The 144,179-nt window shown below is 46.3% G+C and overlaps 1 protein-coding gene across 1 annotated transcript; it reads left to right on the top strand.

Annotated features, from left to right (window-relative positions):
- Positions 1-25,688: 25,688 nt before the first annotated feature.
- CD82 (CD82 molecule) lies at positions 25,689-89,594 on the top strand. The gene is made up of 9 exons (XM_074955317.1): positions 25,689-25,851; positions 57,386-57,467; positions 65,437-65,509; positions 69,361-69,485; positions 72,582-72,656; positions 80,481-80,588; positions 84,477-84,665; positions 86,414-86,497; positions 87,049-89,594. Exons 2-9 carry the CDS (start codon positions 57,405-57,407, stop codon positions 87,121-87,123), a joined length of 792 nt encoding a protein of 263 aa, XP_074811418.1. The 5' UTR covers positions 25,689-25,851; positions 57,386-57,404; the 3' UTR covers positions 87,124-89,594.
- The last annotated feature ends 54,585 nt before the right edge of the window (positions 89,595-144,179 follow it).

The following is a 144,179-nucleotide window of genomic DNA, read 5'->3' on the forward strand; positions in this document are numbered from 1 at the left end:
AACTGGAATTGTTTAGTCTGCAGAAGAGAAGAATGAGGGGGGATTTGATAGCTGCTTTCAGCTACCTGAAAGTGGGTTCCAAAGAGGATGGATCTAGACTGTTCTCAGTGGTAGCAGGTGACAGAACAAGGAGTAATGGTCTCATGTTGCTGTGTGGGAGGTTTAGGCTGGATATTAGGAAAAACGTTTTCACTAGGAGGGTGGTGAAGCGCTGGAATGCGTTACCTAGGGAGGTGGTGGAATCTCCTTCCTTTGAGTTTTTTTAAGGTCAGGCTTGACAAAGCCCTGGCTGAGATGATTTAGTTGGGGATTGGTCCTGCTTTGAGCAGGGGGTTGGACTAGATGACCTCCTGAGGTCCCTTCCAACTCTGATATTCCATGATTCTATGATTAAATTAATAGGCAGTGGGTTTAAAACAGAAGGAAGTATTTCTTCACACAACATGCAGTTAACCTGTGGAACTCATTGCTAGGGGATGTTATGAAGGCTAAAACTATAATGGGGTTCAAAAAAGAACTAGGTAAGTTCATGGAGGATAGGTTCATCAGTAGCTATTAGCCAGGACGGGCAAGGATGCAACGCCATGCTCAAAGTGTCCCTAGCCTCTGATTGCTAGAAGCTGGGCATTGACGACAAGGGGTGGCTTTCTCAATGCTTGCCTGTTTTGTTCATTCCCTCTGAAGCTCTTGGAATTGGCCACTGTCAGAAGACAAGAATCTGTGCTAAATGGACCATTGGTCTTATCCAGTGTGGCCGTTCTTATGTTTGAGCCTCTTCACTTCGATCAATTAAAACTACAGTGGGCAAAGCCTTGGTTGATAGATTTTTGGGAGCAATCCTGTACCAGGCGCCTGGGAACTGGACACAACTTAAAAGGGCTTTTCCATCTCTGTGGTATTTTGAAAAGATAGATACCATGAGAGCTGCAGCTAAAAATTCACCATGATTTATTTTCCAGATGTAGATAGACACTAGATTCCTATTAAGGATTCTGGGTAATGGAATCCACAGTATGCATCCAATGAAGTGAGCTGTAGCTCACGAAAGCTTATGCTCAAATAAATTTGTTAGTCTCTAAGGTGCCACAAGTACTCCTGTTCTTTTTGGGAATCCAACAAGCATTTCTTGCAGTAAGGCTACTATAATTAAAACTACCACTAGAGGGCAATCCTAGCATTATGAGCACACACCATATTGCAGTCTCGAACATCCATGACATTCTACTACTGTATTTTATACAATGCCACACAACAAAGTAAAGGATATGAGACTGCACCAGATCTTTTCAAAACACTGCAACACATTGAAATTAATTCATACCATATACTTGCAATACCATAAACATTAATCTACTATTCTGAAGCTATTTTAAAAGAAGCTAAATGCAAATTTGGGCTAAAACCCACTCATTGATTTCTGTGGAGTTTCACTGGGTTACAGAGCAGGACTTGCATGCACCACATCTGGCTGTCATAGAAGAAATGCTGAGCTACATTCTCCATAGGGAATTCTAGTGAATTCTTCTGGATAAGCTCTCAAAAAACAAGAGGCTATGGATAGATATTACTTGCCAGATCCTCAGCTAGCACAAATTGCTGTAGCTCCATTGACTTCAATGGAGCTATAGTGATTTACACCAGCTGAAAATCTGGCCTCCACATCTCTTGCTAGTCACACGTAACCAGGACTCTGAGATGCCCTTTCGGAGTGGGAGTTTCATCCTGGGGAACTTCCAGACATGTTAGACTTGAGCCATTAACTTACTTGTCCAGCCCTTGTCTCTTTAGTTAATCCTGACACATTTGTTAAACCTCAGAGATGGTTCTGGTAACACTGAGGCTTTGGTCTGACAGATGGACACATCAGCTGAAGGTAAAATAGGAAAGGACCAAACATCTGAACAAAACTCAATCTTGAAGCTCTTTATCGGTTTGACAAATCATTTTTCCCTTTCTCTCATTTTTGCTGCTGCTGTCCCCACTCTACTGGATCTGCCTGGGTCAGAAAGGGCCAAGATACCACTAACAAAAGCAGTTCTTTATGGTATCTGCAATCTAGCTGGAAATGGGAACTGAAAGATCCAGTTTTGTAGATCCACTAGGTTTGGATCGTTTCAGTTGGATAGTCCCCATGAACATCTGAGCTTTGGCGGCCCATCTGAACTTAACCTCTGAATGTTTGGCAGTTCCCTCTTTGCTAATTGAAGAAATTATTGGATGATGGTCTTTGGCCTGCATTATGCAGGAGGTCAGACTCGATGATCACAATGGTCCCTTCTGACCTTAAAAGTTATCAATCTGTAATTACTCCCTCCTCCACATCTCCATCTCCTCTTCATGGTGTGGAAACTGACATCCCAATCGCTTCCACACAAAAATGGGAATGAACCAAAAGTCTGGATCCAAGCTCCTTCAATTATGGGGAAATTTGAATCCAGATCCAGACTTTGCAGTTGGCTCCCATCTCTATAATGGTTTGAACCAAAAGCCTGGATCTGAACATCCTAACCTTTGAGGAAGTTTGGATCTGGATCAAGACTTTGAGCCATCTCTGTTTCTACCACAGTAGGATTTGGTGCTTTACAGATGGGATTCTGCTACATCAGGGCAGGATCCAGGAGCCTGGGTTTGGGCTATGAGGAGGAGGGCTCAGGAGGTGGCAATTGGTGTAGAGGGAGGCCTCTTATTCAGACACAAATAATGGCAATAATTCAAGGGTCTTTTCAGGCTTTCAGATTTTGTGAACAAGGTCACGTCCCAGTATTGTGTTCTAACGCTATATCAGTCCCAAACACTTCAGAGCATTTATTTATAGGATACAGCATTCATCACCATAATATTGCCAAGTTTTCATGATGTTGAACAATACTGGATAACAACCAGCAAAATTGGGTCTGTTCTATGAAAGTTGGGGCCAAAGAAGGATACAGAAAAGGATGTGCTGATCAAACTGCATTCTATATTATGCAGTTTTTCTCCCTCTACTCTGAAAAGTGTAACAATAGCATCATGGGGATCCATAGTTATTGTCTCTCAAAGACCTCAGGGCAAGTTTGCTCAGTTTAAATGCAAAATAATGGTTTTCCTACCAGTGAGCCCTTCAAACTCAGCCTGGGACCTGAGAAGAAGGCTGGGCTGTTCCTGGCTCACGCATTGTCTTCTGGAATACAGATTCTGCTGCTGGCATTTAGTTAATCAAAGAATGCTGTTGCTGATGCCGGAACCAGATTGCAATCCAGCTCCTTTTTCTGTAGCTGTGTTGGCTCAGCAGGATCAGTGAGGCTCTGAGTATGCACATGGAGCAAATTTGCTATAGGGAGGTGCCAGTTTCACACCTTCCCTTTTCTGACCATAACTGCCCTTTTATGTTTTCTGCAGTGTGAAAGCCCCTCTTTACACAGCACAGCCTCCACCCATTCCTCTCTAACTTGCAAGCCAGACTTTATATTATTTGATAAGATCTTAATTTACCTCAAAAACAAAGCTGCTGCCCAAATAAGGTTCAGCCACTTCCCAATGGGACAGCCCTGATGAGGTGATTTATCATGGGGGGTTTATAATCACATTAATTATTTTTCAGGTATGATTGCAAGGGGAAGTGGGGCGATAAAGGGAAGCTGGCAAGAGCCATTGTGAACTTGCTAATGGCATCTGAGAGCTACATAGAGCTTTGTTCACTGCCTGTGTCTGGAATCCAGCATCCTGGGATTTCGAGGCTATGTAGCTGGCTGTCAGGGGCATGCTCCTGGGCCGGCGTCTTTATTCTTGAATTTATTTGGAAACATCATTGGAACAACTGGAGTGAAGTGGGAAGAAGGAGCCTGAGGGAAAAGAATCCATCAGTGGAGAGCAGCACAAGGAACATGGTGCCAGGTGTTCTTTCCACTACCTCCCGGGGTTGGCCCATGCACCACAGGCTTCCATTTGCAGCAGGGCCCATATCTAAGGAGGTGTGGAACTAGGGCCCCCCTGAACATTCTCTGAACTTCTGGGGCACTGTGTCCAACTGGCGGGGGCGGTGGGGGGGTCAGTACTGGACAAACATGAATCAGGGCCTAGAGAATGGCAAAACAAGCATAAATTACACTGCTGGGTCACTTACATCCAGGCTTCGGACCAACCCTGCATCAGCTCTGAGACTGCTGCAGGGACAGAGAGGAAGGAATTCACACCTATTTCCAGGACCTCCAGGATCTCCCTCACTCTCAGATCCACTATGGGCATTGCAGTAGTGGGGAACCAGGGTCTGATCCACCACCTTCCTCTTCTGGCTCACACAGGACCAAACCTTGGCCTGCCCCTTGGGAGTCTGCAGTCATGGCTCCCAATGGGGAACCAGCAAAACTGACAGAAAGGGGCCAAAGAGTAGGGATGAATCCCCCACCATTAAGAACTGATGCATTGATCCTGGAGAGGGTTTGGCATGATTAGCAGAGAATTAATGCTCCACTGGTAATAAGACACCCTCCTCAATCCTTTCCTGTTGGTTGAGAGTCACATATTTCCCTGATGATGAAGAAAAAGTTAAATGCTAAGGCAGAAGGAGGGGTTGAAGCCATCTCTGTATTCCAAACTCTGCCCAAGTGATCTCAGGGAATTTCTCTCACAGAGAAGCCCTCCAGGGAGCTGGGCAAGAGGCCCTGAACTTACAAAAATGAACGTAGACTTCTGAAAATGTTTCCAAAGTTAATTTAAAACAGTCCTAGGGTAGGATGGCGAGAGAGAAGTTGAAATCAAACAATACAAAATCCAGCCCAAGCCTTCACCCCAGTCTTGGCTTCTCCCAGAGAACTCCTCAGCTCACTACCTAGGGCCTCTTTCCCAAGAGAGCCTTTATAAGGATGAGGTAAAAGGCCACTTGTAATTACCACTGAGTAAAACTTGTAACATTTTCCAGCAAGATCATCACCTGCTAACAGAGTGAGGTTTTCAGACAAATTCTGCCAAGCTGCTACATCCCTGCAAAGCAATGGGAAAGCAAGCGGGTCACAACACTGCTTCTTACACCACTACTAACCTAGTCACCAGAATGCCAACATGTGGATTGTCATGAAGATGCACAAAGTGTTACTGTGTAATCACGATGAAAAGGACATTTCTTTTAAAAAATATAAATAAAGGAATGGAAAAGCAGTTGACTGAGTTTATTAATAGAATTGATCATTGATTAATCAAATTGATTTAATGCAACTGATACACAGCAGCGGACTGTGCTTCTTTAACCTTCACAGCATTCTTTATTTTGATTGGTTGCTTGTGCACTGCTCCTCTGGTGTCAAAAAGAGGACCATTGCTTTATTAGCAATCTGGCATCTGGTTATTTGAACCTGGATACTTACTGTTTCCTAAAAGGGACACTGTCAGGATAAAAAATTACTATCTAAACTATCAGATTCCTTCCCTCTGCCACTGATAACACTCGCAATCACTATAACCAAAAGAATGTTACCATTTACTCTTACCATTGAAAATTTTTTTCCACTTCACTCAGGTTGGAGAGTGAAGCAGGACTGCACAGTTTCACTTTCCCTCTCTAGTCATTTTCACTCTCTCAGTCTCATGTAGCAGCCCCATGGTGTGTATTTATAATCTCTGATACTGTAAGAAAGGTTTAAATATCTCCCTTTGCAAAAACCTGTTTTCATTGCAATTCGATAAAGCCATGAAAATATCACAGCAGATTTTGAACTTGCCTTCTCTTTTTGTTCTTTTGACAAAGGCTGCACTTTGGCTTGATATTATTTTACCATTCCCCCTTTGAAAAAGCGCTATTTTGTGAATCTGAGTTAGTCACTATTCATGTTTTACTCACATGCCATAAACTTTTAGACATACTAAGCACTTACTTTGGGATGAAGAAAATCAGACCTAGTTCTATGTAACTGACTGTGGTTAGAGCTGCATGAATGATGCAAAATATTCTATTTTAGTTAAAATTGCTGCAAGAATCATGTATATTTTCAGATGGTTTTCCCAGTAACCAGTAAGTTGGGTGAATAATGAAAAAAAAATTGGGAAAATATGGCAAAGCTATAAGCTTTTGGAGGCCGGGATTGGTTTTTTTACAACATATTTGTAGAGTGCTTAGCCCAATGGGGCTCTGATCCCTAACTCAGACTCCAAATCACTACTGCTGTGATACAATTAAGCATAATACTCAACAAATAGTATTCAACCACCCGTGCAATTCCAGGGATCCAGCCTAGTATCTGAGACTAAAGAGAGACACCCAGCGGGAAGAGAGGCACATGACAAATTGCAACTGTTTAGCTGACACTGAGGGACCAAATTTTCAGCCATCCTCTTACACTGAATTCAGGCATTTTGCATGTGGAAGGGAGCATCTGAGTGACTAAATGGGGCAGTTAGACTCTTGATTGCCCAGCTGGTGGGCCTCAATATAGATCACAGTGAGAAAGGGAGGAGGTATTGTTTCATGGTCTCTGTATATAATGTCTTCTGCGGTTTCCACAGTATGCATCCGATGAAGTGAGCTGTAGCTCACGAAAGCTCATGCTCAGATAAATTGGTTAGTCTCTAAGGTGCCACAAGTACTCCTTTTCTTTTTGCAAAAGTGAAATGGGGACCCATCCATTCAGTGCTGCTGGGTTGCTCAATTTAGAACAGGCTGTTATGTGAGAGTGTGTTGCTGTTGTAGGAAGTGTGCTGCTTATTCAACTTACCAACTGTTCCTTTAAGTCAATTGTTCAAGTGTTATATGGGTTTTTTAAAAGAAAACCATCCATCCCTCCTGCACCAGCTCTAGGGGGATTTTATGGCCCTTGGCAAACTCAGGGCTGGAGGCTCCTTTCAGTACAATACGGAGGATTTCTAAGTGTGTATACTGCATATGATCCAAGTGCAGAATTCTCCCTAGTCCCTGACAGTTATGTGCATGGAATTAATGCAGCCTATGCAACAGAATCTGTCCCTAGGAGAGATTAGAGAGGAGAATTATCCCCTCAGCTGGGCAATAGTCACCTGTCTATCTCCAAGGCCACTCACACAATCACTTAACAATTTTGCATCCACTTGCTTAGCTCTGAGTGGTAAATAGAGCTGTTCCTGGTGAATGTGGGTTACATGCATGCCAGGAGTTCATCTGGTGCACCAGCCAGGAGGGGGTCATTTGGATGTACACCATGTCTCTTGTACATGTGCTGTGAAAGTGAGTCATGAGTAGGGTTGCCAACACTGTATTTCAAAAATAAGGGACTCGTTTCTTAGCACCCCGCCCCACCCATCTGGCTGATGTCATTATTATTATCATCATCATTATTAATAATAATTAATAACTAGCGGTACTCACCTACATTCACCAGGGGTGTTTTTTGGTGATTTTTGCTGCACTCAGCAACTACTGATCTTGTAGTACAGAGATGAAGAAATAAGGGACTCTTCTTGTAATAAGGAACAGTTGGCAACTCTAGTTCATGCGTGTCCCATGAGTATGGAGTACGTGCACATGTGGCAGATGACTCTATACATGAGGTGATGGGAGTTCATGTTCATGTGCTCTGGAAGTGTCTCTACTACGCATGAGCAGTGTGTGAGCTTTGAGTATCTCATGTGTCTCAGTTAAGGTTCATGTGTGCGTGAGCCATGAGTGTATCTCACAAGTGTGGATAATGACTGAGCTGTGAGTGTGTCTCCTAGTGCGGGTCCACATATGTGTTAGATGTGAGTATGTCTCACTAGCATGTGTTGTGTGGGTGAGCTGTGAGTATCTCTTATGTATGTATTATGAGTAAGGCTATGAGTTGGGCACGGATTCTGTGGTTTTACATGACCTCCGCGACTTCAGCCCCGGGCGGTGGAGCTCCAGCTGTCAGCCCCGGGCGGGTGAGCCTCTGGCTGTCAGCCCTGGATGGCAGGTTTCAGGCTTCCATGATGTATTGTTTATTGCCCATGTTTTGTCTGTGACTTTTACTAAAAATAACTGTGACAACATCATAGCCTTAGTGCATGCCATGGACCAGCCAGGGAAGAAACACTGCTTTGCTGTCCCAAAGGGCTCTGCCTAAAGCATGGAGGCCCATCATATTGGGGTTAGAAAATGAGTGAAAAAAGTGGGTTGGACCTTAGAACAAATGAGCGGTCATTTCTCTAGGTTAGGGTGGAAGTTTCCAAGCTATTATCCTCTTTATGGGGGCGTGTTTACAAGTATCTCATTTTAGGAACATAAATCATCCTCACTTCAACTAAATTAGCGTTCACGCCAATTCTCTTCTTCGCTTCTATGCGGCAGGAGCAGACTCAAGTGCATCCAAATGGCCCAGCACTTGAGACATTGTCTCAGAAGGAATTTAGTCCTATTACTGGTGCTCTGGCATTTTCCTCCAACTATGCAGAAAAATATACAAACACATCCACCCAGCCCAGCCCACAGCAACATTGTTATGGAAAGAAATTACTCAGAAGAACTTCTGATCTTGTGGGAATGCAGGGATCTGACGGTGCTCTGGGATTTTATACCCTCGCAGCACAATCTGGATGTAAGATCCAGAATGCAACTCACATCTGTAAATAGCAGATCAGAGGGATTCAGCAAAGATCCTAGTGGCCCTCTGAAGAGGAGACCTTGATTTAGAGGAAGAATAGGTCACCTTGTCTCTCCAGCTGAAAGGGAATGAGACACACCGGAGAGTCTAGCAGGATGCTTGGCTTCCCCAGAAAAAGATAGCATAAGATGTTGGGAAGAGGTTTGGGCTCAGGGCCTAGTGTGGAGGCCTCAAATGTTAGGAGAAGCTTCAGATGAGTATCCAGATATTGGGATATTCAGAGGCACTGAACCCCAATGCAAAAGCATAGAAAGTTCAGCTCTTGCTACCACAGATGCTCATCAAGGGCCAAGTTCAGCCCTGGGTAACTCCATTGACTTCAGAAGAGTCACACCAGGGATGTATTTGGCCCCATAAATGTCTGTGGTTACCTGGTTTTCTTTTAAGCAGAACTCAGTACCTCAGCAAGATGGCCCTGGGTGACTGTGATGGCGCATCCCAGCCAGGGAAGGCAGCCAATGGCATTACTGTGAATTGAAGCTTTTTGGTGATCTACTCATTTGACTCACCAGGCTCCATTGTCAGGAGAGAGGGAGAACCGTGGTTTTCTATGGGACTAGGTTGAGAAAATTGGGGATGGGTGAAGTGGCACAGATGAAATAAGAATTAACATGGATGTTCAACTGGAAAGCTTATTCCAGCAAGATTTCTGCCCCAAAGGTTCAGGTAAGTGTCCAGTTCGTGGTGACCTGGAGCCACATTCTTGCCCATGACCTCAAGGTCAGGCCTGAAGTGAATGCCTAGCAAGTGAGTCATATCCCAAGTTTGCAAGCATCCTTTTTCTTGCTAGTGCATACACCTTAAGGTGGGATGAGGTTATAATTGTTCATACTGCAAAGAGATGTGTATAATCAGTCTGCAGTGACTGGAATTTCTCAGTGGATTTATCCCTGGGTCATACAGAATTCCATCTGCATTTATTCCATGCCTGTTGAAGAGGAAGCAGGTTTTTCTTGCAAAACACTGAGTCTGCAAGTGCATTCATCTCTGTTATAGGCAGTTAGGAGGAGCCTATTCAGCGTCCAAAACACACTCTCAGCAAACGGGAAAGCCAGGAGTTGGGCTAATGCCCTGATGGAACAGTCAAGTGCTTGGATTGTCTATTGCAGGGATTCTCAAACTTCATTGCACCATGACCCCCTTCTCACAACAAAAATTACTGCATGACCCTAGCAGGGGGGAACCGAAGCCTGAGCCCACCCGAGCCCCACCGCCCCAGGCGGGGGGACCAAAGCCTGAGCCCCGCTGCCCCTGGTGGAGGAGAGGGGGGCAAAGCCAAAGCCCAAGGGTTTCAGCCCCAGCTGGGGGGCCTGTAACCTGAGCCCCACCGCCCAGGGCTGAAGCCCGAGGGTTTCAGCTTCAGCCCTGAGCGACAGGACTCGGGCTTGGCCTTCGGCCCAGGGCCCCAGCAAGTCTAAGCCAGCCTTGGCGACCCCATTAAAATGAGGTCACAACCCACTTGGAGGTCATGACCCACAGTTTGAGAACCCCTGGTCTATTGGAAATTTTAACTTGCATTTCTTGATTTAACCACATGGGGGCATATGGTTATTAAGATAAATCATGCAAATCTCAGCTTGCTACAGGTACACTGTCCCTTTAAAAGTCAAAAATACATTATGAAAATCCTGACCTGGGTTACTGTTATCACTTTAATGTTTAAAGGGACACAATTAGGTTTAAAAATAATATACTCTTAACAAACACATTCCCTTTCCTATGTTATATATTAAAAATAATACATTAGAATATTCAAATAGAAGGCTTTTTAAAAATCTCATTTACTTTTCACAGTTTATGCAATTTTTTCTTTTTTTCTCAGCTTGGACAATGAAAACAGCCTACTCAGTTTCACTTTTGTTGCTAGTCACTTTCTTTTAAGCAATTCCACTTTCCAGTCCTTGTGAACTGGTATAATGCTGTTTTTAATAAAATAAAAAAGGAGTTCATTTTTAAAAAATGCTGTGAAAACATTTATATATATTGACATTAAATCCTGTAAAATCTTTTTATTTTATCCTATATTATTAAACAAAATCTAAATGTAGGGTGTAAACTACTGTGTTTCTTTAAACCTGAAACCAAACCAACACACAAACTTTCAGCGAGGCTTGTTAAATTATTCCTCTGTACAAAAACAACTTTAAAACAATATTTTTAAAAGCTAAAAAAATAAACATAAAAGGGTTAACATTTAAACACAGAAAAGTTAGGAAACCTTCACTTAAAGGTGTCTGTGAATGTTATTTCTGAGCAATTATAGATATTTGGTAAAGGCACAGAATAATCAGCCTACCTAGGTTCCTATAACAACCCCCTTCACTGCATCATCTGACCACCTCATCTAATAATATACATGTAAATACAGAAATCTTTTCCCTGGTATAAAAACAATAACATGCAGCTAGTTCATGCTCAAAGATTATTTGTTTCATATTCATGAAATGCACAATCAAACATCAAAATGTAAACATCATAAATCCACACACAATTTTCTCTTTTTTCATCTAAACTTTTATTCCTAATCATAGAATCACAGAAATGAAGAGCTGAAAGGGACCTCAAGCATCATCGAATCTAGCCCCCTGCACTGAGGCAGGAGCAAGTAAACCTAGATCTGTGGTTCCCAACCTGCGGTCCCCAGACCCCTGGGGGTCTGCAGACTATGTCTAAGATTTCCAAAGGGGCCCTTACCGCCATTCGAAATTTTGTAAGGGTCTACAAATGAGAAAAGGTTGAGAACCACTGAGCTAGACCATGTGGGACTCCGATTGCAGGAGTGGAGTGGAGTTCCATGCCCTAGTGGAATGGGTTCTGGAATGCGCCCCCCTCTTGGGTGTGTGATTGCTGATGCAATGGGCTGCTGCAGACCCTGCAGGCATCCCAGTTGGGTACCCCCTTGTCTTGCTGGTTGTCAGTCTCCGTAGGAGCTGCTCTGGCTCTCCAGGGTACCTTATAAACACATTCTACCACATGAGCAAGCAGCTCAGGGATGAGAGACAGCAGGAGAAAGCACTAACCCAGGAACCAAACCCTCTTTCTGCCCTCTCTCTGTCTGGGAATTTAGCGTGGCCCAAGCAGCCAGATCCCAGTCTGTCCCGGGTGCAAACCCCATGCCATTATTCTGGGATTTTATATTTTTTTATTTTATGTCATGTGGGACTGTGTCTAAAGCCTTACTAAAATCAAGATATATCATGTCTACTGCTTCCCCCCCATCTTCTAGTCCAGTAGCTCTGCCAAAGAAGGAAATTAGATTGGTCTGGCATGATTTGTTCTGGATTTGTGCTGCCTATTTCTTGTAACCCTGTTATCCTGTAGGTACTTACAAATTGATTATTTAATAATTTGTTCCAGTATCTTTCCAGATATCAAAGTTAGACTGACTGGCCTATAATTCCCCAAGTCCTCTGTGTTCCCCTTTTTTAATGACAGGTACTATGTTTGCCCTTCTCCAGTCCTCTGGGATTTCACCTGTCCTCCATGAGTTCTTGAAGATAATTGCTAATGGTTCTGAGATAGTTAGTTTCTTAAGTACCCTAGGAGAATTTCATCAGGCCATGCCAAATTGAATACATCTAAATATTCTTTAACCTGTTCTTCCCAATGTTGGCTTGTGTTCCTTCCCCCTTGTTGTTAATATTAATTGTGTTAAGTATCTGCTCACCATTAACCTTTTTAGTGAAGACTGAAGGAAAATAGGCATTTATCACCTCAGCTTTCTTGATGTTATCCATTATTAGCTCTCCGTCTTTACTAACTAGTGGACCTGCGCTTTCCTTTGCCTTTCTCTTGCTCCTAATGTACTTTTAGAACCTCTTCTTATCACCTTTTATGTCCCTTACTAGGGTGTAACTCATTTTGTGCCTTACCCTTTCAAGTTTTGTCCCTACATGCTTGTGCTATTGTTCTGTACTCTTCTTAGCAATTCATATTTATTTTTCCAATTTTTGTGGGATTCCTTTTTGATTTTCAGGTATTAAAGAGCTCCCGATGGAGCTACATTGGTCTCTTATTCTTATTCCTATCCTTTCTTCACATCCGGATAGTTTGCTGTGGTGCCTTTAATTTTGTCTCTGAGAAACTGCCAGCTTTCCTGAACTCCTTTATCCCTTAGATGTTCTTTCCATGGGACCTTACCTACCAGTTCTCTGAGTCTGTTAGTCTGCTTTTTTGAATGCTATTGTCCCTATTCTGTTGCTTTCATTCCTTCCTCACTCTAAAGCCAATTAGTTCACTCACTGGCAGATTCACCCGTGTAGTGACTCTGGCCCCAGTACAGGAATAGATGGTCCATTAGATGGTCTAATTGTTACATGGTTGGTCCAGTGATTAGGATGCTTGCCAGGGAATCAGGTGACCCAGGTTCAATTCCTTGTTCTTCTATGTGTCACCTTAGGAAAGTCACTTAGTCTCTCTGTGTCTCATCTATAATATGAGGATAGTATGGCTTCCCTACCTCACAGGGGTGGTATGAGTAGAAGGGTACTAATGATTGTGAGGCACTCAGACACTACTATAATAGTTACTCTAGCTAGATAGAGGAACTGAAGAGAGGCTGTTTGGCCTCCCTATTCAAAGGCAGCTGAGGGATGCTGCCAACCCTGAGGGCTTGTACCACCACTTCAGAGACCCCTGTGGAGCTTTGCGGCAGTCCAGTGTAGTCTGGATGTAAGAACCTGCCTGCCTACTCCCCACCCCAGAATGGCTCCTGGAAAGGCAGGGCAGAGCTATCAAAATTGGCTGCTCTCAAGGCATAGAGGTCCCCTGTGCCTGCAATGTCCTGTGGGCATAAAAAGGCCATAGTGGTAATGATGAATTGGGACTTCCAGAAATATTCATCCCAGAGGCCTGGATCGGTCTGGACTTGATTGGCCAAAGCAAAAATTAGTTAGACATGGAACAGTTGTTTTGCTTGAAAGTAAGATGACTCTAGGCAGTAATAGATTGCTTGGCTAAATGACCTATAGCTCGCATCTCATTCTCTCACTCTTCTTTAAAATAGTTTTCAGTCTTTGGAGTTGTGTGCCATGAAGCGATGGGTTTTTCAGTTCTGTGTATTTCTTTAGGGCTTATTGTCTAATCACCAGCTGAGAATCTGGCCTATTGTGTGAGATGTTGTCTATACTTAAGCTTTCAATTTACCATCTGTGCATGTTTGTACTCTGCAGGTCTGCTCCTCTTCTGCAGACTCCAATTCCAGTTCTCAGACTTGCTGTTGTACACACCAGCCAATTCTCCTCAGCAGACTCTGATACAGTATCCAGCTCTCAAAAATATACTGACTTCTCAGCAAACTAAGTGATACATACTTAATCCTTTTCTACAGACTCATTGACTCATATCCAAGTCACACTGATGCATAAGCAGTTATCCATGTAATCACTGATGTATGCATACTTCCCCAGCACCCTTGCTAGCATATATCCTGTTCTCAAAGCCATTGACACAAATTCACTCCGTCATTGGAGCTGCTGGCACATACCCAACCCATCTGCACTGAAAGTTGTAATGGCTTTTTATTTTAAGATCATTTGCTTTCAGAAGCAGCTTCTGCACTAGCACTTAGGGAGAGTGTTTTGGAGTTCAAGCTTCTGCCTTTGAAATAGGACAATTTCTGTAAAAGTCAGAAATATGGTCACATTTTCAGTACTTTTGGGCTCAGGTCCACAGCTGGTGTAAAAACAGAGCATATTGTGTTTAAGGGCAAGGTGGTGGTCGGTCGGTCGGTCTGTCTGTCTGTCTCTCACCCCCCCCCCCCCCCATATTATATTTAAAGGCAAGGTTGGTCTCAATCTCTCCTCTCTCACATACACAGACTGAACAGCTCTGATTTATGGGATTTATAGCCCCTGTGGAGCAGGAGACTGATCATATGACAACGTTAAGAACATGGCCCACTGGGAAAAGAGGTAGGAAATAAAAGGTAGGTCTTGTTGCTCAGTTTAAGAGAAGATGAGTGATTGGTCTAGTAGGCAGGGCCGGCTCTAGGCACCAGCAAAACAAGCAGGTGCTTGGGGCAGCACATTTCTAGGGGCGGCGTCATTCCGGCGCCACCCCAGCTCGCCTCCGCTTGCTCCCCTGAGTGTGCCGCCATCGCTCTGCTTCTCCCCCGCCTCCCTCCCAGGCTTGCCATGCGAGAAACAGCTGTTTGGTGCAGCAAGCCTGGGAGGGAGGGAGGAGACGCCGAGCGGCAGTGTGCTCGGGGGAGGCGGCGGTGGTGGAGCGGAGGTGAGCTGGGGTGCGGAGCGGTTCCTCTACCCACCCCGTTACTTCCTGCACTCCCCCCCCCACCCTCACTCACCTCCGCTCCACCTGCTCCCCTGAACGCGCTGCCTCTCCCTCGCCTGAGCGGGAGGGGGGAGAAACGGGGCAGCGGTGTGTTCAGGGGAGCAGGCGGAGTGGAGGTGAGCTAGGGTGGGGAGTTGCGGGGGGGAGTCACAGGAAACAATGGGGGGGGGAATGTGGCACGCCTGGGGGAGGACAGGGGGCTGGGGATTTGGGGAAGGGGTTGGGAAGGGGCAGAGCCTGGGTGGCACGAAAAGAAAGAGGGGGTGGCCAAAAATTTTTTTGCTTGGGGCGGCAAAAATCCTAGAGCCGGCCCTGCTAGTAGGAGACCTGTAGAGGAACTGCGAGGGTTCCCAACCCTCCAGGATTGTCCTGGAGTCTCCAGGTGTGACAGGTTGGATCACAGAAACCCCCTTGGGACTGCCACCTGATGTGCCAAGACTACTTCTGCTCCTGCTTTCCTGCCCTGTGAGCTTAGGACTTTGTGCCCTGCCTGGTTTGAGCCAGACCAGCTAGCCTGCTGCAAACCCAGACCCTGGTCTGAACCACGTCCCCTAACAGCTGTAGGCTTAACTGAAAGCAGCTTACAGAAGTGTTCCTGTCTTTAATACTCAGATGCCCAACTCCCAATGGGGTCCAAACCCTAAATAAATCCATTTTACCCTGTATAAAGCTTATACAGGGTAAACTCATAAATTGTTCGCCCTCTATAACACTGATAGAGAGGTATGCACAGCTGTTTGCCCTCTCCCCCACCCCCAGGTATTAATTCATACTATGGGTTAATTAATAAGTAAAAAGTGATTTTATTAAATAAAGAAAGTAGGATTTAAGTGTTTCCAAGTAGTAACAGACAGAACAAAGTGAATTACCAAGTAAAATAAAATAAAATACACAAGTCTAAGTTTAGTACAGTAATAAAACTGAAAACAGATAAAATCCTCACCCAGTAGGCTTCCTTTTACAAACTAGTCTCCTTCTAGTCTGAGTCCAGCAATCACTCACACCCCCTGTAGTTACTGTACTCTGTTCCATTTTCTTTCAGGTATCCTTGGGGGTGGAGAGGCTCTCTCTTTAACCAGCTGAAGACAAAATGGAGGGGTTTCCGAGGGGTTTAAATAGACTCTCTCTTGTGAGTGGAGATCCCCTCCTCTCTCCTATGAAGAGTCCAGCTACAAAATGGAATTTTTGAGTCACCTAGGCAAGTCACATGTCCATGCATGACTGAGTTCCTTACCAGCCAAGCCACATTCCTGGGAAAGCTCAGATGTGGATTGGCATCTCCAAGTTCATTGTTGGCTTAAGGGCTTCTTGATTGGGCACTTACAAGGTGTGCATCGGAGAGAGTTTCTAGTGCAAGGATGGGAATTTAATTTGTATATTAATAAACCACATCCTAGAACCACACCCTGTTGTTTCAGAATGCTGGTTGTGTGGTGTCTGACACCCCAACACATGGGAGGGATTTGAGACATGGCCGAGTACCTGACAAGGGACAGGGTAAAATGACCCTGTAACAATTGGCATAGGTCTATCCAGGTCAACAGCTCTGTGCCCACTTACATCAGCTAAAGGTGTAGCCCAATAACTCAAAAGCACCTGGGTCAGTTTTCCTCAAACTTCTCCAATCAATTCTGGACTGAACCTAAGCATGGGAATCATTGGTCCAAAAGGAGGAGGGAGTTTGGATAAGGTTACAAGGGCCATAAATACAATTTAGAAGGGAAAAGATCATGGCTTCATAACAAGGATTTCAAAGGCGTCTCCATGGCTAGCCATTATCATCTGTCTCCCTCTTCTGGTACAGCTCAGAAATTGTACCTATTTTTGGTTTATGTCAGGGGTAATCCATTATTTTTTTGTTAAGGTTCAAATTTCTTGGTCAAGGTATAGTCAAGGTCCAGACTCCAGATAAAATAATTTTAAAAAATAAAAATAATAATGATGATGATAATAATAATAATAAGTAAATAAAAAGATCTTGTGGGCTGTTCAAAAGCATCTGGCAGTCCAGATTTGGCCCATGGTCTGCCTATTGACTACCCCTGGTTTAGATCACTCAATTTGACAATTTTTTTTCAGGTTTTGTGAATCAGGTTCAAAGCTGGTTTCAGGAAATCCAGCAAGAAGGCAGGGTTTGATTTGGACATCCTCTGCATTGTCTTAGCTTCATCAGAAGACTGTCCTCTTTCCACCACAGGAATCATAGCATCATAGGATAGTAGGACTGGAAAGGACCTTGAGAGGTCATCTAGTCTAGTCCCCTGCACTCATGGCAGGACTATGTAATAACTAGATCATCCCTGAGGAGGTGTTTGTATAACCTGTTTTTAAAAACCTGCAATGACAGAGATTCCACGACCTCCCTATGCAATTTATTCCAGTGCTGACAGTTAGGAAGCTTTTCCTAATGTCCAACCTAAACTTCCCTTGCTGCAATTTAAGTCGATAGCTTGTTGTCCTATCCTCAGAGGTTAACAAGAATAATTTTTCTCCCTCCTCCTTGTAACAATCTTTTCTATACTGGAAAACTGTTATCAGGTCCCACCTCAGTCTTCTCTTCTCCAGACTAAACAAACCCAATTTTTTCAATCTTACCTCAGATGACATGTTTCTTAGACCTTTAATCATTTTTGTCGCTCTTCTCTGGACTTTCTTCAATTTGTCCACATCTTTCCTGAAATGTGGCACCCAGAACTGGACACTATATTCCAGCTGAGGCCTTATCAGTGAGGAGTAGAGCAGAAGAATTACTTCTCATGTCTTACTTACAACACTCCTGCTAATACATCCCAGAATGATTGCTTTTTTTGCAACAGTGTTACACTGTTGACTCATATTTAGTTTGTTGACTCAGATCCACTATGACCCCCAGATCCTTTTTCACACTACTCCTTCCTTGGCAGTCATTTCCCATTTTGTATGTGTGCAACTGGTTGTTCCTTCCTAAGTGGAGTACTTGGTGTTTGTCCTTAAAGAATTATATCCTATTTACTTCAGACCTTTTCTCCAGTTTGTCCAGATCATTTTGAATTTAATTCTATCCTCCAAAGCACTTGCAATCCCTCCCAGCTTGGTGTCATCCATAAACTTTGTAAGTGTATTCTCTATGCCATTAATTAAATCATTGATGAAGATATTCAACAGAACTGGACCCTGGACCGATCCCTGTGGGACCCCACTCAATATGCCCTTCCAGCTTCACTGTGAATCACTGATAACTACTCTCTGGGAACAATTTTCCAACCAGTTATACACCACCTTACAGTAGCTCCATCTAGGTTGTATTTCTTTAGTTTGTTTATGAGAAGGTCATGCAAGACCAGTGGCGTATTAACTCCTAGGCCGACAAGGCCTAGGCCTAGGGCAGCAAATTTGCAGGGACGGCAAATTTATAATAGCAGCCAGAGGCTGCTTCCCCCGGCACCCTCCGCCCCGGCCCCGCCCCAACTCCACCCCTTCCCTACCCCCATTCCCCGCCGCCTCCCTGCCCCTATTGGTCCCCTTCCCCAAATCTCTGCCCCGGCCCCGCCTCCTCTCCTGAGCGCGCCGTTTTCCCCCTCTTCCCCCTACCTTCGCGAAGCTGTTTTGCACACAAGCACTGGCAGGGAGCAGGGAGAAGCAGGACCCAGCGGCACGCTCAGGGGAGGAGGCGGAGGCGGAGCGGAAGTGAGCTGGGGCTGGGGTGGGGGGCGGCAAAATCATTAATCTGCCACTGTGTGAGACAGTAACAAAAAGCCTTACTAAAGTCAAGATATACCACATCTACTGCCTCCCCCCAGCCATAAGGTTTGTTACCCTATCAAAGAAAACTATTAGGTTGGTTCAATATGATTTGTTCTTGACAAATCTATGCTGACTGTTACTTATCACCTTCTAGGTGTTTGCAAATTGATTGCTTGATTATTTTCTCCATTATCTTTCCGGGTTCTGAAGTTAAGATGACTGGTCTGTAATACCCTGGGGGTGTCCTTAATCCCCCTTTGATAGATTGGAACTATATTTGCCCTCTTCCAGTTCTCTGAAATCTCTCCCATTTTCCATGCGCTTTCACAGATAATTGCTAATGGCTCAGATATCTCCATTCAATGAGTCAGAGGAACTTAAGAACATAAGAATGGCCATACTGGGTCAGACCAAAGGTCCATCTAGCCCAGTATCCTGTCTTCCAACAGTGGCCAATGCCTGGTGCCCTAGAGGGAATGAACAGAACAGGTAATCATCAAGTGATCATCTCCTGTCAGCCATTTCCCGCTTCTTCTAAACAGAGGCTAGGGACACCATCCTTGCCCATCCTGGCTAATAGCTATTAATGGACCTATTCTCCATGAGTTTATCTAGTTCTTTTTTGAACCCTCTTATAGTCTTGGCCTTCACAACATCCTCTGGCAAGGAGTTCCATAGGTTGACTGTGCGTTGTGTGAAAAGAAACTTTCAGACTACTCATAGCTGTACCCAGGAAAGTTCTAGTTTCTCCAGGGACCTGTTTCTAGAGGTACAGAAACTAAGAAGCAGTTCCTGGAGCAAGTCCTGGAGTGTGAAGTCCTCTGTTACCTGCAGGACAAGTACAGCAAGGCAAGTGTCAGGGAAAGCTTTTTTCTCACCAATCTGGCCTCTAGGGATGAGAATGGCGCACAGTCCCTGAGTTCCCCATTGAGGCTACCAACCAGGGAGCCAACTGGCAAGTGTTATTTTTGTTTGTGTGATGTAGATACTTGTCACCTAAAATCTGAGCTGAGACTCCTCAACTCCTTTTATACAGGACACCAAACAGCCATCTGTGACTTTAGATGTGCGTTGCATCTAAGTGAGTCATATCTAAGCCAGTGATCTCAAAGTGAAAGGTGTTATTTTCATAGTGTCAGACTTCTGAGTCAGTCTCCTCATCTGTTTGAGTTCTACAATTGGCTAGTAAACTACCAGCCTTGTAACTGATAAAATGCTATAAAATCCCCATAACGCGTCACTCTTTGGCCTGATGGCCTACAGGTCAGCTGCCACAATCAATACTCTAGACAGATTCTCTGCCCCGTTCTACTTCCTTTGTACTGTCTGAATGGAGAGCCCAGCTGGATCAGAGGTAGTGTCATTGGCTCTACATTTCTCTCCCCTCAACCCTTGGCACAGGGGCCATTTCAGGGGCAGGGGACTGTTCCGTGGGTACTGGGACAGTCCACAATTAGCATATAGTCCATAGAAGACCGTTGCCAGCTGGTGCATGTGAGCGCAACAGTCCCTAAGTTGCTCTAACTAGTCTACGGAAGAGAATGAGGGCCCAGATCTGTTTGTTGCTGCTCTTCTTTTTCTCTTCTTCTGTGCTGCCTGGAGGGGCTGAGTATCAGCCTTTGCTGTGTGCTCCCCCAGGCTTAGGCAAAGCTAGTTGAGTCCTTATCCTGCTCTCTGCAGCTCCAAAGAAGCAACTAAAGGAAAGCAGGGAAGAAGTGAACCAGCCAGAGCTGTTTCTTTCCACCACCCGTGATGCAGTGGGAGGCCAGCAGGGGAGCAGCTGAGCAGCTAGGAAGGGACAGCAGCTGCTCCGAGCACTCCTCCCTGCACTTGGAGCTGCAAGAGAAGTGGCTGAAGGCAACTGGGGAGATGGTGCCCCCATCTCCTCTTTGTAGTGGTGGGTCTGATTCAAGCACCTCATTTTTAAAACTGTAGGGTGTCGCTCAGGCAGCGTGTTTTCCATTCATAATTAAATACACATTTTCTCCCCAGCACAATCACCATCCAGGAACACAAGTTTGGACACGACTGGGGCAGGAGCAACAGAGCAGCTCACAGCTGGGTGGGATCCATGCCTGTGTGTAATGTGTAAAACACCCATGCTATACTAGAGATGGCTGCACAGACTCTGCCAACATAGCCAACAAATTGTATTGTGTGTAGGTCTTGGCTCCTTGGTCCACTTTATGAAACAGTTTCTGAGATGACACACTGACAACCCACGGTGCAGATGCTGCTTAACCAACAAAATATTTAATATATTTCATAACTATGGGTTAGCTCATGTACATTGTGACCTTCACCAAGAAGAATCACAAAAGCTGTTACAAACTTAAACTGATGTGCAAATTATACATTAGGGATCATGTTGCCCATCACAGAAAAGAGGCCACTCTGGGTATGTCTGCACAGCAACTAGACACCAGTGGCTGGCCCGTGCCAGCCGACTAGAGCTTGCGGGGCTGTTTCACTGAGTTTGAACCCTCTGAGGTGTAACATGGCAGCTGTTTAGCAGCAAAGAGTAAGAGCTTGCTTAGACTTAAAATGCTACAGTGGCACAGCCGTGCTGCTGTAGCATTTCAGTGTAGACACGACCTCTGCTGATGGGGGGGGTTCTGGTGTAGGTAAACCACCTCCCGAACAGGCAGTAGCTAGGTCTATGGAAGAACTCTGAGATTAATCTTGCGTTGTCTATATGGGGATTTAGGTCATTGTAACAACACTGCTCACGGATGTGGATTTTTCATACCTCTGAGCAACATAGGTAAACCAACCTAATTTTCTTGTGCATGCTGGAGCCGTCAAATTGACAAGAAAGCTGGGCAGCCACTGCAGGGTGGGTGTAGGGCTCCAGCTCCAGCCCAGCTGCTCCTGGGCTCCCCTCTCCCAGCTTGGCTGCATCCACCCTGCTGCCCGCGCCCAGCCGTCCTGTTGCCCAGATTCCCTGCTCCCAGCCGGCCTGCTGCCTGGGCTCCCAGCTCCCCGTGGGGAACCTGGATGCATGGAGGCTCCCCACTGTCCATGAGGAGCCCGGCTGCTGCCTGGAGGCTCCCGGCTCCCTGCTGGGAGCTTGGCTGCACTGAGTGCCTCCGCCATTTTGGGGTCTTAAAGCCTAAGCTCCCGCCCGAGCCCAAATGTCTACCCTGTAATTTTAAAGCCCCACAGCCAGGGCCAGCTCTACAGGTTTTGCCGCCCCAAGCAGTGAAACAAACTGCCGCCGCGGATGGCAAAAGGAAGAAGCTGCCGCCAATTTGCCGCCGTGGCCGACAAAGGGGAGAAGCTGCGGCCGAACTGCTGCCGCGGCCGCAGGAACTGCCGCCCGTTTCTAGCCACTGATATAAGAGGTGATCGCTAGAGTGGGGATAGGTTGTGAAGGGCCATAAATGTGAAGACAAGGAGCTTGTGTTTGTTGTGTGGTGAATAAAAAACGGTCAGTGGAGGGGGACAAAGAGATGGGTGATGTGGTGAAAGCGACAAGCCAGGAAAAATGAACTGTGCAGCCGCAGTTTGAATGGCTATAAGTGGAACCAGGTGGAAACTGCCAAGGCCAGAGAGGAGGAGGTTGCAGCAGAGAGAAGTGGGATGACGAGGGCCTGGATGAGCCACGTAGCTGTGTGAATGGAGAGGAAAGGCCACGTGCTAGAGATGTTATACACCAAGAAGCAGGCAAGATTTGGGCACAGTGTCCAGGTGACAGGCCTGAGTGACAGGCAGGATGATGGCGTTGTCCACGAGAAAGAAACAAAAGCTTGGGGGGAAAGAATAAGAGCTTTGCTTTGGCCTTGTTGAGGTGAAGGCTGTGTTTGTATAGCTACGTCAGCCAGAGGTGTGAAGGGGATTGATCCCTGACTGACACAGCTGTGCTAGCAGAAGCCCCTAGTGTTAACGCAGTTATACCTGCAAATCTGCTCTTTCACAAGTATAGCTTGTTTCACTTGGGGGGGTGTTTTTACTATACCAGTACAGAGTGGAGCTTTGCCGGTATAGCTGCATCCACACTAGAAGGCCCTTGCTGGTAAAGTAGACCAGTATTCTTATACTGGTAAAGCACTCCTAGCCCTGATCTACACAGAGTTAGGTCGACGCAAGACAGCTTACATCAACCTAACTCTGTAAGCATCTACACTAAAATGTTGCTCCCGCCCATGTAACTCACCTGCTACGCCGATTTAATAACTCCACCACCACAAGAGGCATAGAACTTAGGTCGATGAAGTTAGGTTGACGCAGTGTCACTTACATCGACTGCGTCACTTACATCGATTGTTGCTGGTGTTCAGAAGCCATCCCACAATGCCCTACACTGACAGTTCAATTGGTGCCAGTGCTCCTGGTGAGGACGCCCAGCGCTGACACAGGCACAACAGTGTGGACATGCAAAAGCGATTTATTTACTGCAGTGGCTGTACGTCGATGTAACTTAGGCCATGTCTACACTAGAGACCTTAGAGTGGCACAGCCGTACTGATGCAGCTGCACTGCTGTAAGATTTCTTGTGCAGCCACTCTATGCTCTATGCTGACGGGAGAGAGCTCTCCCGTCAACATAATTAGACCACCTGCAATGAGCGGTGGTAGCTATGTCGGCGGGAGAGCATCTCCTGCTGACATAGCACTATCCACACTGGCGATTCTGTCCGTGTAACTTACGTCGTTCAGAGGGGTGGTTTTTTTCACACCCCGAATGACATAAGTTATACCAACAAAAGTGCTAGTGTAGACATAGCTTTAGGTTGACATAAGTTTGTAGCGTAGACATACCCCTAGTGTAGACATGGCCTAAGTTGACAGCTGGACATTCATGAGGAGATTTCAGAGAGACAGATCAAAATTTTAGTTGTGACAGAAGGAGAGAAGCCAGAGACTTCTTGTCTATGTCTCTCTCTTTCCTTCTCTAGCTCCTGTGCACTTGTACAGCCAGCGGTTTTGTTTGTTTGTTTGTTTGTTTTCTTTCTTTCTTTTTAAATTATGGTTGTATTTACATAGAGGTTCAAGTCAAGTGTGTACAACCAGTGACGGGAGGGAAGGGCCAAGTGTTAGTAGTTAAACATGAGTCACTGGGGAAAACAAGTTTACTATAGATCCCTATATAAAAACTGCATGCTAGTGACCCTGTGAAATGTCCAAAACTTAGGCAGACTCTTAGCCCTCATTTACACACAGATTTTGTACCAGTTTCACTATTTCTATTAGGGATGTGAATTTTTACTGACACAGTTATACCAATACAATCCCTAATATGGATGCAGTAATACCAGTAACCTGGTCTACACTAGGAAATTAGATCAGTATAACTACATAGCTCAGGGGTGTGAAAAATCCACCCCCGAGTGATGTGGTTAAACCAACCTAACCCCCGGTGTAGACAGAGCTAGGTTGATGGGAGAATTCTTCTGTTGACCTAGCTACCAACTCTCTGGGAGGTGGATTATCTACGCAGATGGCAGAACCCTTTCTCTTGCTGTAGGTAGTGTATTCACTGAAGTGTTACAGCAGTGGTGTGTTTTAAGTGTAGACAACCCCTTATACTGGTAAGCTTATACCCCTGCCCATACAGAAATAAGCCATACACATATAAGCACCTTTGTTCTGATGTTTAACTGCAGCCACTCTGGGGATTGTACCATTTAAACTATACTGGTATACTTCAAGAGATACAATTTTTGTGTGTGCTAACGTTTACCAAATGTAGATCATGTTTACACTAGGAGCACTTTACCAGCGTAGTAGTACCGGCATACTATACTTGCAAAGCACTCCTAACCTATGTGTAGACAGCAATTATGAGCTTTGACTGTAGCTCCCATAGACAGTCTCGAGCTAACTTTAGCTAGCTTGGGAACCAGTAGCAGTGAAGCCATGGAACCATGGCTTCAGCGTGGGCTAGCCAGCCAAGTAATTACCCGGGGTTCTGGGTGGGTTTGTACAGCCCATGCTCTGTGCTGCCACTTCACTGCTCCAGTACCTAAACTAGCTAGGTTAAAGCTAACTTGGGTATGCCTGATACTGCAATCACACCCTATGACTGCAGTGTAGACGTACCCCTAGTGTATGGGACAGAGCTAAACTGGCAAAGCTGCACTCTGTACGGTACATTAAAACCACCCCCCAGGTGTGAAAGAAGCTGAACTGGTAATCTATACTAGGGACTTGTGCAGGCTTAGCTGTGGTCAGTCAGGGATCATCCACGCCCTTAATCGACATAGCTATACCTGCAGAAGTCTGTAGTGTAGATGTAGCTGTAGAATCAGCTGTAGAGGTCGGAAGTAGCAGACACAAAGCAAACCCAGAGAGGAATGTCTCTGGTATCAATGTGACAGAAAAGATGATGAGGTATAAGGCAAAGGAGAAAAGATATATTTCTGGTAATTATTAAAAAGGATAAAATACCTTCACTAAAGAGAGAGAGAGAGAGAAAGAAAAGCTATGGTGCCAACTCTTGTGACTTTATCACAAGTCTTCAAAGGATTGGCGTTTATCTTAAAGCCCCAGCTCCTGGAGGCATGTGATGAAGTGAAAATCCCAGCTTTCCTCCCCAACCTTTCTTTTTTTTTTTTTTTTAAAGTAAGTTTCTAGCCCTCAGGATTGCAGTGAAAAGCCTGAAAACCTGAAGCCAGTGCCCTCTAAGACAAATCAAAACAATCCCAATTATGTAGCTAGGTATGTAAGTACAACCTCCTGATTTTTAAACCAGTTTCATAATCTTGGGGGCCTGACCCAGGAGGTTTGAATGCTTGGGATTGGCAGTACTGGAAAGAGAGAGCAGCAGGCTGCCCCTGTATAGCAATTCCCCCGCCGCCCCCCTCCAGAAATCTTCATGCTAAGGGCGCCCAGACCCACAGCCCAGCAGCCCCTTTTACTAGGGATCACACTCCAAAGGCAGCCGGGTGACTGCGCGTTCTGGGGGCAGGGATTCCTGCCCTTCAAGGCACAGCGTGGCACGGCAGGAAAGGACCCGCGCACTGAACCGGGCCGAGCTGGCTGAGCCCTGATCAGCGCCGAAAGCCGCTGGGGGAGGGAAGGGTTAAAGCGGGTTCGCAGTCGACGCGCAGCTGCCCGAAGCCACTGGGTTGGCTGGCTTGGCTCCAGCCTGGGCTGGGACGGGGAAGGGTTAAAGGGGTGAGGCGGCGTCTCCGACCTGCCCCCGGGGTTGGCGGTTGCAGCTGACTCCTCCTGGTCCGAGGAACTGAAAGCAGCCGGGGCAAGCCAGTAGCCACATCGACTGCGTCTCGGCGAGGGGAAGGACCCTGTTACGCGTCGCTCGGTCCCAGCTGCAGGTGAGAGCGCGGCGCCCTTCCCCGCCCCCCAGCAGGCGCCGCTCGCTCGCTCCCGGGCCTGGGCAGAGCCGCTGCGGAGCTGGGGGAGAGCTGGGAAAGGGGCCGCGCTTTGGAAACTTCCCGGGAAAGTGACCGAGAGAGTCCAGGGCGGGCGAGATGGGGAGAGGGGTCTGCAGCTGGGTGGGGGTGGGGGTACCTGCCCCCGGGGCACGGAGCTCTTCCCGGGGTTTCTCAACGCTCCCCAGCGGCTCCGGCTCCTTAACGGCCGTGAAGTGGGGTGTCCGGGCCCCGTGGCCGAATGTAAATGGGGCAGGAGCGCCGGGTCTCCCCGATGCGTTCAGCGACCTCTCCGGCTTGTACTACTGACAATCCTGCTGGGGCCCCCAAAGGGGGGGGTTGCTGATGCTCCAGGAGACCCCAGATTTCCCGGGGGGTGGGGTCTCTGCCCCTAAGCAGAGTTTGCCCCCCTCCCGTGGAGGGGTTGGAGAGCGGTGGGCTGTGCCCTCCTCCTCCCCCCGCCAAGTGGAGGCATTGAGACCCGTAGCGAGTAGCAGGGCTGGTTTGTTTTCTCTTGATCTGGGGCCAAACGCGATGGGCATTTCGTGGAAGGAGCTGCTGGTGTTGTAAATCAGCTCGGTGGGATCTCTTTCCTCCCCCCCTCCAGCTTGGGAGATTCCCTAGCACAATCCCCGCGTGTCTGTGTGTGTGTGTCACTGGGGCTGCAGTTGCGCCTGCCTCCCGGAGCGAGGGGGACTTTCCCAGTGGGCGAGATTGGACCGAAGCGTATCGAGGCTTTCACAAGCTGAGTGGTGGGAAACTCCGTATGAACTTTCCAGAGAAAGCGGAGGACCAGAAAACCCCGTGGACAGCCCGCCTGTCTGAGAAGGCGGGGGCCCTGTGCCTGGGGACTGTGGCGTACTTCTCTGGCACCCCTTGCACGGAGGGCAGCCCCTCCGGCTAGAATCCAGCCCGTGGGCCATTTACTTCGCAGGGCCCGAGAGCGCACTAGGGGCTGCCAGTGGGAACGAGCGATCCCAGCCTGGAGGGGCTTGAGCTGTCCGAGGCGGCAACTAGCCAGCAGCGATTATGGCTCTTTCTTCAGCTGCCTGTTTTGGAGGAAAACTTTAAAAGATCTGCGTTTAATGGAGTTTGTCTTTCGGTGCAAGCGGGTACCATTGCAATGCTAGATCTATATATAAATAACCTCTCGCTAACGTTTAGTAAATGGAGCTAATTTGACCTGCCACAGAGGACTCTTCCTTAAGAAGGTTATTTACTTCAGAACACTTCTGTCTGAGCTTGGCCAAACAGCTGCGTCTGCTGGGAGCTGCCTTTACTTTGCCATGCTGGCTTCATTAAAAGCTGTTGTTCCTGGTGTGGGTTTAAACTCAAGGTAGCGATGGCACTGTAATGGCAAAGGACTGCCCTGAATGAAGGTGGACTTGTAGCTGCTCCAGGAGGGTTTCTCCTGCTGGAATGCAGCAGCTGCTGCCAAGTTACTAGGCCTTAGCTGTGGTGGAGGCAGGTGCTCCGATCTCATTCAGCCATGCCAGCTTATTCCAGAAGCTAGAGTTGGGAAAAGTCCCATTTTTACTACCAGTGCAGGATTGCTCCCAATAGTTCAGAGTGCCTTGTGCAATCTGGTGTAAGGATATCACCTGAGGCTCCTCCCATCAGCCTGTCGCCTGTGATTGTTGTTCAGCCTAATCTTGCTTCCTGGGGTACAGAGCCCTCTAATCTCTCTCCCTTCTTGATGTTTGCCTCTTTGCTAACACAGGTGATTATCATGGTGTTTCTTCCACCAGCCAGTCTTGTTAATTGTTTCTTACCAAGCTAGCTCACTTGTTCCCCATATGTCATTCCCTCCACAGCTTCCTGATTGCTCTTTGGCCTGATCTTTTCTAAACTCTAACTTGTGTCAATATCTTGTAATGTGGTGCCCAGAACTGAATACTGTATGCCAGATGTAGTCTTGCTAGAGCTGTATAAAGTGGCATTGTTGCCTTGCTGTTCAGTGATGCTACTGTATTCTGCTGCCTCGCAGAGTACCCTACAACACTGTGTAACCTCAGAGTTGCAGACTCCCTCAGGAATGGAGGTGGTTCGTAATGCTGAAAAGTTTGTAACTCTGAACAAAACATTATGGTGGTTCTTTCAAAAGTTTACAACTGAACATTGACTTAATACAGCTTTGAAACTACTAGGCAGAAGAAAAATGCTGCTTCCCTTTATCTTTATTATTATTTTTTTAGTCGTTCACATTTAACACAGTACTGTACTATATTTGCATTTTTTGTCTCTGCTGCTGCCTGATTGTGTACGTCCAGTTCCAAATGAGGTGTGTGGCTGACTGGTAAGTTTGGAACTCTGGTGTTTGGAACTCTGAGGTTCTACTGTATATACCACAGTGGCTTCAGTCTAAAGTGCAATGGAAACCTTGACCTAGTGGTCCATCTAAGCTTTTTCAACTGTAATTTTCAGTGTTAGTGCTAAAAGAAAAGGAGTACTTGTGGCACCTTAGAGACTACCCAATTTATTTGGTGCTGAATGCTTCAGAGGAAGGTAACTGTAGGATACCAAGTAGTCTGGGACCCTTTGATTTTAGAGATGACATCTGTGTCCTATCACAGTGGTTAAAATCTGCTGGGATGCTCCGCAACTGTCCAGGACCAGTGGCAGGACATTCTTTGAGGAAGTTTGCTTTTTGAACTTTCTCCTTATGATGACCCACCGCTTGCCCTAGTCTTAAACTATGCCTTTTAGACTGCAAGGATCACCTGTTCTTTCAGGCTTTTAGTTATCACTAAGGCAGGGGATGCGTACGCTACTTTTTTGGCATAACTATCTGTTTAGCTACCCAGATACCTCACAGTGGAAATCATGCAGGAACTTAAATAGTTGGTAGGTTTTTTCTGACCCTATTTGGTGATCAGCATATGGCTTAAGAAGCTGTACGTTATCCTGCCTGTATTGCTGCACATGCTGCCTTTGTTCAAGTGAATGTCTGATCCTTCTTTTTGTGTGGAACTGTGGTGCAATTTTTTTAAAATTGCCTTAGTGTCCTGCAGCTGAGAGCTCCACAGGCCACTTTTTTTTTTTCTTGGCTCAGTATAGTTATTCCTGACCCTTTTAAAATATATTTGCCTTGCCTTGGAGTCTTCCGGGGCATAAGTGTGCCACAATTATACACTAGTGGTACTTGGGTGGCTTTGTTGCCTTGATAATGGGGCTCTAATGCTGTTCAATGTCCTAACAGGATCTGCAGAGACTTGTACTGAATATGACAAATTCCAGAAATGGTCCAGCCTGTTGCATCTAAAAAGGATGTTGCTAATGGTAATGGCTGAGAGCATCCATTGTAGTTCAATATATAGATGTTGGCTGTGAATGATCCACTTTGCCCTAGGAGTTGTGATGAGTCTGTTACAGTCTGAGAGAGGACTCATGGGAGTTACATCTAAATCCCACTGCAAGGCCACTGGATTCTGCACGACTTTGGGAACTCTGTGGCAACTTCACTTTAAACAAATGGTAGTTTGAAAAAAGAGCAGCCCCTGTATATTTTGTCCTTTGTTCCCATGGTTTTCAGAGACAAGATGGGTGGGGTAATGTCTTTTATTGGACCAACTTCTGTTGGTGAACTAGAGGAGTTCTTGGATACACAAAATTCTTCTACAGGCCTTTGGAATATTGGAGACTTTACAAGATATATCTTTGAATCTTTCTTTTAACTCAGGGACAGAGCTTGGGATTTTGGCAGCTGGGGCTCTGTCCCTTGCCCACAACACTGGGGCACTATCACAGTAGTGACTTCGGTCCAAGAGTGCCCATTACAGAATCACCAATGCTGCCACTTGCAGAACCACGGGTTCTTTTGGACATCTCCCATTCAAGTACTGAACAGGTCTGACCCTGTGTAGCTTCTGAGAACACAGCCTGATTGGCTGCACATGTGGATTCTGCACAAGTGCAAGTCTGGGACTGTAGGAAGGCTTCACAATCCTGGGATATGTGACAATTCCTCTCTACATAGGACTCGCACTTTGGGATACTACCATCTCCCCAGGCTGCCTCTGTCTTGAGGGGAGGGGGGGGGGGAGAGGATGCTGCTTTTCTTCAATCTCTGATACTGGAGTCTGATGATTCAGTGAAACTGGATTAGTATGCAATACTCATGCTCACATGCCTTCTCAGAACTCTGAAAGTCAGAAACTTGTGGCTAGATTCCTACAGACTAGCGAGATTGATCTATTTTATAATGCCACAACTTCCATGGCAGAAATAGTATTGCAAAGAACTGTGGAGAGGAGGCTAGTGTTTCAATGACAACTTTGCAGTCCCAGTAATGGGCTGGTGTTGCACATATTGGTGTATATAAGTATCTGATGACAAGCTGGTTGCAAAGGTGACAGATCCTTGCTGCTTTATAGGATGGCTGAACAAGCACTGTACATGCAGACGCTGATGGGACATGGACCTGTGGAAAAGGAAGCAAATTGGTTTGGTTGTGCTCTGGGACACTTCCAGGTGGCACTGTTGTGGGTGTCCCAAGCACAGGATACTAGATTTGGTTGGAACAACTCACTGGAATATCATTGCCATTCCTGCACAGGCACAAACTGATATAGGGGTCTGGTACCAAGTGTCTCACTTGGAGCAAGAGTTCCAGCCCTTCTATTAAAAACATGAGATTTGTGTTCCTGAGGTACCTTGATGCTTGATGACATTGGGATGTGTAAACCCCCCCCCACCCCCCCAAAGCACTGGTAGTCACCCTGAAAGCCAAGATCAAGATTTAGGGACAGTCCCCATTTAATGGAAGTGGATGGCTTTTTCTCTTGCTTCCTCTTCTGTTATCAATAGCACATGTGTAATTTCCTCTATGGGGGAGAAGTCTTTTGGACTAAAGAACAGTTCCACTTAACCCAGCTGGTTTAGTCCAGACCCCAACTTGACTTTGGTTGATCTTCTCTATTGTGCTGACCAGCAGCAGTTCCTGGGAAGAACAGCCAGGGCTGTGTGTATGACAAGGTCTCTAAACACTTCCTGCTTCTGTGTGTGAGTGCACAGTGCTGTGAGTCTGAGTTATTAGTGTGAAACTGAGGCTGGGGCTAGGGAACCTGCTCCTCTCAGTATGGGGTGAAGGCAGCTGGGCGGATGCCTGAGGCATTCACTCAGTTTCATACCCATATATGTGACAGACTGAGATGAAAGCTTTGTGCTTGGAGAAAGCTTCCTCCATAGGGCTAGCCCTACACAATTGCCTGGAGTCTCCTCCCTTGTGAAGACTTCACAGCTTTAACGATGCAGCTCATCTGGACTGTCCTTATTCCAGTTAGCATGCCACTTTGTTTGGTCTCTCAGCACAGGCAGGTGCAACATAACCTGTTGCACCTGCATGTGCTGAGATGCCCTACCAGGGCCTCTTCAAAGCTCAATATCCAGGTGCTTGCATCTGCTCCTCTTCTCTGGGTGCTTCCTCCTTTCGTTCTAAGACTTCATACAGTGTGACTGAACTTCATGTGGAGTTCTTAGCTTGACACTAGCTTCTCCTCCTCCTCCTTGCTGTGAAGATGCTTGAATTGGGGACAGAGCTTGAGGCATGTGTCACAGAGGAGCTCTAAAGTTATATCAACGCTACAGCCTATGTCAGTAAAACTTATGTCGCTCAGGGGGGTGAATATTCCATCTCCCAAGCGACATAAATTACACTGACATAAGCGCTTGTGTGTGCACAGCGCTATGTTGGCGGGAGAGCTTCTCCCACCAACATAGCTTCTGCCACTCATGGAGGTGGGATTTTTATGCTGATAGGAGAGCCCTCTCCTGTTGGCATAGAGCATCTTCACCAGACACGCTGCAGCGGCGCAGCTGTATCAGTACAACTGCACTGCTGCAAGCTGTGTAACTTAGAGACATGGCCTAAATTCTGGCCTGCTTCACAACAGTCTCAGGCTTGGCAGGCATTTTATATCCTGCTCCCTTCCTGTGCTTCTGTGGGGTCCATCAAAGTGTGAAGCTTTAAAAGAGGAGGATCTGTAAATAAATCTGAGACTAAAGTGGGGGGAAGGGGTATTCAAACTACTCCTGGAGCAGATTAGTCCCACAGAAGGCGTTGTTGGAATGGTCTGTAAATATGTCTGTGGGACAGGTGGTGATAGGCTTGCGTCTAGGTTTTTGCATGGACCCTCAGCTTTCACTCGGCTAACACATTCTTCTCTTCCTTTTAAATATGTAAAGATCTAGTTTTTGGTAAGAAGCTTATGAGGTGTCTTACCACAGACCCTTGACCTATCTCTGCCTTTAAAGAGTTCTTCATTTGCATCTCATCAGGACCACAGGTTCACATCTAAATGGCATGTTACCCCTACACTGGCTTGCCCCAGAGCACAGTATGTTGGGATATGTAGTCTTTGTAAGACACATTGCCTTCATTAAAGATGTAAAGGTGGGGGATAAACCTGGCCCACTGGCTCCTCCTCTACCTAATTCACTGTGTTAAAGGGTAAAAGTCCAGTTGACAAAACTAGAAGAAAGAGGGGATTCTGTGGACTCCTACCCCTTTCATTTAGGGCTATCAGGAGTGGGAACTCCTCCATCAGATGATAATTAAAGATGGATGTTTAGAGGGATAGTTATAGGAAATGTCTTCCCTTTGGAGACCTTTGTTTAATTATATGGGTCCAACAAATCTAAACCTCCAGCTCTTCAGGTAACTTGTAAATATCTCCTGAACGATGAGATTAAGAAGAAGCCTAGAGTAGATGTTTAAGGGCAGGTCTCAGCATGGTAAGAAGTTAATGGTGGAGGCACCCAGGCACTTGTGTTAGGGCTGATGGTCAATATACCATGGAACAGGGGCTGGGTAGGGTAGCACTGGCAGAACTGATTAATACTCTGCATAGGATACTCAAGAGTAGGGAGGATTGTAAAGACAATGGCTGACTTAAAACTGGGCAGCATGATAAGTGTAATGCAAGATACTGGGAAGAGTGATTTGAACACCCTGTGCACACTGACGGTTTCAGAATTCACTATAATCTCCCAGAAGAAAGACTGAGGGGTTACTGTGGGCAGTTTACAAAGATGATTGCTTACTGGGCAGTGGCAGTCAGTCAATAAAACATTAGGTTGTCAAGACAGGGATTTAGAACAACATAGGAAATGCTATAAACCAAGGGCAGCCTCACCTTGTGTCCAAGTTCAGTCACATCTCAGATATGGCAGAAATAGAAAAGCCCTTAAGGAGGATAGTTGAAACTAATTCAAGGCAAAAGAAAGGAGGGAAGAAGCAAACAGTCTTCAGTGTCTTGTACCTTCCTAGGGAAAGAGGAGGCACAGACAATAACTGGATATTCCAATTTACAGAAGGACCTGTAGAATTCAGACAACCACACTAGAACTAAGCAAAAGAAAATGTTACATGATATTTGTATTGAACATGTGAAACTTGCTGCCCCATGTTGAGGCAAATAGCAAATCTGGTATCTATAAAGCCTAACAGCTGGAAAGTTCCAGTTCATTAGGGATTACAGAACTTGTAATAAAGCTTCCAAGGGCCATCCATGCTCATGTGTCAGAGCATAAAGAGGTGACCAGCTGGGGTCAGGAAGAAACATTTCCTAACTACTCTGCAATATAGCATTGCACAACCATGTGTGCTAGAGGTTTATCCCTGTTTGTGAAGGCTGTGGCCACTGTTGGGGATGGAACAGATTACTGACTTGTTCCAATACGACAGTTTGTGATTGAGAACTGGAGAATACCATGTCTGGCCTTTGCATGTAAGGATATCGGGGCTGCTGGCTGTCCTGTAAAAGGAGGATCATTAGCTATTGAGATACAGGCTTCCCTATTCAGGGCTGAAGGAAGTCACCTATCCTTTGCATATGTGACTTCAGAGCAGCAGGTGAGCAGCTTGCCATCTCTTCTGCAGTTGGAATGTACTGTGTGAATTGGCAGCCTAGATGGCTGGCTTGTGAGCAAGCTAAAGGTGTTTTGGGATGGGGAGTAGGTAAATCTACTGTGGGGAGCCACATACCTGAGCAGGAACTTCACTTAAGCTGTCTCAGCTGTTGACTGCATCCCCTCGCTTCCATACCTTAACTGCCTATACAGAAACCCTCTCTGTTACCCGTCATGGAGTGTGACTGACTTGAACTGCACCATGTTCCTTTGTGCTAAATCCTTTGGAATGTCCATCTTGCATTCAGCGACGCAGTAGCTCTCATGCAGGCTAGAATGAGAGCACCAAGGGGCATTTTAGACCTTCGCAATGCAATCTATCTTGTAGTGTTTCATGGGGATTCAGTCTATTAGTGAGCTTCTGCCAGGAGCTAGTTTCCATTTGGTCAAACACTGTGGAGTGGCATAGAGATCTGAGGAAAAACTTCCATATGCTAGGGCAAATCAGAGACACAGCCTGTCAGCTGCAGGGGAGTTCTGCTAATCTGGGCTCAGAAATATGAGCATCTTGTAAGTGGCCATGTTTTTTTCTGTTCAGGTAGAAATAAGCAAATGTACAGCCCTATGCTATATAGGGGGCAGGGTATAGAAATAACCCATTAAACATGGATGCCCAAACTTCGATAAGATCCACGTTGGCTGCTAATTTGCATTAGGGTTTAGATTTACACAGACATTCCTCAGCCATAATGCCTGCCTCATTGTTTGATGGATGACTAGAAACTTGCGTGTCTGAGATGTCAAAGGTGACTTAAAAGCTGAACTGCACGGTGTGTGTGTGTTGGCTCTACCCTCGTACTAAGCTTACACAGAAAGTGACTATAGGCTGGGTTTAAGATGCTGCTGGCTGGCTGGGCTTTGTGCTGTGCTGCAAGTGGAGAATCTCCTGGTTTAGCTATTATTGGACTCTTGGGTAACTCCCATCAGTGAGGTCACCCAGCACGCTACACACAAGGTGTGTTAACCAGGAACCAAGAAGGGTTTTCATCAGTGGCATTACTGTTATAAACTTGCCAGTTTTCAGGGAGAAATGTGGCCTCTAGTCTCTGTTCTCAGTTTCACTGTTGATATCTCAGGCTAGCTGGAGATGCATGTCAATTGCTGCAGTTATGAAACTACTTCCCTGCTTGTTTATAAATCAGATAGGTATGGAATTCTCTGGGTGTGAACCTGGTGATGGGCCCAGTCCCTAGCCTCACCATTGTAATTGTGCAATAATTCTGTAAGGTTTACGTGCTCTGCCTTGCCCCGCAGCCAAGACCTTCTATCCTTAACCCTCGCAGAGCTGACCATCCAGATATGAATGTTGGTATGCAAGTTGTATTGGGTTGCAAGCTGGTTTGTGTGGTGGTGTGTGTGTGTTTGTTTGTGTGTGGTTTTTTTTTTTTTTTTTTTTTTTTTTTGGGAGGGCTAAGTGGGACCAGCTCATCCTTCCCTGTAGGATAGGATAGGCCCTCCCCATCAATCTATCAAGCTGCCACCCTCTTCCTTCATTCAAGATCCTCCCTAAATACACTTTCTCTGAAAGGCCCACGAAAAACCCTTATGAACTCCCAAGTTTTTCCTCCTTCTGGGATGTGCGGTTGGTGTTCTGATCTGCCTCTTATACTGTAAGCTATTTGAGGCAGGAACTGGCTTCATTGAAGGTCCTGTGCAGCACAGAGCAAGTGCTAATCTTATAATGGTCCATGTCTAGAAGGGGGTTAACTGCATATGAAACAAGGTAAAGTGTACAGCCTTTCTGGCCATTCCTTCTGTCTCTTACTGCTGCTAGTGAGAATGGGCCCTGGATGGGAGAGCTGAATGGGAATCTGCGGGAGGGGCGTGGGGTGAATAATGGGAGTGGAACAATGGCTGTCTGGGGCCATGACACTTACAGAATGGGTAAGGGGGCTGGAGAGGTGGCTAGTAGCAAGATGCTGGGCCCCTGTGGGTCAGACACAGCCCTCAATAGCAAGCCTCAGTCGCTTTTTGGCATCACAAAGCAACTGCCACCCCATCCCCTCCTCTCATTAACAATCCTGACATAGCACTTGATGTGATGCAGAATCAGATGTGGTGGCTGCCTGCTCATATGTAGAAGTGGCAAAAGTCAAATGGCTCCAGCTAGTCTCCTCCTTTACCCCGCACTCCCACCTCAGAGGTATGCGCTGGGGAAGGGCGATACTGTAGGAACAGACCAGAATTAGGGTTGTCAACTCTGAAGCTATTTTGGGAGATTTTTTTTTTTCCCAACATGATGTAATGTCGTGTGTGTTTGTGTTTTTTTTTTTTAAGCATTTCCTGGAAGGTTAGCAACCCTAACCTGAATGAATGAGCTCTGAATGCATTAGAGTAAAATGGAGTAACTGAGCATCTTGGTTTGACTATTTGGAAGATCATCTTCCTGGTTCCTGAAGAGTGAGCCTGGATGTGACCACAGCCATTCTGGATGGAAGGTGAAAGGGGTTGGCCTGTGTCCTAGCACATCTTGGTAGGCAAGGGTGCTGGAATGGTTTTTATAGGGTGCTGTGAGCCATTAAACCAAACTGTAAACCCTGTATACAATGGAAACCACTTTAAGTCAGGGGGTGCGGCAGCACCCCCCGGACCCATAGTTCCAGCACCTATGTTAGGGATGAGGACTTTTTTCTTTATAGGCCCACACAGAAGGGTCTGTCTAGACTAGCGTTCTTGCTCCCGTTTTAACTAGCTAATTACCAGAGTGCTCATATTAAAACACACCTAGAGGAAACACTTGTGGAGTATCTAGGTTAGCATATGACAAGTTGTGTTAATTTGAATTAGCTGTCAGTCAATTAACTAGAGTTTCTGCTCCTATATTAACTCTAAACTAGATGGACAGTGGCATATTTTGCTTTCTGTCTAGGCTGGAATTTCATGGTAGCACATGTTGGCTAACCTGCCACTAACTCCGTCAAGAGCCTTGTCTTAGTAGGAAAAAAGGTGTAATCTAACATGTTAAATCCTAGTGTAGACAAGGCTGTTAATTGGTTGAGGTACTGCCTGTGGGGGAGCTAGGCTCTAACTTAACCCATCTTCAGGACATGTTAAAAGTAGTGTGTCTTGATGAGCATGTACTAGAAGGCAAGGTAGACAATAGTTGAACATAACACCTCAAATTGTAGTCTAGACAAGGGGTTTATCTAAATGGAAGAGTGACTTGGTGTGACTTTAACTCACTCCCCCACATTTTCCCTGATGCAAATAAAATATATTAATTTCAATTTAGCTGATAGGCCCATACTGAGTGAGCCACAATGCATTTTAAGATTTGCTGCCTCTACGTGAGGATTTTAAAACGTTATCTCTTAAACACCTTGTACCCTAATCTAGCCATTGTTGACAGCTCTTCCCCATTTCTAATTGACTGAGAGTGGGACCTGGTCCTTGACTATTTCTTGATTTGGTTAGCTAACTTTGTGCTGCTATCTGAAGATGTAAAGTGCTGCAGAATCCAGGTGTGTTGGTTCTATATTGCCTGCAGATGCTGGGCCCTTACTCTCAGTTGGGAGATTACATGGCACTCTCTTTAAATGAGAGAATTTAATGGGATCATGTAGTTCCTTAGGGAGACTTCCTACCATTGAGTGTCTATGAGCAGGCAGGAGGGGCTTCCAGAATTTGAGGTCCTAGAGAGTTGAAGTCTCAAATTCTGTTGAAGTGGGTGAGTCAACTCTGCCAAGCCCTGTTTCCAAGAACTCCTTGGAATGCTTAATCAGCTCCTTATTACACCCCTGACAGATCCCCACTTTTCAAAATGGGGATACCTGGAATGACCAGGTTCTTATGGCATCAAGTTCAGGATCTCATATCGAGGGGAAGTGACATGTCACAGGTACCTTGACACCCTCCCCAGTGGTCTTGAAGATGGTATTGGTTCTGAAGTCTCATCATTCATGCATCCCAAACACCAGGTGTTCTACAATGGAACTAGCATATGGTCTTGGCTCTTCTGAAACTCTACTTTCAGAGTGAAGTAGATGGGAATATTGATTCTAATCTGGTATCCTCCTTGTGGCAGTGGCTTATGTTGCATCCAGCAGTGAAAGGCAAAACAGAATTCCCTAATGCACTGAGCAATGCTATGTGTGGGTAAAGAGGAGAAGTAATTCCTTCCTGGCACATCTGGTAACTCTTGGGCCCTGAAGGGACCTTTGATTCCCTCAGCTTTTTATAGCACGTATAACTAGAATATCAGATGCACAATTATCATCCGATTGTTAAATTTAGTGGAGGCCTTAACTGTTCTGACTGAATAACTGGAATGGTGTTTTGTGCAATAATTGCTCTCTGCTTCCATTAAAGATGGAATAATTTCACTATAAGGCTTTTGCTTATAAAATCACCTACATGGTGTGAAACTTGGAGCTGGAACAGTTCCCTCTCAGCCAGTGTCCTGGCATTGTAACAAATGACAACCTAAGGAGAGCTCACACATTCCTGCATTTTAGTTGCCCCTTCTGTGCCTGGAAGCTCAATGCAGAGCTGTCTGGTGGGCCGTATACATGCATACTACTAAGCAAATAGACAGATGTGCCAAAGATGCAGTTTCTTGCAGTGGTTCATCCTTCAGCTGAAGGTGGTGGTGATATATCCTATAGAGCAGGGGTGGGCAAAGTACAGCCTGGGGGCTGCATCCAGCCCTTCAGATGTTTTAATCCGGCCCTCAAGCTCCTGCTGGGGAGCAGGGTTAGGGGCTTGCTCTGTGCAGCTCCTGGAAGCAGCGGCATATCCCACCTCTGGCTCTTATGCTTACCGGCAGCCAGGGGGCTCCGCACGCTGCCTCCACCCCAAGCGCCACTCCCACAGCTCACATTGGCCAGCAAATGGGGCCAATGGGAGCTGTAGGCTTGGCACCTGCAGATGGGGCAGTGCGCAGAGCTGCCTGGCCACACCTCCACATAGGAGCCAGAGGGGGAACATGCCACTGCTTCTGGGAGCTGCTTGAAGTAAGCGTCACCTGGAGCCTGCACCCCTTACCCCCTGATTGCCCTCCAAACCCCTCAGTCCCCCACTCCTGCACCCCAGAGCCCGCACCCACAGCCGGAGCCCCCTTCCGCACCCTGAACACCTCATTTCTGACCCCACCTCAGAGCCCTCACCCCCAACCAGACCTCTCACCCCCTCCCACACCCCAACCCCCAATTTCATGAGCGTTCATGGCCCACCATACAATTTCCATACCCAGATGTGGCCCTCAGGCCAAAACGTTTGCCCTCCCCTGTTGTGGAGGTCAGGGTAGGGACTAGGAGTTGAACTTCTGGGTTTTATTTCACAGTGCTGCTCCAATGTACTCTGAGAAGTCAGACCCTCCACTTGGGTGCCTACGTACTTTTAGCCCCTTCGTAGCTTAATGTCTGAATCAAACATTCAACTCTTGTACTTCACAGGACCCATGAAAGTATTTATCCTATTTTACGGATTCTATTTTTTCCTTTTTGAGGGGGTGGGAACTGATGCAAAGAGTGCTCAAGATCATTTTGTAATGGAGCTAAAAATAGACACACCACCCCCATCCCATCTCCTGAGTCCAAGTCTACTAACTTAACTACAGGACTATCCTGCCTTTGTTGACTCCTTTCTAAAATGAGGGTACTTGCCTAGGTGCTGAGGGGTAGTTAATATATGTAAAGCATTTGGAGATCCTTTGATGAAAGGTGCTGAACATAGCAGCCTTAAAGAGCCCAAAGGGCAGCCTTCCAGCCTGTGCTCCTGCTATCTCCTCTCAGGCGAGTGTTCTAAATTTGCACCACAGTGATCACTGAAGAACATAAGACACTTCAGTAACTGGAAAAAGCCACCCAGCCTGCCTTGTTTTTGGTTCAGCTTAACCCATTTTCCAAACTGTCAAATGCATAAGTAGGACACCATATGCATGTAAATCGGGAGACTCTAAAGTCTCCCTGAAACAGATCCAGCTTTTAAAACTTACTCTCTGCTGCAACTGCCAAATTCCTGGAGAACTTATCCCATATGTCTGACAGGACTGCTTCACGCCAAGCGGAATGGTTCTCTTTATACCGATGCAGAGGTCGGTTGGAGTGATGGTCTGGCTTTCTCAGGACAGTGTTTGATCAGAGAGAGGAGTGACGCTAACTGTAGGTGGCAGGGTTCAGTATAAGGCTTGGCAAGCCTGTAATTGACTAATATTCTCATGTCACTCCAGTTAAATCTGGTAGAATCATCTGCTTGTACCACATGCAGTCTCTGGGAGAGCAAAGCGCCTGCGTATGTCACTTAAGTCCTGTCACTGGGGCTGTCCCAGGCTGGGTGCAACTGAAAGGCTTTCTGACCTTGCAGGGATGGTAGGAACTTCTCTTCCAGCTGGCTTTGTATAGCAAAGGGACTGGATTGTTTGGTGTTTGCCTTCTCTAATGAGACTTTTATTGCAACACTTCATTTAAACAAACGCTTTGGCTACAAATCAAGTAGTTTCACTGCAGCTTCTGTAACTCCCTTTGTAGTCTTTGCTGAATGGCTTGCTTCCTATAGCACTGCTCCTTGCTGTCACTGGACAAACACCTGCAGCAGTAGCTGTGAGGTTGATAAGGCCTGATAGGGAAGAGACTGCTTTTCCCCTCCAGTGGCAGAAGCTGTCTTGCACAGGGTCCTGGTATTTCAGGTAGCTTCCATAGCAAATGCCAATGAGACTGGCTCTTAAAATGCCTGATTTAAAACATGCTGTGGCTTTGTACATGAAATTGAGGCACCCAGGAACACTCAGCACATTGGGGTGGGGGGCTGGCTAGACTCTAATGTATCATGTGTAGGGGAACTGTCAACAGACTGTGCCACTCATAGTAATGGGACAGACCCTATGGGGAGGGAAGGGGGAGAGGCTACCAGTTCTTGAGCAGGAAGAAGGGGAGTGTCTCAGACATCCATTTTTAAAGTGATTAATATAAAGACAACTTCCCTTCTTTAGAAATGGCAGGTCCTTTAAGTAGGAAGGGTCTCTATATTTCTCTCAAACTTTACCTGTGACTTATTTGATATCCTTACAATGCACACTGCTGGCTGCATCAGGCACGATGCACTCCAAAAGTTCAGGATATTGGGTCATGCTACAGCATTTGCCTCAGTTTCTGTGACTTGCTGTCCTTATGCTCGTATCCGCTGCTGCCAGGCTTATCTGCTAGTGACAGGGTTGTGAAGTTTGCTTGGGTGCAATGAATCCTGTTGCACTTGATCTCATGGGACTGTTATGAGACCACAGCAGGAAACTAAACTTCATGGATGGAAGGAAGTGGTGATGACAGATGTAGACTGGATTTGGTGGTAGCCATCTGGTGGCTCGTGGATTTCAACATTGTTCCTTTAATATCAGGGTCCCATCATACTGGAGATTTGGGATCTCTGAAGTTTATCTAAAAGCTTCCACTAAACTAGCTTGACATGAGGGCAGGGCCTCCCCGCTGAAAGAGCTGTGCAGCCAATGCATTCCTTTCCCTCATCCTTGCTATTCTGTTTACGCAAGAAAGGCCATTTTGCACTGCAGCCACGTGGCTTTCTAGGAGGCTCTTGCATATAGTATCTGGTAGGTAGTATGAGTTCTGCCTACTGGGCTTAGACTTCCTACTCTCTCCAGGAAGTTGTGATCCTAGTTCTGATGGAGTTGGATTCATGTCCAGGGCTGACACTGAAGAGCAGAGCCAGGAATGTGGTGGCTGTTGCCACTATAAAGGAGTGTCTCTACTAATCTCTAAGGTATCCATATGGAGCTTAAAGCCTCATAGGAGTAGGTCCATTTGAGCAGGGTACCTGCATTTCAGTGCTATTACTAAGGACTGTAGAAAGTCCAACTGATCAGCATGGAAAGGGAGCAATACTGTGTCTGGCAAACTTCATAGGGAATTGTAGGCAAATAGAATGAATTCAGCACTGGAAAGTGAAGTAAGGATATGACGATGCACTTAACAATGTGACACTTTCTGTAAGAAAAAATACAGTAAGGTCACTAAAACAGCAAGGGCCACTGTCCTGGCAAATATGGCATCTCTGGCTGCATGAGGGTCTAAATACTTTACTGGAGCACTGAGTCATAACTGACTTGGGGTACATCTAAACTGCATGGATCACACACACACACACCCCCCGCGCGGGGCAGCAAGTCTCAGAGCCCAGGTCAACTAACTTGAGTCATGCCACAGGACTAAAATAGCAATGTAGAAATTCCTGAGCATGAGCCCTATGAGTCCAAGTCTATTGGCCTGACCTCTGAGACTTCCTGCTGTGCTGGTTGTTTGTTTTTGTTTTTCAGTGTAGAGATACCCTTTAGACTTCTGCTGAATTGCAAGCATCTCTTTGTGCACTTCTTGAGTCCTTTCCCTTCATGCCTCCACCCTGCCACCAAACCCAGCCATACGTAGATCTGGAGCTTGCCAGTTCTTTAGTGTAAGCTAAAGCCTCGGGTACTTAAGATAAAAAATGGCTTGCTTTTAGCAGTGAAAGGTGTGACAAATTTAACTGGTCTTCCAGATCCGCCGCATTAGAGTTGTGGTGTTTCCACCATCCATATACAGATGACCTGGTACAGCATAACATCGTGTGTGAGTGGGTAAGACTCCTTAAATCAAACCAATGGAAAGGATAGGCAGTAGTCTGATCTAGATGATCGCTGTATTAGAGATCTTGGATTATAGTGCAGTTAGAGAAGGTCACAAAAATGCATTACTTTTTCTTCTGATGAGGTAGGGGAAAAGACCAGGGCCTGAGAAGCATCAGGCAACTAATAGCCGCAGGCTTTATAGTAAAATCCAGGGTGAGTCCACCAGCAAAGTCCAGATGAACAACATGAGGATCCCAGTGGCAGGGTGCTGGGATTTCCTATCCCTATGATGGACCGTCTGAGCAAAATCCAGGGGCATATGTCTGCCTCTGTCTGGTAAGTGTTCTGCTAAACTTACACCTACGTAACTCTCCTATCTTCTTCCCCACAACTCCAACACAGAGCACAAAGAATGCCCTTTTCTTCTCCCTGCCTCCCTTATTTCCAAGAGTCTTGGATAGAGGGTCTCCACTGTCCTGCTTCTCCCATAGCCTCCAATGTTGGGTGGTTTTGACCTCTGTGAATAATTCCAGTGATTACTGCCCTTAAGCTTCTCAGCAGCAGTAGAATGGAACCAGTATTATTTGGGTCCCCATCCTTTCTGCCCTCAGGCTTTTTTGGTCACAACCATGAAACTGACCTGTTTGTAGGCTCAGAGAGGTGATACTGGGTTGGTGGGGGCAGGGAGGGTCTCTAAATTTTCAAGCTTTTCTTTCTAACCATATGTATAGAACTCAGGGGTGGGGAGCGGGGGACGCTGTGTTAATAGTTCAAATTCTGCAGCAATTGATGGCTTAGTCCTCGCTCAAATTGCCAAGGAAAGGTTCCTACACACCTCTAGGGAGTAAGACAGTAAGTTTGAGCTCCCAGCCCTTACAGATCCCTGGAAAGGCTGATGAGAAGTCTTAAGGGAAGGCTGTAGTTCATCAAAGGTTTAAATTCTGAGAAATGTACTAGTGCGTGACTTTGGTTTCCGTTCTCTGTTGTCAGACTACTTCCCTCTTCTGGGGTGCTAAGCAAACTTTTATTTTTATTTTGTGAACAGGAACCCAACAGTGGAAAGTCCTCCTTGTCTCTTCTCTCTCTTCTCTCCCTCCTCCCTCCATGATGTCATGGCCTATCTGTCTCCACAGAGATTAAAATATCTCCACCCCTTCTCCCCTGCCCCCTCCCCAAAACAACCAAAAGATAGTTTTAAGTCTTTCTCCTCTTCTCAGCAAAAATTCCATAGGAAGGAAGCAAGTCTGTGCAGGCCTGTCTATGCAAAGTAAGTGTCAAGCTGAGCTGCTGCAGCTTCTGAATGATGAGGGGGTTTTTTGGGTGGTGGTGGGGGAGACACTTGCGGATTTTAGGGATGAACTCTACAATTCAGGGTGGGTTTTGTGTGTGTGGTTTTTTTGTTTTGTTTGCTCCTGTCCTTAATAAAGCAGGTTTGGGGATTGTGCTTGTGCAGTACCTAGCCCAGTGTGGACTCTATTCTGATAACTTTGTTCTGTCCAGTGGAAGGTGGGTGGGATTTGCATGAGCCCAATGAGTGAGGTATAGTCTGTCCCTGCTGGCCTTGAATCCTGAACTCAAGAACTCTCCTTGTACAAGCCTGCCATGAGGCTGGCCTAACTGCATGTCGGCTCCTGGAGCTTGCTTCTCCACAGAGGGAAGTGAGGCGCCTCAGAACAAGTTCTATATTAACTTATCCAGCAAAATGAAATATTAAATAGGACTCTGCCTTCAAGACAGTGAGTTGTTGTTGTACCAGTCTCTCTCTGGTATTGCTGATGAAATGGGGGAGGGAACTTGGCTTACAAATTTAAAGCCAGTAACAATAATTGCATCCCCATTTTTAAAACAAGTCTTATTTCCTCCCCTCTTCTCCCTTCAAAGCTGTTAGAGGCAATGTAGTCAAGTGTCATGGTCCCGTTCTCTTCCCCCCCCCCACCCCCCACCCCGACTTGAATTGCCAATTTAAGTGTCTGTCTCTTTAAACAGCAATATAAATAGAAATGTTTAATAGACACTCTATATTTACACCTCTGTCAGCAGTGTTGGGAGCATCACCCTGGTGCATGGGAACCAGAAGGCAAAACTGGCTAGTTGAAGCTATATTGTACTCAGGTGAACTAGATTTGTGGCTAGTCTTAATTTGCTATTTTTAGTCAATTTCAAAAAATGAGCTAAATATAGTCTTGGTGTTGCAAGTGTCCCAGTCCCCTGACAAATGCTGTGCAGTGAGTCAGTTTCCCCTCATTTCCACAAGGGAAACTGTATCTGACTACACTGTCCAGCCAGTTTCATAAAGGGCACAAACCTAAAATAACAGACAACTTTTTATCTCGGAATCTAAGTTATTGGTTATAGTAATATTAATCTAAACGACTTTCAGACAGAAGCCTGGTGTTAGTTTTTATTTTAGTTCACTGGCTGTTCCAGGCATTTGAAAGGTTGCAATCAGCTTTCCTCTACATTGAGCGTACTTCCTTGTTTGTGCTATGAACCCTTCCAATCTTGCCAATAACACCCGAATTCTGGTTTGTCATCACTTCTGTTTAATGATCCCGGATGGCACTTTGTGTGTCTCTAAAGCATTTGTTACTTCCTGCCGCATTTATTGCTTGCTTATTAAAAACCAAAAGTGAAGAAACTCTGCAGTCCTAATTGGATGACTGCTGTCCCTAATGCCTGGCATCTCACTGGACACCCTACTCTGCCTGTCTGCTCAACATATTAATAAAGCTAACTTCTTAATGATACCTCAGCTACAGGAACCAAACCAGAAAAGCTTTCACTGTTTAGCATCAAGATGGAGTGGGAACAACTCCATCTCAATTAGCCTGCTTGTCTTATTTCGTATCTCCTATCAGAAATTCAGCCTTGTTCAGGACTTTGCCTTTCATGGTAAGCATTCTTTACCTCTGATCTTGTTTAGAGGGGAGTTCAATGCCTCCTATTAAAGACAACAAGCAATGATATTGGCAATAAAGCCACCAGTTTCCTTGGCATGTTCCACCCTCACCCCTCCACTTCAATAACGGTGAAATTTCTGCATCATGTATGATAAATGACTTCATGTTAAATGTCTGTCAGTTACTTTCTTAATGACTTCAGGCCTGCTCTCCGGGAGCAGGAATCTTACCCCCATCATTTGATATGGATAACAGACACCCATCTGCATTCACTTTGTTGTTGGTAGGTAACCCAGCCTAGAAGCTGAGAGTTAAGTGTTCCAGCCTTAAAAGAAGGGCTGCAAATAGGTTTTGTTTCGTTTTCCTTCCTGTTAGGCTGGATGCTATTTATTTATTTGATTGAGGCATTGCTGCTTTTTAAAGGAAGGGGTTAAATTTATGACGGGCATATTACTTGCAATCTCCAATGTCCCTCTTGAAAAAGCTATTATCGAGTCATGGTGTTTGGTATCACAGTTGAGTTTGCAGCCAGGTTCTGTGTATAGTAAACTGTGTGTGTTGGAGGTAATGAAATGCCTCTGGTAGGGTATGTTACTCAGGCAACTTCCCACCTGCACTTAAAGTCCAAGGCCTTTGTTCATGTCAACAGTACACGCTTATCACGTGTTTTCTGCTCACTTGTTAACCTGATGATGGTTCCGTAACGCTAGTCCTATAGGGAACACTGTGCTGTGACTGGTGTGTTAGTAAAGAAAAGGCTCATTAACTGGTGGTGACATTGAGACTGCCTCTTTCTCTCATTAGAGAGACAAGGTGGGTGAGGTAATGTTTTTATTGGGTCAACTTCTGTTAGTGAGAGACACAAACTTTCGAGCTATACAGAGTGCTTCTTCGGGTCTCACTGATCAGTAGTCCTCCTGATTCCCCTTCAGAACCCAGCCTCTGGAACACTTCCCTGCCTATGCTCTCAAAAGACACTAGTGTCATGGCTAAGCTTTAAAGTGAAACTGTTCCAGCAGTTAGTGCCTGTGTTGCTTATGCTTTTGAGGTCATCTTAGTGTCTTTCTCCTTCCTCCCTTTCCTCCCTGCCTCCTCCTCCCCCCCCCCCCCCCCAATCATACCCCTTGGAAAGGTTTCTCACCCCTTGGAGCTAAAGGCAACTCAGTTTTGAGTTTCTTTAGCTATGAGTGGCTATTAATGCACAGAGTTGTCAGCCTTGCAGTGGGAACTGGGCATGTTTCCTAGGTGAGTGAACTCCAGATGGTCTCCATCTCCTCAGACTTTGCTTTGTGGAGCTGTGCCTTGGCAGAGATTCCTGTTTTCCAGCTTTAGGGCTTGCAGTATGGAAACAAAGGGTAGCTGCTTCTTACAGCTTGGGATCACAAAGCAGGATTCCCAAGGTTGGGGAGTGTCTGCTGGCTCTTAAAGATTGGCCCATCAATGCAACCTCTGGGCACATCAGTCTCAAATCTAATCTCTCTAGAACTATGTGCTAGTTTTTTGGATAAGAACTGAGCTAGCAATTTACATGTTCCCTACCTAAACTAACCATACTTCCTTGGACCATCAACCAACAGACCATGTCCTGTGACCTGAATGGCTGCCAGGAGTTTCAGAGGGGGAACCAATTTGAGAGTCAAGGGCTCTCCAGCAAGAATGCTGCCTCTCCCAAGGGAATTCTCAGCAAGTGGACCCTAGGTGACCTCCATAACTAGGCTGGTACAAAGGGGAAGGATAGGAGGGCAAGTTACAGAAGACTTGAGACTTAAATCCAAGACCAGGAATAGCAGCTGGAAGCAGATAATCCGGTACAACCTACAGGGCTCAGGTACTCTTCCTCTACTGAGGAATGGTGCTGCTGCTGCAGAAGTTCCTGAGTGTTTTGGAACAGTCACTGCATGGGGCCAACTGCCACCCTGGAGGCAATGAATGGCTCAGATAACTGGTGGAGCTCTATTGGAGAACACACACACACACACACACACACACACACACACACACCCCTCCCCCAACTGAGGGAAAGCCAGGGACAGAGTGGCTGCAAAAACAGGGCTGATCTCTAGAGAAGCCCGAATACACAGCAAAGAAGGGTGGGGGAAGAGAATTGGTAGATGGCTACAGCCACACCAAGGGAGCATGAAAAGGAATGAGCGGGACCCATCATCATGTTCCTATTACACCTCTGGTGTTTAGGGCAGTGATGAAGCTCCTTCACTCCTGTCTGTTTCTGGCAAGTCTTTCAATGGTTCCCCAGGTTTTTCAGCTCAGCTTCCACAGCTCTGTTTTTGGGCAGCTTCATTTTAGCTTGCTTTCAGGTGTCCATCTTATTGCTACTCTGGTGATTGGAATCAGTTTCCATCCGAAGCACATGACCGACCGACCGACCGATCCATCTCCAGCACCTCTTGGCCTTGATGGTGCTCAGATCATCTTGGCTGCACTGTCAATAGATCTTGGTTTGAGATTGTTCTGGGCCAAAAGATATGGAGGATTTTTCTGAGGCAGGCTGTATGGAATGAAGACCATTTGGACATGTCATACTTTCTCATTCCCCAGCATTCTGCACTATAAAGTAGTGTTGAAGGTATGCAGCTCTGATAAATCTTGAGTTTGGTTTTGGTGTTGTGTTTTGATTTCCAGACTGTATTTAAGCTCCTGGAGGTGTTCCTGGCCTTGATTTTTTGTTCCGGATGTCCTGGCTTGTTCCACCATCGTGACTGATGGTGCTGTATGTGAATGTTTCTACATTGGTGAGAACATAATCCTCTGTCTGTACTGGTGATGGTGAGGCAATATTAAAGGTCATGGTATCTGTCTTACTGTGGTTGTTTTTTAAGTCCAATTTTCTGGCTGAATGCATTGAGTCAAGTTTTTTCTTGTATATGGTGTTGGGTATGTGATAGGAGAAATCTGTGAAGTCCAGGTCTTCAAGGGATGAGAAGAGCATCCATTTAATGCCTCTTGGCATGTCTTCTGTTGTATACCGCATAACCCAGTCGATGGCAATGTTGAAGAGGATTGCAGACATGAGACACCCCGATGTACTTCTGTTTTGATTTCAAAACTGAGCTCACTGTGCTCAACAGTGCATGTAAAGTTAAAATAGAAGCTTTTGATGACTGATTATACAGAAAGGAATTCCGTATGCCCGCAGAATGCGCCATAGGTGGTCCTGTGAATGCTATCAAAAGCCGCCTCAGTCTACGAAATTTATGTAGAGTTGCCGTTGCCATTCTAAGCACTGCTCTGTTGTGTTTCACAGAGTGAAGATCTGGTCTGTGCATCCATTCCCTTTCCGAAAACCAGCTTGCTCTTTTCTGAGAATGCTATCAACTGCCTCTGATAAATGCAGGACTATGATCTCACACAATACTTTGCTTGGCACAGATAAGTGTGATACCACGCCAGTTATTTCCAAAGGAAGGAACTCTCAGTGATTTTATATCTTCACTTTAACACCATTGGTCCACTCATCTGGCACTTTTTTTCCCTTTCCCAGACTGATGTAAATAGAGGGGCCAGGATAGATGCTGCTAATTTAGAATTTACCTTGAACAATTCTGCATTCAAGTTATCCTTGCTAGGAGCTTTCCCATTTTTTAAGGATTTGATAGCTTGAATGATCTGTTCCTTAGTTGAGGTGTCTGTGTTGACATCAAGATCTTCTTCTGCCTCCTGGATGTTTGCTTCCTCTTTAGATGGCTCTCTATTCAGCAATTCTTTGAAATGCTCTGTCCAGCACATTTCTTGTTTTTTTTTTTTTGTTTGTTTTTAATAGGTGTCCTTGTTTGTTTGGTGTCTGCCATTTACCATTGATAAGCCGCGTCATTTTGTGGATGGTTCCTTGCTCCTCATGAGCAGCTGCATCCTCTGCTTGTGTTGCCAGATTATCAATATAATGCTGTTTGTCTGCTCTCACAAGGCATTTGACCTCCCAGTGTGCCTTGCTATACTGCTCGTGGTATTTGTCCTTTAGCTTCTGGGATTTTGTGTTTAATTTTTTTTTTCTTCAGGGCTAGTCTGGTTCTGTGGCGTTCCATGTGCTGGGTGTAATCCACTCCTTCCTTCTCTTCTGCTAGTAGCCTAGACAGGCTTCAATGCTCTGTTCATAAATTGCTATTATTTTGTCCCACTTATTGATCTCCTCATCTGCATTTCCCTCCTCTTCATCAAGGTCTGCAAGTTCTTGAAACCTGTTCTTTAACTGCAGAACGAAGACTTTCTGTATTTCAAGGGACTTTAGCTTGTCAATATAACATCTATGTCCCTTGTTTGTTTTTTAGTTTTAGTTTGATGGAGGCTGTCAGAGTGGAGGTCACTGCCTACATCTGTACACCTTCTCACTTTCACATCTGTCAGTGAGCGTCTCCATTTGCCATTGATCAGGATATGTTCAATCTGGTTCTTATTTCTGCCATTTGGAGAACACCATGTCAGCTTGTGAATTTCACAATGTTCAGATAGGGTTCTGCCGATGACTAGGTCATTCATATTACAGAAATCAACAAGCCTTTTCTCTGTTTTCATTCATGGTGCCACACCCATGTCTTCCCATTGCTCTGTTTGTGTTGTCCTTACCGACCTTGGCATTCAGGTCTCCCATGATAGCTAGGTCGTGGCGTGGCACTCTCTAACGCTGCCTGTAGTGTAAGGCAGAATTTGTCCTTTACTACTTCATCACTGTCATTTGTCGGAGCTTAGCACTAGCCTGACAGCAGCTACCTATACCATGCCCTCTGCTTTGGTGTCTACATCCTGATCTTGAGCTCATGCCTTACTTCTGAAATCCTTAGTTTCAGGGGATTGGCTGTTTGGACTATGAACTTGTAAATGCCATGCAGCTCTCCTGGGTGGGTGACTCTTGCCTCCGGGGGAGGTGACGGCACCTGGCAGCCCATCCTGAGTTTTGATTAAATACAATGTTTCTTGCTCCTGCGGGGTGCATCCCCCTCAGTTTGGTTGATTCCGTGTGCCTTGGTATCTGTTACTGTCTTGGAGCTTTCCCCATCAGCACCTGATGTGTTTCAAGAGGGCTAGCTCTTTCCAGTCATGAGCTGCGCTTTTGCTTTGCATTGTGTTGCGTTACTGTTCCTTTGTCTGGAACGGTCACCTGTAGAGCAGTCTAACAGGAATCCGCAGAGCGGCATATGTGGGAATCCAAGACTGCAATAGCAGAGCATGCTGCAGGTCCGGACTGAGGTCTGGTATCAAAGCTGCATAGCGAGAGATTTACACAGTGACTTGAGGCTGGCTGATTATATTTGGCTTGCTTTAGTGAGCACCAAACTCCCTGAGTTTTCCATGAGCTGCTTGTGGGGTCAAGAAGAACTATTTAAAGAGCCCTGGCTTGCAATTTTAACTAAACAAAAAAACCCCACCCCCAACCTTAAGTAGCCTTATCCCTCTGGCCCTTGTCTTTTCTCTATAGTGTGAAGAGAATTGAGCCCTCTGTGCTTTCATGTTCCCACTTCCTCAGGACTCCTGGTTCCCACAGCATCACCTTACAGCTCACCGTTCGGGAGGGGCTAGGAATCCCCCAAGTTTCCCATTGCCACCTGTGTCTTACTTTTTCCAGCCACCTTTGTGGATAGGGGGAGGTGACTGGGCTTATATTACAGACCTGAAGTGCAGCATTGAGTCACGCCAGTCCTCCTTCTCCTGCCCCTAACAAAGAGGGACTCTGTTCTCCTTTCCTCAGCTGCTGGCCTCCCCTGATTATGTGCTCCAGCTTCACTGCTGTCAACTCCAAGCCTTGTGCATAATACCCCAATGGAAGAATCATTCCCCACTCCTGGCCTCGGGGGAATAAGAGAAGTGGCCTCTGCACTAATCCTTGCCCCATACAGACTGCTGCACTGTTCTTTGCAGGGGCAGGAACCCATTTGGTGAGCAGAACCCCTTGGCTCCTAGACCTGTCTGTTCAGAGCTGTGGAACTCTCCTGGGTTCAGGTTTCACAAACTTTTTTCTTTCTTTCTCCCTCCCTCTTCTCCCCCCCCCCCCGCCCCGCCCCCCAGTCTGGTTTTAGGCTGTGAGCCTGGGCCAAACTACTCAAAGGGGCCTGGGCATGATGAGTGAAGCAAACAGCAAACTGTTAAGATATTTAAAGGATGAGGCCAATATGGTGGGAGAGGGAATGTTGTCCGTGAATGGTGCAGCCTCCCATAGAATTTTGTCTAGTCTGCATAGTCAAAAGAGTAATACAGAGGTGGAGGGGGTGGTTCAGAGAATGGCAGTGAGACTTACTAGGAGCACAGTAAAACTCATGGACAGTTAACTGAAATTGTTAACCTTAGAGGGGTTATGATGAAGCATATAAAATAACTAATCCTAGAAAGGTAAATCAGGAACTTCATAACTCAGGGACAAGAGGTCACTGAAGGAAACTAAAAGGTAAAGCTGAAACTAAAAGGTGAAACTGAAATACTTTTACATAGTGTAATTAAACTGTGGAACTCCCTGCCACATGCTAAGTTTTTGTCCTCGAGCATCAAGATTCCAAAAGAGCATTAGCTCTTGTAAATGAATATTAACAAATTCTTGTGGAAGAGAGATGATGAGATCAGGATGAGACCTAATTTTAGGACTGGATGGACCCCAATGTCCTACAGACCTGATCCATTATGACAGTTGTCATCTACCTCCAAGTCAACAAGCCTTTTGTCACTTCTTGCTGAGTTGTTGCTGTTCAGGATTCCACTGTTGTGAACTCTCTCAAATCTTGTGACTGTTCCTTTCCTTTAAGCCTCAACTCTTGGAGTCAAGTGACTAATAAAACAGATTTTCTTGAGGTGGATTGTTCGTTTTTTGTTTTTTTTTTAAAGCAAGCTTTTAGCTCACATAATTGCAGAGAAAATCTTCAGCACATGATCTGAGCAAACCCTAACAGGTCAAACAAGAAATCCCAAAATTCAGTATTGTCAAAAACTTATACTTAAGCAAATCTCATGACTCTTGGTGCTGACTCATGATCTTTTAAAAAAAATTTTTTTTGGTAAGGCTTTAGTGTTGACAATACAGGGATTTGGTTCTGAAGTAAGATCAGAAAAAGCCCTTGCAAGGACAGACTTGTTCCTTAAGCACAGAGGCCTCTTTGCCCAAGCCTGTCTCTCTCAGCCAGTACCCTCAATGGGTAAGGGAACTGCTCTCTGAAGTGTTCTATTATATGTTGGGATTTGGGGGAGGGAGTTCTTACGTTTTGGATATAAACACCTTGATGGGAACTGTTTTCTGAATTCGTTGCTTACAGTTATGAGCTGTAAACTGGGTGCCCAGAGCTACAGCAAGAGGACTGTACCAATGCTCTAGCATCAGAGTGTGTGTGTGTTTAAAAAATACTGTGCTGGGGGTGGGAGATGCTCCTTGCTATGTGATCAAGTCCCTCCCCAAATCTGTGTCTGTTTCCCCACTTGAGATGGGGAGAATACTCCCCTACTTTACTCTGTTCTTACAACTCCCTGTTAAGTGCTTTAACGTGCCCCTCTAAGTATTAAGAGTCGCTCATGAGCCCCACTGGAAACAACTAAGTGGTCATATGACTGCCTAGTGTCCACTGCAAAACTGCCATGAACCCCAAAGAATAAGAGGTGAATCGTTTCTGGGGACACTGATGCTAAATCCCTATTGGCTTGGGCAGCAGGTTACAGTGTTTGGCTTTTATATTTCAGCTAGTGGAAAGAGCTAGAATCACAACACACATACCCCACCTCTGTCTGGGGAGCTAGCTCCCTGAGAGCTCCACTGAGACTGGCTGAGGAACGTGTACAGGACGCTCTCTTGCAGGGTTTGCAGCAATCGCACCCCTCACTCATGATAGTGTCATGAGCTAAAAGAGTGTGAGGAGCTGTTGTATAGCTTCCCATCACCAAGTACAATCCCTCATGCAAACAAGAGTGTTCTTAGTCTTGGCAGAAATCAAGACATTTAAAAAAAAAAAGACAGTAAAAACTGAACTACTTCCTAGAGGTTGTGATGAAATGGGAGGTTTTGGCAATATTTTTGACGCATAGGCATGCCTCAGTTTCCCTCTGTACATGGCATTGCTACCTACTGAGTAAAAAAGTGTTAACACTGTTCTTGGAATGGTGCAGGAGAGGGGGTGTGGGTGTGACCTTGCTGTCTGGGGGGAATGAATACTGTCATTAAAGAACTGGCTCAAAGTAACCCAAATCAGAGGGTCCAGCAAGACCAAAATGTGCCCCCATGACTGAACAATCGCATAACAGCAGGAAACTCCCAGCAGGCAGGATTTGGATTGAGCTGGAGAACAAGATGTCAGGTGACTGAAAGAAGGGGCCTTTTTGGAGGGACTCAGGAGCCCTGGACAAAGTGGGGAAATGGGGAAGATCACCAGAGACAGACTCCATCATAGCTTGGCTGGCTCAATGGGGCACTGGTTTGACCAGGATGGTGTATGGCTTACCTTAACTGATTTTGCTAACCTAAGGACTTTCAGATTGTGTGTGCCAGGTGACTAATAAATGGCTAACTTGTTTTGAAAAGGCTGAGTGTGTTGCTGCAAGTACTCGCTGAGAGCATTATGCCCTGAAGGGTACAAGCCTCCCACAGGAGTCTGGATTTGCTGCGGGGAATCATGAAGAGAGACAGGGATTACTGGTGCTGAAGGACCAATCTCCGCATCCTGGAGGCCACAGGCCAGCCCCTGTAGAACTGTGGGTCTTTGTGGCCTGGCACACTGAAGGGGTCACTCCCAGGAGACCGGGTACAGGCTGGGGCATCGACCACACCCTGAGACTCCATGACGTAGAGGTCTTTCCAGATTCTAAGCAAGCGGCTCTTGTGCTGTTGCACAATGTAGTGTTTTGTGGGTAACTGGAAAACTCTAACCTCTGGAGCTGCAGGTAAACTCACTTGGAACAAACAGCTTCTTTGCTGCTCCTGCAGAGGCAAACAAGCCATACCTCTGGAGGCAGTGTGGCAGTCACTCTAAGACAATGGAGACTCTGGTGTAAAACTGGCTTCCTGCTGTAGCCAGTGCATCCATGGGGCAAAACCTACCTTTGCATAAAATGGTAATGTGGTAGTTGCTGTTCTTGGCATTGTGCAGCCTAATTGAGTGGCTGGTATGTTCCAGAGAACTCCAGAAAGTAGAGCTGTGTATGTTACTGTATTTGGGGGATGGTGTTCAAAATGTTGGTATCTGGAGTAGGCCAATCCTTGTACCACATGCTTTAGAGCAAGGTACTGGCCACTGCTGGAGATGCAATACTAGACTAGGTGGACTTCATTAGTCTGCTCACAGATGAACAAAATAAGGTGTGTGTGTGTGTGATTTAGCTGTTTAGCAACATGCCCATGCAAGGCTGTAATGCTGAGTTAATTCATCACCTTAGCCTCTGTGTATAGTTTGGTAATTTCAATACTAGAAACTTTCAGGCTTTGTGTATCAGAGTGACTAACTGCTTCCCAGGCAACCCTGTTTGTCCTTTCTGCCTTAATCTCTCCCAAAGTGAAAGGATGGATGACCTTTTGTGGTTAAAGGCACTGTATTAGGACGAGGCTCTACCATGTACCCTGCATGACCTTGGGCAAGTCACTTAATCTGTTTGTGCCTCTGTGCCTAGTGTGTAAAATCGGGATATGTCGCCTCCATAGGGGTTATGAGAATAAACCTAGCAGTGTTTGTGAGGTGCTTGGATATTCTGGTGAGTGAGGGGCCATTCAACTCCCTATCCAGGGTATGTCTACATTGCCATTCAAAACCTGCAGCTGGTCCATGCCAGATGACTTGGGCTCCTGGAGCTCAGGCTGCAGAGCTGTTTCATTGCTGTGTGGACTTCTGGGCTTGGGTTGCAGCCTGAGGTCTGGGACCCTCCCATCTCACAGAATCTTAAAGCCCAAGACCAGAAGTCTACACTGCAATGAAACCACCCCAAAGCCTGGGCCAGCTGTGGGTATCTAATTGTAGTGTAGACATATGCACAGTGACTCTTCCCACCCAAAAATGCCTGTGCTACATGTTATTGTGCTTGTCACTTCTTCTTAGCTGGGTATTTTGGGAGTGTGACTGGGAGCTGGGACTTGGTCATAAACTCACTGTAACACTGTCCCTTCCCCATCAGTCATATGAAAATACCTACCCATTGCTTACTGTCCAGCTACAAACCTAGGACCCAGTTCAGTCTTGGTGTTTGCCTTGAAGACAGTAATACATGCTTGCACAGTGGCTAGAGTTCAGTGTTCCCTCCCTGTAGTCTAAAAGTGACTGCTGGTTGGTGGGGGAAACTAGCCAATTAGAATGAAACCTACATTCTAGTTTAGCTCAGAATTAACCTAAATATTTAATAGGATTAGCCAAAAGCTTTGGACTGAAACAAAATAACACACTGGCTTCCAGTGACTGTTGCTGAACAAACCCAAAGCCAGAAAGCTCTCTGCTGATGTCCTAGTTTTTGTGGGTTGGCTGTTTAATTGGAGTGATGCTTTACCCCAGTCTCATCCTTCCTGTGGGTTACTTATGTCCTTTTAAAGAGACATCAGTCCTTGTTGAGTGAGCAGCTCAAACATTCTAAACTGTACTAAGCAGCTAGCTTTTCATTCTCCCCAGAAGCTATCCTTATTTTGGAAAGGAAAGAACAGAGCTCTGAGATGTGGAAATCTTCCTCTTTAAATATCAGTCACTCAACCAAGGTATGCCTTTCTAGGACGAAATAAGAGAAACTAACTCAATCCCTCCTGCTCTCTTCTGAACTCCCTTCACTTTGTCTACATCTGTCTGCAGTAGTATCCAGAACTAAATACAATATTGCAGATAGTAACGCTTTTGGAGACTGGGATGGGCTAGCCTCTCCTTGCACCAATATGTGATGCTCATGCAGCCCCAAATTGCACTGGCCTCTTTTTCTCTCTCCCCCCCCCCCCCCCCCCAGCAGAATATTCTGCTGCATGTTCATGTTAATTGGACAGACAGATTATAAAACTTGTTTCAGGTATAGTGAAGCTGCATTGGTCTGTGGCAAAGAATTATGGCTCTGCAATGTCTGTCTCAGTACACAGGACAAATAGTGGAAATGTTTCACAGGATTCTCTTACCAGTCTGGTGTCTCCCAAACATAATCTCCAACACATTCTTTCTGTGATCCTCTGAAAACCAGACTACACACGTTGTGGTGTGGTCATCAAATGCCTCTTGCCCTCACTCTTGTGTTGTCTGTGCTACTCTGGCCTGCATCATCAAACTGCTGCCTGAGGTGCTGGAGCCTGCGCTACTGGTACCGACATCCTGAGGCTTGTCATCCCCTTATAGTGAAAATGTAAAGGTGCTTTTGCAGGCACATCCTTGTGACAAGTTTGACTGCCCATCTTTTAAGGGTCCCTGAGCAAAGACATTCATTCAGATGCTGCTGAATTGCACAGCTTGTGGTTTGTATTGTCCTGTATGACTAAGGGTTCTCATAGTCACACAGGTGACTGGCTACTGGGTTGGGTTGTACAAGGCTGGCATGACACACATTCCAAGGCCAGAAGGGACCACTCTGATCATCTAGTCTGACCTCTGTAGAACATGCCAGCCATGGAGCTGCCCAAAATAATTCCTAGAAATTCTTTTGGAAAAGACCCTTTTGACATGGTCTTTCAAACTAGGCTCTTGACCCCTTTTTTGACTGTCTACAGGCCCACAGGGAGAAAGGAAGAGAGTTCTGGGGGAGTAAGGTAGAATGGGCATACAGAAAGAGCCGGACAAGATTCATTTCAAAGCTTAACGGTGTCCTCTGTGGATATGGATTTGGAGCCTCAGCTGATTACATATAAATAGTGATGGAATTATCAGGCTCCGAGCTGGTTACATCCCTTCTGTGACTGACAGAATTGCATTGTAAGCATTGTAGGCCCTCTGTCACCATCCAGGAAACTTCCACAAAGGTGGCACTTTGTCAGTGGTGGTCAGTCTGGTCCCACCCTCTTCTCGGACCGTAAGGAGAACCCTTCATCCAGCTGGCCCAAGCATGATCTCCACAGAACCAGCTATTATGTAGCTGTATCTCTGGCAAAATGGTGGCTCAGAGCTATCTCTAGTGATGACCAGTGCCCCTTTAATGCTGTCTAGAGGCTATATACTGACATGTGGATTGTTGCCTTTGTTTGTTTTTCCCTTTTTAGATCCTGGAAGTGAAGGAAGATGGGATCCAACTGTTTGAAAGTCACCAAGTATTTTCTCTTCCTTTTCAACCTCCTCTTCTTTGTAAGTATTTTTGTGCCTCTGTGGGAGGGCTTGAGTAAATTAGTAGCTTTGAATTAGGGGGTGGGCAGAAAGGACTATATCTAGCCTCCGATGTGGACCGTTAAGTGACCTTTAGACTTCAGACTTAAACTAAAATTTAGTATAGGTGCCCACTCCAAAACTCCGGCCAATTTTTGGTAGGGAAAGATCAACGTCATTGACCCTGATGCCCCTTGCGGTTTTATGTGGCTTCCAGCTATAGACGCTCCCATCCCCTCCCCTGCCTGAAGTAGACAGATTGCTGTGTCTAGTACCTACAGTCTCCCCTGTCAATGGAAAGGGGAAGGTGGGCCTACTTTGCTTCCCTGGAAATTTGCCATTATTGCATTTCTTTTTCTGCCACATCTGGAGCAGCAGCAACAGGGTTGCTACAGAGCAGTGAAGCCACAAAACCTGCAGAGTCCATTGCAATCCTCCTCTTCTAAATAGGCTAATCAGGCAGGTGTCACAGAACCATCATAATTTCATTTCAAGTCCTAGTGGCTGGTTTTGATTTTGAGAAAGCTGAATCAGTCCCAAGATTTCCATTTGAAGTGGAATTTTTGAGGGTCTTGGTGCAGGCTTGCCTGGTGGGGTGAGGAGGATTGGATTTGGGGAGGAGGACCCAGTGTGAGCTGCTTCAGAATCCTTTATTGGTGCTGGCTCACTTGGTTTGGGTGAGGATGGGAGGCTCTGTGTCTGGCATATAGTCACCTGAGAGTTTGGCCCCAACTTCTCCTTCAATCACAGCTCTTCCCCACAAATCTCCTCTGTTTGGTTTAATGGCTGGGATATCTGTGCCCTTTAACGCTCTCCACAGGCTGATCTAAATTGTAGAATTCACACTGGGATTGTTCTCGTGTGTGTGTGTGTGTGTGTGTGTGTGTGTCTGTCTCTCTCTCTCGCCGCTTGTAGTAGAAAGAGCCTGAGTCAGAGGCCTGAGGCCAAAGCTTTGACCACTACTTTAGTTCAGGCCTCTGGTACAAGGCCTTATGCCTCAGGCTCTTTCTACTAAACCACTAGGGCAGGGAAGCCTCCGGCTGTCTTCTCTAGAAATGCTGTAGCAGCACAGCTGCACCACTCTCTTGCTTCAGTGTAGACACTCACTGCAGTGATGGGAGGGATTCTCCCATCGCTCTAGTTAATCCACCTCCCTGCGAGGTGGTAGCTAGGTTGACAGAATTGTTCTGATGATCTAGTGCTGTCTATGCTGGGGGTTAGGTTGGCTTAACTATGTTGCTTGGGGTGTAGATTCTTCACACTCCTGAGCATAGGCACTAACTTGCCAATGTACTAGAGGGTGCTCAGCCCCCACTCTACCCCATCTCGTCCTGCCTCATTCCACCCCCTCTCCTGAGCAAGCCATGTCCTTGCTCCTCCCTCCCAGGCTCCTGCACGAAACAGTTTAATTTAATTGCCATGGGTGGGAGTGCAGGGAGAGGGGGAGGCACTGAGCTGCAGGGCCTGCTGGCAGGCAGAAGATCCTGGGTGGGGGGGGGAACTGATTTGGGGAGGCACTGCCTGTGGATGCTGAGCACCACTTCTTCCCGCCCCCCCCCCCCCCCCCGGTTGCTCCTCAGCAACATAGCTGGGTTGATCTAACTTTAGTGTAGACCTAGCTTCAGACTCCCGCTTTCCCCAGTTTTCCTGTGATGGTTAAACTCTGCCTGTTTCTCTCAATATTGCTGAATGCGTATGACCGAGAAACCTGGTAAAAGGAGAGCTTTGCTTTCCGAGCTTATCCTCTGAGTGTGGTTTTACTCCTCTACCCCACACACTGTCGTGCCTCAAGCTGTGCTATGCTGCAGCCTCCTGGAGTGCTGGCCTTGATGTTGCAACTGGGACACATCTGGATCTGGTTTCCCTCAGTTTGCTATGCTAGCTCTTTCCCTGCCATGTGTTTCTGTTGCTTCCCTCTCGGAGTAGCCAGGATTCCAAATAAAGACTGCCAGGGACCAAAGGTCATGTATGTTCTTAGTATACACAGGGAGAGTCTTAAAGGGCCATCAGAGCTTTGAGGGGACTGGCTTTAGTCTAGGTTAGTCGGGGGGTGGTAGAGGAAGTCCTACAGGATTGTATCTGGCCCTTCTGCCAATGCACACTTGTTCCCAGGCTTATCTGTAATTGCCTGTCAGTTCTGAGGGGGTGAGTTAGGATTTTGTTGCTCCCTTACCTGCCCATAACAGAAGGTATTACCCTGTTTGTTGTATCACACCGTAAACTATCCTTTACAACCCCCTACTCCTCTGGGCATGGATGGGGTGAGCTGGGGTCCAGAGGGACCCTAAAGTTATTAAGAGATTTGTGACTTTCAGCTACTTTTTAGGCAGGTTCTGGTTTGCGTTCAGGAAGAATAGCAACTTGGGGAGGGGACAGAGCCCCCCCTGCATCATGGGGAGAGGTAGTGAGAGAGAGTCCCAGAGTATTATCCTGGTTACAGGGATTGGGGCATTTTGTGTATTCAGTGTAACACTCTCAAAAAGGTGCGAGTAGGAAAATAGGGGATTAATGTGGGTTTTTCCCCCCCTCCCCTCACTTATTTGTTTCAGGGTCTCTTCATGGGGGTTGGGGGAGCTGTGGGGTAACCAAGTGGTAGGATTCTTGGCCACAAATAACCTGCACTCCAGGAGCCCTGCTAACCATTCCTATGGAGATGGTTCTCTCCAACAGGAGAGGCAGGAGAGGCTGCATGTGTCTTACAATAGCCTGCAGTGCTGTCTTGCCCTATAATAACCCTGCTTCTCTTTCCCTAGCTGCTACTGCTGCAGTGTTTTGAGTGCGGATTGCAAAGTCTCTTTATTCCACACCCTCTCCTCATTGCCCCCTTCTCCCCCCCCCCACACACTTCCCCTTCCCAGCCAGCAAACCAGTGTTCCTGGGGAGCCCCCATGGGACAGCTCTAAGTTGGCAGGGGGAGGGAGGAAGGGGGCAGAGCCAAGCTGCTCCTTCAAATTGATCCACAAACTGCAAAGTATTTTCCCATATTTTGTATGGAAAGAGGTCAAAAGATGGTGAGGGGAGGAGTAGCTGGTGCTGGAATTCTGCAGCAGGGTTCTCGGGGACCTTGGGCCTCCGCTGGCTGGCTGCAGGTGATGGGAAGCAGCTGTTCTCTGGGCAACTGTCATCTGCTTCTCCTATGACCTTTCAAACAAAGGCTGTTTGACTTAGCACCAGGCCTCTGCGCAATGGAAAGCTGGGCCGCAGTGCTGTACTAGGGACAATGAGTTGGGAGGGGTATTGCCCAAATGAGGCCTGCACATCCCTCCCTGGGCCAGGCAGGCTCCATTGAGGGCCCCACGTAAGTAGTAAAAATATTACCCCCACCATCTAGAGGCATATTCACTCTGGGGTCAGCTCTGAAGCAGGAGAGCCAAGCAGTACCCCCAGCAATTTGTCCCACTCTGCAGTGGAGGTGGCGAGGGGGGAGGAGATGAGACAGTATCCCAAAGCTGCTGTGTCCCTCTAGAAGTGGCCTCCATTTGAGAGTGATGCTCTCCTTAACACAAGGATTCAGAGCAGACTTCTATCTAAGCTGTTGCCATGTGGGTGCATGTTGGTGGGAAAAGGGGACTTGCATTAATGCTCAATGTGCCCAAGAGGCAACATGTGGCACCTGGAGGCTTTTCCCTTAGAGTAACTCAAGGACTGGATGGAGATTTTTTGCCTTACACAAAGCATGAATCACAGTGAGCTGGATCCACTGTGAATACTCAGGTGAATGGACCCAGCTTTCTTTTATGCCTGGGCAGCCCTATCAAGGGTGCTGAGTGCTGCTTCTGGGAGTAGCAGGGGCTCATAGTCCCAGAGACTTTTCTCTGTCCAGCTGGGGCTAGTGAATAACAGGTGACTGCCCTCAACCTGAAATGACAGGCACATGCTGGGGTGGGTTTGGTTCCAGTCGGGATGGATTTGGAGTGTAAAGCTCAAGTGGTTGGTCATTCTGCAGATCAGCAGTGGCAACAGGAAATGCCTATGCCTATGGAGAACTTGCATGTTAATACCTATGATGACTGACTTTTGTGGTCCATTTAACCTGTCAGCTGCAGCCATGTGATTGGCACCTCCATCCTACTGACCTGGGCTGGAGGAACCAATGCTATGAACATGTCCATGTCAAAATTATTCTCAAATCCAGGGATTGTCAGTGTGTTTGGATTTCCCCTGTGAAGTCTGAGCGTGTGCATGCAATTCTGGAGTTACAGGTCTCAACCACTGTAGGGCTTTAACTGGGTGGCAAAGGTCTCCAGGTCCTGGGGCTCTGAGCTCCCATTTGCTGTCTGCTATCTAGAAAGGACCAAAGGAAGGAATATTTCCTTGTTCTGGTTTCATGGTCAAGGCCTCTAACCTAGAGTCCTTGCCTGGTTGAAATGAGCTCTCTGATCCTATCAGGTGATCCCTAAAACATTAGGGGAACACTATGCAATTTTGGCTGCTGTTTAGACACTGAAATGACACCTGTCCAGTACTAGGTGATAAAGCCATAGCGAATTAAAGAAGCCCTAGGGAGACCAGGAAGGGTGTGTTGTGGGCGGGGGCGGGGGCGGGGGGGGGGGGGGGGGCTGGAGACCTGAGCAACCAAGGCAGGTCACAAAGCTCCACTGAACAGAGAGAATTCACCTATGCTTCCTGCTTTCTCTACTTCTCCTTACAGCAAATGGGAAAGACAAAAGTCTGAGTGCTTCAGAGCTAAGGCTAAGTGGCGATGGCATTGTGGGGCTGAGTGGGGAAAGGCTGAGTCTGTATATAGTGGTATATTGCTCTCTGGCTGTGGCTTTTTTAATGCAGTGGATGGTGAAGAGTAGACTTGCAGCCAAGGGGAGACCACCTACTTTAGTCATCTAGCTTCATCTCTGAATCAAGTAAGCTGAGCAAGTGGCGGCGGCGGCTGCTGCTGCTGCTTCCAATTTGGAGTTCATGATTCCAGTGTGTGTGTGGGGCTCCAGCCTCAGTCAAACAGACATGCTGTCCATGTTGCAGGACCATAACTTCAGCCTTATTGGAACCCTGTGCTATTTGCAGGCCTATGCAACGTAGACCCTATGAGGATGGGGTACTGAGATGTGTGGGGAATAGAGGAGGTGTTTCCACGGCACTGCACAGTTCTCTGCCCTGCCCTCCTCTTAACATTTATGTGAGTGAGGCACAAAGTCCCCTTGAACAAAACTCAAAAGTTGAAAATCAACCCTCAGACTAGCTGGTCTGTTCAGCAGAACATGACCTCAGTCCGTCTTGACACACCACACTGTTATCCCAAGATAGCACTGAGCTGGGCCCTGTAATTATCCCTCTCAGGGAAGTATGGTGTGAGGCCATAATGGTCACTTTCCAGTAGGCGTGGCTTGGTGTGTCGCTGAAGTGAGTTTATTTTCAGTGCTGGGTAGCAAGGCTGACACTTTTCACTCTATCAGGAGCCCTGGCTAGAATCCTGTCCCCTCCTGTAGGGGACACGCTTGTAGGGGACACCATTGCTTAATCCATTGCAATTCACTGATCACTGCAGTTCGCACCATGGGAGCTCGGCACTTCCCACCCGCAGACCAAATAAGAAAGATGTTGAACTGGAGCTAGTGGAAGGTGTAACCCTACTAGCTGTGCTCAGTGGACTGGCATGGACATGGAGGGGATCTGAAATCCTCTCAGTTAGGGGACAGCAGTGCAGTCACAGGACAGCCTGTCTCTTTCCTTTCTCCTCTTTCCCCTGCCCCTCCGTTTTTCTACAGCAGCTTCTGGCAAGCACAAGATTTGCAGACTAGAGTGAAGAGCAGAGTGAACAGAGATTATGGATGGTTCCAGTGCCTCATAACAAATAGCTTCCCAGGAACATAACTTAGCAGAAGTTCTGTTTTTTGTCAGTAACAGTAGAACATAGGTGACACCTCAAGATCCTGGCTGCGTATGACTTCCTAACGGAGCAGTGATCACATATTTGTCTTGAATATTTTTGAGAAACTATGAGTTAAATTCATCAGTCCCTTGGAATGCCATGTTAGCTGAGATTTTCCTACATCCCTCTCTATCTTGCATTTTAGCTGACTCCCTGGCTTGATCTGCTGTCCAACCCTGCCCTGGGATACTGCAGTGTGCTCAGGCCCACAGGAAGAGGGCCAGTATGGCATTTTTCCAGTATTGGGCTAAACACAGTCCAGCTTAAGATAAGGGTGGGCACTAATGCACACTACAAGATCCAGTTCTCCTGCCCCTTACAGTGTATAGCCTTTGAAAGCTTTCCACCACTGAGATGCAATTTCTTTCACTCTCTCTCCCTTGTCTGCGTGTAACTTATTTGCCACTTAATTCTGTTCTAACTCGGTTGGTGTGTTTCTTATCCTTTTTGGTCATCTGCCACCAGCACAGCTACCAAGCACCCCTCCCGGCCATGCATTGCTGTCCCCTAAGCAAGGAAATAGAAGGCAGATTCTTGTGGGGTGTAATTACAGTCCAATTCCATACCAGCTGGTATGAGGAGCAGAGACATTTTGTGGCATTGGCATTGGCAAGGACTGTAAAGTTACAACAGTCTTCAAAACATATGGCAAGGGAAACTTCAGGAGCTAGCTTCTCATTTCCCTTGTTTCTACAAACCTCTGTGAATGTGCTCCAGCTGGTCCACAATCTGCATCTTCCCCTCTTGGCTCGTCTGGCCTTCTCCGTCCCATCCTGAAGTCTTGTCACTGTTTGGTTCAAGAGCCTTCTCGGCAACTCCTGCCATCTGGAACCACCTCTCTATTTTTCCCTGAGTCTCCTTCCCTCGTGCTTCAGATCACAGCTGCAAACCTGTGTTCTGAGAGTGCCTTTTTCAGTTAAACAAATGAAGGAAAGACTGATCTGTGTGCTGCTTTGAAGGTATAGGGACCCTGCCCTCCACTTGTGCAGTGGGGTTGTGATGCTGAATGGGGTATCTGGGCACTGAAGAATTCGCTGTTAGAATTAATCCAATATAAAAGATGCTGTGGTACAAGGTAGGTATGTAAAGTGAGGGTTCTGTCTCAGTATAAGGGCCAGGGAAGCTGTGTGCATGTAACAAAATGTAACTCTCAGTCAATCTGGTGCCTCTTTAGCCTCTCATCAGGAACACACAGCTACAGAAAAGCGCTACTACTAATCCTCACCCCAGGCAGGCTGTGTGGTAGTTGGGGATGGGCTGCTGCTGCTTCTCTCTGGAACAACCAGCCCTTTCTAGTCTGTGCTATCCCCAGAGGTTGTCAGCTGGCTGATGCCAGGGGAGTGTTGTCTGTTCAGTTTCCCTGTCACGTCTTGGCCCCATTCCAGGGGCTCAGCTGCCACCCGCATGCACCATAGCTTGTAGCTTTGTTTCTTGGAGATGAACTTTCTGGTTGTGCATGTTACTCATAGGAGCCTGAGCTCGGCAGCACTGATTTCTGCATTTGATGCTTTGCATCTGTGGGCCCAAGTCTCAAATGAGAGGTCTGGCATGTCCGCTGAGCTAGCTCATGCTCCCTTGGAGGGTCCCTATTGCAAGGTACCCCATCCCTGTGAAAGCACAACCCTGGATCAAGCAGCAAGGCTCTGTCCAAAAGCTCCTGTAAGGTCTACCTGTGTGTGACAATACCTGCCTCTTGCTGCTCTTTCTGGACAGCGTTGCTCTGTACTTGTACAGCTTGTGCCTTGAGACTCCAAGCCTTTCAGAGCAGAGAGCCTTTTTACTGTCTGTTCAGCTCTCCTCCCCTGCAGCATCTTGTAGAACTCAAGCACTACATGAATAATCTCCAAACAGCAGAACCTAGAGCCTGTGTGCTGCTAGCTGGGACGACTTCTTCCGGGAGTGACTGTTTAATCTTGCTTGATCGTGGGGAAGGGTGCGTGATGGGAGGAAGGGTGGGAACAGTGGGATACTGGCTGTTTAGCTCTTAGCCACCAGTCCCCCACTCCCTGTTTTGGTTTTTTGTTCTGTTTTTTAATTAGTGACTTTCACTCTTCTTGCTTTTTTCAGATCCTGGGTGCTGTGATCCTGGGCTTTGGAGTGTGGATCTTAGTTGACAAAAGCAGTTTTATTTCAGTTCTGCGTAAGGCCATGATTCATTCTCCTTCCTTTTATCTTCTGATTTATATCCTGTGGGAGATCTGTCCCTCTGTGTGTTTTAGCTCTTTAAATACAAAGGCATGAGTGGGGCTTCTACGGTATAGCAGCGCAGCCAAGGAACATCGTTCTAAGCAAAGACTGGCTTCTGGCTGGCTTTTAGAAGAACATCAGTAGTTAATGAACTTGTTTAGAGGGGCTGTTGGATTAGTTCAGGGAAAGTGACCTTAAAGTGTGCCCCATTAAGAGAAACTACTTCTAAATAAAAGCTCTTGAGAAATCCCAGATCTGTTCCCAGACATAAGCTCCAGATAAATACATTACAAGCCATGTGGCTGGACCATTGCTACTTGCCAGGCCCCCAGTTCAAATGTGTTCTTACTTTATCTAGTCACTTTCAGTGTGCCCAGAGCTGTGCAGCGAGAGAGCTTCTGCCTGAAATAGTTAATCCACAGAGGATATGGGTCTTGGGAGACAGCAAAAGGAGCAGCTGATTCTCAAGCTGTTTGCTGAAATGCAATGGATTACACATACATACGTTAATTTTGGTTGTTAACTGGGACTCTTATTTAATTCTTAATTGGAGATTTTTTTTTCCTCTCACAGTTCTTAAACCCACCTTCTAGCCCAAAGTCCACAGCCTCCTGCATGTATAGTAGTAATCTCCTCACTCACAAATAACCAGTCAGGAAAGGTGACCTGGGCCTGTTCAGTGGGGTCAATGAATTCTGTGCCAGCCCAAAAATTGAACTAGCTTAACCAAACCTGGGTGGGATTTAAAGGGCTTTTGGTTAGTTGGTAATTGTCACCCACAACAGAGGTCATTTGTTTGTGGCTCTCTTGTATTTAAAGTATTATGAAATAAAAATACAATAAAAAATAAGCACTTCCCACATCTCCAGGATTGTTGATCAAGGCTGTGGTGTGAGCCTAGCCTTGCACACAACCTACCATGGTTCAACTTTATTCCTGGGAGTGAGGAGTAGCAGTAGCTGCCATGCTGCATCCAACTCGCTATCCAGTGACGACTGCAGGTGGCATTGGCTACCCAGCCATGTGCCGTGCATCTGTAGAGATGTACGATTTGGACACCATGAGGAGGCTTTCTGGAAAATGTGACCTGGTTATAGGGTTCCATCTCCCTCCCCTTCACTAAATGCTAGAACAGCCCCAAATCATTGATGCTTGTATGATTTTACTGCAGCATCTGGGTTGCTACTTCATCCTCTACAAGGGGAAGAATCCCAAGGGGGCTACAGCAATGAGGTTGTGAATGGAGATGCATCCCTTTACACTTGCAGCCATAAGGGTTTGCTCAGGGCCTGTCTACTTGCAGCATTCCAGAAGGAGACACCTGTTCCTATTAAACTGGATGACACGATAAGTCTATGATTCAAACCTCTGTTGGCACAGCACCATTGAATCACAGAAGATTAGGGTTGGAGGAGTCCAACCCCCTGCTCAAAGCAGGAACAACCCCAACTAAATCATCCCAGCCAGGGCTTTGTCAAGCCAGGCCTTAAAGTCCTCTAAGGATGGAGATTCCATCACCGGCCTTGGTAACCCATTCCAGTGCTTCACCACCCTCCTAAAACTAACAAAATGTGCGGGACACATTGACTTGACTCGCTGCACTTTGCTCTGCTTGGCCTCAGAGTTTTTCTGTGTCTTTGCTCTGTTTTCCCATTTTACCCTTAATCTCTGCTGAATGTGCACCACAGGGCTTTAGGCTTCCTTCCTTGAGATTTCCAAGCTAAGTTCTTTCTCTGCCCTACTCCCCTCTTTCCTGTACTTCTTTCTTCCTCCCCTCTGCTTTTAGTAATCCTACCAGAGACTGGGGAAGAATTCTGCACAGCAGGGCATTCCAGCATCCTGCCAAAGGGGCCTACGTGTCCCTGTTCTCCTTTTGGCTGCCTGCCCAGAACAGGGGAAGACATGGAGCAAGGGGGAATGGAAAGCAGGAATCTCCTGCCAGTAGAGTCTGCAGAGCCTTCCTTGGAGAGCCAAGATGCTGCAAGCAAGGAGCCTGGGATCTTTTGAAGACTTTGGCTCTGGGGTTGGAAATAACTTTTTTTTTTAAAATTTTTAATGTGGAAATGGCCCATCAATTGCTTCCTAGCAGTAAAGCTGTTCAATAAGTGTTCAAAAGCCCCAATCGTGCCTGCATTGCTATAGGGGATTTGTGGAGCTCTCTAACATGCATGAGTGTGAGCTTGGACTTTGATTTAGGGTTACTCCCATAAACACTTCACCCTGCAAGGCAAACCTGTCCAGTCACAGGGCTGAGATGTGATGTCTTGATGCATCCAGTCCCAAAGCTGTTGGGGTTTTTTTTTTTGTTTGGGGGTGGGTGTGTGTGTGGAGAGAGAGCAGGGAGTGTGCTAATGTTCTTGATAATATATGGTGTGGGATTGTCTGCCAGTCTGGGTTAAGAGCTGGCTCAGGCTATTCCAATGAATGACTCTGGCCTTCGTGGTTACCTGCCTTCCTCCCAGAACATTCTAGTGGAATGTGTTTCCAGTGCCAGTTGAGTATGTGTTACAGCTGTGTTAAGGGGTGGGGGGAGGTTTGGGAAGGGAAAACTCTGAAGCTGTCCTGGACCTAGTCTTGATTTTTAAAGCAGATTTGTTTGCTGGGACTCCCAACCTAGGAGAGGCACCACCAAGCTTTGTAAGTCATGTAACCTCCCTTACTGGTCACATGACATACAGAATTCCCCAACATCCTGAAACTCCTGTGTTGCTAAATGTCTTTCTCAGGCACTGTGAGGCTCCTTATGAGCTGTTTAAACCTGCTTTTTACCTCCCTCCCACCTCTCTGTAGGGGTGGGCAGTCTCCAAGGAATAGTCCTTCTATGACCAGCATAAAGGCAAGCCTCTGTTCTGTAGCTTCCGCAATTGCTATTTAAGGATGGTTGGGAAGGAAGTGAAGACTGAAATAGCAGCTGAGCCCTTCCCCTATAAGGCTACACTTTCCAAATTGGGTTTAATGTAAATGGAGGCAAGGGGGCAGCATCCATTCCAGGAAAGTGCAAGGACTGCCAGTGGATTGTGCAAGAGGAGCTACAATTAGGCATGATCTGTATTAAATCTGAAATAATTGATCCTTGCACTCCTTTATACAGCGCTGGCTGGCAACTGGCATCAGAGCATTACATTCAAATTGTCACGTAACTCAAATACCTCCTACCTTGGCCAGCCAACACCTGCAAGCCAATTGGGAGTCCAACTTGTAGTCTCTCTCTTACACTCACATGGAAAGGAGCATTTAGTCATCTGGTCCTTCATAGTATTCTTTTCCTGCAAAGAGATGAGAAGAAACTGGAGAGAGGATACTGGACAAGAGTGTTTATAAAGTTGGATTGTTAATGTGAAAAGTACTCTCTCTTTCATCGGCCTTAGGTAGGGAAAGGGGTAGAACTTCCCCCAACATTCAGTTATTGAATATTAAGAATTTGGGAAATAGTGATGAGGTAGAAAGGGCGTGTGTGTGCTCCTGTCCCATCTCTAGGAGTACCAGTGTCTGCTCTCTGGTCAGTCCTCCATTAACAGAGTCAGGGAATTATAAGTGAGACAAGAAGCTAAGATGTGACTAGTCTTTTACTGAGACTTACAAACAGGCTGAATGAGTGACTGCAGGTTCAAGAGCGTTTGGGGGAAGGGAGGCAACCTTTATACCCACAGACAAACTTTTCTATTCAGGTTTCTGCCTTGTGCCCCTGTCAACCCTCCTGCAGCCATGGGTTTGTGCCTTTAATGCTTGTGCAGGCACTAATCAAAACGCTTGACGGTAAGTGCTTGTTTGATGGCTGACTCTTCTCCTCCCTGTCTCCCACAGAGACCTCATCTGAATCGCTAAAGGTCGGTGCATACATCCTCATTGGAGTTGGGGCCGTCACCATGCTGATGGGGTTCCTGGGTTGTGTTGGAGCAGTCAATGAGGTCCGATGCCTCTTGGGTCTGGTGAGTGAATCACTGCTGCCTTTACTCCACATTCCCAACTTCTCTTCTGGTTATGCCCCTGTCCTCTGCTTCTCCCTGGCTCAGTGATCTCCTTACTGAGAGTAGTGCAGGAGTGAGTCAGTGTCTGGGGACTGGAACCATCAGCAGGGCAGCCTCAGACTGGTTGGGGCTTTAGTTTGCCATCTTGGCTACCTTCTCTGCAGTGTATACATTTTTTTTTTTTTTTCTCTCCACATCTCAGTAACCAATTATGCAGAAAAGAAATGTCCCCTGTGACCTCTCCATCCTCCTTGCAGCCCTGAGAGAACAAGGCTGTGTGCCAGCAGAGATGGATAAAGGGGGTGGGTGTGAGGAGAAGACTTGCTTCCTGTTGCAGTGCAGGTGTAATGGGATGTGGGGTGCAATCCAGGCTAGCAGGGCTGCTCTTAGGATTTATGGAGCCCTATGCAGTAGTATTAAACTGGTGCCCCATGCCAGACTTGGGGTACAGCCACCGCCCCCACCCGTGGACCCCCAGAAGAACCTCCCCCCATTGCTGACACACACTGAGCTTTCTAAGCAGCAGATGCTGCAGCAGGCTGGGGTGGGGAGGGACAAGGCAGCAAAGGATACCAAGCTGCCCGGCCTACCTCCATGGTGGTTGAGAATTACAGTTCCCCGCAGAGACCCCCGTACCCTCTCCCTCACTCAGAATGTGCCATGCTGGCACATTTGGCTCCGTGAATACGGCCCCTGCCTAAGGAGACTGCAGCATGCGTTGGGTGTGCAGGAGCTGACCTGTTCTTACCTGCTGTCCCGGTGGTGCCCCAAATTTTCAGGTGCCCTACGCAGCCACGTATGCTGCATGTGCCAAAGAACGGCCCTGCAGGCTAGTAAGGGGTTGTCTCCGCTTTCCTGTAATCCTAGGCGCCTTACAGTGCTTTGCTGCTGTAGCTCACAGCTGTAGCTCACAAGCATGCAGGCCACACCCTTGAATGTCTGGATGCTGTGTAGCCAGCCCTGGTTCAGCAGCTCTGTCCCGCACAGCCTGTCTACGGACCCACTCTGGCTTCCACTGGCCTTGGTTACAACCAGGAATGTGACCCCAGTTCCTTCCCCACCCCACCCCACCCCCCAAAAAAAAAACTACCCCACAATATTGTGCTGTGCAATGCCCAGCCTTCTCCTGGACAGCTCAGATAAATGTATGGTTTTTTTCCTTTTAAAGACCCAAAATCACATCACAGCTTATTAACTTACAGGGGTGAATACACTCTTCCCTTCGAACACAGCACTAAGTTGCTTTATAGTACAAATAAAACAAATACACTGGACCCTCGCTAGAATGTGTGTCTATATAACGCGGTTGCAGCCATGGATCCCAAATTTAATTACTTTACTTGCAATTCATTTTAACACGGTCTCCGCTATAATGTGGTCCCCGTGTTAATGCGTTACCGCGCGTGGACCCAAATCCTGTGTTCTAGCGAGGGTTCGGTGTATATTAACAATAGGACATAGGTTAAGTGATGCCAAGTAAAAGGAATACAGTTAGAAAGTGTTACAAGAAAATAAAAGGGAGAAAACACATCTAAAAATCTATAACTTACATGGAGCAAGGTACAGGCATTGTTTGAGATGGTTTTTCTCAGTTCCCAGGGACTTCAACCCCCACTTGATTGAAGGATCCATCTTTATCTTGCAAGAACTGTTTCCTTGTGTCTGTGAGGGATGCCAAAGATGGCTTCTGTCTTTTTTTTTTAAATATCTTCCAAAGTTCGATGCTTTTGTTTCAAGAGGCAGGATGCCCTCATGCTGTTTTTTCCCTTGTGGACTTCCCATCCTCCTGTGTATAAATGGGGCTTCCACTGTTTTGATTCCACCATGCTTAATTTACGTAGGAGACAGGTAAATAGCTGCCTTCTCTCCTGTCTTGGAGGGAACCTGTTTCTTCCTATTTGGGAACAGATTTTAAAGCACGATGTCACTAAGTATCCATATTTCCTCAGTGTTTAATGCATATATTTCAAATGATATTGATCACCAGTGTGTCACTAGGTTTCAGAAAAGACCTCACTTTGTACCTTTTTTATAACACTGTAAGTTTGTATACAATCAGTTGATTTAATTGCTTATCACCTGAGGTTCAGCCCCCACATCTTTATAGCCCAGTAAACTTTGAAATGGATTCTTCTGAGGGTTACCCCTTAAAATATAGTTTTATTCGAGCTGTGAGGAGGGTGACATGGAGCAGGTGGGGAAGGAAACTCCATGCTCTTCCTTCCACTGTTTGTTAGCAAACAGCTTTGTTTATGTAATATGTCTTTGCCTGAAGAGCCGGTTGGTCAGAGAATCAAATACACATTCTTTTGGCTAAGGCAGACCTGCTTACCAACTCCCCCTGACGTGCCTGGTTTAAAAACACTTTAGTCATAAGAGTTATGGATATATGCTAGAATTAAATCAGTGTACATACACAGGAATATTAATGATCAGTGAGTTATCAGTTTTCAAATGATACCTCCCAAGGCGCATTTTGTACAAAGATTATTACAGTAGTGTGTAAGGTGCGAATACAGGGCTGGTTAGGGTCACCCTCTCTTACAAAGCTGCAGGAGGGTTAGCGACTGGTTGACCTGGAGGCAGCAGGTCAGAGTCCTCTTTCTGGACAGGAAATCTGCCCCTCACCCTTCCCCCTCTATATAAAAGAAACCTGTTTTTGTCACCTTTGTTTATGCACCATCTCCAAGACATATTGGAGGATATCTATACTTTCACCAAGAGTTAGTGCAAACATTTCAGTGACCCTAATGACCAGTGGTGTTAGATTTCAAACAATATATTATGTAACCTTTTAAACAAATATCATGACACCAGTGTGTGAGGTGTTTTGTGTGTTGGGCCTGTCACAGAGTAGTGAACCCCAAATGGAGGAGTAAGCAGCATTCAGTCTGGAGATTCCAGCCAGGAATCTCCAGACTGAATGCTGCTTACTCCTGTATGAAAGGCCCATATAGTCAGGATTTGCCATGAGCCCTACTGAGGCTGCTGCCCATAGATGTAGACTTGCTTGGGGAGCCAGCAGAGCTAACACCTTCTCTTCTGTTTGTTTTCTAGTACATCACCTGTCTCCTGCTGATCCTCCTAGCTCAGGTTGCTGCCGGGCTACTCATCTATTTCCAGCAAGATGCAGTAAGTTTCATTTCCCTATAAGCCTTCAAGAGACACAAGGGTTGGTACTGGGACAAAGACCTGCAATGCATTCCTCATCTTATCTGGTTTGGGGCTGGGAGCCCTTGACATAACCAGGCCGGGAAGGTATGTGGAGGCAATGCAGTCAGGGCCTCAACACCATACGCAATCTGCCCTGTTGTCCAGTCTGTCCTGACGTGCCTGCCAGGCCCAGCAGCACCATGTATCCAAGGACTAGGAAGTTCCTTATTTTTTGACCCACGAGTACTGTCAGAAGTACCAAACCCTAACTTGTGGTCCTCATCTGGACACTGGCAAGTCCATGCAGCCAGCAGATCCCCTTTATTCCACCCACTGCTGAAACACTCCATTTTGGGCCCCTGTTGATGTAGTCAGTCCTGGTTACCCACTGCTCATGAGCTCTCTCTGTGTGCTGCCATTTACATTTTAGGGAATGAGCTGCATGTGTCCGGGTTTGGCTCATTCGAAGAGCCGAGTGAGAATAGCAAGTGAGACAGTCTGCCCCAGGCTTGTTTTTGGTCAGAGAACAAGAGCAGTAAAGGAAGGTGGTTCCTCTGGAGGACAGTTCTTCAGGTGCTTCATCTTATGCTCACTGGAGTCCACAGCAAAGCTCCCATGGATTCTAATGGTGCAGCATCAGGGCCTGAATCAGGACTTAAACTCCCTTTCTTCTCCCCCTGTTGAAATGTAGAGAATTAATGAATTGGGCTTTTTAGTGTGTATTTTAGTTCCTTGCAAGTGGAAAGACTAACTGTAGTGTCCATCTGTGTGCATGTAATGGACTAGGTGGGTGCTTGGACTTGAGCAGTAGTTGGGCAGATATGGTGGGTGGTGCTTATATAAACCATGAGGTTTGGGGCAACTGTGTTACTCACTAGCAGACCTAATGCAACCATCCCAGCCCGCACCTGGCAAGGCTGTTGGTGGTAGCGGCTCCCAGACATGGTAGCTCTTCCTCCCTTCTAAGCTGGCTGGGTTTCTTCTATGGAGTATCTGTCTGTAGTCCTCCTTGGCCGTGTGCACATGCCTGCTCCCTTCCAACTACCCTGCCTCCCACACTGCGGGTCCCTACAACTCTATCCTGTTGCTGTCCTGTCCCAGTCCACTTGCTTCATTTCCCGTCCCCTTCCCCAAGACCATACAGGATTGCTTTTGCATTTCAAACTCTTCTACACTTTCAGTTTGGGAGTAAGTGGGTTAATAGCTAATCTCTGTATGGGAATCCGTTCTGTCCTTGAAGCAGGCCAGAACCTGTAGTCTGATGGGTCTCCGTCAAACTATTGAAGCCTCATGTCCTTCCTCTATTGAAACTGCTTTTATTGCAGCTTTCTAGATTAGGGATCACATCTTGTCTTGTGATCTGTGCAGCAGTATCTATATTTCTAGAGCTCTAAGGGAGTAGGACAAAAGTGCTGATCCCCTTCAATGCATTTCAACCTCCAGTCCCAGTCTTAGGTTCTTTTCCCCAAGGCAGCTCCTCCTCTGACCTCTAGCTGGTCAGTCAACACTTGGCTAAAAGATAGATCATGTGGCTAGTGGTGACTTATAATTGTGCTGCTCCTGGTCTGACAGGATTTGTTTTACACTGTTTTAAAACCCACATTATTACGTCTCAGAGCTCAAGTCTACAGACTTGGGCTCACAATACATTACTAAAAGTAGCTGTGTCAATGTTTGGGCTCTGAAGCCCAGGGAGAGGGGTGGATTTCAGAGCCCAAGAGCAAACTTCTGCATAGCTGTTTTTTGCACTACAGCATGAGCCCTGAGAGTTAGAGTTTGTAGACCTGGGCTCTGAGACTTGCTGCCGTGCTCCCACTCAGCTAGCTTGAATTTCCTGCAGTGGGCTGTGGTGATCAAGAGCAGCTGTATGAGCTGGCTTCCTAACCACCTGTGGTGCACACATGGCTTGCTCTCTGCTGTATTGATTGCAACTTGGAGTGGGGGAGGGGAGAGAAGTGGAAACAGTGACCAGCTGGTGTGGGGAGAAGAACAGGCATTTGCATGTGCTGCATCATAGAACAACCCCAGCTCTGATGCAAATTAGGGGGTGGGAGTAAGGGGAAATTACTGCTTTCTCCTGGCTGTGATCAGCTGTGGCTCAGCAAGGCAAGTGTTGTTTTCTTGCCACCCACCCCAGTGCTCTCCTTAACACTCCTTCCTCTCTGCACTGTTCAACACTTCACCCCAAAAACTGCAGGGTTTTGTCTAACCTGGAATTTCTTGCAAGCGGCTGATATTGGCAGCAGTGTAGGGGACGAAGCCAGGGACTATACAATAAGGGCTCCTGCAGCAAGGTGGTGCCAGTATACACCCAGTAGCAGAGCTGCTTGGATTCCTTCATCCTTTCTGTGGAGGAAAGGGGGCAGTTGGGCTCCCTAGCTGAGATTCCAAACACTCCCATGCCATCCATCCAAGGCAATCGAACTCCATGTGGGCTGCTACATTGGAGCCTTTGGGAGGATCCCTTAAACCTGCAGTGCTATCTGCTCTGTGGGGTACTTGGGGGTGCTGCTCTGAAGATCTATGCAAGTGTTATTGGCTAGAATTTCTCCTGCCCCTCTGACTCACAGCAGGCCATGCACTGGTGGTGCTGTGAATATTACTTTGTATTTAGTGCCCCTTCTCCTGAAGGAGTCCAAAGAAAGTACTGTAAAGTATGCTGAGAACTACACAAGACTCAGTCTCTTAGCATGTAGGATACTTTCCACAACGACGTTCTCTTTGGTTCAAGAAACTTGCCTAGGAAATAACTTTCAGCGATGGACCATGAGGGACTGGGGTTGATGATGTTTAGGAAGAGGGTACTTCAGGCCTGAAATGCGGTGTACATGACAAATCTGTACCTCCACTTCTCAGTAGAGATGTCCGTACCCCATCTGGCAAAGCTGCTCCCAGGAAAGTACAATTTGTCCAAAAGTAAATAATACCAAGCGCTTTTCATCAGTAGATCTCACAGCGCTTTACAAAGGAGGTAATCTCACTGTCTCAGTATCCCCAGTCTGTAAAATGGAGATAGAGGGGGTGAAAAGACTTGCCCAAGGTCACCCCGCTGGTCAGTGGCTGAGCTGGGAATAGAAGCCAGGTCTCCTGAGGCCCAGTCCAAAGCTAAGTCACACTGCTGCTGTATGAAGCCATTAGTTAAGAGCAAAACCTGAGTGACTTCTGAAGTTTTCTTTCTTTCCCTGCCTTCCCCTCTCCTCCAGGCCTGGTTTTGGCTAGGAAATGTTGTATCTTCCTGTCCCTTCCATCCACCTTAGTCTAAAGTTCTGGCCCATCACATGATAAAGTCAAGGTCCGTTGCCCTAGCAACAGATAGGCTAATTGTGCAGACTTGAGTGAGTCTTCCCCCCCCCCCCCCATCCTCCAGCAGTGTGTAGTGGCAACGAGGCTTCCACACCACAGTGTCCGTGGGAGGCAGGTGAAGTATCCTCTCCAGTATAGATATGTCTCCAAAAAGTGTTCTTAACTTGGGTGAGCTGACTATTGGTTTAGCAAGGGTTAAAATAGCAGTGACTGTATGACAAATCAGGTTCAACCCCCAGCTTAACATCAGTGAAAAGCAGAGTTGACATCTCTTCACTGCTGTTTTTTAACCTAAGTTAAGAACACAGCTTTGTTTTGCAGTGTAGACTCTACGCTAGGTGTAAGGCTGTCAGCACAACCCCCCCTTCTTCTTCCTTATGTTTGCCTCTTGTTAATGAAACCGGTGCGGGCTCTTTGCAGCTGGAAGGGGTGGGAGATTGGTAGCTCCCAAAATAGTGATATGCGTTTGACAAACTACATTCTACTCTTTAAACTGTAGGTTGCTGTTTAATGATCAATCCCAGTTTCTATCACCCCCTGCCCCCCATAGATCATAGAATCCTAAACACTAGTGCTAGAAAGTCCCTTTTAGATCTCCTCTAGCCTAGTTCAGGTTGCTTCCTATGCCAGTGGCTTTCAAACTGTGGGTCATGACCCAGTGCTGGGTAGCGGCAGCTCTGGTCAGCACCACCAACCAGTCCGTTAAAAGGCCCATCAGCAGTGCTGCCCAGCTAAGGCAGGCTAGTTCCTACCTGTTCTAACACGGCACTGCACCCCAGAAGCAGCCAGCAGCAGGTCTGGCTCCTAGGCAGGGGGGGCCACGGGGCTCTGCTCGCTGCCCCACCCCAAGCACCGGCTCTAGATTCCCATTGACTGAGCTGGAGGGGGCGGTGCCTGCAGGGAAGAACCACTTCCACGCCTCTGCCTAGGAGCCAGACTTGCTGTTGGCTGCTTCTGGGGTGCAGAGTGGTCTGCGGTCCCAGGACAGGCAGGAAGCCTGCCTTAGCACCCCTGCTGCGCTGCTGAATGGGAGCCACCTTGCACCCCAGCCCTGAGCCCCCCAAACCTGGAGCCCCTTCCTGCACCCGAAACCCGTCATCTCTGCCACATCCTACAACCTGCACCCCAGCCCTGAGCCCCCTCCTGTGCCCCAACTCCCAGCCCTAGCCCTCACCTCCACATCCCAACCCTCTGCCCCAGCCCTAAGCCCCTCCCACACTGCAAACCCCTCATCCCCAGCTCCATTGCGTCATGGGCATCAACAATTTTCTTCAAGTAAGTTGCCAGGAAAAAAAGTTTGAAAACCACTGTCCTGTGCTATATTCTGTAGGACTTTTGCAACCTAGCTCTAAATGACTTGGGGCATAACAACTCTCCTATTCGTATTTGTCAATTGTGTGGTGTATGCAGAGGCTCGTCTCTGGCTAAGTGCCTGTAACGTGTGCCTCAGTTGCAGGATTGGAACTGATTTGGGAATAATCTCCCAAAGCAGGGATGGGAGCCCCATCACTTGATATGCATTGAAAACTGGACCTGACAAAAACATAATGTTTCAGAGAGAACAATCTAGCGCTGGTCCTAGAGAGATGGACTGGATGACCTCTGGGGCCTCTTCCATAGCTAGATGCATGAATAATATAGTGAGTGTAACCGTGCAGGCCAAACTCAGATTTCTTTCATTAGTGCAGTGATTACTGTGGAAAGCTGCACAAACCAATGAAAGGGAAGTTGAGAAATTACATGGCCACTGTTACATTTGGGGGGCAGCAACCTCCTCATGCAGCTAACTTTAAGCCATTTCCTACTCTAGCTCTGTATAGCACCAGTGATGCACAGCAGTGGGTTTTTTTGGGGTGTTGAAGGGGGCTGGGTTTTGAAAGTGACCTGCAGACAGTTGCTCAACATGCTTTTCCAGCTTGCTGCTCTTTCAGTTAGTTGCCTTGGCGACACACAGGGGGCTAGGTGTTAACTGTGGATGCCTGTGTTCATTCTTGGCTTGCTCTGCCAGTTAGACTTGAAAACAGGTTGCCCTAGGTTCACTCTCCAGAACTGTACTTTCTGTGTAATTAACCACACACCCCCGCCCCCAGATTCTTTCTGAAACACCCAGTAACCCTTGGTTTATAATTATCTGCAGTTCCTTGCAATGCTGGTATAATGCCAACACACCCTGGATGTTGTCGGGTGGGATTGAACCTGGGGCCTCTGGAGCTTAAAGCATGAGTCTCTACTGCATGAGCTAAAAACCAACTAGTTGTTGGCTGTAGAGCAGACTCATTTTGTGTCTGAGTGATCTCAGTGCCACTAGATTGGACAGAACACCACACCCAGGATCCCTTCTTCAGGCATGCAAACAACACGCAATCACATTGAGACACAAATAACCACACGTGTGTGCACACACAGACACAGATTACAAGACATGACCACGTGGAGACAGGCACCCCTATGAACAGAAACATGCAGACACACATGTACAGATGGACAGGTGGATAGACACCCATTTACCCAAACATACACACAGTCACAAAAGGAGTTTCAAACACTCCAACATACAGCCGAGAACACAGTGCAAAAACACACACAGCATGGGAAGGAAGAAAATAAACAAAGAATGCTAGTCAGTTACAAGAAAGGGGTGGGGAGGGCACAGTACATGTGCTGCATAATGTACACATGCATTTAAAAACCCCCTAGCTTAGAACTAGAGCCACTTGAGACTCTTCTCCCTTTCCCCCCAGGCACCACTTCCTCGTGTGATTTGCACAGCAATAAAACAAGCTAGAGCTGTGCGTGAGCAGAGCTTTTCCCTGAGCTCTGAGGGGCTCAGATCTGGGGCTCTGGTTCAAGCCCACGTCATGCTGTCAGCAGTTTTGGTGTGGGCAGTAATGGAGCTGATCAAAATCTAGGACTGAAGCACTTGAACAGGGCTCAGGCTTTTTGCTAAGCTGACCTTTCTTTGACTGAATGTGCAGGCTGGCAGATGACTTCCTGGGTGGGGTTCAGGGTAGAAGAGTAGCTCTCCTTGCCTGCCTCTGCAGAGAGGTGTGTGGAAGGGGAGAAGGAAGGAGGCCCAATGATTCAGTAACCTTTTGAGCTTACTGAAGCAGCAGAGGCCAATCCCATTAGCAGGAACCAGGTCATATTGCTGTCACTTCCCCCTGAGTTGGAGAACAGGGTAGGGGGAGAAGTTTGCCAAGAATGAAGGGGAAGAGGGTTAGAAGTCAGCTGAGGGAAGAGGAGAGGTCATGTGACTTCTAGCTGTGTGGCTGAACCTGGCTGTCCCCATAGAAAGCCAATCTGCGGATTCCCTAAGAACACAGAGTGCTGCCTGGTGCTGGGAGTCATGAACAACCCTGGCTTTGAGATGAGCTTTGCCCTGAGGCAGCTTGTGCAGCTGCAGCAGTAAATATTATTGCTGAAGCTGGCTGGGCCAGGCCAGGCCACTTTATACCAAAAAGTGGATGGCTGATCCAGGCAGGTTACAGTAACCTTGGGTTGGCTTGGAAATGCTGACTCCAGCACCACATCAGTGGGGGTGAAAAAAATGGGCACCACTGAACTTGATGGTGTGGGGGGGGGGGGGGAAGAGGGGGCATTTCAAATGCTTACAGTGGACATCAACTCTGCTCCTGGCTCTAATGCAATCTCTAGTTTTCCCCCATGCTCCTTCTGACCTGATCCTTCCCCTCTCCCCTGGCAGCTGCTGCTGTATCCAGAGTAGTGACTGAGGAGGACCTGAGACTCTTCTAGGCAGTGGGAGTTGAGGGGGAGAGGAGAGGAAGAGAGAGAGACTGACCATGGGGAAGGTGTCGCTGAGAGTGACTAGCTTGCTCTGCTTATCAGGCTCTGGGTGGGTATGAATGGCAATATGGTGGTGGGGTATTTACTGATGGAGGGAGATCTAGAGCAAGGTATGTTCGGAGTTTACCATTTGCATTCTGAGATGCAGCTGGGCTCTCCAGTTAGTAGGATCTGTCAGTAAATTACCAGCAAGGGGTCTTGATTGCTGTCTACTGCCCTCACCCAAGACTGAGTAGGGAAACCCTAGTTTCATGACTTGGGTTCCGATTCCCACAGTGCTGGGTGCAGATACAGTGGTCTGTCCGGGTGGGTCTCAGGGAGGAAGCTGGCCAAACTTCCACTTGCACCACCTTTCCAGTCAACTCTGGCTCCTTGAAAAGAGGCAGAGGGAGTCAGCGCACCTTCCTGTGTATAATCTTGCCCTAATGCCCAGCATCTTCATTTGAACTTGGTCAGTCGCTGCGGATCTCAATGTACTTTGCAAATACCCTGGGCTTTGAGGCTTCATTAGTAAGTCAGTGTGTTTAGCCTCTTTGTACTGAGAGGGGAAACCCCTTGCCTAAGCCTGCAGTGTGAGTTGCACAGCCAGGCTGATAGTATCCCATCTTTAACCCTGGAGAAGCAAGTGTGAACTCCAGAGCATGGGCAGCAATCTTGAGTGACCTGTGTTTAACCCTCTTGTCTTCCATTTGCCAGCTGAAAGCAGAAGTGTCCATCATGGTCCGTGACCTCATTCGGGATTATGACCCTTATGATCCAGACAAAAAGAGCATCCAGGATGCATGGGACTATGTACAGGAACAGGTGAGTCATTGCGTGAGGGATGGTGAGGAGAAAAGACAATGCTGTATGTGGTAGTGGGGTGGCAAACGTTGGCATTGGACAAAAGTGAGGTGCTGCTAGAGTCAGACTGAGAGGAGGGGCAGGTGCTGGGTAAACTCTAGCAACCCCTTCTCTTGACTGCCTCTCAGCCTGTCTCATGGCCCCCACTCTTCCAGTCCTATGCACCCCCCTTCAGTGATGCCCTCCAGCCTCCTTGCCAGTGGATTTCAGGAATCCCTTCCCTAGCCAGTTGCCCTGTGTGTTGAATCTCTCTGTTCACAGATTCCGAGGTCAGAAGGGACCATTGTGATCCTCTAGTCTGACCTCCTGTGTAATACAGACCACAGAACTTCCCCCAAAGTAATTGCTAGAGCAGAGCTTTTAGAAAAACATCCAAACTTAATTTTAAAAATGGCTGGTGATGGCGAACAGACTATGATCCTGGGTAAATTGTTCCAGTGGTTAATTACTCTCCCTGTTAAACATTTCTTCCAGTCTGGCCCTGTGGCTCTCGCCTGGCATTGCTCTCACCATGCTAGTCTCCAGCTGCAGCACTTGGCTCGTGCACTAGGAAGCTGTTACTGGAAGGGACTGTTCCTTGTTCTCATTCATATTTGTAGAACTGTGCCTGTTGAGGAGGGGAACTGCACTGGGCCCTGCCATCTGGCCAAGCAGCACAGCCAGCTGTATAGGGTTTGAGTGCCTACCTGCTGAGAGGCCATCTTGACTGCTGTTCTCAGGCAAGGCCCTGCAGCTGCCAGCCCGTAGGGGTGGAGAGTGAGTACTGCATAGTAGGTAGGAGAATGGTGATTTGAGCCTTACTCTCCAGAGGCACCCCACCCCCACTACTTTGCACTCCTTTACCCCAGCACCAAGCCATGCGTTAATACTCCACTGATTCCTTTTGCTGGGATTAATTTCTTTGGTAGTGCGCTAATCTGAAGGTTTAATGCCAGGCAGCCCAGCTGAATCTGTTGCCCTACTCCCTAGGGTGTAGTATCTTATCTGCAGGTGCCAGCATTGCTGGGAGCCATCCAGCTGCCCACGGGTTCTGCTCTTGGCATCAAGGTCACTGCCTGAAGAGCTGGTGGGGAAAGTGAATGTTCTGGTTCAGCATTTGGGCATGCCAGAGTCATGTTTACCTAACTCCAGTACTGTGATGGGAGCTTTGCAGGCAAACCGGAGAATAAAGGCCCTGCCTTTGAGAGCTTGCAATCTAGCCAGGATAAATGGATGCAGTAAAAACAAGGGACGCTCTAGTGCCATGGCTCTTGTTTGTTTCAATGTCTATGCTTTCTGGAAAGAGCATACTCTAAGAGGTTTGGCTGGGAGAGTGGAGGCATGACCAGACCAAGTCAGAGAGGGGGTTTCAGGCATAGAGGGGAAGGCAATAGGACAGAGCAGGACTAAAAGAGAAGGATGAGCTTGAGCATGTTGTGGCAAGAGGGGCAGTGAATTGGAATGCACGGGCTCCCCCGGCAGCTGAAATGGGGCAGTGTTGTATTCTCAAAGCATAAATGTGAAGACCAAGCACTCCTGACTCCAGGTGTCTAAATCAGCCTCTTAACATTTCAGTTTTCATCCTACCTATTGGGGATTAAAACTCCCACGCACCAAAAAGCACTTCACATGGTCTATGGGGCAGATGGGGATGGAGAGCTGCATTGTGTAGGTCTCTATTTGGATGCTAAAGGAAAAATCCAAGCCACAATCTGCCATCATAGTCTTGCCTCTTTGACCACCTTACAGACAACTGACTGGGCCATGGAGTTGGAGTCCCCTGTCCTCCTCAGAATCCATTTCAGCAGCAGGGAAGCTTGCATCCCCAAAGTCTGTGCTGTGGATAAACAGGAGTCTAGTGTCTGGGATCCAATGCTGTTCATCAGCACTAGATTCCCTGTGTGAGCATGGGAGGGTGTGTGGCACAGTGGGTACTGTGTCTGGAGCATCTCTGGAATATCACATCATTGCACAGCTCGCTCAAGCTGTCCAGACTCCCAATCTCCTTGCATTAGAGTTAGCTCTTCCTGGGGACTGTTTTAGTGGAATTAATGTTCCAATTCAAGTCTTAAATATCAGATGCTGGCTCTAAATTGGAGTCTTTTAATTGTTCAAGCACTAGCTCTGGCATTTTCAGGACTCTCCACTTCATTAAATTGTCACCTGGTTTAATAAATAAATCCAGTTTAAGCCGGAGGACTTGCTAGTAGGCCAAGCATCTGAATCCCTCCCTGGCTTCCACTTGGTGAGCTTCTGGTAACCTTGTTGCTCAGATATTATGGTGGAAGCACTTGGCGACTGAATGATGGGTGTTGTGTATAAGACAGCCGGCTAGACCATAAATTCTGATTTACGTGGCCTTGGGTAGACCTCATGGGGGAATATGCTTCCCACTGAAGCCATCAGCTTTCCATGTGTAGATGGAGGAAGATAATTGTCTGGCCCCTTGGATCTTTTTGCAGATGAGACAAAATTTCTCCACCCCATTAGCCTACACATTCTGTTTTGAAACAGCTGACTCAAGCTGTTTCCATGCATCTGAGGAAGTGGGTTTTTTACCCACAAAAGCTTATGTCCAAATAAATGTTAGTCTTTAAGGTGCCACTGGACTCCTCATTGTTTTGTTTTTTCCCCAAACTGATGACTAGGGTGGGTCCGAAATTTTGGGTAGGCATGGTAGCAGGTGGGCTCCATCTTGTGGTGGCCAGCTGTTACTGTAGCACTTAAATTTCAGGGGCTGAAGATCTGGGCAGAAGAGGATGAACCTTGCATTGATAGAACTTTTTTGCAAGTTAACTTTAAGGTTGCTACTTTGCATGTTCTCCAGAATGTTCTGGTTTCTTACAACCATGACATCTAATATTATGGAAATGGTATACTTAAGGAGAAGATCAAGTAAATATTCAGTCTGTACAATCTCAAGTAAAAACATGTAAAAATACTGCTTAACTGTGTCCCCTATGTGGTCTACAGATTTGATTCTGGGCAGGGATTACCTTGCCAACATAAAGGCCACAAAGTCTCTCCAACTAACCATGCATGCCTTCTGCCATCCTCCCGCTCTCGCCCATTATTCACCAGAAACATCGCCATCTTGCCCTGCCTCGTTTTGTAGTAGCACCCTTGCATTCAGCACCATGGTTTTGTAATGAGCTGGGGGTAAGAGGAGATAGCCTCTTCTAAAAATTACAGGGGAAACTAGTGAAGACCTGAGTTAGACACAATCTTGTGTGACTCTATATCAGTGCGAGAGGGTTTTGGTTTTGTTTTTTTTAAGGGCGGGCGGGGGGGGGGGAGAATGGGTGAGGTAGAACACACTTCTGATGCTATCACTCATAAAGTGACAGTACCAGAATGCCTTATCAGTGTGTGTATAGAAGCATGACTTGAGTATAAGTCATATGGTCTATGGACCTCTAAATGTCTGCCTATGCCTTCTTCCTAGAGGTGAGGCTCATATGCTCCAACACACTAGCTGCTCTGCTTGCTGGTTCTTGTAGTCTGTGTCTTACACTCCTGGATTAAAGATGGGACGCTGCAATTTCCTCTCTTTAAGCACATTAGGTGTGGCCCTCTAACTCATGGCTAGCTGCCAAAATGGCCCTCACGTAGGTAAAGTTTGGATTGGTGCCTCTGTTCTAAATGGTTACCCCATGCACACATACTTCTGATATGACCTGGGGTGCTAGAGGCATGTTAATGTTATGGGGAAGAATCAAAATCCAGCCCTTGCACTTCCCATTTTGTTTCCTACCTGCAGTAGATATTGCATGGAGAAAGCCTGTCCCTACCCACTGTCAGCCCCTCCCTCTCTTTTACCAGCCAAAATATCTGAATGAGAATAAATGAGAATACTTTCTTTGCTCTTAGCTCACTTGCTGTGGCTGGATTGGGCCACAGAACTGGACGGAAAATGAGATCCTCCTGAACAGAAGCCTGACTTACTACCCCTGCTCCTGCTCCAATGTCTCAGTTGACAGTCAGCATAAGAGTGGCTTCTGTGAATATGTTCCTAATAATAGGACTGTGTCAGTTGCTGACTGGCCTGTTTATACAAAGGTGAGTCTTTGAGCCTCATGGGACCTGTATGGGAAGTATCCATTGTGTGATTCCCTGGTAGTATTCTAAGAGAAGCTAGAGACAGAAAACTGTTATTGAGGTCATCTTGTCCTTAGAGTCCTGGAGACACTGCAGAGCCCTTCTAGGATACATTTTCAAGGGCTTGGCTCTGAAATGCCCTAAGCAATGGGGCTTCCACCCCTTCTCTGCTGATGCTGCTCTACAGCCTGATAAATCTCACTGTCAGGAAAGTCCGTGTCATTCCATGGTTCAGAAGGAGAAACAGGAGCTGTTCCCTTTCCCGAAGGACATAAGAATGGCCACACAGGGTAAGACCAATGGTCCATCTGGTCTCCGAAAGTGGCCAGTAGCAGAGCTTCCGGGGGAGTATAGAGAACAGGACAATTGGAGTGATCTATCCCCTGTCTTTGTCTTCCACCTTCTGGCAGCCAGAGGTTTAGGGTTGCCCTGAGCATGGGGATTATATCCCTGACCATCTTTGGCTAATAGGTCCATCCATGACTATCTTCCATGCACTTATCTAGTTCTTTTTTGAACCCTGTCATACTTTTGGCCATTGCAGCATCCCATGGCAATGACTTCCAGAGGTTAATTGTGCGTAGTGTAGGGAAAACTACTTCCTCTTGTTGGTATAAAACCTGCTGCCTATTAATTTCATTGGGTGACCCCTGGCTCTTGCATTATGTGAAGGGGGTAAATAACACTTCCTTCTTCACTTTCTCCGCACCTTGATGATTTCATAGACCTCGATCATTCTTTTCTAAGATGAACAGACCCACTCTGTTTCCTCATATAGAAGCTGTTCCACACCCCAGTCATTTTTTTTTTTTTTTTTGCCATTCTGTGTACTTTTGCCAATTCTAATATCTGTGTTGAAATGAGGCAACCAGAACTGGACACAGTATTCAAGGCATGGGTATACCATGAATTTATATAATGGCATTAATATTTTCTGTCTTGTCTTCTATCACTTTCCTAATAGTTTTTAACATTCTGTTAGCCTTTTTGACCACTATGTATTGAGCTGAAGTTTTCAGAGAACTATCCATGGTTCTCTTAAGATCTTTGAGTGGTAATAGCTGATTTAGAACCCATCACTATGTGTATAGCTGGGATTATTTTTTCCAATGTGCAATTTTGCACTTATCAGTGTTGAATTTCATATGTCCATTTGTTTCCCAGTCACCCAGTTTCATGAGGTTGCCCCTGTAACTCTTCCCAGTCAGCTATGGACTTAATTATCTTGAATAATTTTGTATCCTCTGCAAACTTTACCACTTCACTGTTCACCCCCTTTTCCATCCCATTGAATTAATATGTTGACCTGCACAGGTCCAAGTACAGATTCTTGGGGGACCCTGCTGTTTATCCCTCTCCATTGTGAAACTGACCATTTATTCCTACTGTTTCCTGTCTTTTAACCAGTTACTGATCTATGAGATGACCTTCTCTCCTGTCCCATAACTACTTAAGGAAAATTAAGAAGCTATGAGGGACCTTATTATCAAAAGCTTTCTGAAAATCCAAGTATACTGTATCAGCTGCAACACCCTTTTGCCCATATTTGTTGACCCTCTGGTAGAATTCTGGTAGCTTGGTGAGGCATGACTTCCCTTTACAAAAGCTGCTTTGTCTCTTCCCCAACAAATCATATTTATCTGTGTCTGATAATTCTATTGCACCCTTCAGATGTTTATAGACTCTTACCCTACTTCTGTCCTTCCTAGGGCTGCATGAAGAATGTGCAGAGCTGGTTACAGGACAACCTTGGCATCATCCTTGGAGTCTGTACAGGTGTTGCTGTCATTGAGGTGAGTCTCCACTACCCCTGCACTCTCTAACCTAAACATTGGGCCACTTCTTCAGGTTCTGGGGACCTGGCCAGGGTGGGACCACAGCTCTGATGCTCCCTGGGATGGGTTCAAAGCTCCAACAGCCAATGAGAGGACCCTTCAAACAGAATGTTCAGTATCTGTAGGTTACGGATTGGAAGGTGAATCTATCCAAGTACTAGCTGCTGTTCTGGGAGTGTCTCTTGTCCATGGTCTTGCCAGCGTATCTGGTAGGTGGGAATCCATTGTGTCCATAACTAAGAATGTGGGTAACTAGTCTCAGTTAGTGAAATCCTAGTGATATCTGTATAAAAGGCTAAACCAGAGTAACAAAGATTTTAAGACACCTCTTTATGCAGCACAGTGTTGTGTCCTCATGCTGGCTGTTAACAGCCCATTGTGGCAGCAGGACCAGCTGTCTGCCTGTCTTGCACTCTGATCCCAGTTATCCCAAAATGCTTGCTTTTCCTGTTGAGCCTGCCTGTTTTCTGACATACTCTCTCTTCTTTTTCCCAATGCCTGTTTTCCAGCTGTTGGGGATAGTGCTGGCCATTTCACTCTGCAAGAACATACACAGAGAAGAATACAGCAAAGTACCCAAGTAATGAGTCTTCTGATCCTAGAGCTACCCCACCGCAGAGATGCAAACAGAACATTCCTGCCTCATCCCCCTCACACTGACCATTACTCCAGTGAGATCCCATTTCTCTCAAAACACTGAGGAACTGTAGTGGCGCAATACAATATGACTCTTCTGGTGATCAGAGCCCTGGGCAGCCCCTCTCCTGTCTCTGGATAGTTCCTACTCTGTGAAGCGGGCCATTTCTCTATCTTGCATCATATGATCTGATCAACCTGGGAGGGCACGAAGTTTTCACTGCTAACTCCATGTTTAAGTCTCCTTCCCATCTTCATTCCCTTCCAGTCCATCAGGCCAACAATAGAATAATCCTCCTCCCCATGCCACCTCTGTTCACCATGTGAGCTGGGAATCCAATGAACCAGCAAGAAGACTGAGGGCTTGGCCTACTGGTGGTGGTGATGGGTCACCCATTGTAGTACATTGTGGGTGAAAGAATGCTTCCCTTCCAATTAGCTTCACTTTGTCTTCTCCCTGCTCTTACCCCCATCCAACTCAGACTGAATCTGAGCATACAAGGTTCTAGACACACCCCTGGCTCCCCAAAATCATTCCTCCCATTTTTTTTGGAGTAAACCAAATGCTGCCTTCCATGTAGCTCCCTTCTCCGTCTCATTAGATTAGAAGCCTCCTGGAAGGAGCCAAGCCCACCTGTTCCAAGTGTGGACCATCCAGCAGCTTGTGATGTCATTGCTGAGCTGCTCTTGGAACACAGGCAGATGGGTCTTGGGCTTTGCTAATTACATAGCCCCTTCTTCCATCCCTAGTCCTCCCTTTCACTGGCTTCCTGTTGGCTCAGTGGCACTTTAGAGACTGACTAGCACAGGTGTCTGTGGGCTCAGCCCTGACTGGCTCTGCTGGGCATGTTCTTAGGTTGCCAACTTTTATAGAGGTGATGACTATTTTTCCAATATGAAATCTACGATTTTTAATACTGTGTTTTTTAATTATGATAAGACAAAAGCATCTGTATCTTGATTGCTGGCCAGGGAGGGATGGCTGCCACTGGAGTCCTGGTCATGGGGTACAGGGAGGAGTTTGTCTGTGTTTGGATTGCTAACTAAGTGCCTCGGGGCCTGGAATCGCTCTCATTGGTATCTGGATCATGGGCTTTAAGGGGAGTCGCTACAGTGGGTATCCTAATAGCTGGCTCCACACAACCGCTGATGGTTGGATTGCTGGCTCTATTCTAGGTGAGGAAATGGGGTGGCTTGGTGCCTGGACGTCTGGTTGTGTGTGCAGTGACAAGGTCGCTGCTGACTGAGACCTGGGGAAGAAGGGGAGTTACTGCTTACAATATTCAGAGTACTAGCTTCCATTCACCCTCCTCTTCAGGCCCCGCATCAAAACCCCTGAAACAGCCAGCTTGTGACTGCAGCTCTAGTCTTGCCTACTGACCTTTGCCTATTGTCTTCTTGGAAACCCAAATGAGGTTGGGGTGTTCACGCTCATGGCGCATGTGCTGCCCAATTTTGGGGATCATAAAGGGACAAGTGACACCTACCAACCTTGGACATGTTGGCATCTCTATAACAAAGGGAAATGGATCTGGTGATTGTGCTGACTGTGGCCAGCAGCAAGGGGCAGCTGTAATGTACCTTGGGTGAAGAAATCCACCCCCCGCCCCCGAAAGGAGCTGTCCTGGGGTCCCTAATCTCTCTCACTGGCATAGGAGGCTTGGGGGAGGGATGCTCTTGCAGTGGTGGATGGAAGTCATTGCCCTTGCAAGGGAAGGTGTGGGCTACTTTACTTGGCCTGTGGAGGCATTTCTAGCTATGGAATGTGATCCTGGTCTTGGGTACAGGGGCCTGGTGGGTGAGTCTGCCTTCAATAGCAAGCATGAAGCCCTATGCACTGGCTCTCCAGGCATAGTCTCCAATTCCAACTAAAGGGGTAGGCAGGCTGGCTGGCTAGCTACTCCTCCCTTGGCAGAGGGTAAAGAAGTGCAGAAGCCTCCAGGGAATTGGTAGTCTCAGCAGTGGGCCAAGGACTGAATGGTCCATGGAGACTGCACTTCCCTTTCGCCCCAGATGCCATCCCTCCAGGGAAAGCTAAATCTATGTAGATCAGCAGCACTGGGGAACGTTGCTATTGCATTTCTAAGGTGATTTGAGTCTTTCTTTCCTGAATCCCCTCCTCTTTGTACAGATCCCTCCAGCCTAATGCTTACAGGGGTGGCACCTTTTTATTGCTCTGAAGTGAAGCTAGCATCCCCCCCCCATCTCTTGTAGTAACTAGAGGCTTGTACCCTAAGGTGGTTTATTTGTTGGCATCTGAACTGGAGAACAAGAGCCATACGCTGAGCAGAAAGGAAGTGGAGCCCCTGCTGAGCTTTTTTCTTTGTCTTTTAGGGACCTCTTCCTTCTGGAAGAAACGCATGTACAGATCTAAAACATAGAGGGTATTTCTGCAATAAAGAGATTTACTTAAAAAACATCACAACCCAACCCTTGTGCACTGCAATATTTGCTCTGTCCTTTCTCCTTTTGTATAAGAATCTCCTTGTGATGGTCACACCACAAGGGGGCTTGGTCATATGGTAAGAAGCACCTGGAATTGACATCTTAATAGGGCAACAGGGGCTGCCAGCAAGGCCTGCCTGTGAGAAATTCCTGGTGTGGTATTGTGGAAACCTCTCCTCCCACAGTTTGGAACTTTGGGTGAGGGGTGCTTTTTGTTCACTAGAGATTGGGTGTTTTGTTTTTTTGTTTTTTTTTTTAAACTCCTGCCCCCTGCCTACAACTGTAATAGCATTCTTGTTTTCAAGGCAATTACTGTATTCAGGGCTAAATAAACTGGGGCTGGAGGTACTTGAATAAGCGCCACTTAGTTTAGCCCAGGGTGCCATCTGTATTGCGTTAACAGAATCCAAGAGCTATAATTCCTCCAGTGAATGTGCGCTTTTTGGTTACTGACCTTGGAAGACCTCATCACAGTATGCCCACAGCAACCATGGAGGCCTGACTGCTTCCTTCTCACCCAGCCACCCTGTCTAACCCCAGATTTCCTCAGGGTCCTTGATCCCACTCCCCCTTGCTCATAGGTACTTACTCTATGGGTGCTCCAGGGCCTCCAGGGAAAAAATAGTGGGTGGTTAGCACCCACCAGTGGCCCTGCGGATCAGCACCTCCCCCTCTCCCCCCCCCCCCCCGCCCCATCCATCTACTACAGATCAGCTGTTCAGTGGCGTGGGGGTGGGGACTTGGGGGAAGGGCCTGGCGTGAGCGGTGTCAAACACCCCCCCAGGAACTGAGGAAGTCCACACGTATGCTGTTGCTACACTCCACACTCTAAGTGAGGCCTTTCACTAAATGGAGACATCAAGATGAGGAGGAAGGTGAGAAGCTGAGGCAGCCAGAGTAGTTGTGGTCTGGTTGGAGCATTCTCATTACTTCAGTAAATCAGCACAGCAATTGATCTGAGTGCTGTAGTTGCAGAGAAGTAATTCTGTAGTGACTATGCAAACCACTCCACCTTGGATAATCAGAGTTCAGATAATTGTATAATTGAGAAGTATGCAGTTATGAGCAACAGGAAGAGTTCCCTGTATGAATGTTGAGACATGGCATGTCACTAAATGCACACATGCAGGTGTAAGACTGCTTTCCAGGGTCCAGTGAGCCCTCAGAGCCCAACAGCCTCCTGTCACATGGAAAATTAATAAATGGTAAGTATTATAGCACTTTACATGTTCAAAGGACTGTACAGCCACAAACTTCACTAGTTGTTGACATTCCAGTGAGGTGGGTGGAACTAACCCCATTTTACAGAGGACAGTCAAGGTGGATGAAATGATGTGAAAAGGTCAAGTGACTTACCTGCAATCACACTGTGATCCCTGGCTCTGCCACCAGCTGGAAACCAAGAGTCCTGATTTCCAACTGATAGGGCCCTACCAAATTCACAGTCCATTTTGGTCAATTTCACAGTAATAGGATTTTAAAAGTAGTTAATTTCATGATTTCAGATATAACATACTGAAAAGTTCAGATTTAAGTTACTGTAGGGGTCCTAACCCAAAACTGGGTTGTGGGGGGGGGGAGTCACAAGGTTATTGTAGGGGGGTTGTGGTATTGCCACTCTTGCTGCTGGTGGCAGCGCTGCCTTCGGAACTGGGTCATGGAGAGCGGTGGCTGCTGGCAGGGAGTCCAGCTCTGAAGGCAGCACCATTGCCAGCAGCTGCGCAGAAGTAAGGATGTGATGATGTAGTATTGCCACTCTTACTTCTGTGCTGCTGCTTTTAGAGCTGGGCCATTGGCCAGTAGCCGCCACCACTCTCTGACCACCTGGTTCTGAAGGCAGCACAGAAGTAAGGGTGGCAATACTGCAACCTCTGTACAATAACCTTGTGACCCCCCCCCCCGCTGCAACTCCATTTTGGTTCAGGACCCCCAGTTTGAGGAACACTGGGCTCCCCTTTGAAATCTGTATAGTATAGGGTAAAAGTACAGACAAGACCAGATTTCACTGTCCGACATGTTTTTCACAGGTGTGAATTTGGTAGGGCCCTCCCAGTCGACCACCCTCTTTCTCTTCTCTGCATATTACAGGACACAACGTACTGTTTGGAAACAAAATTATTGAACTCTAAGAGGTCTGCTTTAGTTGCACCAGGGCCAAGACTAGCTGTGTCCCTTTCCACTAGTCTGTGTTCTTGGGAGAGGAAAAAGAACAGGAGTACTTGTGGCACCTTAGACTAACAAATGTATTTGAGCATAAGCTTTTGTGGGCTAAAGCCCACTTCATGGGATGCATGCAGTGGAAAATACAGTAGGAAGATATATATACATGCGCACACACACAGAGAACATGAAACAATGGGTGTTATCATGCACACTGTAGCGAGAGTGATCAGTTAAGGTGAGCTATTACCAGCAGGAGGGGGGGGGGGGAACTTTTGTAGTGATAATCAAGATGGGCCATTTCCAGCAGTTGACAAGAAGGTGTGAGGAACAGTAGGGGGTGGGAAATAAACATAGGGAAATAGCTTTACTTTGTGTAATGACACATCCACTCCCAGTCTTTATTCAAGCCTAATTTAATGGTGTCCAGTTTGCAAATTAAGTCCAATTCAGCAGTCTCTCATTGGAGTCTGTTTCTGAAGGGTTTTTTTGTTGGAATATTGCAACTTTTAGGTCTGTAATGGAGTGATCAGGGAGATTGACGTGTTCTCAGACTGGTTTTTGAATGTTATGATTCTTGATGTCTGATTTGTGTCCATTTATTCTTTTATGTAGATACTGTCCAGTTTGGCCAATGTACATGGCAGAGGGGCATTGCTGGCACATCATGGCATATATCACATTGGTAGATGTGCAGGTGAACGAGCCTCTGATAGGACCTAATCACATCAGCCACACTATGATGGTGTCCCCTGAATAGATATGCGGACACAGTTGGCAACAGGCTTTGTTGCAAGGATAGGTTCTTGGGTTAGTGTTTTTGGTGTGTGGTTGCTGGTGAGTATTTGCTTCAGGTTGGGGGGCTGTCTGTAAGCAAGGACTGGCCTGTCTCCCAAGATCTGTGAGTGATGGGTCGTCCTTCAGGATAGGTTGTAGATCCTTCATAATGTGCTGGAGAGGTTTTAGTTGGGGGCTGAAGGTGATGGCTAGTGGCGTTCTGTTATTTTCTTTGTTGGGCCTGTCCTGTAGTAGGTGACTTCTGGGTACTCTTCTGGCTCTGTCAATCTGTTTCGTCACTTCAGCAGGTGGGTATTGTAGTTGTAAGAATGCTTGATAGAGATCTTGTAGGTGTTTGTCTCTGTCTGAGGGGTTGGAGCAAATGCGGTTGTATCGTAGAGCTTGGCTGTAGACGATGGATCGTGTGGTGTGGTCCGAATGAAAGCTGGAGGCATGTAGGTAAGTATAGCGGTTAGTAGGTTTCCGGTATAGGGAGGTGTTTATGTGCCCATCACTTATTAGCACTGTAGTGTCCAGGAAGTGGATCTCTTGTGTGGACTGGTCCAGGCTGAGGTTGATGGTGGGATAGAAATTGTTGAAATCATGGTGGAATTCCTCAAGGGCTTCTTTTCCATGGGTCCAGATGATGTCCTCAATGTAGCACAAGTAGAGCAGGGACATTAGGGGACGAGAGCTGAGGAAGCGTTGTTCTAAGTCAGCCATAAAAATGTTGGCAAACTGTGAGGCTATGCAGGTACCCATAGCAGTGCTGCTGATTTGAAGATATACATTGTCCCCAAATGTGAAATAGTTATAGGTGAGGACAAAGTTCAGATACCAGGTTTTCTGTGACATTATCAGGGATACTGTTCCTGACTGCTTGTAGTCCACCTTTGTGTGGAATGTTGGTGTAGAGGGCTTCTACATCCATAGTAGCTAGGATGGTAGCTAACTGCCTCTTCCCTCCCCAATCACTATCCCTGTTGGCCGGTATACTTAATGAACTGAAAGCTGATTACGCCACTTCAAGTGTTTGACCACTAGAGGGCGGTGCATCACTATAGCAAGTTTAGGACTGTATGGTCCCTATTGTTGCCGTATCATCAGAACTGGCTTGTGTCTTGGGGATGGAGCTGATAACGGTTTCTTTAGCAATGAAAAGTACACAGCAACCTTGAAAGCAGACTTCTTATGCAAATTAGCCTCAAAATAAACTGCTTCTCTTGCACTGTCAACTTGTTAGACTGGAGGTGATTCCTGGACTTCCCCAGTCTCTCTCTGGTGGTAAAGACAGCCCACAAGCATATATTTCTTGTCTGCATGCTCTCCACCACCTACTGTGCTTTGAACTCCCCTCACATCCTCCCCCTGCAGATAAAGCTGGGGCCGGGGGGTTGCATCAGCTGCTGTCTCCTCTCATCTTGAACTTATGGAGGTTACACCATGTAGGGAAAAGAATGGATGTTTCCCCTATTGCCTTAATGCTCCCCTTTTCCCCTCTATTCCTGTATGGTACTGATCCCATTGCAGGAGGAGTGTTGTGGATGGGTGGCTGCCAATAAAATTTGCACCAGCTCGGTTTCCGCTGCAGCTGGGAGCAAGTGGAAATTCCTCAGTTCCTGTGTGCACAATACCATTCTTCCTGCAGAGAGCCTGCTGCTGTTCCAGGGATGCACGTGTGCCTGGTCCAAACTCCCAGCTCTCTTCCAGAAGCAAAAATTGGCCATCTTCATCATGGTTACTGTTGGAACCAGGAACACTTTGGCTTCTTGAGAGCTGCTCCTCCAGTTGGCCTCAGTCATTTCCACCTGCAGGGCAAAGGCTTCCTTAGTGCTGTTCCTGTCCATCCATATCAACTGGTAAATAACAGGGGAGCCGAGGTGGAATGGACCCTGGCTTTACACCTATGTGCTGTGAGGCCTGGCCAATGTGTGCTAACTCACACAGGCTGCTCTGGCTGGCCTGTAGCAAAATATCCTCAAGAGGTCCCTGGGATTGAGACAGATTCCTATGGATTGGCTGCCTCTCTTCACGGGCATAGTAGCTGGGATCTCTCTGAGCATCATCAGGTGCCTGAAGGATGCTATAACTTAATAAAACTGCCAGTGACCAAGCTGAAGGTAGCATTAGTACTACCATGACCCAGCATGGCCCTAAGTAGAGAGGAAGGTCCCAACAGTGTCCATAGCTTTATGAACTGGAAGCACTGTTGCTGCAGGCGCTGGTAAGTAAACCTTCTTCATCTGCACAGGCACAGGGACCTGAAAGCTGATCTAATTGACCTATGGGGAGATCTTTATCTTGCAGGTTAGGCAGAGCTGGAATGGGAAGTCTCCACCTACTCATAAACCTACAGTGGATTTGAGTAGAGAATTTAATGGGTGATTAACCCTTTCAGAACTGACTAGGACACCAGCCAATGTCACCAAATCCTTAACCCAGACGGGCTACCATGTTGGGTGAAGGGTTGGTGGGAATTCCGGTAATGTTTGACCTCTTTCCCCACTGCTGGACTGGAATAGGGCCGTGTACAAGGTGAACCCACAGATTCATTTTCTCACTGTTGGCAGCTGTCACTTTAACCCGCAAACAGAAAACATCTCAATTGCATGTGGGCTGGATACCTGTTAGCCCCAAAGACTCTTGGCTCTGCCACTGAGGTTTTGTTGCAGGGGAAGAACCACAGCTGCTAGCCAGGATTTCTGATTGGAATTTTTGGCCTGATGGATGCTAAAAACGTTTGCTGGCATAATGTTGTTTAGAGGGGGAAAGGGGTTTGCTAGTGTAGCTTATTTGGTTCGGGGAACTGGTTCAAGCTATACTCAATGGTTCTTTTTAAGTTGGTACAAGCTGTGTATCTACTAGGGGCATTTGCTGGTACAGCTATACCCCAAAATCCTTTTTAATGGACAAACTTTTGGGCCTTGACTACCCCTGGCCAGGCCTGTGGAGAGCCACTCTAGACAGCTGAGCTACCTGTTCTGTTTCACAAAATGGAAGCTGGTACTTTCATACTCAGCATCTCTCTTGTGGGCAAGTTTCAGTCATTGGCTTCCACATTCCAGGCATATGTGCTGCTAGTTCCTTCTCTCAGACTGCTCAGGATTGATGCAGAAGTCTTGGAGGGGATGGAGATCGAAAGAGGAGTGGGGGAGAGACAGGTAATGGCAAATATATATTTGTGGAAAACATAGTCTTCATTTTCAAGCCAGGAACTCTAGTCCTACGTGGGAATGAGGGTAGGGGTGGGGGGTGGGGTGGTTAAAGTGCTCTTCCTCCTTTAACTAAAAGATGAATAGTCCAAAGTGGCAGGAGTGCTGACTCCTATACTACGGTAATGCTGCAGAGGAAATTTAACTTTAGCTACTGTGAGGTAAGTTCTGTACAGGCTTTAGCTTTCATATAATGCTGGTTTAATGTGGCACCTAGATCCTAAGGTAACTAGGCCATCTATAAATGGACCATCAGTAGGATATGAAGAAGTCCCCCTCCTAAAGCATAGGGGGTGCTACCTCTCTAGATGAAAACTGGGTGCACTCCACTTCCCTCTGGCAAATTCCAATGTGGTGGTGACAGTAATTCAGTAGTTTGAGACCATGTCATTCACCCTCTAAGTGCTCTATAGGTGTAACCTGGCCATCACCCTTCTCTACAAGGCAGGAAAGTGTTGCTCTGTGATGGGCTATCCTTCCAGACCCCCATAAGGCCCCTAAAGATATTTTTGCTGTCTTATGGGCCTTGCTTTAAATCACTCTCCTTCTAGCCTTGGACCCAAAGCATCTAACTCTGATCACAGACCCTATTCATTATTGCCCAGCTCTTTCAGCACCCAGACCGCATCAGCTGCTACCTTCCCCTAACCCCGCTCAATGCTGCCTGCCTTGCCCTGCCTCCCCTAGCCCAAGCAGCCTTCACTGGAAGTTCTTGGTTTTATTTTAACCCGAGTCAGGATGCCCTGACCGCATGGAATCACTTAAGCTGCTTGAGTGACAGGCATAGCACTGATTCATTTAACCTCCACTGCTCTTCATACTAATTGTTTTTCCCTGCCTTGCCTCTCCTCACTAGAGCTACAGGAGGCTGAGATGGGACACATACGAGCTAATCAGTCAGGTTAACGGGCTTGCTATTGTTCTTGATTAACTGGGTGACTGGTTGAGTGCTGGTCAGTGATGCATCTAGAAGGTGACACCAAAGAGCAACTCCAGCCCACAAAATCAAATGTTTCTATTTCCCTGGTGGTGGCTTGTTCTCTCCCTCCTCCCGCTTCGAAAAGTGGCCTGGACATAGGTCCCTTGGGATAGCTCAGTGCTAATCCCTAAACGTGTTCCCTGTAGGAGTTGGGTTAAGAGGACCATGAGATAGAAGAACTACTGAAGTGCATCAGACCACTGCTTGTATGACAGTAACCTGCATGTGCTCATGGCCAGTACCTAAGGAAACTGGAAAAACTTCATCCGTGAGGCACAGGGCCACCGGTATAGTGCTGCACCCAGGGGTCTGTCTGTAAAAACTTCCACCTGCCTCCCCCCACCCCAATCAATTTGTACATTGAAGTGTGCGCTTTGAGTTTTCTTTTTAACTTTGAACATATAACTGCCAATGTTATCAACATGGAATTTTGAAGCAGGAGGGCTTCATCGAGTTTGGAAGCTGAGAGCAAACACAACTATAACAACAGAGAGGGTGTATTTCCCAACAGATGTCCAGGCATTTTGTTGCCTCCCAAGTCCCAAGAGATAGGCAATACAGGCAACCATGTGCCTTTAGGAAATATCTAGGAAGAAGCCAGCATTATGCTCCCTAAAATGCCCTCATGGAATTTGTGAGGTTCTGTCAGGGTTAGATTAAGGCCTAGCGGCCCTGACTACTGAACTAATAGGATGACATCAATCTCTGTTTCAACCCATCTCCTGGTGAGTTGAAAGGTGTGTAACCCTTAAGGAGATTACATAGATTCCTGGGAATCTGTCTGCTGGCAGCCCAGGGAGCAGCCATTTTGGAATCAGTCTGGAGCCAGCAAGGGAAAGGGCAGGACTGGCTGTGTGGGGAGCTGGTGAGTCCCAGGCCTGCATGCAGGGTTCCCCCTGAGAACAGGCCTCTAGGGACCTGACAGCAGATCCCTCAGCTGGGTTTTTCCTTCTCCACTGATGATTCCCAATTTGTAGCGTTTGCTGGGAAACTTCCCAGCCAGCTGAGTTTGCCCTCCAGCTCCCTAGGTGAGACCACTCACCATGTGGTCAGCTCTGCTCTGTCTGCTAGTCCAGGGAAGCTGCCTGCTGAGTGTGTGACTGGAGGCTGGGCTAGGAGGCTACAGTTTTTGGATGTTAGTGTAGTTGTGTAACCTACACCTTGAGCCCTGCACCCCTTTGTGGTGAGGGGAAATCCTGGGATCAACACAGCCTGATTTGCGCCTGAGGAGTATCCCTGCCAGCAGAGAGTAGCCCCTCTGCAGTGACTGAGGAGTCCAGAGTCCTCTCTGAACCTGAGGATCATTCATGGAGTTTGAGAGTGCACCATCTTTTAGTTAGTCAGGGAATTTGTTTTGGGGACCCCCTACTCCCTGAACCGTGTCCTCAAGCCAGGAAGTAAGGGTTTGAGGATTTTATAACCTGCTGCATATTACACCTGTGGAGGGATTTACCAACTTCTCCCACTTGTGAGTCCTTTGGGCTGTACTGAACCCAGTCAGCCACACTGCTAAACCACTGCAGAGAAGAATTTTCTGGTTATAGGTCATCAAGAGCCGCAGCAAAGTACACGTACCAATGGGACACTAATTTTACATTTGCTACATCAAGTCACGGGTATTTGCAGTGTGGGCACTGGTGACCCTAAAAATAGTGTTTTACCCTGTTATATTAAACAGGAGACAAATACAACATAATTATTGTGTTTGTGTTATTTCTTGGAAGTCTCCAACTATCTGGCAAGTAAGTGGGGATTACCCTGTAGTTAGAATTTTCCTCCCAAGCTGCCCTGGTGACCCTGCCAGGAAGGAGCGAGGGGGGTGGAGGCACCACCAAATAATTTCATAGGAAAAAAGAAAGAAGATACACCCTGCTGCGTGGGTGGCAGGATCCAAAAAAACCCAGACCTGTAAGCGGATTGGCATTAAAGGAGGTAACCAGGTGGAGAGGGGGCGCTACAGGTGTAACTGATGCGGAGATGGCTGCAGGGAGCCTGAAACGGTAGCTCTGAGTTGGGAACTGCCCATTAACATCCCACTCCTATGAATGCTGAAACTCATTGCTCTGCATGTCCCTTGCCAACCTGGACATGCCCTTGCTGCTGCCACCACATCATGGCTCTGCCAGAGTGGAGTTGCAAGGCCCCCTTAGGCCCCTAGCCCCTCTAAGTCCTCCATCTTCTGGGACGTACCCTCACCCAGTGAAAGCCAAAGGAATGGTGACCTAGGGTGGCAGACGCCCTAGTAGTGGTTGCAGGCCCCAGTAGATGGCTCTCGTGTGGGTGGCCTGTGCTAGTTCATTCCAAGCAAGTTTGGTGCCGTAGTGCAGGGGGGAATCTTTGTCCCTGGATTGCTTTAGTTCAGCCCTGAGTTCTGTTGGAAACACAGGAGCAGCACCCTCCCACCCCACCCAATTCCCTGAGGCCTTCATAGACCCATAGGACTCCCATAGGAGCAGCAGTTTCAGTAATTGCTGCTACCTTTGGTGGGAGTGACTGAACTGGGTGCTCCTATGAGTGACTTCTCTGTCATCCTTGATTTAGCCCGCCTCTGTCCAAGGGTCTTTAGTGATCAGCCTCCAGGAGTTTCTCCTGAGGCAGGTACAGTGGGGGTGTGGGGAGCAGACTTGTGCTTCCTCCCAGCACTTGTGAACTCTGTTCGATGTGCCCTGGACCATGGCAAATCTCTTTCATGTAATGTATTTTCAGGGCCCATGAGAAGCATGGATTATCCTCTTGCCCCTGACCCTTGACCTCCTCCAAGGCAGCCGCTCTGTCAATAAATCTTACGAAGGCAGATGCCCTCTCGTGCTGTGGGGAGGAGGGCAAGCTGCTCCTGCAGTCACCTGAGAGCACTGGGGAAGGAACCGTTAAAAGAAAAGCCTTATCTGTGCTAAAAACATTTTGCGTTCTAGGGCTTCTAGCTTTGTCACAGGGCAAATGAGGAAGTGATTTAACATGCTTGTACGCTGAGCTCTTCAGGCCAATTCTTTGTAAGGATAATGTCTGAAGTTGCATCCGTGAATGAATAAGGCTTCCATGTTCGGTCTTAACAGAATTCTATATATTTTTTTTTTATATAATTTTGACGGCTAATATCAATGTGTGTTTTCAAGCTTTTTTTATTTTAACTGATTTAAAATTTCATGGTTGTGAAAACTGGGGGGTGTGTTTCAGACAATTTAATGACAGTTGATGTGATTCAAAAAGTTAATGGCCCTACTTGAATTGCGGGATGATTGTCAAAAAAAATTTGCAGCTGAGTTGTGAACAAGCTATAGAAAATTGTGGAAAAGTAATAATGGACCTTATTTGCGGTAATATAGTCCCTTATTACTTTTCCACGATCTTCTGCTGCCGGCTGCCTGAGGCTAAGTCGGGGCTCCTGTTGTCAGTGGGAACACTGAGCTGACTGAGATCACCTTGGGCTCCCGCTCTCAGCCCCACACATGGCAGGGCTCCTGCCGTCAAAACTGCGGTGGAACCCTAAAACTGCGGAATCTGCAATATCTCAAGTGAAGTAAGGCCTTATTTATAACCATTAAAACACACGGTCAATCATACATCAAAACATAGAGCATAAATAACCTTAAATCAATCTCAAAGTTCTCAAGCAGCATTTTTCTAACTGTGCCCATCTGTAAATTCTGATGATTATTGGTAGAAATGTGTGTGTGTGTGTGTGGTGAAATTGACATTTACTGAGAATCTAGCCTCTCTCTATATAGTGAAGCTCTTTCACTTTCTCGTTCAAATATAAAAGTTGATGCTGTGTGTGTGATATAACTGAATAAATCTGCTAAAATGCCTTTCTCCGCTAAAATGCCTTTCTCCACTAAAAAGTCTGATCTACTCTAGCAACAGAATGAAGATAGGGTGAAAAAGAACTTAGTCAGGAATTCAGCACTAAGGGTAGATGTGTAATCTTAACTGTATACATGTACATTATAGTACAGCTTTTAATACATGTTGACACACTAGTTTTCACAGGACCGAGTCCACATTGCACCCCTGCGAAAGGCTGCTGTGCCTTTCTCCAATCCTTATACCTAATTAAGTCACAGTAGATCCCAGTGTGGGGGTGTTTACCCTTCTGGATCCTGCTTGGGGGCATGCTCCATGGTAAACTTGTATATTCAAGTACTTCTAACTTCTTGAAAACGCCTTTGAGGTTGAAACTTGTCTTGTTAGGATTCATCCCAGAGATGGAAACCAATAGGAAAGCTTGGCTTACTTCTGAATTATGACTGGGACAATAGTATTTCTCCCTGGGTTTAAAATTCAGGTTTTTACCATGGGTTAGGTAGGTTAGGTCAGAGAGGACATGTTCAGTCTAGAAATAAAGTTTATAATCATTTGAAAATCTCACACTGCATATGCATGATACATGATGTTCTGTTCGTTTTAATAATGCACCAACGTGCAGGGCTCTAGAGAGACACTTGTGATCAAGAATATAGCTGGAAAATCCCTTGCTGAAAGAAACCCAGCTGTGTTTGTTTGCATGGGTGACACTGTTTATCCAAATGTCATGTTTTACATTCAGACATGCCTACTGCATGTGTTTGTTTGAATGTTCAATCAGTGTTCTTTCTTTTCACCAAGAAATTAAGTGCAAAATCTGTGGTGTTGCAGTATTTTAAAAGCATAAAAGGCAGGAGAGTCGAAGTTATTGTTCCCACAGTTAGGTTAATTTTTGCCCTCCTTGCATGTAAAAGCTACTGCTATATATAGAATTATGAAATATGCAAATGTTATATGGGGCTGCACTACAGCTATGGTGAAAACCATCACCACAGCTCTAACTTGTCTATATTTCCACCCAGAACTGTGTATTAGCAGAGGGGTGTCTTTGGTTTAAACCTGCACACACATTCTTATACATGCAGGGGTATGTGTGTTCTTTATACATAGATGTAAATATAATATGCATTTCATATGAAAGTCTGATTTCAACCTTTAAGCAACAGGATCATGACTCTAGTTTTCAGTACATGAATGCAAAAACAGATTTCTACCTCTATATGACAAGTAGTTCTTTAATGGTCTAAGTCCTAAGGAAACAGTGATTTCAAATTCCCTGATTTATTTCAGCGCTGACCTGTGCTCATAATCACCTAAAATAAATGAATCCAGATTGTTGTGTTCAGCCCTGGTCCCAACATTCAGTGATGTCTCCAGAGCCTTTGCTGAGGCGGGGGGGGCTGGGCTAGTCTTGAACCACTTAAAAATGGGCCTAGTTTCACAATCTTCAGAGTAAAGAGCTCTACACAAACAGTTCACATCCCTCCTCCTGCTGGAGTCTATGACCAAATTGAGCATGACTTTGATCTTTAATACAGATTCTACTAAGCTGAGTCTCTGTGGCCCAACTGAATTTCTGCACAGGTGATAACATGGAAAATCTCTTAGGTGTTTCAGATGCACTCATTACTGAATGCCTATGTTGACTGTATGAAGGTTCTTTGCTTAGTATCTGCAGTTACTGTAGCGTAAAGGTCAAGCAGACTCCATACAAACGCTATTCCATAACTTTTTTCAATGGCAGAATATCCAGTAGTGAAGGGAAATGTGCTGGTGGGTCTGAGGTTAACTCTGAGCAGAAAAGTACCCACATTGCTTAGCTCACCACCACAGACTGGGAGTAGGGTCTGTTTTAAGGAGAATCTCAGTAGCCCCTTCATGGCTGGAATGAATTGCACTTCTGTGTCACCACCCAGGGAGCAGATATAGAGTAGTTTATACTACCACTGCCCATGAGCAAATGGAGCATGAAATAGAGGGCTGCTAGAATTCGAGAGTGCAAGCTCTTCAGGGCAGGGACCTTGGCTGGTTGCTCTAGGAGGTGCTTAACACGCCTTTGGACACAGTAGAAATAACATCTGTATCTGTAACCTGCCCCTATAAACCTCACAGTGCGCCTCTGAAGATGGCATGTATTGGTGGATGGACATTCTTCCTGAGTGGAAGTGTACCCTAGGCAAAATCTCAATCACTCTATCTGTGTTAGCTACCTCTCTGAAAGAGTCTGGGCTTGTCAACATGCCTTGGCTTTGTTTCTCTTCCAGGGACACTGGGCAGGATTCACCTCACATGTGCATTTCCAGAGGGTGTCCCAGCCTCACTGGCCTAATGTCCAAACTGGAGACTAACAGCTCTTTCCCCGTGCTGACCTGGGCACATTACTGGTAACATCCTATCATGCCATCACCTTGATGAAGGTTGGGAGCAGCAAATGTAATTAAATCTGGTTTCACTGATGCTATTCTGCTGTACCTTCTACGCTCTTCACTGAGCTGTCTGTGGGGAAAGTCTGACCTTTGTCCCATTGGGAACACCATGTTGTCAGGTCAGGCTCCCTCAGACAATGAGCTCGTGGTCATGGGTGAGAGGAATGTACTCTGCTGAGTTGGGACAGGCCATGGTTTCTATTTTTCCAGGAGGGCAGGCCTCTTGGGTAAGACACAGCAGGGGGGAAACTGTATCATGTCTGGTAAAGAGTGAACTGGGACCGAGAGACAAGAAAATTTGAAGGGATCTAATAGGACATGGCTGGTCACCCGTGCATCCAGCCTGGCAGAATTTGATATAATCTAGTTGCAGCCGAGGGTCAAAACTGCCTTCCAAACCATCCGCTCTTCTCATCTTCACTAGTGTGACTTATGCTGCACATGCAGGATATTTCTGTTGACTTCTTGAACATACAAAGAAACACATCCACATCATCTTTCTCCTCAAACTACTCTACTGACTCCCCAATCTGTTTCAGGCTCCAGTTCAAACCTGCACTCCTCAGTTTATAAAATTGTCCACTGACTTCATCTAGGGGCCTTCTGACATCTTGTCTCTCTTCTCATCCCTCCCCAAGTGTCAGCCTCCTTTCTACCTCTTCATATAGCCTCACCACTGATAGTGTGAGAGTCTTTTCCTCTACAGCTCCTGCCTTCTGCAACACCCACTTCCTGTATCTCTCCACCTCATTGACTCCATCTATCTTCAAATTTCGTCTGAATCCATCTGTTTTCTTCTTTGGTTCTGAATGTAGTCAAATGTTCAGGAAGTTTGGATCCAGAATTGAAGTTTGCAATTTGGGCCCCTATTTCTCATTTTCAGACAACAGCTGGCTCTTCAGAGACTTGTCAGTTCTGGGGAGACCTTTGTTGTGGTACTGGTGGGCTATAAGTAAGTGTAGCCCAATGCCCTTATAGTGACCGAGTGGAATATGGATGAGATCTGGATTTGCATTGAGGTTAGTTCTTATTTTCTCTTAACTACTTTCCCTTGGCTACCAGTCTAGGATTAAATGAAATGCTTGGACCTAGTTAGTATAGCAAAGAAGCTAGTTACAGCCCAGCCAGTTTTATATGATGGGGAAACTCCAGCAAGCACAGCCATCTGATCAGTACTACTGCAAATCTGGCAATTTGATGCACCACTCCACTGGAAGCTAATTAACGCCAGGCCCTTCTGGGCTAGGCAATGCAGTAGCAGGGTCATGTTGTCCTCTGTTAGGCAACAGCCTCATCTGGCATGAATAGAGATGTGTCTGTCGATTTTGATGAGTGGTAACTGCATACAACTATTTTTTTCCATTGCTTCAATTCTCCTCCCTTTTTAACAGGAGGCCCAAAGTGACTGAGTTTCTCACTTTTGCCATCACCACCTTGGCCAGAAGGATGTTTCCTTAGGAATTGCATCAGTGGGGACACCTAGATACAGCAATGATGGGTGCATTTAGAAAGGCTTTAGATTGACTAATAGTGAAAGGTCAGCTGGAATCAACCTCCGGTTTTCCTGGGCCTGAACAGCTACTCTCTGGTTTGTCAGACAGTGCAGGAACTGCCTGTTGACTCTGTTCATTGGTGTAATCCTCCGTAAGCCCTTTTCTTACCCAAGAGGCGTAAGGGTGGCAATGGTATTCTGGACTGGAGTTTAGTTTTTCCCTCCAACATGATTTGAGGATCAGCTCTGTCACACCATCATTGATTCTCTCCCAGCCCAGCTCCTGGGATGTCCAGACTTCCAGAGCCCTGGTTTTAAAGCCTGGGGGATTTATTATATATAAATTAAAAGTTTTTATGGATGGAGAAGCATGGTGACCATTGCCTTTGGCCCTTTGAGGATGCTCTGGAGCAGACGCCCCAAAGTTTACTTTGTTTTGCTTTAATCTATCAGGCTTTTGATGTTACTTGATACTTTTAATAATATTGTCCAATCCTCTAGCAACTTTCATCCCACAGGAACCCAAGTGTTTTACTGGCTATGGAATGAGGACATATTGCTTTATGGAAACAGGACTATTAGCTGCAGTAGCATTACCTGAGTATGGGAAATGGCTAAGAATCAGGACTTGTATGCTTACAGCAACACTGAAATTCAGCTGCCTGTGAGAGTGAGTGAGTGAGCGCACGCAGCAGTGAGTCAGGAGAACTTTGGCCGCACATACCTAGGAAAACTTCCTCCTCCAAAAAAAAAAAAAAACCAAACAAAACCCCTATGAAATCTTAAATTTCCTCTCTGCAGGGACATTTTTAAAGGTTTTGCCTGAAAATCCCCCTTGCACTAAATCATATGGAATTCAATTCCAGAACAATAAAGAGCTAAGCTGAGCACCCTGAGATCTGCAGTTGCTCCAGGGAACCCCCGCATTTCACATCTGATGTTTAAGCCATTTAAAAAGGCCCGCTGCTGGCACCTATGTAAGTCCCATGAAATACACAGTGGGGAGCTGTATTATGGAGATTCCTGAAGTGAAGCTTTCCAGTTCAGAGGGTCCATCCTAACCACATGCTGATCAGACCTTTGGCATGGAAATTTGGCAAGATTTGTTTTTATTATGGTGTTTCAATGCAGCAGCTTCTGATCCTGGTGTTACTTGAAGAAAGTACTACTATATTCTTGTCATTTTCCTAAATACTACTTATATTTTAAAAAAACCTGCAGTATTATCTGGTAATGATCCAAACCACTATGGGCTGAATTCATCCTGGTTATAAGTCTACTGATTTCCAGGGAGTTAACTTAGGGATGCGTTTGGCCCCACATCTTACATTAGTGATACTGTAGCATTTTGGTTGATTATGGCAGTATGTTTCTAATGAACTGCAGCAGAGAATAGTGGTGTTGCAGTACTTGGCGCCTTTGCTCTAGTATTTTTTTAAATAAGGGTGACTGAAAGCAGGAAGCACAGAAATGCAGCTGAAAAGAGGGGGTTTTTTTGTTTTGTTTTTGTTTTGTTCTTTTACAAAGTGATCATTTTTCCAACCTCCTGTAAATTTCTGACTTGAATTTGGGGGAGTTCTGCATCTGTTCTTCTCTTATCCTCTCCCAGATAATCCCATATTTAATTATAGAGTTATCACCTTGAAATGCTATTGAACATGAGGCAAGAGCTCTTGTCACTGATCTCTAGTAAAAGTCCTGGCAGGAGGATACTTTTGCAGCCTGCACTCTTTAATGCTTCTAACTTCATAAGTCCTTGGAAAGGAAAAGGCCCCCTTTCTTTCAGAAAGTTACTTTTTAATATGAAAGGGGCCTGGCTCCTGGGATACGTATCCTTAGGGATCTCTTTCTTGTACCCAGTTCCTCAGCCCTATGGGAGGACCACTTTGTCACATCACTGTACCGATGTTCCTTTCCAAAGTGCTCCAGCCAGATGGGTTATTTTGGTGAGAGGAAGGGTGAGGTGGTGCCAAGGAGGCAATCCTCCTCTAAAGCTCCTGCCAGCCCCCATTACCCTTGAGTGCTTCTTGTCATCACCTGCTACTACTGGTGGGTTTATGAACTCCTTTAATAGCTCAGCTCAAACTAAAACCATCCTCCCTCCCTCTAGAGCCTCCAGCTCACTGGCTCCTACCCAAATACAAGGGCAAGGGAGAAATTGCCACAGCTGCCAGCCCTGCCCTAGTTATAAACACACAGTGCCCTAAATCAAATACCACCCACTGACAGTTTAGGCAGAGTGCCCCTCGCCGGGAGGAGATAAGCAACATCGATTTGTCTGGTGGGGGACACCTGCCATTCCCTTCCTAGAGCCTGGAAGATAAAGATGAGGGCCCAAGCAGACCATACAGTCTGTTTCCCTGAGGCCAGGGCAGGATTGTACCCTATAGTTCAACACCAGGGGTGGATGAAAACATAATTTTCCTCTGCCCACCTCCATCTGCTGGCATGGATGTCAGGTGAGTTGGCTCTCTACATTTTCTACTACTGTGTGGCCACGTAGTCTCCTCCTGGGACAGCTTCTCCTTGTGGGTGCTGTTCACATCACAGCCTCCAGTAGCCTCATTTTGGCATTCTGTGGTGTTGCTACTGCAAACCAGTCCTTGTGGCTCTTCCTGTGCAGTGAGCCACAGCTTTGTTTCCGTTGCACCACCAACGCTCTGCCTTCTCTCCCTGGATAGCCTGAGCCATGAGCTTTCTTACCCTCAGCTAACCACACTCACACATCTTCCTTGATCACCTCCCCCGTCATGGTGCTAGTGTGCAGCTTTTAGACTGAAACAAATTTTAAGAGAAAACTTCAATCAACAAAAAATTGGAAATCAAAACATGGTGTCCCCAGCTCTTCTCCCCTCCCCACTTTTGACAGGGTGGGGGTACTGCAAATCTGATTTTTTTGTTGTTGTTGTTTTGTTTTCCTTTCATTGTAAAACTGAAAATTTTCAAAGGAAACTATTTTTTTCCCATCTTATGAGACTTTTTTGAGAAGCAAGTTACTATGTATATAATATAAAAGAATCAGATGGTTTGAGATTGTTAAACTTTTTCTCCCTTTTTTTCCTCCTAAATAAAACTTGTGTAAAATCAAGCTGTTTGTCAAACACTTCAATTCTGAAGAAACTGCCTTTTTTAATGGAGAGCTGTTCTAAGTTTTTCTGAACAGCTGTAGTAGCCACTGCAAGCCACAACCTTAGACCACTAAAAGGAGTCCTGTAACCCAATATAAATGGCCTGTGTCTGCAGGCAATAATACATCTTGCTACTTCCCTTCACCTTTAGGTCTTGAGTCTTTGCGCAGATACAATGCACCTTATTCTCCCCTTGCTAACATTAAGGTTCACAGGCCACCAGGAAGGGAACCCTATCTTCTATCTCATCTCTTCTGGGGCAAGTTAACAACAGTAAATGTTTCGCTCTAACAAACAGGCAGCTAACAAACAGTTGCCCAGACTGATGTTTTCAATTGAATAGGAACACAAACATAAATACAAATACAGCCAAGCAGAATTCAGCCCATTCCAGGGGCTTCCCTGGTGGGTTACAGTGTACATTCTATTTGGAAGACATTTTGCTAAGCAAAAACATTGTGAAGGGGGTGGGGGTGCAGGCTCTGGAAAGGGGTCGGGGGGGTGCGGCACTTACCTGGGGCTCCAAGGTGGGGAGGGCCTCCGTGCACTGCTGTCCACAGGCACCACCCCCGCAGCTTCCCATTGGCCGAAGGGGCGCTCAGAGCAGGGGCAGCGCACGGAGGCACAGCCCTGCCCCGGGGCCGCAGGAAGGGGCTGGCAGACAAGTGGAGCGAGTAGGCAGATGCCGCTCAGCTCCACTGCGTTGCCAGGGCCCTGGGCCCTTTTAAATCGCCCGGGGGACGGGAGTGCCTGGGGGTAGCAGGTGGGGCCAAGGGATAGACCTGGCCCCAAAACTGCTGGAGCCCCGTGGGCCACATTGGGGAGGTTGGCGGGCTGCAGATGGCCCGCGGGCTGTGACTTTGAGACCCCTGATCTAGCACAATGTGGTCCTGGTCCATGACTAGGGTTCCTAGGCCCTATGATAATAAAAATAATACAGCCCCAACTTATTAATTATCTACCAACTGCTGCTGTGGTAGATCAGTCTGTCTGCTAGGCACCTAAACTGCTGATCTCCAGCTAGTCTAACTTTGGGGTTGTTAGTGGTAGCTGATCTACCCTTCAGTGATATTTTCTTTATCCTTCCACTCCAACCCCTGTTCAGATACCAAAATTATCCCTAGCCTGTCCCATCCAGACCAGCTATCCAGTAAATCTATTTCTAAACATTTGTAGTTTCTTACAACATTGTATTTATACAAATTATTCCATGCCCTTTAATACTGACCTCCCAGGCAATGTGCACCAGCAGACTAATGCACAGCACACACGTTCTTAACCCAGATTTTCTTTCCCAATCCCATTTTTCCTTAATATTTCAATTTTGTTTCAAAAATGTTGGTATGTCCTGTCTAAAACACGAAACAATCCAACTCCTATAAAATCAATTCCCTAAATTCTCATCCTTAAGCATATACATAAACTTTGGCATGCATAGGAATTGCCACATAAACTATAGACTGAAAAATAAACAGCACTGTCATCATAGGTGTCTAGCTGAGGTTAGTTTCTCTTGCACTAATTAATATTTAGCTCTCTGGACTAAGATCTAACATAATATCTACTTACCAGAAACAGCTTATCCTAGCAAACTTACTTACTGAGGAATTTTCTTTTCTGCTTATGGCTTCTTTATGGAACTCCATGAACTAAAATGGCAGCTCCCTGTGCATTGACATTCCCCAATTTAGTCCCTCCCTAGGCCATTATTTCTAAAGCTCAAAGAACCCACTTAGGAATTCTTTTTTTCAAGGGTTAAACTCACACTGCTCACTGCCACCCTGGACCTTGGCTGATCCCCAAGTGGACCTAGCTGACTCTTTTTCAAGTGTCAACTCTTGCATGGGCTCTGGAGCTTCCCTTGTGCCAGAACCCTTGTAAAAATACAGTGGGGTTGGAGCATGTGTGTAAGGGGTGGAGGATGGGATAAGAGGACTCACTTCTTCACCCCACCCTCTCTGTCGCTGGTCTGTCTCCATGGTTTAACACTTGTGATTTGAAGAATCTGTTTCCCAGACCCTGCTTTTGGCTCAGACTCTGTTTGCAGTTTGCAGCCACTGCCAAAAGTAACTATTATTAGTCTAAGATGGGATAAATCCCACTGCATTCAGCCACAGTGTTCCAATTAAATCCCCATTACAGGCCTGCTAAAGTGACATGGCTGCTAAAGGGGAATTTTCCATCTCTCCTAGCCCAGCAGCCTCTGGCTTGCTGGTCTCCCTAATGTTCCCTCCAACCTTCCCATGCAGCAAATGTGCTCTATGCAAGTATTTAAAGAGCTGCATTTTTGCCCTCAAACAGAGATTTTCTGGTTGTTTCTTTTCCCCTGCTCTTTGTCACTAGCAATGTGATAGTTCCACTTCTTTGATCCCAGCAGATCCCAGACTAGCTGTTATTTTTCTTGTTATATAGTAGGTTTGGATCCAGATAGTCTCATTGCTAGCTCAATTGAGACTGCACTAACCTTGGCTATCATGATGCCCACCATGGCATGAGGGCACCTTCCGGCCATACACCAGAACGTGGGAAAGAACTTGATTGTGGGTACAGCCCAGAACACCTTACTGAAAAAATGCTGCTTTCCATGTTTATTTTGTAGAAAACTATGAACTAGCATGTGACCATGTATTTAGACTGTTGCTATGATGCAGAATCAAACGGGGGTAGAGTCAAGGTTATGTATGCACTCTTTACATCAGCATTCCCTAACTTGAGTGCTTAATGTAATTTTTTATATGGAATTTCCTAACTGTTTTTTTATTTGTTATGAAAAATTTGGAAATATTTGGTTTAGGATCACCTAAATGATCTATGGATCAACTGTGTCCAGATCTCTAGCTGCCATAAATCAGTGTAATTCTGTTGAACCAGTTAAGGATCTGAGGTCCACAAAAGGAACACATCTCCTGTGAAACGTAGGGGCTGCAGGACCCCTGCTCTGCTCTAGCAGAATTTAGGTGTCCCCTATCCTAGCTGCCAACCTGCTAAGGAGCAGAGAAGACAGGCTTTCAGCCTGAGCTCCTTAGCAGAAGTTCAGCTCTGGATTTTGTGACTGGCCAGAGGAGCTTTGGGCTTGGAAATGTTCATCCTTTCAGAACTCCCTAGAGCTCATGTGGGGGGAGGCCTCATGTAGCAAGGATAAAAAGCACATACACCAAACAGGGATAACAATCAACATGCAGGCTGTTGGCAGCCACATGCATAGTGAGCATCCTGGTGCTCCCTAATATGCTCCATTAGCAGCCCACATGCATCCTGGGGAAGGAAACCGCAACAGAACAAAGCCCAGGGAACAGACAAAACAGGAAAGGGACAAATGCTCAAGACCCTTGTAAATGAAGCTAGTTTATTGAAACAAATCCCACCCTCAGTCATCAGCTTCATTATCAAGTACTCGTATGACCCTGTGCTCCTCCATGTTGGTGCCCTGACTTCCTGTTTGGTCTGTGTACTTCCCAGCTGTGGCCACCAGATGTCCTCAATAGTCATGTCAATACTGCACAACCTTACACATCTGGTTTATCAGGGCAACTTATTCCTTGACCAACAGTATCATTTTCTTGAGCTCATCCAGTCAGGATGAATTTGCCTTTCTCTGGTCTCCTTTGGGCATTTCTTCTCTTTGTTGTGAGACTACTCTTCCATGCCTGTGCAATGAACAAGCCATTAGCTGAAGAAGTTTGAGTTGCTTTTGCAGTTTCTTAACTCTTTCTAGGCAGCTGGAGTTAATTTTAAAAAAGGCCGGTTAAACAGAGCCTGGAACCATAACATCTCAAGCTGTGATCTCAGCAGGGTCAGCCCTGGTCAGTACGTGGATGGGAGATGTCCAAGGAAACCCTGTGTACTGATGAGTCAATGCCAGAGACATAAGAATTGCCATACCACATCAACCTAGTGAGCCATCTAAGCTACTACCATGGCCACTACCAGATGCTTCAGAGGAAGGTGCAAGAATCCCTGTAATGGTCCTATTACTCTATAACAGTCCATAATGGATAGTTTGATCTTCGTGCCCATCAACAGTGACTGGCTTATGCCCTAACTTGGGAGGATTTACACCCCTTTGTAAATGATTTGCCTTGAATAATGTAAGTATGAATGTTTTTCATTTCTCATTAAAATATTTACTCCTTTTCTGAATACTGCTAAGTTTTGTCCTCAGTAGTAATATGTGGCAGTGAGTTCCACAGGTTAATTGTGCTAGCAGTAAGAGACCAAAGAGAAGAATTGGAGGTAAAGGAGCTGGGCAGAATCCTTACAATTTTATTTACCTAAGGGCCTTCTGAACCATAATCCATCAGGGATACTAACCTGTGTTCTTCCTTTGGTGTCTTACCAGGCCCATGACACTATTGGAGACAGTGACTGTCCTGATGGGTAAGAATTAACCCCTCTCCTACCATGTGACTTGCTTGTTAAAATCAAACCAGCAAGCACTGGCTGTGTCGTTGATGAAAGGAGGTGAGAGTGGCCTCCAAAGAACAGGAAGGTTCACAGATCAGTAACTTTCCAAAACTGTCCAGTGACCTTCCCCCAAGCAGAGAGATGTACCCAGCCCAAGAGACCCCTCTTTTACAGTGTCCAGTGATAGTGAGTGAGAACAGGCTATTTGTTTTTGTTTTTCTCTCCTGTTATTCAATTCCCTTTTCCTCTCTCCATTGTGTGATATCTCAGCAGCTCTAAAGCATAGTCAGTGAAGGGTTAAAGTCCTAACCTTTCCCCCCCTCAAGTCCCCATGGTTTGTAAATGGTTTTACAATTAACTTGTAAAAGCAAGAGGCTGATGTTGTCTGGACAAGCTTCTCCCACATGCAGCTCTGCTGATACACCTCAGTCCTGACAAGCAGCTCTCCTCCGCATATCCCCTCTGGGCATGTCCTGAGCAGAGACTGTCCATCTTGTTGAGCTCAGCTGTGTAGTGATTTTTTAAAAAGTGAACCAAACATCCACAAGGGTGACAGATACACACGCTCTAGGACCCAAAATTCATTTAATTTTTGACCTATGTAGGATTTGAATCCAGGTCTTCGAAGCTCAGCCCAGTTGGGGCCAAAATCAGCCTCAGAGTAAGGGGGCACAATATCCATCGAAGCCAGCCAAATACCTGCTAATTCACTGGGACTGAATATCTCCTACTGGATTCCAGCCAGCCATCCTGTCACATGATTTATGGTATTTGCACAGTGTGATGAGCATGGTAGGCAAATGCCCTGAATTGGGTGCTGATGCATGATCCTGAGGATGGGGCTGCCAGAGGATGATGTGCTTGGAAACTGTGCTTGGTAACTGATTTGGCTTTGCTGCAAGGGCTGCATTTTAATTTCCTCCTCAAGCAGAGAGCTCCCTTAGTGCAGTAACTCCTTAGTAGGCAGCTGGGGTGGGGGGATTCTAATACTAGTTCTAATAGTTCTGGGTTCTATTCCTCCTCCCCCTGGGTAAAATGGTTCTTCTTTCTTCTGTTGAGAGATTTTTATTATGAGCCCCTGTCTTGAAGTCCCAAGGTGGCATTCTCCCATTCCAAGTGCATTATGGGATCCTTCACAGTGGCTACTATAAGGTTAATGACTTAATGGCAGTGGGCTGAAATGAAACCACTGCTGGTATGCAGCTATCAAGGGGCTGATGGGGAAATAGGTGCACATAAACAGGAGCACAGGTGGTGTGGAAGGTGGATATAGAGGCCAAAGCAGATTGAATCTGGAAAACCTCATCCAGAAGAATGTGTGATGGTTTTGTTTTTGTTTTTTTGGGTTTTTTTAACTCTCTTTTCCTGGTCTGTTACATGAGCAAAATCCTCTGCCTAGCCGCCAATATACTTCATTGGATGTGTGTGGGTGAGTCCTTGTCACAGGGTCCACTCACTGCTAGTGGCGCCTCCTCCTGACCATCCCGGGGATTAGGCCTGCCAGGTGCTGCCCTCCACTGGTGGTGTCCAACCCTGTCATCCTTTCTCAGCCTGCGAGCCCCCCTCTCTCCAGGAACTGCAGCCTCCTCCTTGTGACTCGGCCTTTTGGCCAGGTCACTGTTATCTCCCTGGAAGGGGGAATCACAAAGTCTTTCCGAAACAACTTTATTCAGTTTTTCTACCTAGTCAGCACAGAAATGTCTGTGCATCACTTTTCTGAAACCATGGTAAAGGATCTCATCCCCAAAGCAATCACACGGTGACCACGTAGGATACTGCTGTTGGAGATGGAGAATCCCTTGACTTGAGCATTAGGGCCTCTTGGGGTTCCTCCATCATGAGTATTGAGAAAGTAAAAGAAAGTGGGAATATGATGCTGCTCTTGAAATATACACAGTGGTTTGGGGGGGTGCAAATGTTTCATTGACCTGGGATTGGGACAAGCACATGCTTCACATACAGCAAAACTGTTAGTGGATTATGCAGGTCATTCCAAACTCATACTAATAAAACCTTTATACCACGCCATGCCATCATGTATTCTCTACATGTCATCAATCTGAGTGGTTTAGAGAGAGGGAGATTAAACATTTCCAGATCCCTTTGTCTATAAAGCCAGGATCTCTCCATTCCATCAGCTCAACTGTTCAGACTTCAGAGGGAGAGGAAAATTCTAATTCATAAATTTTAGAAAACTCTTAAACAATTGGTTGTCGAGGATCAATTTCTGCCATTCCAAAAACTCCAACAACAATATAATCTACTGGTTTAGCTGCATAGTGTTACCTACAGTTTGAGCATCTTTTGAAGGACATATTTGGTCCTGAGGTACTGGCGGCACCAAAGACTTCAGAACTGTTGATGTGGAGAGGGCTGCATAGGTTCACCAACCAGCTGGATCCTATTATGACTTACTGGTCCAGAATACCCTCCCTAATTTAAATTGTTCCAGGCCTACCCAATGGATAAATGCCTTTCAAAACACTACTGATCTATAATTAAGGCTGATCCAGAAGAAAAATTATATTTCATTCACACTGGTTCCCACATAGGCTACAGTGCATGGGCCTTGCCAGAACAGAGGTGCTGCTGGTTCAGATGTTTTGGGACTGTCCCAGGATACAATCCTTTGGCTAGAAGTAGGTAGGATTAATATGATAATTGATACCTCCTTTAAAAATTACTTCCCAGAACTATGTTGGGATATATCCCATCATATCAGAAATTCTCCAACTCGCAGAAAGCTTGGTTCTCTTTAGCAGTGCTTGTAGCCAAACAACTTGTTATTGCTTCGATAGAAGAGCATATTGACTCCAGGGATAGAAGCTTGGATCAGCATCTTGGCTGACCTGGCAGCTGAAGAGCAGATAACACTGGAGAAGAGGGACCTCGGACAAATTGGAAGATTTGGTTTAACTTTTCAGAAATCTTTGATTAATTTTTATGGAAACAGAGATGTCCTCTTCTTTCCCTTCCTTCCCTCCCTCCGACAAATTGGAAGATTTGGTTTAACTTTTCAGAAATCTTTGATTAATTTTTATGGAAACAGAGATGTCCTCTTCTTTCCCTTCCTTCCCTCCCTCCCATTTCTTTCCTTTTGTTATTTTTGTCTTTTTTTTTCTTCTGTTCTCTTATTCTTTTGGTGGGGAGAAAATTTCAATAAAACATAGATTGAAAAAAGTGTCTTTTGGTGATTTTTTAAAAATATATTGGTCCCGACACAGGCTAATGTTAATGTGTCCAATACATTTCCAACAGGGGCCAGCATGTAACACCCTTGGTGCTACATTAGCTCATATGTTTTAGGAGTGCCACTTTATCAAGAATTTCTTGTATGAGGTGGGTCAAAGGACTGGTTAGATATTGGGTGCTATGTTGGAGCCCTCCCCTTTAAGTTTCATTCTTGGCTATAGGCCTGAGACTTGGAGGATACTTGATAATGAGGCGGCATTATTCCAACGTGCAGCTTTGGTCGCTAAAAAATTAATCCTGCAAAAATAGAAAAGTCGATCTCCACCAAACATTGATGCCAGGCTCAGTGATTTGGCTGACCCTGCAATTAACAAATGATCGACATTCCACACAAGGGAGATAGCCCAATTGCTTTGAATTTTTTGGGTGACTTTTTAGAGGGCTATGATTAATGTGGATCCCCAAGACAGACATGTTTCCCCTTCCCTCCCCTCCCTTTATCCTACCCCTCTTTACTTACTTTGTGTATTATGATGGATCAAGTATTTTGGTATAGTTGTTGTATTTGGAAAAAAAATTATAAATATCAAACAAAACAAAAAGCCCACCTCTTAAAAAGCTGAAATGCTTTTCTATACGTTGTCACATAGGCCAGGTCCACTATCTTGCAAGAGCTAGTAGCAAGCGCCTTAGCCCAGTGAAAAGTAGGGAGATCCTGGTTTTCTGAGCTACAAGCCTCCTTTTCTAGCCCAGATATTTCCTGAAATAGCAAACCTTAAACCTGCTCCTTGTCCAAGATTGAATATTGTCCATCCTAGGCCTTGTCCCAATGTAATATAGTGAGAGAGATTGCATACTTATTGGGGGACTATTTAAAATAAATAGTCATTGTTTGAAGCTGCTTAGGAGTCTGCAAGGTTAGTCAGTAGCAGTCCCAGCAGAAATGGATTACTAGGCAGAATGAATGCATGGGGGTCAAAAGTGTACGATGGATCCAGTTTATGACATGGCTTTGCAACTTCTCACTTTATAATACGGTTAAATAGTGTATCACAACCCCTCTTTCCATTGTAATAGCTGATGATAGTTGAACCTCAAAAGACCCTGCAGTTCAGCTGGACAAATTCTTCACCACACCAACAAGTGGTACAGTTTACACTGGTCATCTTGTCTGTGTTTTGGGCTGAGTCCTTAGAAAAGTGTTGTACAGCTGTTCCTTTATTCCAGGCACTCTGCCTAGCCACTAAAAAACTCCTACAGGCCAGTGGAGGGTACTGGGAGAGGCTAGGTTGGGAGGAGATTTTTGGCTGCAATTCCCTTTCATGCTTCTAAAGCTCTTAGTGCATGCAGACCTTCCTCCTCTCCAACAATTCTGATACAGGCACCCATCATGCAATTTACAGAGCCAAAAGGGCCTCTTCCTACCAGCACAGGGAATTTGTTGGTTGTTGTGGATGACCGAGTTTGACTTGGTACTCTTTGCTCAGAGGATATAGCATTTTATTGCAAACAGTGATCATGTATGAAATCCCATCTCTGGGTCTAAGAGTGAAGCCAATGCCAGCAGCTCAGGAGTGGTACATCAGTCCAGCTGTCCCCAGACGTCCAGCATGCATGCAAGAATCCTAAACCAGGGGAATGACCTTTCTGCACTTCCCTGAGACCCTACAATCCCTTCTTTGTGTCCTCTTCCCAGACAGGAACTAAATGAGACGGTAATCAGCCTGTATGTTTAATTAGTCAATTTCCAGGCATATTGCTTATAGGCTGTGTATAATATGCATGTCACAGATAGTAGAGATGGAAAGATTCTATTACAGTAGGCTATCTCATCCATCCCTAGCTGGCCAGTGAGAGATTGTCATCTGTAATCAAAATCAGACTGGGAAAAATCCTGGAGATTATAGCAGCCCAAAAGATAGATTTTCAGCACTTCCACAGCCAAACAGGTCTTTCTGCTAGGAATAGCCATTTTATCCCATCATTCCTCATTTGTACCCTCTTGGGCCACCCCAAACAATTCCTCTCCATTCTATAAAACTGAGATTCAGAGTTTCGCTGGATTATACCACCTCCCTCATGTAGCCTTTCCTGCAAAAGCCTGCTGAGATGTTTCTCTCCTGCCTCTAATGCACAAGTCGCATACCCCGAAATCTTTCAGTAGCTGCAGCTCACCTGCTCCCTATGCGATAGATAATGGGACTGGAGACATGGGATTTTAGATATTCAAGGGGAGAAGGTGCCTCCATGGATGCTATAGATTCCTAAAGATTACATTATAGAAAACAACTTAACTTCCAGGATAATGAGACAATAGGCCAAGCTGCCATGTGAGGGAGTTGGAATCCACATCACTGGAGAGAGCCTATTTTCTGCCCTGGAAGCCCAGGTGTTATACTTCTGTAAAGGGGATTAAAGACTCTTAGGATTCCCCTGATTTCCCATTGCTACTCTTAAGGAGGGGTTAAGAATCATGGGGCCCACCTTGCCCACAGATGCAAATAATCCAATGTTTAATAGCTACATAGCTTGATTCAAACTTGTTTCTCTTATGACAAGATAACCACTACCTACCCACCTCCCCCACCAGCAAGCCTGTAATCGGTACTCTAAACCTCATAGGAACATCCCTGTGTGGTGATGTCAAGCTCTGTGCCACCCCTCCACTTGTCCCTATGAGAATCAGCATCTGCTAAGCAGCTTGATTCCGCACTTTGCATTCAAACTGGGCTTTGTCCTGTTCTAGTCTGTTGACCAATGTTCGCAGCAGCTTGAATGTATCCATCTCCTGTCAGTTAGATACAGATGCACCATACAGCTCAGCCAGTGAAAGTGTCTGCCCTGCAATCAATGGTGAGCTCATTGAGGGCTGACTGTTTCAATTGAGCTGCACAGGAGAAAGTTGGTGAAGCATAATAGATTCTGACTCAAAAAATTTACACCCACATATCCACATAGGTGCATTCGAATTTTTTTCTGGAAGCACTTGCAGGTGGGTTGCAGCCAGAAATGCAGTGGGACAAGCCAATGATAGAATTGTTTAAATTTGGAACTCTAGTATTTGATGCATCCGATGAAGTGAGCTGTAGCTCACAAAAACTTATGCTCAAATAAATTGGTTAGTCTCTAAGGTGCCACAAGTAATCCTTTTCTTTTTGTATTTGTGTGGTGTTCAGCATTTTATACAGGGCACATTTCTGTCCATTCCCAGCAACATGCTTACTCCCATTGCAGGGCGTATCGGTCTCTCTGGCACTTCTTTTGTCCACCCCAGCCCTTCCTATCCCTGTTTCAGAGAGAACACCACCTCAGCTCTGCTGCTGGTTGTCCATCCCAGCTGTTCCAGTCTCATGCCACCATGAAGACTCTTCCTGCACACCTTACGGAAATGTTTGGCCATGCTTGGCAAGTCCATATTGGTAAGAGGCTGGTAACTCTCAGTTAAGCTAGCTTGTCTTCTCACCAATGCTCTTCTCTTACCCCATGCACAGACAAATCTCTCAGGCTTTCCCAGTCCAACTGTCATCAATCTAGGATCTTTTATGACTTGTTGCCACTTATACTGAGATGGGCTACATTTTAAATCGTACTGCCCAGGGGCAGATCCTGTAGGGCAGTGGTTCTCAAACTGTGGGTTGTGACCCCCAAAGTGGGTTGTGACCCCATTTTAATGGCGTCACCATGGTTGGCAATAGATTTGCTGGGACCTGGAGTGGAAGCTGAAACCCGAGCCCCATCTCCTGGGGCTGACACCCGAGGACTTCAGCCCTGGGTGGCAGGGCTCAGGTTACTGGCCCCCCACCTGGGATTGAAGCCCTTGGTCTTTGGCTTTGCTCCCCCACACTACCCAGGGCAGTGGTGCTCAGGCTTTGGCTTTGCTCCCCGTTTGTTCCCCCCCCCCCCATCGCCTGGGGTGGCAGGGCTCGGGCAGGCTCAGGCTTCAGTCCCCTTCCTGGGGTGGTGTAGTAATTTTTGTTGTCAGAAGGAGGTTGAGGTGCAATGAAGTTTCAGAACCCCTGCTGTAATGGGTTAAAGAGCCACCAATGCCAAAATGGAACTTCCATAAAATCTTTCATTTAGAAATAAGGCATATTTGTGGTGGGGAGTTAGTATTTTTCTTCTCTTGTTCTTTATCACTAGGCACATTTTCAAACATATTGGATGTATTGATGCTTGGAACATTATGCTATGATATTTTCAGATAATTTGTTCTTGCTTGGCCAGTACTTAGATGAGAGCCCTCTAAGGGACATCTAAGTACAGATGATTCTCTGGTCCGTATTGCCCCGGCATGATGCTAGAGGACATTGTGCTGTTGAATATATTGGATCTGGATCATATGCAAAAGATGAGATCTGAACCATTTGTGATTTGAAGATTCCACAGTACTTTTTGTAAGAGGAGAAGAGTTAACCCTAGTGCCCTTGTCCTGGCCTCGCCAAGTTCTAACCCAATTCATTACATTCTTACTGTCTTAAACAGTCTACACCTAAAACTTAGGTCTAGTCTACACCTAAAACTTAGGTCAACCTAGCAACATTGTCAGGGTTGTGAAAAAATTCATGCCCTGCGTGACCTAGCCTCCAACTGTAGATGAGCTAGATCATCAGAGAGAGTCTTCTGTTGACCTAGCTACTGCCTCTCAGAGAGGTGGATTACCTATGTAAACGCAAAAACCCCTTCCGTTGATGTAAGATGTGCCTACACTACAGCAGCGCCATAGATGTTCTGCTGTAGCCACTGTAGTGTAGACATAGCCTGCTGATTCTTTGTTGCCCTGCACCTTTGTAGTGGTTTACACAAGTGCAAAATGAGTGTTAAAGGCTGGCATTCTGAGTTAACAGCATTTTACACTCACTTTTCTCTGGTGTGTAAATGACTACGTGTGGCACAGGACAACAAAGAATCAGGCCTATAATGTGTTAGCATCTGTGTAATGCTTTTGTTTGCTTGTACGGGTATAACCTGCAGGCAGGAGCTCTACCTCAGAAAATATTTCTCAGGCAGAGATTCAGATAGAACAGCATTGCAGCTGATAGAGCTTGGTGAAATGCTATTCTAATCCTGTATCTTCAGATAAACAGAGCTTAAAACACATTGTAATAGTGTTGTTTTCTAATAAAGTTACACAACTGTTGTGCATCTCTATGATTTTAAACAGCTGCCATCTTGTGCACTGGAAGTTGCAACATATCACTATTGAGTGATCTCTCCTTGTTCCACCTACTCTGCAGGGTTGTTGAGTGGGGCTGGTTGAAGATTAGGGGAGGTTTTTATGCACAAACATACTTTTTGTAAAGAACACTTTTTATTTTTTTCAAAACTTTCATGGTATTTTTGTTTATATTTGACAATTTTTTCAAGACACTTCAAAATTTGTTTTGAATGTTTCTTTTATTTCTCCTGTTCTCTCACTTTAAAAAAAAAGAAACCAATTTATTTGAGCATGAGCTTTCGTGAGCTACAGCTCACTTCATCGGATGTAGCTCACGAAAGCTCATGCTCAAATAAATTGGTTAGTCTCTAAGGTGCCACAAGTACTCCTTTTCTTTTTGCGAATACAGACTAACACGGCTGTTACTCTGAAACCTTTAAAAAAAAACGTTTCGTACTGGAAAAAGAAGGGCAACAGTAAAAAAGAGAGAGTGAGATTTTTACCCACCATTTTGAACCAAAAATATTTTTTTTAACAATTCGTTTGAAATTTCTTCCCAAAAAGCCCCAAAATTTCAATGACAATGACATTTTTCCACCGAAAAATTACTGCTGTTGAAACCCCATTTTTTTTTTTCAGTGAAAAATGTTTTGCTGAAAGGGGTTTGACCAGTTCCATTCTTGGGCTCAGATCCTATGTAAGAGGCTTGAGAAAGGCTAAGGATTATTATTGGTGATTTCATCTGACCTTGCTGTTGCTTTCTTTACTAGAGCATCAGTCTTCCGCTTGTGACATCATGACTGTTTCCATAGCAACCAAATCATGTCATGGAGGGCAGAACCAGGGCTAGGCATAAACAGACTCAGCAATTGCTTAGGGCCCCAAGCAGCTCAACGGGGCCCCCCGATGCGCTTGTTATTATAAGAACTTGCCTGTTTTAGTATTGGGAGGGGACCCAAAAATACTCCTGCTTCAGGCTCTTAATGGGCTGGCTCCAGTGGAGGGTTCTATATTTATACGTCCTCAGTTTGTGCCCTGTGTAGAAATCCACAGGGTTAACAGATCTCTAGGGCCTGCTGGTCAGAAGGATTCTCATCTGCTTTTCCCGCTGGGGAAGAAACACGATGGGAAACTGCTTTTTGGCAGCTTCTAGAAAGGTGAGGGTGGCCCTTGGAGGGACAAGGCCACTATCCAGGAGCAGTCAAGGAACAGCGTGGGACTACAACTCAGGGGAAACTCACAGCTGTGAGGTGAGGAGCCAAAAGTGACCAGATGCTGCTATAAAAATAACAGTGAATAATTTTACTGCAATTTTGTTTTTTCTCCTCTAAATTGTGGGAACGAGCTTGGAGGGAAAAGGATCTCTCTGGAGAGCTGAACTCTCCAACATGGGTTTGTCCCACTCTGCATTACATGAATTCCATCTCCATTTTGCATGGCTGTGGGAACCTTCATGGCATCAAAGGAGACATTCCCAGACACCTTTCTCCAGTGCAATTTTTGCTTGGCAGCCACTTGCTGTTTTTCCTGCTCACCCCTCTTCTGTGCAGTTGTGATGCAGGCAGATCTCTCTTGGAAAGAATCTTGCCGCTGGCCTGTCCTATCATGAGAACGAGCTATCAGTGCTGCTCTGCATCCTTTTCTTCCTCTACCTTCACTTTCCCATCTCTCCTCCTCTTCCCCCAGATTCTTCTGGCCACCTTTTTTCCTCTTGTCATTACTGCGGCTTTGTGAACTATGAATATTGCTGGGTAATACCGAATTGTGACATCAGCAATAAACAGACCAATTATTACCCTCCACCTGATTTTTCCTTTCTAGGTCAGATGATTAAGTCAAACGTGAAGTCAGCTAAATAGGAAGCCTCCGGCTATGTCTACACTATGCAGCTTTTAGCGACATGGCTTTGCCATGCCAGCTGTGCCACTAAAAGGCATGCAGTGAAGCCACAGTTTGCAAGCAGGAGAGAGCCGACAAAAACTTCCACCCCCAACGAGTGGTGTTGGCGTTGTCAGCAGGAGAGTGCTCCTGCCAACAAAGCACTGTTCACACCGGTGCTTGTCGTCGGCAAAACTTTTGTCTTTCGCAGGGGCGGGTGTTAACACCTTTGAACAGCAAAAGTTTTGTGTTTCACTTGACAGTGCAGACAAAGCCTCAGTTAGGCCAGGTAACCGTTTCTGCAAATACTGTTCATCTCAGCACCCTCTGCCTGCCTGCCTCCCCTACCTGCAACTCACCACTTTCCTGCTTCATATATTCTCATCACAATTTAAATACATGCTTCTGGGTGCCACTTCATGTCTACACTTTAAAGTAAGCTGTGAAAAGAGGGCAGACATGGGACAGCACACAGGGAAGCAGTGGTTTAGAACGGGAAATAGACAATTAGAAGATCAAAGTCAGGGAAATTAAATTGTGAAAGGAAGGGCAGGCAGGGGGAGGGGCTGAGAAAAATGGCAATAATAGCCCTCATGGGAGACAGAGACTGGGAAACAGGGCTGGAATCTGAGAAGCACAGGGACATAAAGCAACCTCTATCCCTTGCAGATGCTCCCTTTGGGAATAGGGAAGAAGTGGAGGAAGAAGATGGAGTAGAGTACTAAGTCCATAGGCCGAAGTCCACAAAATTATTTAGGTTCCTGACTTCTATCAATTTCAAGGGAAGTTAGGAGTCTAAATACCTTTGTGGAGCTGGGCCATAGTTAATTAATTTTTTTTAAATAATGCGACCTTTGGAATTTTCCCCTTTTAGAGTCTAGTGGCGGAACCAGAATTGCTCAGATGTGTATCAGAGGCCTTAGATGGCTAACAGAGATTCTACTTTAGCTCAAGTGTTAAAGGTTCATGTGCTTTTGAAGTAGAACAATTTGAATCCTAGCTCTAGATGCCAGCACAGTTCCAAATGGTTGCAGTGTGCATTAAAATGGCAACTGGGGAGGATTAGAGCTGATCATAGAGTTATTACAGTACTTACCTAACTCAGCAGAGGTAGGTGGTAATTATTTGTGAAGCACTATGAGATCCTTAGACACTATAGATACATGTGTTATAATTATCATGCTTTACTTGTTTATTACATTATATTCAGGGAAGTGGAACTTGCTGTGTTAGTGTCTGAGGTGAGACACTGGGCTTCAAGCTGACTCCTATGCAAATCATCTAAAGAGCAAAAGAGCCCTTTTCTGAGCTGCGGAGTAATGTGCTCTTCTACCGTTTGCTGCTTGTTGCATGCCAGGACAGGGGTGAACAAGCCAAACACATTGCCTGGCAGATGTTTATTGTAGCTGCAGATACAGAAGGAGAAAAAGCAATAGCAAAAGCACTTTGATCAGTGCCCTGAGCTTATAGTTACCTTTACATTTTAAACATGCACTGGAATATTAGGTAAATTGTCTAAATGAGGCTACAGAGAGCTTCCTTAATGCACAGAGATTATAAAGGTATTTGTTGCTGCGCAAGTTACAAGTGGCCATGAAAAGAAAAGGAGTATTTGTGGCACCTTAGAGACGTGACTATTTTCAGTCAGACCCTCAGCATTGGTAACCCCCTCCACAGCAAAATGGGTTCAGACCAATTACTGTCCAAGTCTATTTATTTTGCAGTATACTTTGTGCTGATCAGCAAGTATTAGAAAGCAGAATTTAAGGCAAAGATAGTGCTCTATTTTGTCATGCACATTTGAAAGCAATGAGGCCACCTCAGGGTCACACATACAGGAGGTGTATCTCTTCCACCCCTGCATCAGTTGGTGGAGGGGACTGGGGGGTGAGGGGGAACTCTACCCTCTTGCTAGACAGCAACCCTGCATATCTTCCTGGTTTTCCCATTGCCTTTTTGAACAGGATCTGCCTCAACGTCACATCCTCCCCTGTAAGGAGAACCTGCAAAAGTGCTCATGCAGTTACTAGCCTTCCCCTTGGTAACTTTGTACCTTGGGATATCAATCCAGAATGCTTTGCAGTTGTTTAGAAAAAGCATAGAGCTGTGTGGGCCCAATGATTCACATGGGAAGTAGCTTAAGTCAACATAAACAGAGTGGTGTGGACACATTCTTTCGGTATAGCTATAGCAGAAAAACATATACCGAAAAAACTTTCCCATGTAGACAAGGCCTTATGCTCATCATAGCATCAAAACACATACTCATTGGCTAGCCATCTGTCTAGCTATGGGAGCAATGGCCTTGTACTTCACAGGAGTGCCAAGTTACCCTAGCTGTGCACATAGCTTTATTAGTTTCAGTGAAATAATGTACTGAGCATCCCAAGAGGCACCTGGGCATTGCACATAAAATAATTAGTTCATTTAAAAATCATAAGTCAGACCCAGAATCCTGGTCACAAGACATGGAAGTGGGTCATAGAGAAACTTAACAAAACAGGGATAGACCTGCAGAGCATCTCTGATGAAAGCACCATGGATGAGGCCCTGCCATTAAGAAGAACCTGTCCTTAGCCATAGGTAGTTACAATACATCAACAATTTAGAGTTACCTGCTGGGACCAAGGAACTTCTAGGTGCCAACTGGCAGAAGGCAGAGGGCATGCATGCATAGGGTTTTACAGGGATCCCCTGGGTTGGATATCTATATAATAGTTCCTCAAAGGGTGGCATGTGAGGTCTCTACCAAGAGTCAGTAGCCTTCTGGTCACATTATCATTGCAAGATGTTTGTACAGCAAATAGATGACTGAGATATGTAAAATGGAAAAGATTGGATTCCAAAATTGTTAAAGTTAAGTTTGTCAACTGAATTGGGGCAAGCCTGAGGGCTAACTCAATCAGCAAATAGAACAATGGCCACCCATAAAGACAGGCTATGTTTACTGTCTGTGCCAGGCGCGGATCTGAGGATTTACCAAGATGCAAGAAACCCCAAGATCAGGCTCCAAAGATGTGGGGGGCGGGGAAGAGAAAATAGTCTGTACTGCATCAAGTTGCAGTGGGGGAGGTTTAGGTTGGATATTAGGAAAAAAAATTTCACTAGGAGGGTGGTGAAACACTGGAATGCGTTACCTAGGGAGGTGGTGGAATCCCCTTCCTTAGAAGTTTTTAAGGTCAGGCTTGACAAAGCCCTGGCTGGGATGATTTAGTTGGGATTGGTCCTGCTCTGGGCAGGGGGTTGGACTAGATGGCCTCCAGAGGTCCCTTCCAACTCTGTTATTCTATGATTCTATGAAAAAAAGGGGAAAGGGGAAACAAGATTTTACCCTGCAACCCACCAGCGTGGTTGTCTCATGAAAACAGAGCATAAGCAGCCTGGCTGTAAAGCACTGGAGAGCAATACTTTATTAGACATGAGAATATCTTGTTAATTAAGTCTAAGCTCTAGAATGCAGGTTGTGATTTTATTTTACAGGTAAGCATTTGGCTTCAATACTTCTAACTTGCTATTACATGACTCTCTAAACTTTATTAAACAAACTTATACTTGCTTTTGCTATAAACATAGCTAAGTGCTGTGTGTTAGACAGCGCAGTGATCTGCTATGGAACTTGTAAGCTGGTGTGTTCTGTTTCTTAGGAAGCAAGTGCCCAGCAGAACACGGTCTGGATGCTTGAGGGAGAAGCTCAAAGGGCTTGGGGGTTGAGGTGTGCCTATCGCTAACCTGTAGAGAGCCAGCGGGGCCTGCATAGGCCTAGAAGGGAGTGCTTGTTTTGCCTGGGTTAGGGAGCTGATCCTTGGCAGCTAGATACAAAGCTTCCTCACCTTAAGGGCAAGTGTTAGCAAGATCCTTCACAACCCCGGGTAACCAAGGGAAGCGTCACACATACCTATACCACTCCTCCAACAGAAATATTTGGGGGCTTAGTCTGCTAAAGCTGCAACCAAACCATGCACTGAATTTAGTGAAATATATATTATACATTATATAATCCAATGAAGAGACATTTCTAATGTTGATAGTCCTTATCAATTCATAATGCACTTTTTTTGTTCTCCCACTGGCCATGAGGGGGCATACCAAATGACTTAGCTACGTCATTTAAACCCAAGGAAATAAATTCTGCTGTCATCTCTACTGATGTAATCCTAGTGAAATCAGTGGGCTGGAATGAAGTGTACAATTTAGCCCTAAAACGTTTATTACATTAAAGATAAATATTTCCATGCAGAGTGGGATCCCACCAGTCCAAGCCGAGAGAACTTGATTTCAGTTTCACCCCATTTTCCATTGATTTCCATTATATTTCCATCCCCTTTCCCAAGCAATTAGCAGAAGATGTATCTGCCTGAAAGGTAGAGCATGGATGGGGTATGCCACCTTGGCATATCCCCTGGGGTGGTGGGAGAGGAAGGAGAGAGCCTGTGCTCAGATGTTGAGCTTCTTTTCCCTCTTCTACCACCAAAAAGAGCAATGTACGGTTTTAACTCAAATAAACAACCTGACCACTGCTGACATCAGCTGTTTGTTATGCTGAAGTGTAATGTAATTCAGCCGCTTCTGGGACAACAGCTCTAGTTCAGCATCCATTGGGCTGCATTACTGTCCTGGGGGACCTGCTGTTTGCACAGGAGTGCTATCAAGAGTAACCCACAAGCGTGTGGTCAGGAGAAATGGCCTTGTTGAAAACAGCTCCGCAAAGCCAATGTAAAAGCCACAAGCGAGGTCTGTGCTGACTGAGAAGCCCAAATGAGTGCACTGTGGGATCCTGGCCACTGCTCCCCATGATGGAAATAATGGAGATGCAAACCCAGAGCCTGCATGATAAAAGGGACCAAGCCAATATCAGAAATTTCCTGCACTGCTACTTGGTGAGCAAAACACTTCCTGCATGTCCTAGACCAAAGGGGTCGTACACAGAGCCCATAGGCCAGATCTGACCTGTCTGATGTACTGATGTTTCCCACCTGACATATTCAGAGTGAGCAGAATCTCAGCTTTCATAAAAAAAAAAAAAAAAAGTATGTTTCTAGCCTTTTGGTTGTGAAGAAAACATTCCGTAGGTGAACCGAAGGTAAACTGATGTAGTGTTGCCTTCCTGAGTCTGCCAACAGCCTCAGTTAAAGGCTCAGAGAGGCATGAACTTCTCAGTCCCATGTTCAAGTAATTGGAGCATCAACCAAAATGACACCTTAATGTCAACATTAACTACTACATTGCTGCATAGGTGCCAACTTCATGGGTGCTCTGGGGCTGGAGCACCCACGGGGAAAAATTGGTGAGTGCTCTGCACCCACAGGCAGCCAAGCTCCCAGCCTCAGCTCACCTCCCCTCCATCTCCTCCCCTAAGCGCGCCACGTGCCCGCTTCTCTTCCCAGCGCTTGCCTCCGCAAAACAGCTGTTTCTTGGCATAACAAGCTACGGGAGGGAGTGGGGGAGGAGCGAGAACACGGCACACTCAGGGGAGGAGGTGGGGAAGAGGCGGAGCCGGGGTGGGGATTTGGGGAAGGAGTCCAATGGGGCAGGGAGGGGGCAGAGACTTTGGCGAAGGGGTTGGAATGGGGATGGGGCAGGAGTGGGTGGCACAGGGGTGGGGGCGGGGACAGGGGCGGAGTGGGTTGAGCGCCCACTGGCGCCAGGAGAAGTTGGCTCCTATACGTTGCTGAAAATGTAGCAAATAGAGTTGGGGAGGGGTGGGAAAGAAGCCCAGAGGTGGGAGAGAATTGGGAATTAGTACAGGGAAGGACATGCAGAGGGAAGGACACTAAAACAAGGAAGAAGAAGAGACAGGTGAATGGGGAAAGAAGAGAAACAAAGAGCAGAAACAGTGGTAGCCCAAAGGGGGTGGGGCATATTGTCCCACTGAGTGATAGTGAATATGATACTAAAGCACCTAACAAAGAACAGCAACTGGATGTTTAGATACTATGTGAAGGTCAGATTCTAGCCTTGCTCTTCGTGCCAACCTCCCACTGATCTCTGCAGGCAGTCTGCTATGGATGGAAGGGGCTATGGAGTCCTTGATTTATGTCCTGATTTACAGACCATAACTAAAAGTGGAATTTGGCCCTCCCCACTGAATGAGTTTGACACCCCTGTCATAGCCCATGTGGCATTTCCATTCACCACACTGCTCCTGGCATCTTCCCTACTGCCCACAGAGTCTATATAAATAAGATTCCAGGAATGTCACTCTGAAACCTAACGTGTCTGTCCTGTCAGTGTGAAGCAATGAAAGCAGCCAAAAGTAGGGCTGAGAGTCCTTTTGTTCAGAATAGCAGCAGGCTGAAGCATCACTGGGTTTCATGGTCTGGTGCCATCCAGTTTTTAAGTTCTCAGCTGTTCTGACTTTACAAATTACACCCAAATTACTGTACAGCTACAGTAAGGCATGTGTCTATGTCATGCCAAGAGTCCTAGACCAGTGTTTCTCAAATGTGGGCACTGTGGCCGCAGGCGGTCATCGGGGACTTTTTTTCCAGCCTCCTGGGTGGTGATGGGGGGGGGGAAGAACAGTGGCCCCCTCCCCCAGGGCCACCAGCAGGGCTTGGGCCCTGCCCACCTCTGGAGACACAAAAGCTGGAGGAGCAGGCAGCCAGTAAGTTCCCCACCTTCCCAGGGCTGGTGGGTCAGGCTTCAGCCCTTGGGTGGTGGGTGGCAGGCTCCAGTCACAGGACTTCACACTCCATTTCGTGGCTGTACGGTGGCAGGCTCTGGCCCCAAGGTCAACCCCCTTCTTGATTGCACCTAGCTCCCCACTGCCTCCATATCCACCTCCTCATCCAGGGTTTAATTTGTCCCCAGGCTTGTCGGGGATGAGTAATTCTGCTGTGAAAAGTGATATTTGTATGTTTGTTCATATCACTTTTCACAGCAGACTTAGTAACTAGCACATTTTAAAAAAACCAACCAAAAAAGCAAAAGACAAGAAAAAAGACAAGAACGTTCAAAGCACCTTATTTGTGTTTTTGTTCTGTTTAGGCCCAGTAAAGAATAGAGACAACTGTACATTATTTTTATTACTGAGCCTGAAAAAAAACTACATAAATAAATTACAATGAGCTGGACATGGGGTATGTGCATATTTACTGGTTTTTCCTAAAGTTGATCAAGTATTTTAGAAAAATTTGTCAGAACAGCCACCAGCAAGAGATGGTGGCCACACTCTGAGGCCGCAAAAAAAAATTGTTGCGAGAACCCCTGTCGTAGACCATCATGATATTAGAGGTAACTCAACCAATCATCATGCTCACTTTACAGCTCATTTGCATACAACAATTTGATTGGTTGTATGAAGGAGACTGCACAGATGGTGGATTACTTGGCCCAAATACCACACCTCTGCGCCCAATTGCCACCCACACAAATCAACACTTGTCTCTCAGCACAACCTCCCTTTAACACAAATCAGCACACATAATAACCCCAAGCACACACAGCCTCCTTATGACAGCACGCACCCTGCCTCAATCACCACCTGCACAAATCCATGCAAGTCTCCTAGCCTAAAACAACCCCCACACAAATCGATGCATCCGGCGCACACAATAGTTCCAAATAGCACTCTGACGCCTAGAATGTCTGTTGAGTCGGTTAAAGGGATGGAAACAGCTACAAAGAACTCTTTGTTTAGAATATTATCAGTCACCATGGGGATTTGTGGTCTGTTACCGTCCAATTCTTAAACTCTCTGCCAGTTTCAGCCTTTAAAAAAAACAAACAAACAAAAAACCCACACAACTTTACAATTTACACCTGTGCTACAGCACAGACTTTCAGCATCTAGTGTGTGTGAAAAATGCCAGGTACTCAGAATATCAGATACACTGAAAAAGTATTGGTACAGGAACATGGACTTGGCCACATTACTTGATTGCTTTTGAGGTGCATCTGTGATGGGGTGAGATCCCAATATTAGCCTTGCAAGAGCTGAATTAGGCCAGGTGAGCCCAATCCTGAATCACTGGCCCAATCCTGAGATTCCCCACTGAGAGGGGAGCCCAACGGCTCTGAACCAGGCTGCCAGTCAATAGATAATCTTGCAGACAGCTGAAGAGCCATTTGTCTATCTATATCCTTAAGTGCTAGCGTGTCTTTCCCTCATTTCTAACATACTCATCACTGTAGTATTTAGACACAAAATAAAATTATCTTTTTAACTATTATTTGTTTTACTATAGCACCTGGAGACCCCAAGTGAGACAGTGACCCATTGAGCTAGTAGCTGTACAGACACATGAAGTGTTCCTGCCCCAAGCAGTTTCAAATCTCAATAAGACAGGCAAAGGGAAGGAGGGGAAACAGAGACTTGCCTGAGGTTACACAAGTCAGTGGCCAAACCAGGAATAGAACCTAGGTCTCTTGAAGCCCCATCCAATGCCCTATCCACTGGACCACACTACCTTTCAAAAGGTTCTGCTTTTTCATATGCTTGTGTGAATTCTGAGTCCCTGCTCCTGCCATGAGATGTTAATTACATGTCTCTTATAGTATAATGAAATTAACCCCTTCTGTGTCCTTCCAGCTGGGGGCAGTGTGTATCAGAGTCATACGGACATTCCTCACATCTATCTAACCTCTGGATCTATTGTTCTGTCTTCCATAGGACTGATGGCTTTGGAACCGTCCCCACCCCCTCACTCAGCATGTACCAGGATTCTCTGATGTTCCTCAGGGAGGATGTTGGCTCAGGGCTCCACTCTGTAGCAGTCCTTTGGCAGTCAGATCTCCTTTCCATTATTTGCAATGGAACAAGTCATCACCTTTGCTGGTCCTGAGGGGATATTTTTCCTTCTCTCCCAAGGTGAAATAGCTGCCAAAGCATCACTTAAGGAAGGACAATGAGAACTAGCAATGTCCCTGGCACTGAGTGATTGATCCCAGGAGCGGCTGCTAATGTGTCCCCTCCAGGCAGTCCTCTCAGGAACAAGCCCTACAAGTCTGTAACCCAGGTTAAGGTATCCAGAGGGCAGTGGTTTGCTTCCCCCACTCAAGGTAATTGCAAACAAGACAGAAGGCTTCGGTGATGTTAGAAGTACCTGCTACTGGAATGAAGCCTGCTGTGCCAGTGCCCATGCTTGAACTCTGAGGGCTGGGTTTGAATTTAGCAGGCTTCAGGGTGGAGGATCCTTGCTGGAGAAAATGATGCCAAAGAATTTGCTGCTGCTGTTGCCATAACCCTCGGAAGTTGGAGAGGAAAAGCAAGCAGGAGCCCAGGCTGGCCTTGAAGTGCTGAGTGGGACTGTCGGAAGGAAAGGCAAGGAGAGGATGAGGTGATCAAATTGTTTAAACAGCTGCAACGAATCAGCAACTCCCTTCCCCTCCCCCTGTTGCACAGCAGCCCCCTCCATGCCAAGCAAAACAAAGCAATCCTGAAAAATGTAATTCACCACAATGGTGTCATATCACACTGCAGGATGGAACCAGCTTGCTAGCTGGGGAGAAAGGAAAGAGATGTGTTCAGGTGAGGTGGAGAGCTGAGGAGATGGATAGACTCCTTCAGAAGACAGGAGCTTGGAGGAGAAGGCTCTCATTCCAACAGTGAAGGGACACAGAGGTGATAAATGGAGTGAATAGGAGGGGAACAAAGAAAGAAAAGGGACCAAATTCAGCTCTGACATAAGCTGACGGCAATGGAAATTGCTCTACTTACATTAGGGGTTAAATGTCCCATTGACCATGAGGTTGGTTAGAGCAAGTTTCTTTGTAACCAAGGTTCAGTATGTTACACATTCCTCTCTAGGGTTTGGTCCACGGAGGCTAACAGCCTACAACTGCTGCCACCAGCTAATGGAGTTATTCCTTTGGCTCAAGTGGCAGTGGTCTGTGCTTTGGAGTTAACAATCTGGTGGGGCAAACCTTGGCTACAGCTGGTGCAGGGAGGTTGGTAGATTGTGGAAAGCTTTCAAAACCAGTAGGGAAGTTTGGAGCTGGCTCATGAGATGAATATGGAGCCTGTGGGGCTGAAAATAATGCTTTGTGGAAGGAGTGAGAGGTATTTGGAAGAGGGGGAAAATGCAAAGAAGAACTGGGAATTCATTACAAGAGGCAGGCAAGCACTGCTCATTTTAGGTACAGTAGCTAGAAAACAGTGTGTAGCTACTAGTCAGGCCTCCTTTCCGCCCATCCCCCAGTCCTTCAGCAGGGCTGCAGCTCGGTCTGTCAGGCTGCGCTCGGTTAAGCATTGTTATTACAGGGAGCGCAGTTAGAGCCCTTGTAATTGCCCACTGATGGCGTAATGGTCTCTCTGAGGATTCATCCCAGGCACTGTAATGACACAGCTGGCCTGTCTCGCCCGATGGGATCATTTCCACACTATTATAACTGTGATTGCTAGCTCAATAATTTCAGAATATTTTTAGCCCCTTAGGGGGGGAAATTTGAGTTTGCTGAGTTTTTCCCCCACCTCCTATCTAGCAGTCAGAGGCAAAGAAAACTTCTAAGCAAAGTCAGAGCAGGCCCCCCGCCATGTATGCAGCACCCTCCTTGGGCCCCTCCTGGGAGAAAGGAGAACTCTCTGAAAGCTGCTGACAGACCACAGAGAGCAAGCACTAGTTAGGATATTTCTGCAGTACAACCAAGAGCAATGGGGTAAAACTGAGCAAAGGGAAATCTTGGCTGAATATCACACTAGGCTCTGAGAGATAACAAAATAGCCTCTCAGGAGAAAGGGTGGGAGCCCCAGCAGTTAGGTCATGTCTGGTGGGTAGAGCATATGCACTAAGTAAGTACGCTTATTTCTAGGATCTGTTCCTGCTCTCAGCCCCTCTTACTCTTTATTTGCACCCCATCCCAAAAGACAGTCTGAGAGCTATTATGGCTTGTGCTTAGTATGTCTGCCTGCAACTCAGGAAAGATCAGGAGCCTCCCAGCAGCTCTGACTTATCCTCTCTTCAGCACCTGTTTGATGTGAAATATAATGCACAGGGCCCTGTTACTCTGGGGAGATTCTGCATTTGTGTCACAACCTACCCTCTCCCTCCTATTCAGTGCCTAGATTGGCCCTGGAGATTGTCATTTCTATACACAGATCTGGATCAACATGTTATGATGTCAGACCAGAGCCTTAGGCCTCTATTGGTTTTTGTTTAAACACTTTATGACATTTTATGAGTATCATACAGACCAGACCGGCCTTAAGAGTCATGTCCTAGTGGTATCTACAATAACCAATTAAAATCCAAGCCATGTCTTAACTCTATTTTCAGCGAACTACAGAGAGGCAGTACTCATCCCTATAGGGTGAATGGAGATCTCATTAACTGTGTTTAATTGCAAGCAGCGGCGAATGAATTTTATACGTTGGGGAGCATTTCTGTAGACACAGCATGTTCCCAATGCATATGTTGAGAAATTATAATGAATCCAGCAATCAATATGGAATTTTTTTGCATCCTTCCAGTGCTGAGGGTGTGCTTCAGCTGCTGAGGTTATTTGAATGGCTAACCATCAGCTGAGATAATCACTTTTGTTCACCTGAAAGATTAGTAGAAACCCACACAGTGGTGAATTTTCTCTTTATTTGTTGTCTTCTCTATTAATTAATCCCCATAATAACCTAGTAATAAGATGCACTTTTTACTGCATCTTCCCTGAGAGGCTCTCAAAGCATATGACAACAATTAAGCCTCACCACACTCCCATGAGGCAGGCGGTAATATCCCCATTTTACAGGGGAGAAAATTGAGGCAGAGAGGGCATAGGTATTTCTCACACCGTATGTCACACAGCAGCTTAGTGACAGAACCATGAACCAGAACCCCAGATCTCCGTTTCATCCTCACACTTCTGTACACACTTCCTCCCTTAGTGGAGGGACAGGGAAGGGGTGTGTGTTATCATAAACAAAGGCCATTGTGAGAATACCCAGCTTTAAGCATGTTAGCTGGCATCCATAGTACACAGTGTGTAATAAGGTAGTGGGAAGAGCAGAGGCTGAATTATGTGTTATGCACAAACACACACGTCACCAGTCCTACTGTGACTGAGAGACAGTGAATTCTTTCTCTTGTTCAATGTCAACCCCATGAATCGACAAGTGGATGAAGAGACAGTATATTACCAAGGCCACATGAGATGGTGACAGTTTAGCTGTGAAGAACTGTATTGACACAGTTAACCCTGGGAGTGTCAAAAGACTATTTTATTCATCTGGCATGTGTGGCAGTTCCTAAATTTGGGGTCTTCAGAGATTTTCAGTATTGTACCTCCTCTTTCCTTTGTGGAGTGTTCCTTCTTACCAATGATGATTCCCTTTTGAGCATGATAACTTTATAGAGGTAGTCATGATTCTTTCAAGACATTCATTCTAAGCCCTATTTTCAAATGCTTGCAACTCTCAAAAATTTCTCCTTTCTGGCTGCAATGCCCCAGGCTTGGTCTTGGTTTGAAGCTTAATTGTTTTAGAAAGTTTGCATAGAATCCTTTCTACCATTAGTATTTTTGACTAGGGAAACAGGGCTTTCTGCCAGAGAATCTAGTGCAATAATAAGTTCTATAGCAGTGCTAATATGGAGGAAGGATTGTCTAGTGATTATGGGGCTGGCCTGGAACTTGGAAACATGAATTCAGTTTCCAGCTCTGCCACAGACTTCCTGTGTGACTTTGGTCAAATCAACCAGCCTCCCTGTGGCTGTTACCCATCTGTAAATAGTAGTTACCTCTCTATTATGCTAGTGCTCTACAAAAAACAGAGGTCTGTATATATGTAGATAATTAATAGAAAATGTGCTAATAAATGGTACTCCTTGTCAAATGGGGGGTGTCAAGGTTCCTTTCCCACTCTGAACTCTAGGGTACAGATGTGGGGACCTGCATGAAAGACCCTCTAAGCTTATTCTTACCAGCTTAGGTTAAAAACTTCCCCAAGGTACAAACTTTGCCTTGTCCTTGAACAGTATGCTGCCACCACCAAGCGTTTTAAACAAAGAACAGGGAAAGAGACCACTTGGAGGCATCTTCCCCCAAAATACCTCCCCCCCCCCAAGCCCTACACCCCCTTTCCTGGGGAAGGCCTGATAATAATCCTCACCAATTGGTACAGGTGAACACAGACCCAAACCCTTGGATCTTAAGAACAATGAAAAATCAATCAGGTTCTTAAAAGAAGAATTTTAATTAAAGAAAAGGTAAAAGAATCACCTCTGTAAAATCAGGATGATAAATACCTTACAGGGTAATCAGATTCAAAACATAGAGAATCTCTCTTGGCAAAACCTTAAGTTACAAAAAGAGGAATATACATTTCCTCCAGGACAGCTTATGTTACCAGCCATTAAACAAAAGAAAATCTAACACATTTTCTAGCTAGATTACTTACTAACTTAACAGGAGTTGGAAGGCTTGCATTTCTGATCTGTTCCCAGCAAAAGCATCACACAGACAGACAGAACCCTTTGTTCCCACCCACTCCCCTCCAGATTTGAAAGTATCTTGTCCCCTCATTGGTCATTTTGGGTCAGGTGCCAGTGAGGTTACCTTAGCTTCTTAACCCTTTACAGGTGAAAGGGTTTTGCCTCTGGCCAGGAGGGATTTTATAGCACTGTATACAGAAAGGTGGTTACCCTTCCCTTTATATTTATGACAGGGGGCATATCTAGTAGGAGTCTATCTTGGGTAGAGTACCACTAAATATTTCATTAATGACTTGGACAATGGAGTGGAGAGTACACTTATAAAATTTGCAAATAACAACCTGGGAGGAGTTTCAAGCAATTTGGAGGACAGGACTAGAATTCAAAACAACCTTGAAAAATTAGAGGACTGGTTTGCAATCAGCAAGATGAAATTCAATAAAAACAAGTGTAAAGTATTTCATTTAAGAAAAGAAAATCAATTGTACAACTACAAAGTTGGAAATAATTGGCTAGGCAGCAGTACTGCTGAAAAGGATCTGGGGGTTATAGTAGATAACAAATTGAAGATAAGTGTGATGGAGTTGTGAAAAAAGGCTAATATAACCTGGGATGTATTAAGAGGATTCTTGTATGTAAGATACTAGAAGTATTTATCCTGCCTATCCAGTACTGGTGAGGCCTCAGCTGGGGTACTGTGTCCAGTTCTGTGTGCCACACATCAGGAAAGATGTGGACAAACTGGAGAGAGTCCAGAAAAGAGCAACAAAAATGATAAAAGGGTTAGATAACCTGACCTATGAGAAAAGGTTAAAAAAAACTGGCCGTGGTTAGTCTTGAGAAAAGAAAACGGAGGTGGTGGGGAACCTCTTTATAACCTTGAAATATGTTAAGGGCTGTTATGAAGTGATAAATTGCTCTCCATGTCCACTGTAAGTAGGAGAAGGGTTAATCTGCTTCATCTGCAGCAAGGGAGATTTTTAAATATTCGGAAAATCTTTCTAACGATAAGGATAGTTAGGCTCAGGACTAGGCTTCCAAAGGAGGTTGTGGAATCCCCATCATTGGGGTTTTTAAGAACAGGTTGGGCAAGCACCTGTCAGGGATAGTCTGGGTTTACTATCACAGGGCAAGGGGGCTGGACTAGATGACTTCTGAGCTCCCTTCCAGCCATGCATTTCCGTGGTTCCATGAATATGCACTATTTTGTTTTGTGAGACCAATAACGTTGTTGTTGTGTACCCTGCAAATGGTTTCTGGTGGGCAGGGTTTAACACCATCTTCATGGGGTGCTGTGAGGATAAACATACTGAAGGCTGTGAGGTGTTCAGATACTACGGTGGTGGGGGCCATATGAGTACCTATCCATCTAGATAGATGTACTTGATGCTGTACAGTGGAAGCTCAGTGACCAACAGATAGCAGTTCCCTGCCCTGAGGTGTTTACAGCTGGACACTTTGCCAAAGATGAATTGTGGACCAGCCCTACCAAAGTTTGAACTCTTTGCAGAAAAGTTGGAGACAGAGCAAGTCTGGTGTATCTGTGGGGAGGCTAATTCAGGCACATCAGCTGGATTGAGAGGCCAGGACTGAGTTTGCCACATAAAAGCAACCTGAAGGCCATTGAGAGGTTTAAAACAATGATGATATTTTTGGGCAGCTGATCTATCACAATACTATATAAGCAAATACAAGCATCTTCAGAGTTAAACCCATCTTTCTAGAACAGTCCTAACAGACTGAGTGCCAGTGAGTTTGGGTTGGTTCCTTCAGAGGTGGGTGGATCTCACTGAAAGTAAAGGCAGGATTTGGGCCTCTACTCCAGGTTTTTGCATTTCACAAAATTAAATTGATTTTTTTCCCCCATAATTCTTTGTAACTTTTTCTGCTGATGAAAGGTGCCAGACTGACAGCTCTTGGTGACCAAGCCATCTGAATACCAGAGCAGGTTTAAACTGGGCAACAGAAGGGTAAGCTTCCCATATACTGCCTCAGACTTCTAGCTTTCAAGAGGGAAATTTAGTCCTTGGCCGCTGTGCTGTGATTGCCAGTACTCTGACCCTCTTAGTGTCGCCACCATATAGCTTGCCTCCTCTGAGCAGTGACACGAGGCCAGAGTGTGTGGTTTACAGTGAGCTGGAGGCAGAATTGGATCCCTGGCAGGATGGGTCTGCGGGGTGAGGCATCTGCCAGGCTCTCACGCTGCTAGCTTAACAGCCAATTGTTTGTATAGCCTCAGGTTTCCCAGCAAGCTTCCCCCTTTGTCTTGTGTTGCTCATGTGGTTTTCATTAAAGTCAGAGTGGGAGGAGGGAGGCATATGTGTAATTGCAGCACTCTGCCTTGTCATGCCAAAGAAAGTATTGGATAGTAGCAGGGCCGCAGGCATAGTAGGGTGACCATATTTCCCTGTGCAGGACTGGCCCTCCCCGTCCCTCTGCCCCCACACAGGGCTGGCCCAAGCAGCTCGCCCAAGCCCCGTCTGCCCACCGTGTGAGGCTGGGATTGCTAGAACCCTGCCTGCCCCCCACGCAAGGCTGAGATTGCTGGAACCTTGCCTACCCCCCACAACCCTACCTGCCTGCCCCCCTGTCCCACAAGAGGCTGTCGCTGGTTGCTAGAACCCTGCCTGCGCCCCTGCACAAGCCCTGCCTCCTCTTCTCCCTTGCAAAGGGATGGCATCACTGCTCACCCTCCATAGTGGGCATTTGTCCTGTTTGCTCTTGCCAACTGATCAAGAGGAACAGGGCTTAAAAAAGGGGCTGTCCTGGCCCAAATGGGATGTATGGTCACCCTATGCAGGCAGAGTTCCTCATGCAGTGCACTAATGGCAAAGTTTGGGCATTTTCCCCTGGTTTCATGGAAAGGAACAATTCCCTCCTCCCCGCTACAAAAACCAAACCACAACCCCCCTCTCTTTTCCTGATGCAGTCTGAGGAATGGGCAACATGAGCTAAGAATGGCTGAGAACTGAAGGACCCAACCAGCCCAAGAATTGATGGAGGGTCCACGCAGCCCGACTAATCAAGGTAACGGGCAATGTGTCCACTATGCTGCCTGGGAAGAAAGGTGTAGAATCATAGAATATCAGGGTTGGAAGGGACCTCCGGAGGTCATCTAGTCCAACCCCCTGCTCAAAGCAGGGCCAATCCCCAACTAAATCATCCCAGCCAGGGCTTTGTCAAGCCTGACCTTAAAAACCTCTAAGGAAGGAGATTCCGCCACCTCCCTCAGTAACCCATTCCAGTGGTTCACCACCCTCCTAGTGAAAAAGTTTTTCCTAATATCCAACCTAAACCTCCCCCACTGCAATTTGAGACCATTACTCCTTGTTCTGTCATCTGCTACCACTGAGAATAGTCAAGATCCATCCTCTTTGGAACCCCCTTTCAGGTAGTTGAAAGCAGCTGTCAAATCCCCCCCTCATTCTTCTCTTCTACAGACTAAATAATCCCAGTTCCCTCAGCTTCTCCTCATAAATCATGTGCTCCAGCCCCCTAATCATTTTTGTTGCCCTCTGCTGGACTCTTTCCAATTTTTTCACATCCTTCTTTTAGTGTGGGGCCCAAAACTGGACACAGTACTCCAGATGAGGCCTCACCAATGCCAAAGAGAAGGGAATGATCACGTCCTTTGATCTGCTGGCAATGCTCCAGCTCAAATACAGCTCAAAATGCCATTAGCCTTCTTGGCAACAAGGGCACACTGTTGACTCATATCCAGCTTCTCATCCACTGTAACCCCCAGGTCCTTTTCTGCAGAACTGCTGCCTAGCCACTCGGTCCCTAGTCTGTAGCAGTGCATGGGATTCTGCTGTCCTAAGTGCAGGACTCTGCACTTGTCCTTGTTGAACCTCATCAGATTTCTTTTGGCCCAATCCTCTAATTTGTCTAGGTCCCTCTGTATCCTATCCCTACCCTCCAGCGTATCTACCACGCCTCCCCAGATATCAGGAGTGTCTGCAGGAGCAGCACAGTCTCTCATCCCTCACAGTGGCTGGCACAGGCTGATAGACCCTGGAGAAGCTGGCAGGTAAATGATTTCCCTGTGCCATCCCATTCTGTGTGACTGGCATGGGGACCAAACTAACCAGGACACCTTCTCTCACCATCCCTTTCTGTTGGACTGATGAACCTCTCAGATCAGGGAGTTCAACCACTTTTGTCACATGGGATCAACGCGGGGTTCTTCAACCCAATAATCCCGACCTGTAAAACGTCTCCCAGCTGCTCCAGTCAGGGCTTACTACCCCTCCTCCTCTGCCTCTTTCTACAGGGGAATATTCCCTGCATTGGAAATGCCACTGGCCATGGTAAGTAGCAAAGCAAGCAAAGGCCTGTGGCATGTCTGGTACACCAAGGTCCTACCAAGCCCTACACCTGGAGGCTAGCCCTACCTCCCCCTCCTTCAGTAATGCTGTCAGGGCAGATTAATCGCTGCAGTTGGTGGGACTGGGAGGAGAGTCCCAGTACTTTGAGAGATATTAGTTTGGAGTGGCCTAAGGCCACCATTGTTTTTAACCTTTGCAGATAATGTCTATACTGTGAGCTAGCTTGAGTATAAACAGTAGGGTAGTTGGCATAGCAGGGGCAGAAGCAGCTGTGCCAAGTTCATACCCACTGGTTTCAGAGGGGTACGTACTTCGCACAACAAAGTCATGTCTTTGCTGCCACCACCCGTGCTGCCATGGCTACGCTGTATGTGTACGTGAGCAGGGGGATGGCAGCCATAGCTCATTGGAGACAATGTCTGTACTAAGTTTGTAGCTATCCTGGTGCTTGGCTGCCTCTTTCCCTCACAGCAGGTTCCAGATGAGGGAGAGCAATTGGCATGTAGCGGAGAACAGGAGCAGCTTGATATTGATGGACAACATCACAGTCAAGTGGATTGCCTGGAAAAGAGCTGGTTACAGCCTGGCTCTCAGCTGGGTAGCAGCTTTCCCCTGCTGTCTGGCCTCTCCTCTGATGGATGGAAGGACAATGTTGGTGTCACGAGTGATTTTCTTTCTATTATGTGGATGGGGATGGAAGAAGTAACTGCCTGGGTGGGTGTTGCATCAAAGAGCTGTCACTCAAAGCCTCCCCTCCACCATATACAAATAGAAACATAGCCTTGCGTGCCTGGGATGAAACACGTGGACAGCATCTAAAGGGACCCTGCTTCTTCCTCCAGCTGATCTGATAGGGGACCAAGAGGATGTGGAAGAGTAAGACCAAATGCCCACACAGTGCAGGCGGGGTGCCGGGGGGAGGGGGGAAGAGGAGGGAATTCAACAACCAACCATTGTCTCTATTTATCTATTTCATTATGTGGCACATGCTGATGGCAAGAAGATCATGACTTTTCCTTCAAGGGCTTGACCTTGCTACAGTTATACAAGTCTTGGAACCTTGAGGTCATATTCAAGCTTTTCAGAATTGATAACTAGTCCTGAGCAGGATGGTCTTTTATTGAGTATGCATGGGATTGAGTTTATCAGGATTCAAGCGAAGATAGGGTGACATGCACCTCTGCAGGTGTGCCAATGGGGCCGGGTTGTGTCTATGAGGCTGCCTATGCAGATAGTAGAGCTAGATGAAAATTTTGCTTTCTAAATGGACCAATTTTGTGTTTTCCAAAATTTGCTGCAGACTTTTTGTTGTTGTTTATATTATAGGAACACCCAGAAGCCCCAAATCAAGGATCAGGTCCTCATGGTACTAGATGCTGTACAATATATAAATAAATCCCTCTTTCAGAGTTCCCACTCAAGGATAATAAGGTACAATAGGTAGAAGAAACAATAAAGGGAGTTCAGAGTAGCAGCTGTGTTAGTCTCTATCCGCAAAAAGAAAAGGAGGACTTGTGGCACCTTAGAGACGAACAAATTTATTTGAGCATAAGCTTTCGTGAGCTACAGCATGAAGTGAGCTGTAGCTCATGAAAGCTTATGCTCAAATAAATTTGTTCGTCTCTAAGGTGTCACAAGTCCTCCTTTTCTTTTTACTAAAGGGAGTGTGGTCATGTCTGGGTTCTAATCCCACCTGTGCCACTGACTGTGACTTTGGAAAAGTTGCTTCATTAAAATATTAATAATTTCTGAAAGTGAAAATGAACAAGCTGGTCAATTATTAGAAAACCAAAAACATAAAAATCAGTTTAATTTGTGAAAACCAAGGTTTTAATTAAAATCTCCAGTTTTGAAAAATGGCCATATTTAATCAAAACCAGCTTCTGAATGAAATATTCCATTGATGCTTGCAATGTTGTAGCCCTGTTGGTCCCAGGATGTTAGAGAGACAAGGTGGGTGAAGTAATATATTTTATTGGATCAACTGCTGCTGGTGAAAGAGACAAATTTTCCAGCTACACAGAGCTTGTCTTCAACTCTGGGAAAGGTTTGAAGGAGAGATCTGTGTAACTCAAAAGCTTGTCTCCCTCTCCAACAGAAGTTGCGCCAAAAAATAGTACCTTACTCACTGCCTCTGAAAAATTCCAGTCAGATCCAGTAGATCTGAGAAATCCCATTACACAGAGCTGTTTGATCACAGAGCACTAGGAATTAATTGCTGTGTGAAGCCTTGTTGGAACTTGCCTAAATACCTTTCAGTACCTGGACTATAGAGACTACATGCATCTAAACTCCCATTGATTTCAATGTGAGTTAGGCAGCACAATACCTTTGAGGATCTGGGCATGCACTATTATGTTACCTGTTTATCCTGTTTCAGAGTCATCAGTGCCAGTGTATGCACAGGCTACTAGCAGAAAAGTACAAAACCAATGAGTGATTACAAGGAATACCTCTGAATCTGTATCACTTGAGGCAGTTTTTATGGATCTGGTATCGATGGATACACAGAAAGGATCACCTGAGGTTTGTTAGCAAATCAGCCAGGTGGGGCAGGTAGCCTCAATGAGCTTGTTAGGGAATTTATAAAGGGAGCATTGGCTAGGTCAGAGTTTATGGAGGCTACTAGTGAGGGGTCACTATTGGTTTAGCCAGCACTGTTTGAAATGGTTCTGACCATGACTGATCCTGTTATAACACAAAATTGTAGCAACTAAAACTTTCCAGCTCCTTCATGAACGAGGCATTTTCCTCTTGCATCTCTTAATCCAGGTTGGTTGAGTTTTTTTGTTAATAGGAATTTCAGACACAGGATGTTCACATGCAAGGCTCAGTCTTCACATGAGAGAAACTTGTGCCACACGCCAGTCATGAGCAGAAGGGTGATGTCAGCTCCACCTGTTACTTGTGAGATTTTGATTCTTGGTTCTCTGCCTTTGTTCCTTCTCAGTCACTCACATGGTAGTAGATTTTCCATCATTGCTGGGGGATGATCTGCAGCATTTGGAATAAACCTTTGACATACGTTGCTTGTTGTTATCTGAATGAGCTCAACCTGGGGATACATTAGCTAGTCCACCTCCAATAGGCAATGCACACATAGCTGGAAAAATCATAGTGTCTTCCAAGGTTGCAGGTTCCTGCTGGTGAGTTGGTGGCTGGAGCTGGGGCCAGATCCAATGTTTCCTGCCAGGGGTGGTGCTTGAGGTGATCCTAGAGGATATCCTTAACCAGGAGCAAAAAATCATGGATGCTTGCTTCTGCCTCAGGTGGTAGTGGGGTGAGCAGTGCCAGGTTCTGTGAGAGGCTGTCACTCTCTCAGGAAAACATGCCACTTGCTCCCCAACAGGCTCCTTCATCTTTTGGTGGCTTCTTGTGATTGTGGGTTTCTAAATGAGTTTACTGCTGATGAGAGATGGACTCAACTATTTATCCCTAGAGCAGATACAGCCTTGGCAGCAGCTGGGCAAGATTTCCGCATGCTGTCCTCTACCAGTCAGCATTATCTATAAACTGGAGATACCTGCTCTAGGGATAAGAGGGGAATTCAGACTCAGCTCATTCAGTCTTTTGCCTCCCTGCTGAGACTACCAACAAGAAGGGGGGGGGCAAGATTGGATGGTGGCTCTTGTGCCAATGTCCTTGCTATCCATGGGGATCTGGACTAAGAATCCATCAGATCCTTCTGACAGATGGCACTGTGACCCTCTTTGTTCAGCTACCCCTCTCATCTGGGCTCAGACCAGACTCCGCTATAGGAAAGGTTCCTTATCCCATTCCCAACTCCCAGAGCAATCTAGTCACCATGAGAATGGGCCCGATCAGAACCACCCTAAATTGTAACTTGAACCTTTCTTGTAGCAGGCCTCTGAAGGTGCTCCCAAAAGAAATACAATGAGTGTGCGGCGTGCTTCTTGGGGCACTCTGGGGTTAAAAGAAAAAGGGGTGGGGTTTGGGGAAGGCTTTGTTGGCTCACTGTTGGAAGAGATTATCATTCCCCTATGCATCTGCAGAGAATTCCTAAGAATGTTTTGGGCCTTAATTCCGTCCAAATTCTGTTGGGTCTGTTGTTACTGGTATGACAGTCTGATGCGATACTCTACATGCATGGCAGAAGTGCGGGGAAGTGAATCTGTGTTCATTTCAGGGAGTCTTGTTTCCCCCCACACAACCCCCACCCTTTCAGCTGCATATGGGATGATGGTGCCTGGAACATAGTCTGTGTTCACCAGCCATCAGCGACAGAAGGTGCAAGCCTAGTGCTGCTAA

This window comes from Natator depressus, chromosome 6 (assembly GCF_965152275.1).
Source record: "Natator depressus isolate rNatDep1 chromosome 6, rNatDep2.hap1, whole genome shotgun sequence".
Taxonomy (NCBI): Eukaryota; Metazoa; Chordata; order Testudines; family Cheloniidae; genus Natator; species Natator depressus.

Excerpts from the sequence above, each read along its gene's own strand:
- CD82 (XM_074955317.1), top strand. The coding sequence starts at position 57,405 with ATGGGATCCAACTGTTTGAAAGTCACCAAGTATTTTCTCTTCCTTTTC. Across the intron at positions 65,510-69,360 it reads CAGTTTTATTTCAGTTCTGC|AGACCTCATCTGAATCGCTA; the intron begins GTAAGGCCATGA and ends TGTCTCCCACAG. Across the intron at positions 69,486-72,581 it reads TCCGATGCCTCTTGGGTCTG|TACATCACCTGTCTCCTGCT; the intron begins GTGAGTGAATCA and ends TTTGTTTTCTAG.